This window comes from Chiloscyllium punctatum, chromosome 36 (genome assembly GCF_047496795.1).
Source record: "Chiloscyllium punctatum isolate Juve2018m chromosome 36, sChiPun1.3, whole genome shotgun sequence".
Lineage (NCBI taxonomy): Eukaryota > Metazoa > Chordata > Chondrichthyes > Orectolobiformes > Hemiscylliidae > Chiloscyllium > Chiloscyllium punctatum.
In genome coordinates this window covers 56,604,616-56,748,794 of record NC_092774.1, presented here as the reverse complement: position 1 = coordinate 56,748,794, position 144,179 = coordinate 56,604,616, and the positions used below count along the sequence as shown (strand labels likewise).

The 144,179-nt window shown below is 46.0% G+C and overlaps 1 protein-coding gene, 5 long non-coding RNA genes and 1 other non-coding gene across 7 annotated transcripts; 3 read left to right on the top strand and 4 right to left on the bottom strand.

Annotated features, from left to right (window-relative positions):
• Positions 1-32,000: 32,000 nt before the first annotated feature.
• On the top strand, positions 32,001-32,072 carry trnam-cau (transfer RNA methionine (anticodon CAU)). The gene has a single exon. It is a non-coding gene; the product is annotated as a tRNA-Met (tRNA).
• A 19,575-nt stretch (positions 32,073-51,647) lies between these two features.
• LOC140460102 (uncharacterized) lies at positions 51,648-118,987 on the top strand. Its single transcript, XM_072554502.1, has 3 exons — positions 51,648-52,591; positions 53,209-54,596; positions 116,303-118,987. Exons 2-3 carry the CDS (start codon positions 53,594-53,596, stop codon positions 117,250-117,252), a joined length of 1,953 nt encoding a protein of 650 aa, XP_072410603.1. The 5' UTR covers positions 51,648-52,591; positions 53,209-53,593; the 3' UTR covers positions 117,253-118,987.
• On the bottom strand, positions 56,594-73,100 carry LOC140460521 (uncharacterized). Its single transcript, XR_011954151.1, has 3 exons — positions 72,622-73,100; positions 59,795-60,353; positions 56,594-57,441 (listed from the first exon to the last, which is right to left on the bottom strand). It is a non-coding gene; the product is annotated as an uncharacterized lncRNA (long non-coding RNA).
• Positions 96,044-108,433, bottom strand: LOC140460528 (uncharacterized). Its single transcript, XR_011954159.1, has 2 exons — positions 108,331-108,433; positions 96,044-100,373 (listed from the first exon to the last, which is right to left on the bottom strand). It is a non-coding gene; the product is annotated as an uncharacterized lncRNA (long non-coding RNA).
• Positions 118,988-119,247: 260 nt separating the features above from the next.
• On the bottom strand, positions 119,248-123,981 carry LOC140460525 (uncharacterized). The gene is made up of 2 exons (XR_011954156.1): positions 122,176-123,981; positions 119,248-120,111 (listed from the first exon to the last, which is right to left on the bottom strand). It is a non-coding gene; the product is annotated as an uncharacterized lncRNA (long non-coding RNA).
• Positions 123,982-126,117: 2,136 nt separating this feature from the next.
• Positions 126,118-130,454, top strand: LOC140460526 (uncharacterized). Its single transcript, XR_011954157.1, has 2 exons — positions 126,118-127,385; positions 129,403-130,454. It is a non-coding gene; the product is annotated as an uncharacterized lncRNA (long non-coding RNA).
• Positions 130,455-130,758: 304 nt separating this feature from the next.
• On the bottom strand, positions 130,759-139,578 carry LOC140460520 (uncharacterized). The gene is made up of 2 exons (XR_011954150.1): positions 139,464-139,578; positions 130,759-132,060 (listed from the first exon to the last, which is right to left on the bottom strand). It is a non-coding gene; the product is annotated as an uncharacterized lncRNA (long non-coding RNA).
• Positions 139,579-144,179: the final 4,601 nt, after the last annotated feature.

Sequence of the window (144,179 nt, the reverse complement as noted above, 5' to 3'; positions counted from 1 at the left end):
CTCCTCTAAATCCGCTTCCCAAAGTGTTTCTAAAGGTTCACAAATCTGGAGACTGGGATTTCTGTTTTGCTTCATGAACAATTTTCCATTTCCTAACTGACAATATTTTGCCAAAATCTCTTCCAAATTGTACGCCTTGCTTAATTTCCACGGATGAGGAATTTCAATTTTGTGGAGACAGTCCCACGGTTGGGAATGTTCCTTTGGAACAAAGAATGTTAACTGGAGATTTCCTGGGCTGTTGGTAATGATGGGAGAAGAAGCGGTGGGAATGGGCAGATTAATGATCAGAAGAACCAATTGCCACTGACCAGAGCCAGTTACCAGAGGACAGGGATTGAAGTTCTTGAATGAAAAGCAGCACTTGTGCCTAATAAACACAGAGAATACGACAGAAAGCCAATAGGTCGAGCAGCATCTGTGGAACGGAAAACAGAGCTGACGTTGTGAGTCTGGTACGTTGTTTGTTCAGAACCCGAGTTTCCTGCATGGCAATCAATTCCCAGACATGAGAAAACGGGACTTTATTGAGACGGGTTTTGTGAAGTTTGAGCGATAATGCAACCAATAGGAAGTCATTTAAAATCGCCAGCGAAGAAAGCATAGCCAGCAGGTTAGCACCCTGGGCGGGGAGCCCCAAAGGATCTCTACGCCAACACCTTAAGTATTCGGCCACAACTACACGCTCAAAGTTGTGCTGTAAACTTTCTCATGGAATGGTTCTCACAGGAAAGGTGAGTATTGGGCTTTTCCTGTCCGCGCCATAGCCCCAACGTTTCCTGTTCCCCTGGATTTGATCAGGACAGAGGAGGCTGATGGGAGATCGAATTGAACTGTACACATTGATGAGAGATAGAGCGGGATCCATTCCCATGCGTAGAGAGATTAATAATCAGGGCCGAAAATAAGGAGCCACTTCAAGAAATGTGGGGTTCATTCAGCAAAGCTAATGGGAAAGTGCTCACAGAAAATTTTCATGAAAGTCTCTGGAGCGATTTGATGAGAAGCGTTGGTGATGTTAATACAATCGATAGGATGAACGTAGATTTGTAAATGTATTTGGTAACAGTCCTCGTTATAGCATCGCCCTCTTGTTTAATTGATTCGACCCTCCTCATCTCTATGTACAGGAATTGCTCCCCAGCCTATGTCGCAACTCTGTAACAAAATGCGTCAAAATTACTTAGTTAATCTTGAGTACCAGATCAAGTCACAATGCAGTGGTTCCATGAGCATTGAAAGTAACATAAAACGTACCATGGCAACGATTGCTCTGAGATAATTTGGGTGAGGAAGTTTCTTAATTTTTTTCCTAGAAATGAATCACATCTTACACATTTCAGTGTACTTTAATATGGGCTGGTATTTATTCCCATAGCACTTGACCGTTCTAATTCTGTGACTGAGCCATTTATTGGCTTCGATGCATGAGTAGAATCTGTCAATTTTCAAGTGCCACCGTTAAGCCACAACTACAAACTTGTCTCCCGTTCACTCTCAGCTTTCCCTCATAACCGAGCAACGGGGACAGGAAGAAAACGAACGGGACTAAAGCTCAGTTTGAATATGATTAGATTGCCAGTTGAAGAAAGAGCGAATGTTCCGCACAAAAAACAAAGTTTCACGTGAACATTGCACAATATGGATGTCAAACTCACGACCTCAGAATAAAAATCTTTTGTTCTACTACTGAGGTATTCGAACATATAGTCAGGGTGTGACCAGTTCTTTCATCAGGGCAAAATAACTTTTTAAAATTTACGAAAATAAATACATTTATCAGCAGAAGTCCACAGCTCCAATGCTTTCTGCTCAAAACTCAGGAAAATCATTAAGATTCCACTTCCTTTTTGCTTCTTTCTAAACGCTAACATCCAGTTTCTTCAGTTTCTCTTCTTGAATGTAAAGTTGTTTGCTTTTTTTTGCCTTTTTTTGAAAGCAAATTCGCTTCAATATCAACAAAACTGACAGGCAAACCTGACACACAAACAGCCACTCGCTGCCACATATCCCCAATTCTCACTTTCAGATTTGCAAAGGTCAATTAAATAAAGGAAGTAAGCAGTTGAGCACGTTTACAAAGTAGATGACTGACTTTTATGGGTGACTCGCTTGGGCCTTTGCCAATGCTGCTCGCAGGTTTCGTGATCAGGCTATAATCTCCCTCAGTTTTGCTGAGCCTGTGCTCGGTTCATTGGGAGATTAGGCCCGGGTTGCGGTCGACCCCGACTTAAGTTGCATTGTTGCTTTTCACTGGCAGCAGAAGATTGGAGATTATAGGACCAGAACATTACTGCTTTTCTGTTTTTTCTTGTGTCATTCCATCTGGGACTGAGGAAAGCGAATCATTATCGGGAAACCAAGAACATTACGTTTCTAAAGATTCAAATGCAGGAATTCAATCAGTTATCTGTTCTGTGACTGTGTTTGTCCGAATATTGGTATAAGATGCCTGGGTGTGCCTGTTTTCGATATTTCAAGAACAAATAACTGGAGAATATTTTCTTGCAGATTGTGTCCCCAATAACAGGCCGGAAATGTGCAACAAGGAAACGGTTAAGATTATAGGAACATAGGAATATGAGTAGGCCATTTAGCCCCTTAAGTGTGTTCCAACTTTCAAAGAAATCATGGCTGATCAGAGGCCTAACTCCATTTATCTGTCTTTGGCCCATGTCCCTTAATACCTTTCCTGAACAAAAAAAATGTTTCGGATTTAAAGCTGACAAATGATCCTGTACCCACTGCCGTTTATGTGGGATATTTCCAAACATCTGACAAACTCAATGTGTAGAAGTGCTTCTGAACATTTACCCTGAAAAGTCTGGACCTAATTCTATAATTTTGCTCCATTTCGACTTCCAACTATTTTAGTGACCAGCCGGACTTCCTGACTAAATGCACCAAAGAGTCTGAGATGTAAAAAAAACAGTAAGATCACGAAACCCGAGTGTTAGCGAATTCCAGCTTCAAAATACAATTACTGAAATAGCAATTGTCGTTTATCAGTGTGACTTTACCAAAATAAAGGCTGGGGCATTCATTTTAAACAGTCTGACCACAGACACTGCAGACACACTCATGTCACAGAAACCACCCCTGTGTGGGGATACAAACAGAGTGGTATGGCAGCCTGTCTGCAAATTCGTTCGTTTCACTTGCATTGTCACTTTTGTCTCGCTTTAGAAACACGAAGTGACTGAGCGGAATATAGTCTTTCTCAGCCGTAATCATATGGTGCTTTAAAAGAACTATCACTGCTTTAAGTATTGATCGAGTAATTCGGGAACGTGGTTTAGAAGCCGATGGCTCTCACCGTGTTCAAACTTTACCAAATGTCTGCAGATATCATTAGCCAACATCGGGAAAAAGTGCTTTTAAACATACCTGAGGAATCTCGGGGTTTGATAGGCCTTGAACTTAAGTGGAAGGAATGGAAGTCCCGATCAGGGGCTGCCTGACCCTCTTTAAAAAACTGTCACCAGAAATTCCAGCCGCAACACGACGTCAGAGGACATGCCCAGTGATGGCCTGCAGCTATTGTGACGCAATAATGATGCTGGCCCCTGGAACATAAATGTGTATTCGGCATGGGTCACGTGGTACTGAATCCAAAAAAATAGTTTTCAGAACATCTGCTTCTCATTCTGTCTCCCAGGACCCGGGCGGGTCTCCACTGGCGGATAATTACGCCATTCTGTTTTTAAATTTGGCTCGAACACCCGAGTGGCCATGGACAAGCATTACCCTCCTCAACAAAGGGGACAGAGATCAGAAGAACACCACCCTGAACTCCACAACTGTGTAACATCAACTTTCTGCATTGGGCCAGTATATCATTGTGATGATATTTAGTTCACATCTTCAAATATTTGTTGGGGTAGCGGGTGAGGAGGGAAAGCTGCAAAAAATGCCACGCGGCAGCCTTTCCAGTCAAGTTTTCAGCTTTTCATCTGGTATGTGACATACACGTTCGAGATTGAAATCAAAAGAGCTTCACTACTCTCGTGAAATATGCTGTTGCGAAGATGTATCGCTGTTGTGCAAATATTAACGTTGTCTAAATTCCAACATTCTGCTTTTCGAACTGTGATTTCGCTCAGAATTACACACTTTCAAAAATCACCAAGTTCAAACGGAAACACAGTGCCCACAGAAAGAATTAGCCATCCCAATGCTTCCCGATGCAGGGCTGCCTGACCCTCAGGGAGGATTCTTTGATAAACTGTGTCCAAGCATTCCGGCCGCACGTCATCGGACATGCACGATGATGGCATGCAGGTATTGTGACGCAATAATGATGCAGGCCCCTGGAACATGAATATGAATTAGCCGTGGGTCACGTGGTAGTGAATCATTCAAACGAATGTTATTCCATGTCCAGGGATTTATTTGAGGGATGAGGTAAATGGGCAAGAGTTACACCTGGGGTTCACTCTTCCTTCACTCCCATCACCCGCCCATAGACCCATGTCACTTTGTCCTGCAACAGCCGAAATTGGAACACCTGCCCGTTTCCCCCACCCTCCTCAGTATTCAAGGGCCCGAACATACCTTCGACGTGAAGCAACAGTTTACCTGCACATTCTACAGCCAAGACTACAGCATTCGCTGCTCACAATGTGGTCTCGTCAACATTGGAGAAACTAAGCAGGTGACTGCTTCGCAGAACATCTAGGTTCTGCCCGCAAAAAGGCCCTGAGCTTCCAGTTGCCTGCCACTTCAGCAGACCACCCTGTTTCCTGTCCAGCATCTCTGTCTCAGGCTTGTTGCAGTGTTCCAGCAGAACAATTTTACACTTGGGGACACTACAGTCGTCCTCAATATTGAATTCAATAATTTTAGAGCCTGCACTTCCCCACATCTTAGCCCCCTACCACGCACATTAGGCCTTGTTGTCACGTAGTCTGCCAGTACACACGATCTATTCTTAGCACTTAACAGCTACCTTTAACAGCTATTCACCCTCCCAGACAGATCGCTCTCAACTCCTTTGTCTGTCCAACCATTCTTGTCTCACTTTGGGCTGTATCCCTATCTACCATTTACTCCGCCGCCTTCCTCCCACCCTCCCATCTGCATAGTAACCGACAATTTCCGAATCATCACCAGCTCTGTGGAAGGGTCACCGGATTCTTCTTCACAGAAGCTGCCAGACCTGCTGAGCTTTTCCAGCAACTGCTGTTTTTGTTTCTGATATACAGCATCCGCAGTTTTTATTCAGAAAGAGTTGCAAATTAGTTCGAGAGACAGAGTGAGAGAGTGAGTGAGACAGAACAGCCATGAACCGTTGGCCTCCGTTCTCAATCATAACGTAAAATCATTGCAGTACGATCACTTCCCTCAACCCTGCGTAGTCTGGGCTTGTGACGCAACGGGAGCGCGTCTACCTGCTGCCTACACGGTTGCGCGTTCAAATCACATCAGGCTCAGTGAGGCACAATTTCTGCTGCTTCAAATCAAGAAGTTAGATTTCACGCTGCTGGTGTCGAGGCTGTGTAAACATAACCTTTGACTAAATTGCCACCTTCTGTTGGTCCAACTGTCAGTTCACTCAGAATCACAGAATGTGTCACAGCCCACCTTTGCTCTGCTGCTTCTCCAAAATGAGCAATGTACCTTTATTCGTATCGTAATCTTGCCTTCTCCCTGTATATCTCTGCATTGTTACTTTGACCATGACCACCCCGAAATCCCTTTTGTGTCCATTGAATCTGCCTCTCTGTCACTATCAGGCAGCCTTTCCTGATTCCAACCACTCCCTTTGCGAAAACGTTCCACTTAATATCCGTTCTCCCCGTGTCTGCGTGGGTTTCCTCCCGGTGCTTCGGTTTCCTCCCACAGTCCAAACATGTGCAGGTCAGGTGAATTGGCCATGCTAAATTTCCTGTAGTGTTAGGTAAGGGGTAAATGTAGGGGTATGGGTGGGTTGCGCTTTGGCGGGTCAGTCTGGACTTGTTGGGCCGAAGGGCCTGTTTCCACGCTGTAATGTAATCCAATCTAATCTTAATATCACTTCTCCTACTCTTCCCAATGACTTTTAGTCTCTGCCTATTCACTTTCGATCCTTTCAGGCGTGAGAGCATTTTCACCAAAGCGGGAATCATACGCCTAGACCACCATACCATACACGGTGGGCCCTCTCACCTCCTGAAGCAGCTGGGACTTGCTCACTGTTGAATACATTCTACATTCCTCCAAGAATTGCATGCAGCGAGAGTTTCTACAACATCTGCTTCTCATTCTGTCTCCCAAGACCCGGGCTATCTCCATTGGTGGATAATTACACCATTCTGTTTCTGAATTGTTCTCTCACACCCGAGCGGACAGGTACAAGCATTATCCTCCACAACAAAGGGAACAGAGAACAGGAGAGCACCACATGAGTGTCACCTCAACTTCCTATGTTGGGCCAGTATATCAGTGTGAGATATTTAGTTCGCATCTTCAAAGGCAAGACACAGAACATAGCACCAGTGTAGGGGAACGCTGCTGAAGGAAACATCGAGAGGAGAGTCGAGGATGGCTTCGACCCATCGACTTCAAGATTAGATGTGAATTTCAGTGTTTGTTAATATTCCCAGATGCACTCCGATGTCCAGCGATACACGAATTCAAACAGCAAAGGTGGTAACTGTGCAGGTTCTCTCTCCCTCTCTCTGTCTCCTGCACTGTCCTCGCCATTTACTTCCTTCATCTGCTCTTCTCCCTTTTAAAACAGCTGTTGTTTTGTCTTTTTTTCCAAAGTTCCAAAACAATTCAACAGCATATAAAACAGGAATTGCTGCTTCTGGAATTCGAGGAAATCACCTCCAACACCTAAAATACCTCAAAAAAAGGAGCAGCTCTTACAGCCAGAAGGTTTTCCCATCCAATATCGTGGATTACCCAGAATCCGGATTCCCCATGGGAGGATGATTAGCAAGGTTAGATCTCATGGAATACAGGGAGAACTAGCCATTTGGATACAGAACTGGCTCAAAGGTAGAAGACAGAGGGTGGTGGTGGAGGGTTGTTTTTCAGACTGGAGGCCTGTGACCAGTGGATTGCCACAAGGATCAGTGCTGGGCCCTCTACTTTTTATCATTTACATAAATGATTTGGATGCGAGCATAAGAGTTGCAGTTAGTAAGGTTGCAGATGACACCAAAATTAGAGGTGCAGTGGACAGCGAATTGGGTTACCTCAGATTACAACAGGATCTGGACCAGATGGGCCAATGGGCTGAGAAGTGGCAGATGGAGTTTAATTCAGATAAATGCGCGGTGCTGCATTTTGGGAAAGCAAATCTTAGCAGGATTTATACACTTAATGGTAAGGTCCTAGGGAGTGTTGCTGAACAAAGAGACCTTGGAGTGCAGGTTCATAGCTCCTTGAAAGTGGAGTCACAGGTAGAAAGGATAGTGAAGAAGGCGTTTGGTATGCTTTCCTTTATTGGTCAGAGTACTGAGTACAGGAGTTGGGAGGTTATGTTGCGGTTGTACAGGACATTGGTTAGGCCACTGTTGGAATATTGCGTGCAATTCTGGTCTCCTTCCTATCGGAAAGATGTTGTGCAACTTGAAAGGGTTCAGAAAAGATTTGCAAGGATGTTGCCAGGGTTGGAGGATCTAAGCTATAGGGAGAAGCTGAACAGGCTGGGGCTGTTTTCCCTGGAGCGTCGGAGGCTGAGGGGTGACCTTATAGAGGTTTACAAAATTATCAGGGGCATAGATAGGATAAATAGACAAAGTCTTTTCCCTGGGGTCGGGGAGTCCAGAACTCGAGGGCATAGGTTTAGAGTGAGAGGGGAAGGACATAAAAGAGACCTAAGGGGCAACTTTTTCACGCAGGGGGTGGTGCGTGGATGGAATGAGCTGCCAGAGGATGTGGTGAAGGCTGGTACAATTGCAATATTTAAGAGGCATTTGGATGGGTATGTAAATAGGAAGGGTTTGGAGGGATTTGGGCCGGGTGCTGGCAGGTGGGACTAGATTGAGTTGGGATATCTGGTCGGCATGGACGGGTTGGACGGAGGGGTCTGTTTCCATGCTGTACATCGCTATGACTCTATGATTTCTGGGTTATGGGCCCAGCACGCTCCCTCTATGCCACTCTGCTATGCTGCATGGCAGTTTTCCCAGAGAAGTATTCAGCTTTTCATCTGGACTGTGGCATGCACGTTCGAGATTGATGTCAAAAGATCTTCACTGCTGTCGTGTAATATGCTGTTGCCCAGGCGTATCGACATTTTGCAAATTTAACTTTGTCTAAATTCCCACATTCTACTTTTCGAACTGTGATTTCGCTCAGAATCACACAATTTCAAAAATCACCATGTTCAAACGTAAACACAGTGCTCACAGAAAGAATTAGCCAACATCCGGAAGAAATTCTTCCAAACTTACCAGGGGAATTTCGGTTTGATGAGTTTCGAAATTTAAGTGGAAGGACAGGAAGTTTGTCTCGAGGTTGTTTAATGTGGAGATGTGTTCCCCCATGTAAACTGATAGTGGTTGACCATCCCATGTTTCCCGATGCAGGGCTGCCTGACCCACAGGGAGGTTTCTTTGATAAACTCTCCCGAAGACTTCCAGCCGCTTCATGACGTCATGGCACACGAGAGTGGGAAGGCAGAATTGCGGGAGATGGATCGGACCCGGTTGAAACGAAGTGCAGACTGGGTGACTGCTTCATAGAGCATCCATATTCTGTTCGCCAGAAAGATGTATTGTTATTCCCAATCAGTGATAACAAGTCGACAACAATTACATCAGGCAGCATTTGCTTTGCAATATCGTGCTCATAGACCTCACTTCCAGTTGAGCAAAGATCACTCAACTCCGGATCTCTTCATGGTCCTGGCACAAACATGGGGCAAACAGCTGAATTCCAGAGCTCTGAGCGATTATCCTCTACATTTACTTTCTATTTGACAAACTACTTTCTCAAGGAATCATAAACCTCGAGTCAATGGGCATCAGAAAATATTTTTATCTCTGCGATTGTGGGTATTTACAAATATCAAGCCTTCTGACCTGAGTAAATCATAACAAGGTGACTTTATTGAAGCTTGTACCACATATGTGTGGAAGAATTCCGTAACTCTCGCTTGGAGACGCTCTGCCATTTTGAGTGCAGACTGCATATTAGTGCACATTCTGTCTCAATAGTTACATGCAATATTGGTGTAAAATAAAGTTTTTGTTCAAAGTTTGTGAGAAGATTTGTAGCTCGGGTGCTCGTTGTTGGGGTTCTGTTCGCCGAGCTGGGAATGTCTGTTGCAGACGTTTCGTCCCCTGTCCAGGTGAGATCCTCAGTGCTTGGGAGCCTCCTGTGAAGCGCTTCAGTGATCTTTCCTCCGGCATTTGTAGTGGTTTGTATCTGCCACTTCCGGTTGTCAGTTCCAGCTGTCAGGTGCAGTGGTCGGTATATTGAGTGCCATGCCTCTAGGAATTCCCTGGCTGTTCTCTGTTTGGCTTGTCTGAAAATAGTAGTGTTGTCCCAGTCGAACTCATGTTGCTTGTCATCTCTGTATGTGGCTACTAGGGATAGCTGGTCACGTTGTTTCGTGGCTAGTTGGTGTTCATGGATACGGATCGCTAGCTGTCTTCCTGTTTGTCCTATGTTGTGATTTGTGCAGTCCTTTCATGGGAGTTTGTATATTTCTGAACTAACAGCCAGACTACTACGACCACCAGGACTCATAACAGCACACAAACCAACAGCCACTCTCAGACAACATCTCACCAGGACAAAAGACCCGATACCCAGCATGGGCAAAACCAATGTAGTGTACAAAATCCCATGCAAGGACTGCACAAAACACTACTTGGAACAACCAGGAAGACAGCTAACGATCCGCATCCATGAACACCAACTAGCCACGAAACGACACGACCAGCTATCCTTAGTAGCCACACACGCAGATGACAAGCAACATGAGTTCGACTGGGACAACACTACTATTATAGGACAAGCCAAAACAGAGAACAGCCAGGGAATTCCTAGATGCATGGCACTCATCCACAGATTCAATCAATAAGCACATCGACCTGGACCCAATGTACCGGCCACTGCAGCGGACAGATGGAACTGACAACCAGAAGCGGCAGAGACAAACCACTATAAATGCCGGAGGAAACAACACAGAAGCGCTTCACAGGAGGCTCCCAAGCACTGAGGATGTCACATAGACAGGGGACGAAACGTCTGCAAGTTCCCAGTTTGGCGAACAGACCACAACAAAGTTTTTGTTTGCAGGAACTGAGTGACATAAGCAGGTTGCTGTCAAATTTCGACAGGAATTACACTTCTGTTCAAGATTTACGGAAAGCTTTGTAGCTCGGTTGCCGATTGTCGTAGCTCGCCGAGCTGGGAAGTTGATTTGCAGGCGTTACATCCTCTGTCTACGTGAGATCTTCAGTACGTTGGAGCCACCTGTGAAGCGCTGCTGTACTGTGTCTTCTGGAATTTATTTGGTTCTGTTTCTGCTGCTTTTGTTTGACGGTTCTGGTTGTTCGTTGCAGTGATTGGCATATGTCAATGTGTTTATTGGTGGAGTCCGTGGGTGAGTGCCGTGTTTGTTGATTTCTCTGGCTGTCCTCTGTTTAGTTGTGCTATGACCATTGTCCTGTCCCCGTCGATTTTATCGTCCTTGTCATCTGCGTTTGTGTGGGTACCAGAGACAGTGTTTAATGGGTAGATGGTGTTCATGGTTACAGATTGCTCGTTGTCTGCCTGTTTGTCCTGTACTGTATAGTTTTCGTGTAGCCTTTGCATGGAATCTTGTAAACTATGTTGGTTTTCCGCATGATGTGGTTGGGTCTTTTGTTCTGGTGAGTTGTTGTCTGAGCGTGGCTGTTAATTTATGGGCTGTCATGAATCCGAGTGGTCGGAGATGTCTGGCTATTAGTTCTGTGAGGTTTATTATACAAGGTAAAGTGGTGAGTGTGTTGGGTCGTGGCAGATCCTCGTCCCGTTGTTTGTCTGCTCGGCACTTGTGGATGAACTTGCGTTGATATCCGTTCTTGGTGAAGCCTCTGTAAACGTGTTCTTCTTCCCTTTACAGGTCGGCAGTGCTGCAGTGTGTTGTCGCCCTTTTGAACAGCGTCCTAATGCAGCTTCTCTTGTCTGTGTTTTGGTATTGTAGTTCAGGGTCTGGTCTTGGGATGTGGCTTTTCTATAGACTTTTGTAGCACATCCCCCGTTCTGTGTCCTTTCTTCCATAAACCGTCAGCTTCCAATTTCTTGTCACTTCAACCTCCCACTGTGTGCCCATGACACTATTTCAGTCTCTGATCTGCTGCAGTACTCCCACAAGGCACAGCGCAACCTGGAAGAGCGAAACCTCATTTTCTACGGAGAGACCGTGCTGACTTCAGGACCCAACACCGAGTTCAATCATTTTAGAACCTGTCCACCTTCTTCCACGGTCTTTACCCGCCCACACATCCCATCAGTTCCGAAGACGGATCGTTGGGCTCAAAACATTATCTCTCCTTTCTCTCCACAGATGGACTAGACCATTTGAAAATGAACAAAATGAGCAGGGAGACAGAATGAGAAGCACTGTTCTGGAAACTCTTTTGCTGCTTGCAATTCTGAGAACAATGGCGAATGTATTTCACACTGAGCAAGTCTCAGCTGGTTCAGGAGGTGCTGGAGCCAGCGGCCTGTGGCTCGTTGGTTGAGGGGGATGATTCTTGCATTGGGTCTTCTACCGCGCAGTCTTGCGAGAGATCCCGGCTTTCTTAACTTGACTTGTGCAAAAATGCCCGATTAAACGTCTCAAAAAGCACCTTCGTTAAACGAGGCTGGGCTACGAATGGGACAGGAAACGGGGAAGTGAAATGATCGGAGATAACGTTGAACAGGTTGACGTGAGTGGTCCCGTGTTTGAGGACGGTCAGCAATGAAGGTAGTTTGGAAAATTGGGACAGCTCTCCTCGGAGAACAGAAGTTTGAAATCCGGCGTGGCAAGTTTTCCAAGTCCTGAGGGGACTAGAAATTGGAAATAATGTCGTGAAATTGTTCCCACGGCTGAAAGGATCAGGAACGATTCGGCAGCGTTTTAAAGTCACGAGGAAAAAGAAGTAAAAGTGACATTCGGAAGAACGTTTTCTTACAGGGAATGGTTAGGGTCAGTAAATCCCTGTCTGACTGTGACAAAAGGGCAGATTCAATGGACACACAATTAAATTCGACGGTCTTGTTCGACCAACAGGATGTTCATATCAACACAGCCTCCACACCTCTGGACAGCAGTATATTACATAAGCGCCGTGGAGATCTTTGATATGAGTCTGGAACGTGCATGCCAGACGCCTGTCGAAAAGCTGAAGGGTTCTGAGGAAAACACTGGGCACACCAAACGCAGAGTGGCGCAGCGAAAGCGTGTGGGCCCCACAACCCAGAGGCCCCTAGATTGATGCCATCCTCTGTTGCCATGGCTCAAGCTCTCCTTGAGTAGCTTTCCTTTGTAGTGAAGCCCTGTTCGATATCTTGCCTTTGCATCTGCTCCCCAAAACTTCGAGTGTCTGAGTGACATGTATCATACTGATACACTCGCCAAATTCACGCAAGTGAAGTGACTCGCTTCTGGACGTCTGAGTGGTCTTCTCCTGCTCTCCGTCGAGTTCCTCTCAATTGAATCGGAAAACCACTTTTCTGAGATGTCAATGAGCTGATAAAGTTGAAACGCATTCCTTACGTTTTTGTCCATTCCCTGCAATAATTCACCACGCCGGTTCGGACGTGAGTGATAAGACGGTCGGCATGTCAGAAACCGCATTATGACTCAGACACATTCCCCCACGATTAGGACAGATCACCGATTGTGAATAACTTCAGAGAGAGGCAACTGACAGAGAATCGCCGTGGGTTGATGGGCTGAACGGCTTCTGTCTGCGCGAGAATGAGGCTACGTGTTTATGCCGTCCCACTGCCTGTCTCTGGGACAGACAGGCTGAGGGAGCAAAAATGGTTCAATTCTAACCGTCCCTTCCGTGTTGGACCGCCTGCTAGTCCCTCAGCTCAGGGCCGTGGGGATGACTCTCAGTGAGTGAAGGTTTCACACGGATTCTCTTCATCTGGGACACTTGGGGCTCAGATGTTAACTGCTGCGCGGTCGCAGCAAAGAAAGCGATGCCCACTTTGCAATAGACTTTCCGTAAGATTGCTGCGTGAAGACGATTTCTGAACACCATGCAGGCTGCACAACAATGTGAATTTACCTGTGCGAAGAGTCCTCGGTGTTCATTTCTCTCTGTCCTGCCAGCACAGCATCTTTCTGTCTCTCCGATAACAGACCTTTGGAGAAAGTTCACAATCAAAGTTGTTCATGTTCCCAGCATTAATGTAACTGACACCTCTCACCCCAAGAGTTTCAGAGAGAGAGAGAAAGAGGGAGAGAGAGCAGAAGAGCGAATGGACTCTTACCCTCCCCCAACCCTACATTCCCCCACCCCCCTCCCCCCAGAACAACGTGCAAGTAGAAATAAACTGGCTTAATTATCCGCCAGTGGAGATAGTCCAGTTCCTGGGGATGAGACAAACATCAGCCCCCCCGGGGACAGAATGACAAGCAGATGTTCTGGAAAGGCTTTGCTGCTTGCAATTCTTGCAGCAATGTGGAATGTACTTCACACTGAGCAAGTTTCAGCTGGCTCAGAGTCTCCAATGTTCATTGCTGTGTTTGCCGCCAGCTCAGAGAAAGAACAATATGAAGGACGTAGGAGTGAATAACGATCCTCGTGAGAGGGCGAATAACTGTTAATGGAGACTGTTAGTGGTTAACAATACGTCGTGTGTCATAGCAGACGAGGTGATAAACAGGAGTCTTTTGTGTGGTAGGGGTCAAGGACATGGGGGAGTTCAGGCCCTATAGTTATAGAACTCGATATTGAAGACCGGAGGGCTAGAAGGGCTCCAAGTGGAAAATGAGATGTTGTTCTTTCATCTGGAGCTAGAACACTGCTGCAAGCCTGAGACAGGGATGTTGGCCAGGGAACAGGGTGATGTGTTAAAGTGGCAGGCAACCGCAAAGTCAGGGCCTTGAGTTTCTGCGGGCAGAAGCGGGATGTTCTGCGAAGCAGTCACCCAGTTTATGCTTCATGCTACGTTGGGGAAACGACACTGTGAGCAGCGAATGCAGTGGAATGACATAGCAGCAGGGAGACTGGATGAGAAGCAGCTGTTCAGGAAAGTCTTTGCCGCTTGCAATTCTGAGAGCAATCTCAAATGTATTTCATACTGAGCATGTTTCAGATCGCTCAAGAGGTGTGGGGCATTTCCAGCGCGCGCGCTTTCTGGCTCGTTGGTCTAGGCGTATGATTCTCGCTTAGGATCTGTTCCTGCGCTGGTTTGCGAGAGGTCCCGGGTTCAAATCCCGGACGAGCCCTGGTTTTTTAACTTGACTTGTGCAAAACTGCCTGATTAACTTTCTCCAAAAGCACCTTCGTGAGACGAGCGTGGGCTGCCTGGAGTACGAATGAGGCAGAAAACAGAGAAATGAAATGGTTGGAGATCGTGTTCAACAAGCTACTTGGATGCTGCCTGAACTGCTGTGCTCTTCCAGCACCACTAATCCAGAATCTGGTTTCCAGCATCTGCAGTCATTGTTTTTACCATAGTGCTCAACAGGTTGACGTGAGTGGTGCGGTGTTTGAGGAATGTCAGCAATCAAGGTAGATTGGAAAATTGGGACAGCTTTCCTCGGAGAACCGAACTTTTCCAAGTCATGAGGGACCTAGAAACAGGAAATAATATTGTGAAAATGCTCCCACGCCTGAAAGGATCCATAACGATTCGGCAGAATTTTAAGTCACGAGGAAAAGAAGTAAAAGTGACATTAGGAAGAACGTTTTCGTACAGGGAGTGGTGAGGGTCAATAAGTACCTGTCTGACATTGACAAAGAGGAAGATTCAATGGACCCAAAAGGGAATTCGGTGGTCACGTTCAGATGTGCAGATTTACGCTGAGAAGGCGAGAGAATGAAACGACTAGAGTCACACGTTTGTTTAAGTGTAGAACCAGCAGAGCGAAGGTGGGCCGCATAGCCTCCGTCTGCGCTGTGACACATGTTGTGATTCAGTGTGAAATCACAGTTCGACCGACAGAATGTGGGAATTTAGAAAAAAGTTTATATTGACACAGCCTCCATACGTCTGCGAAACAGCATATCACACGACACCAGTGGAGGTCTTTGACATCAGGCTCGAAGGTGCCTGCCGCGTGCCAGACAAAAACCTGAAGTGTTAGATTAGATTACTTACAGTGTGGAAACAGGCCCTCCGACCCAACAAGCCCACACCGCCCCGCCGAAGCGCAACCCACCCATACCCGTCCATCTACATCTACCCCTTACCTAACACTACGGGCAATTTAGCATGGCCAATTCACCTGACCTGCACATCTTTGGACTGTGGGAGGAAACCGGAGCACTCGGAGGAATCCCACGCAAACACGGGGAGAACGTGCAAACTTCACACAGACAGTCGCCTGAGGCGGGAATTGAACCCGGGTCTCCGGCGCTGCGAGGCAGCAGTGCTAACCACTGTGCAACCAATTCCCCAAACGGCAGCAGAGTGGCGCAAAGGGAGCGTGCTGGGCCCATAACCCAGAAGTCGATGGATCGAAACCATCCTCTGCTATCGTTCACTGTCACCTTGATCTGCTTTCTTCAGCAAGCTGCCTTTGCATCTACTTGCCGATATGTTCATATCGATCCACTCCATTCAAACGGCATGGGTTTTAGAGGTCTCAGTGGTATTCTGTTCTTGGTCGGTTTCCTCTGAACTGAATCGCAAAACCGGTTCTCTACGATGCTAATGAGCTGTTAAAGTTGAAACTCAGACATCGTCCCCCACTTTTTGGACGGATACCACCGATTGTGAATAACCTCAGAGAGAGAGAGAGAGACAAGTGACAGACAGTCGCCGTGGAATCCAGGGGCTGAATGGCTTCTGTCTGCGCGAGAATGATGCTACGTGTTGCTGAGGGAGCAAAAATGGTTCTTTTTAACCGTCCCTTCCGTGTTGGACTGCCTGCAGTCCCTCAGCTCAGGGCGGTGGGGATGACTCTCAGTGAGTGAAGGTTTCACACGGATTCTCTTCATCTGGGACACTTGGGGCTCAGATGTTAACTGCTGCGCGGTCGCAGCAAAGAAAGCGATGCCCGCTTTGCAATAGACTTTCTGTAAGATTGCTGCGTGAAGACGATTTCTGAACACCAAGCAGGCTGCACAACAATGTGAATTTACCTGGGCGAAGAGTCCTCGGTGTTCATTTCTCTCTGTCCTGCCAGCACAGCATCTTTCTGTCTCTCCGATAACAGACCTTTGGAGAAAGTTCACAATCAAAGTTGTTCATGTTCCCCGCATTAATGTAACTGACACCTCTCACCCCAAGAGTTTCAGAGAGAGAGAGAGAGAGAAAGAGGGAGAGAAAGCAGAAGAGCGAATGGACTCTTACCCTCCCCCAACCCTACATTCCCCCACCCCCCTCCCCCCAGAACAACGTGCAAGTAGAAATAAAATGGTTTAATTATCCGCCAGTGGAGATAGTCCAGTTCCTGGGGATGAGACAAACATCAGCCCCCCCGGGGACAGAATGACAAGCAGATGTTCTGGAAAGGCTTTGCTGCTTGCAATTCTTGCAGCAATGTGGAATGTACTTCACACTGAGCAAGGTTCAGCTGGCTCAGAGTCTCCAATGTTCATTGCTGTGTTTGCCGCCAGCTCAGAGAGAGAACAATAGGCAGGACGTAGGAGTGAATAACGATCCGCGTGAGAATGCGAATAACTGTTAATGGAGACTGTTAGTGGCTAACAATACGTCGTGTGTCATAGCAGACGAGGTGATAAACAGGAGTCTTTTGTGTGGTAGGGGTCAAGGACATGGGGGAGTTCAGGCCCTATAGTTATAGAACTCGATATTGAAGACCGGAGGGCTGTAAGGTCTCCAAGTGGAAAATGAGATGTTGTTCTTTCATCTGGAGCTCGAACACTGCTGCAAGCCTGAGACAGGGATGTTGGCCAGGGAACAGGGTGATGTGTTAAAGTGGCAGGCAACCGCAAGGTCAGGGCCTTGAGTTTCTGCGGGCAGAAGCGGGATGTTCTGCGAAGCAGTCACCCAGTTTATGCTTCATGCTACGTTGGGCAAACGACACTGTGAGCAGCGAATGCGGTGGAATGAAATAGCAGCAGGGAGACTGGATGAGAAGCAGCTGTTCGGGAAAGTCTTTGCCGCTTGCAATTCTGAGAGCAATCTCAAATGTATTTCATACTGAGCATGTCTCAGGTCGCTCAAGAGGTCTGGGGCATTTCCTGCGCGCGTGCTTTCTGGCTCGTTGGTCTAGGCGTATGATTCTCGCTTAGGGTCTGTTACTGCGCTGATTTGCGAGAGGTCCCTGGTTCAAATCCCGGACGAGCCCGTGTTTTTTTTTAACTTGACTTGTGCAAAACTGCCTGATTAACTTTCTCAAAAAGCACCTTCGTGAAACCAGCGTGGGCTGCCTGGAGTACGAATGAGGCAGAAAACAGAGAAATGAAATGGTTGGAGATCGTGTTCAACAAGCTACTTGGATGCTGCCTGAACTGCTGTGCTCTTCCAGCACCACTAATCCAGAATCTGGTTTCCAGCATCTGCAGTCATTGTTTTTACCATAGTGCTCAACCGGTTGACGTGAGTGGTGCGGTGTTTGAGGAATGTCAGCAATCAAGGTAGATTGGAAAATTGGGACAGCTCTCCTCGGAGAACCGAACTTTTCCAAGTCATGAGGGACCTAGAAACAGGAAATAATGTTGTGAAAATGCTCCCACGCCTGAAAGGATCCATAACGATTCGGCAGAATTTTAAGTCACGAGGAAAAGAAGTAAAAGTGACATTAGGAAGAACGTTTTCGTACAGGGAGTGGTGAGGGTCAGTAAGTCCCTGTCTGACATTGACAAAGAGGAAGATTCAATGGACCCAAAAGGGAATTCGGTGGTCACGTTCAGATGTGCAGATTTCCGCTGAGAAGGCGAGAGAATGAAACGACTAGAGTCACACGTTTACTTAAGTGTAGAACCAGCAGAGCGAAGGTGGGCCGCAGAGCCTCCGTCTGCGCTGTGACACATGTTGTGATTCAGTGTGAAATCACAGTTCGACCGACAGAATGTGGGAATTTAGAAAAAAGTTTATATTTACACAGCCTCCATACGTCTGCGAAACAGCATATCACACGACAGCAGTGGAGGTCTTTGACATCAGGCTCGAAGGTGCCTGCCGCGTGCCAGACAAAAGCCTGAAGTGTTCTGTGCAACCAGCTACCCAAGCGGCAGCAGAGTGGCGCAGCGGGAGCGTGCTGGGCCCATAACCCAGAAGTCGATGGATCGAAACCATCCTCTGCTATCGTTCACTGTCACCTTGATCTGCTTTCTTCAACAAGCTGCCTTTGCATCTACTTGCCGATATGTTCATATCGATCCACTCCATTCAAACGGCATGGGTTTTAGAGGTCTCAGTGGTATTCTGTTCTTGGTCGGTTTCCTCTGAACTGAATCGCAAAACCGGTTCTCTACGATGCTAATGAGCTGTTAAAGTTGAAACTCAGACATCGTCCCCCACTTTTTGGACGGATACCACCGATTGTGAATAACCTCAGAGAGAGAGAGAGAGACAAGTGACAGACAGTCGCCGTGGAATCCAGGGGCTGAATGGCTTCTGTCTGCGCGAGAATGATGCTACGTGTTGCTGAGGGAGCAAAAATGGTTCATTTTTAACCGTCCCTTCCGTGTTGGACTGCCTGCAGTCCCTCAGCTCAGGGCGGTGGGGATGACTCTCAGTGAGTGAAGGTTTCACTCGGATTCTCTTCATCTGGGACACTTGGGGCTCAGATGTTAACTGCTGCGCGGTCGCAGCAAAGAAAGCGATGCCCGCTTTGCAATAGACTTTCTGTAAGATTGCTGCGTGAAGACGATTTCTGAACACCAAGCAGGCTGCACAACAATGTGAATTTACCTGGGCGAAGAGTCCTCGGTGTTCATTTCTCTCTGTCCTGCCAGCACAGCATCTTTCTGTCTCTCCGATAACAGACCTTTGGAGAAAGTTCACAATCAAAGTTGTTCATGTTCCCCGCATTAATGTAACTGACACCTCTCACCCCAAGAGTTTCAGAGAGAGAGAGAGAGAGAAAGAGGGAGAGAAAGCAGAAGAGCGAATGGACTCTTACCCTCCCCCAACCCTACATTCCCCCACCCCCCTCCCCCCAGAACAACGTGCAAGTAGAAATAAAATGGTTTAATTATCCGCCAGTGGAGATAGTCCAGTTCCTGGGGATGAGACAAACATCAGCCCCCCCGGGGACAGAATGACAAGCAGATGTTCTGGAAAGGCTTTGCTGCTTGCAATTCTTGCAGCAATGTGGAATGTACTTCACACTGAACAAGTTTCAGCTGGCTCAGAGTCTCCAATGTTCATTGCTGTGTTTGCCGCCAGCTCAGAGAGAGAACAATAGGCAGGACGTAGGAGTGAATAACGATCCGCGTGAGAATGCGAATAACTGTTAATGGAGACTGTTAGTGGCTAACAATACGTCGTGTGTCATAGCAGACGAGGTGATAAACAGGAGTCTTTTGTGTGGTAGGGGTCAAGGACATGGGGGAGTTCAGGCCCTATAGTTATAGAACTCGATATTGAAGACCGGAGGGCTGTAAGGTCTCCAAGTGGAAAATGAGATGTTGTTCTTTCATCTGGAGCTCGAACACTGCTGCAAGCCTGAGACAGGGATGTTGGCCAGGGAACAGGGTGATGTGTTAAAGTGGCAGGCAACCGCAAGGTCAGGGCCTTTAGTTTCTGCGGGCAGAAGCGGGATGTTCTGCGAAGCAGTCACCCAGTTTATGCTTCATGCTACGTTGGGCAAACGACACTGTGAGCAGCGAATGCGGTGGAATGAAATAGCAGCAGGGAGACTGGATGAGAAGCAACTGTTCGGGAAAGTCTTTGCCGCTTGCAATTCTGAGAGCAATCTCAAATGTACTTCATACTGAGCATGTCTCAGGTCGCTCAAGAGGTCTGGGGCATTACTTACGCGCGTGTTTTCTGGCTCGTTGGTCTAGGTGTATGATTCTCGCTTAGGGTCTGTTCCTGCGCTGATTTGCGAGAGGTCCCGGGTTCAAATCCCGGACGAGCCCGTGTTTTTTTTTTAAACTTGACTTGTGCAAAACTGCCTGATTAACTTTCTCAAAAAGCACCTTCGTGAAACCAGCGTGGGCTGCCTGGAGTACGAATGAGGCAGAAAACAGAGAAATGAAATGGTTGGAGATCGTGTTCAACAAGCTACTTGGATGCTGCCTGAACTGCTGTGCTCTTCCAGCACCACTAATCCAGAATCTGGTTTCCAGCATCTGCAGTCATTGTTTTTACCATAGTGCTCAACAGGTTGACGTGAGTGGTGCGGTGTTTGAGGAATGTCAGCAATCAAGGTAGATTGGAAAATTGGGACAGCTCTCCTCGGAGAACCGAACTTTTCCAAGTCATGAGGGACCTAGAAACAGGAAATAATGTTGTGAAAATGCTCCCACGCCTGAAAGGATCCATAACGATTCGGCAGAATTTTAAGTCACGAGGAAAAGAAGTAAAAGTGACATTAGGAAGAACGTTTTCGTACAGGGAGTGGTGAGGGTCAGTAAGTCCCTGTCTGACATTGACAAAGAGGAAGATTCAATGGACCCAAAAGGGAATTCGGTGGTCACGTTCAGATGTGCAGATTTCCGCTGAGAAGGCGAGAGAATGAAACGACTAGAGTCACACGTTTACTTAAGTGTAGAACCAGCAGAGCGAAGGTGGGCCGCAGAGCCTCCGTCTGCGCTGTGACACATGTTGTGATTCAGTGTGAAATCACAGTTCGACCGACAGAATGTGGGAATTTAGAAAAAAGTTTATATTTACACAGCCTCCATACGTCTGCGAAACAGCATATCACACGACAGCAGTGGAGGTCTTTGACATCAGGCTCGAAGGTGCCTGCCGCGTGCCAGACAAAAGCCTGAAGTGTTCTGTGCAACCAGCTACCCAAGCGGCAGCAGAGTGGCGCAGCGGGAGCGTGCTGGGCCCATAACCCAGAGGTCGATGGATCGAAACCACCCTCTGCTATCGTTCACTGTCACCTTGATCTGCTTTCTTTAGCAAGCTGCCTTTGCATCTACTTGCCAATATGTTCATATCGATCCACTCCATTCAAACGGCATGGGTTTTAGAGGTCTCAGTGGTATTCTGTTCTTGGTCGGTTTCCTCTGAACTGAATCGCAAAACCGGTTCTCTACGATGCTAATGAGCTGTTAAAGTTGAAACTCAGACATCGTCCCCCACGTTTTGGACGGATACCACCGATTGTGAATAACCTCAGAGAGAGAGAGAGAGACAAGTGACAGACAGTCGCCGTGGAATCCATGGGCTGAATGGCTTCTGTCTGCGCGAGAATGATGCTACGTGTTGCTGAGGGAGCAAAAATGGTTCATTTTTAACCGTCCCTTCCGTGTTGGACTGCCTGCAGTCCCTCAGCTCAGGGCGGTGGGGATGACTCTCAGTGAGTGAAGGTTTCACACGGATTCTCTTCATCTGGGACACTTGGGGCTCAGATGTTAACTGCTGCGCGGTCGCAGCAAAGAAAGCGATGCCCGCTTTGCAATAGACTTTCTGTAAGATTGCTGCGTGAAGACGATTTCTGAACACCAAGCAGGCTGCACAACAATGTGAATTTACCTGGGCGAAGAGTCCTCGGTGTTCATTTCTCTCTGTCCTGCCAGCACAGCATCTTTCTGTCTCTCCGATAACAGACCTTTGGAGAAAGTTCACAATCAAAGTTGTTCATGTTCCCCGCATTAATGTAACTGACACCTCTCACCCCAAGAGTTTCAGAGAGAGAGATAGAGAAAGAGGGAGAGAAAGCAGAAGAGCGAATGGACTCTTACCCTCCCCCAACCCTACATTCCCCCACCCCCCTCCCCCCAGAACAACGTGCAAGTAGAAATAAAATGGTTTAATTATCCGCCAGTGGAGATAGTCCAGTTCCTGGGGATGAGACAAACATCAGCCCCCCCGGGGACAGAATGACAAGCAGATGTTCTGGAAAGGCTTTGCTGCTTGCAATTCTTGCAGCAATGTGGAATGTACTTCACACTGAGCAAGTTTCAGCTGGCTCAGAGTCTCCAATGTTCATTGCTGTGTTTGCCGCCAGCTCAGAGAGAGAACAATAGGCAGGACGTAGGAGTGAATAACGATCCGCGTGAGAATGCGAATAACTGTTAATGGAGACTGTTAGTGGCTAACAATACGTCGTGTGTCATAGCAGACGAGGTGATAAACAGGAGTCTTTTGTGTGGTAGGGGTCAAGGACATGGGGGAGTTCAGGCCCTATAGTTATAGAACTCGATATTGAAGACCGGAGGGCTGTAAGGTCTCCAAGTGGAAAATGAGATGTTGTTCTTTCATCTGGAGCTCGAACACTGCTGCAAGCCTGAGACAGGGATGTTGGCCAGGGAACAGGGTGATGTGTTAAAGTGGCAGACAACCGCAAGGTCAGGGCCTTGAGTTTCTGCGGGCAGAAGCGGGATGTTCTGCGAAGCAGTCACCCAGTTTATGCTTCATGCTACGTTGGGCAAACGACACTGTGAGCAGCGAATGCGGTGGAATGAAATAGCAGCAGGGAGACTGGATGAGAAGCAGCTGTTCGGGAAAGTCTTTGCCGCTTGCAATTCTGAGAGCAATCTCAAATGTATTTCATACTGAGCATGTCTCAGGTCGCTCAAGAGGTCTGGGGCATTTCCTGCGCGCGTGCTTTCTGGCTCGTTGGTCTAGGCGTATGATTCTCGCTTAGGGTCTGTTACTGCGCTGATTTGCGAGAGGTCCCTGGTTCAAATCCCGGACGAGCCCGTGTTTTTTTTTAACTTGACTTGTGCAAAACTGCCTGATTAACTTTCTCAAAAAGCACCTTCGTGAAACCAGCGTGGGCTGCCTGGAGTACGAATGAGGCAGAAAACAGAGAAATGAAATGGTTGGAGATCGTGTTCAACAAGCTACTTGGATGCTGCCTGAACTGCTGTGCTCTTCCAGCACCACTAATCCAGAATCTGGTTTCCAGCATCTGCAGTCATTGTTTTTACCATAGTGCTCAACCGGTTGACGTGAGTGGTGCGGTGTTTGAGGAATGTCAGCAATCAAGGTAGATTGGAAAATTGGGACAGCTCTCCTCGGAGAACCGAACTTTTCCAAGTCATGAGGGACCTAGAAACAGGAAATAATGTTGTGAAAATGCTCCCACGCCTGAAAGGATCCATAACGATTCGGCAGAATTTTAAGTCACGAGGAAAAGAAGTAAAAGTGACATTAGGAAGAACGTTTTCGTACAGGGAGTGGTGAGGGTCAGTAAGTCCCTGTCTGACATTGACAAAGAGGAAGATTCAATGGACCCAAAAGGGAATTCGGTGGTCACGTTCAGATGTGCAGATTTCCGCTGAGAAGGCGAGAGAATGAAACGACTAGAGTCACACGTTTACTTAAGTGTAGAACCAGCAGAGCGAAGGTGGGCCGCAGAGCCTCCGTCTGCGCTGTGACACATGTTGTGATTCAGTGTGAAATCACAGTTCGACCGACAGAATGTGGGAATTTAGAAAAAAGTTTATATTTACACAGCCTCCATACGTCTGCGAAACAGCATATCACACGACAGCAGTGGAGGTCTTTGACATCAGGCTCGAAGGTGCCTGCCGCGTGCCAGACAAAAGCCTGAAGTGTTCTGTGCAACCAGCTACCCAAGCGGCAGCAGAGTGGCGCAGCGAGAGCGTGCTGGGCCCATAACCCAGAAGTCGATGGATCGAAACCATCCTCTGCTATCGTTCACTGTCACCTTGATCTGCTTTCTTCAGCAAGCTGCCTTTGCATCTACTTGCCGATATGTTCATATCGATCCACTCCATTCAAACGGCATGGGTTTTAGAGGTCTCAGTGGTATTCTGTTCTTGGTCGGTTTCCTCTGAACTGAATCGCAAAACCGGTTCTCTACGATGCTAATGAGCTGTTAAAGTTGAAACTCAGACATCGTCCCCCACGTTTTGGACGGATACCACCGATTGTGAATAACCTCAGAGAGAGAGAGAGAGACAAGTGACAGACAGTCGCCGTGGAATCCAGGGGCTGAATGGCTTCTGTCTGCGCGAGAATGATGCTACGTGTTGCTGAGGGAGCAAAAATGGTTCATTTTTAACCGTCCCTTCCGTGTTGGACTGCCTGCAGTCCCTCAGCTCAGGGCGGTGGGGATGACTCTCAGTGAGTGAAGGTTTCACTCGGATTCTCTTCATCTGGGACACTTGGGGCTCAGATGTTAACTGCTGCGCGGTCGCAGCAAAGAAAGCGATGCCCGCTTTGCAATAGACTTTCTGTAAGATTGCTGCGTGAAGACGATTTCTGAACACCAAGCAGGCTGCACAACAATGTGAATTTACCTGGGCGAAGAGTCCTCGGTGTTCATTTCTCTCTGTCCTGCCAGCACAGCATCTTTCTGTCTCTCCGATAACAGACCTTTGGAGAAAGTTCACAATCAAAGTTGTTCATGTTCCCCGCATTAATGTAACTGACACCTCTCACCCCAAGAGTTTCAGAGAGAGAGAGAGAGAGAAAGAGGGAGAGAAAGCAGAAGAGCGAATGGACTCTTACCCTCCCCCAACCCTACATTCCCCCACCCCCCTCCCCCCAGAACAACGTGCAAGTAGAAATAAAATGGTTTAATTATCCGCCAGTGGAGATAGTCCAGTTCCTGGGGATGAGACAAACATCAGCCCCCCCGGGGACAGAATGACAAGCAGATGTTCTGGAAAGGCTTTGCTGCTTGCAATTCTTGCAGCAATGTGGAATGTACTTCACACTGAGCAAGTTTCAGCTGGCTCAGAGTCTCCAATGTTCATTGCTGTGTTTGCCGCCAGCTCAGAGAGAGAACAATAGGCAGGACGTAGGAGTGAATAACGATCCGCGTGAGAATGCGAATAACTGTTAATGGAGACTGTTAGTGGCTAACAATACGTCGTGTGTCATAGCAGACGAGGTGATAAACAGGAGTCTTTTGTGTGGTAGGGGTCAAGGACATGGGGGAGTTCAGGCCCTATAGTTATAGAACTCGATATTGAAGACCGGAGGGCTGTAAGGTCTCCAAGTGGAAAATGAGATGTTGTTCTTTCATCTGGAGCTCGAACACTGCTGCAAGCCTGAGACAGGGATGTTGGCCAGGGAACAGGGTGATGTGTTAAAGTGGCAGACAACCGCAAGGTCAGGGCCTTGAGTTTCTGCGGGCAGAAGCGGGATGTTCTGCGAAGCAGTCACCCAGTTTATGCTTCATGCTACGTTGGGCAAACGACACTGTGAGCAGCGAATGCGGTGGAATGAAATAGCAGCAGGGAGACTGGATGAGAAGCAGCTGTTCGGGAAAGTCTTTGCCGCTTGCAATTCTGAGAGCAATCTCAAATGTATTTCATACTGAGCATGTCTCAGGTCGCTCAAGAGGTCTGGGGCATTTCCTGCGCGCGTGCTTTCTGGCTCGTTGGTCTAGGCGTATGATTCTCGCTTAGGGTCTGTTACTGCGCTGATTTGCGAGAGGTCCCTGGTTCAAATCCCGGACGAGCCCGTGTTTTTTTTTAACTTGACTTGTGCAAAACTGCCTGATTAACTTTCTCAAAAAGCACCTTCGTGAAACCAGCGTGGGCTGCCTGGAGTACGAATGAGGCAGAAAACAGAGAAATGAAATGGTTGGAGATCGTGTTCAACAAGCTACTTGGATGCTGCCTGAACTGCTGTGCTCTTCCAGCACCACTAATCCAGAATCTGGTTTCCAGCATCTGCAGTCATTGTTTTTACCATAGTGCTCAACCGGTTGACGTGAGTGGTGCGGTGTTTGAGGAATGTCAGCAATCAAGGTAGATTGGAAAATTGGGACAGCTCTCCTCGGAGAACCGAACTTTTCCAAGTCATGAGGGACCTAGAAACAGGAAATAATGTTGTGAAAATGCTCCCACGCCTGAAAGGATCCATAACGATTCGGCAGAATTTTAAGTCACGAGGAAAAGAAGTAAAAGTGACATTAGGAAGAACGTTTTCGTACAGGGAGTGGTGAGGGTCAGTAAGTCCCTGTCTGACATTGACAAAGAGGAAGATTCAATGGACCCAAAAGGGAATTCGGTGGTCACGTTCAGATGTGCAGATTTCCGCTGAGAAGGCGAGAGAATGAAACGACTAGAGTCACACGTTTACTTAAGTGTAGAACCAGCAGAGCGAAGGTGGGCCGCAGAGCCTCCGTCTGCGCTGTGACACATGTTGTGATTCAGTGTGAAATCACAGTTCGACCGACAGAATGTGGGAATTTAGAAAAAAGTTTATATTTACACAGCCTCCATACGTCTGCGAAACAGCATATCACACGACAGCAGTGGAGGTCTTTGACATCAGGCTCGAAGGTGCCTGCCGCGTGCCAGACAAAAGCCTGAAGTGTTCTGTGCAACCAGCTACCCAAGCGGCAGCAGAGTGGCGCAGCGAGAGCGTGCTGGGCCCATAACCCAGAAGTCGATGGATCGAAACCATCCTCTGCTATCGTTCACTGTCACCTTGATCTGCTTTCTTCAGCAAGCTGCCTTTGCATCTACTTGCCGATATGTTCATATCGATCCACTCCATTCAAACGGCATGGGTTTTAGAGGTCTCAGTGGTATTCTGTTCTTGGTCGGTTTCCTCTGAACTGAATCGCAAAACCGGTTCTCTACGATGCTAATGAGCTGTTAAAGTTGAAACTCAGACATCGTCCCCCACTTTTTGGACGGATACCACCGATTGTGAATAACCTCAGAGAGAGAGAGAGAGACAAGTGACAGACAGTCGCCGTGGAATCCAGGGGCTGAATGGCTTCTGTCTGCGCGAGAATGATGCTACGTGTTGCTGAGGGAGCAAAAATGGTTCATTTTTAACCGTCCCTTCCGTGTTGGACTGCCTGCAGTCCCTCAGCTCAGGGCGGTGGGGATGACTCTCAGTGAGTGAAGGTTTCACTCGGATTCTCTTCATCTGGGACACTTGGGGCTCAGATGTTAACTGCTGCGCGGTCGCAGCAAAGAAAGCGATGCCCGCTTTGCAATAGACTTTCTGTAAGATTGCTGCGTGAAGACGATTTCTGAACACCAAGCAGGCTGCACAACAATGTGAATTTACCTGGGCGAAGAGTCCTCGGTGTTCATTTCTCTCTGTCCTGCCAGCACAGCATCTTTCTGTCTCTCCGATAACAGACCTTTGGAGAAAGTTCACAATCAAAGTTGTTCATGTTCCCCGCATTAATGTAACTGACACCTCTCACCCCAAGAGTTTCAGAGAGAGAGAGAGAGAGAAAGAGGGAGAGAAAGCAGAAGAGCGAATGGACTCTTACCCTCCCCCAACCCTACATTCCCCCACCCCCCTCCCCCCAGAACAACGTGCAAGTAGAAATAAAATGGTTTAATTATCCGCCAGTGGAGATAGTCCAGTTCCTGGGGATGAGACAAACATCAGCCCCCCCGGGGACAGAATGACAAGCAGATGTTCTGGAAAGGCTTTGCTGCTTGCAATTCTTGCAGCAATGTGGAATGTACTTCACACTGAGCAAGTTTCAGCTGGCTCAGAGTCTCCAATGTTCATTGCTGTGTTTGCCGCCAGCTCAGAGAGAGAACAATAGGCAGGACGTAGGAGTGAATAACGATCCGCGTGAGAATGCGAATAACTGTTAATGGAGACTGTTAGTGGCTAACAATACGTCGTGTGTCATAGCAGACGAGGTGATAAACAGGAGTCTTTTGTGTGGTAGGGGTCAAGGACATGGGGGAGTTCAGGCCCTATAGTTATAGAACTCGATATTGAAGACCGGAGGGCTGTAAGGTCTCCAAGTGGAAAATGAGATGTTGTTCTTTCATCTGGAGCTCGAACACTGCTGCAAGCCTGAGACAGGGATGTTGGCCAGGGAACAGGGTGATGTGTTAAAGTGGCAGGCAACCGCAAGGTCAGGGCCTTGAGTTTCTGCGGGCAGAAGCGGGATGTTCTGCGAAGCAGTCACCCAGTTTATGCTTCATGCTACGTTGGGCAAACGACACTGTGAGCAGCGAATGCGGTGGAATGAAATAGCAGCAGGGAGACTGGATGAGAAGCAACTGTTCGGGAAAGTCTTTGCCGCTTGCAATTCTGAGAGCAATCTCAAATGTACTTCATACTGAGCATGTCTCAGGTCGCTCAAGAGGTCTGGGGCATTACTTACGCGCGTGCTTTCTGGCTCGTTGGTCTAGGCGTATGATTCTCGCTTAGGGTCTGTTCCTGCGCTGATTTGCGAGAGGTCCCGGGTTCAAATCCCGGACGAGCCCGTGTTTTTTTTTTAAACTTGACTTGTGCAAAACTGCCTGATTAACTTTCTCAAAAAGCACTTTCGTGAAACCAGCGTGGGCTGCCTGGAGTACGAATGAGGCAGAAAACAGAGAAATGAAATGGTTGGAGATCGTGTTCAACAAGCTACTTGGATGCTGCCTGAACTGCTGTGCTCTTCCAGCACCACTAATTCAGAATCTGGTTTCCAGCATCTGCAGTCATTGTTTTTACCATAGTGCTCAACAGGTTGACGTGAGTGGTGCGGTGTTTGAGGAATGTCAGCAATCAAGGTAGATTGGAAAATTGGGACAGCTCTCCTCGGAGAACCGAACTTTTCCAAGTCATGAGGGACCTAGAAACAGGAAATAATGTTGTGAAAATGCTCCCACGCCTGAAAGGATCCATAACGATTCGGCAGAATTTTAAGTCACGAGGAAAAGAAGTAAAAGTGACATTAGGAAGAACGTTTTCGTACAGGGAGTGGTGAGGGTCAGTAAGTCCCTGTCTGACATTGACAAAGAGGAAGATTCAATGGACCCAAAAGGGAATTCGGTGGTCACGTTCAGATGTGCAGATTTCCGCTGAGAAGGCGAGAGAATGAAACGACTAGAGTCACACGTTTACTTAAGTGTAGAACCAGCAGAGCGAAGGTGGGCCGCAGAGCCTCCGTCTGCGCTGTGACACATGTTGTGATTCAGTGTGAAATCACAGTTCGACCGACAGAATGTGGGAATTTAGAAAAAAGTTTATATTTACACAGCCTCCATACGTCTGCGAAACAGCATATCACACGACAGCAGTGGAGGTCTTTGACATCAGGCTCGAAGGTGCCTGCAGCGTGCCAGACAAAAGCCTGAAGTGTTCTGTGCAACCAGCTCACCAAGCGGCAGCAGAGTGGCGCAGCGGGAGCGTGCTGGGCCCATAACCCAGAGGTCGATAGATCGAAACCATCTTCTGCTATCGTTCACTGTCACCTTGATCTGCTTTCTTCAACAAGCTGCCTTTGCATCTACTTGCCGATATGTTCATATCGATCCACTCCATTCAAACGGCATGGGTTTTAGAGGTCTCAGTGGTATTCTGTTCTTGGTCGGTTTCCTCTGAACTGAATCGCAAAACCGGTTCTCTACGATGCTAATGAGCTGTTAAAGTTGAAACTCAGACATCGTCCCCCACTTTTTGGACGGATACCACCGATTGTGAATAACCTCAGAGAGAGAGAGAGAGACAAGTGACAGACAGTCGCCGTGGAATCCATGGGCTGAATGGCTTCTGTCTGCGCGAGAATGATGCTACGTGTTGCTGAGGGAGCAAAAATGGTTCATTTTTAACCGTCCCTTCCGTGTTGGACTGCCTGCAGTCCCTCAGCTCAGGGCGGTGGGGATGACTCTCAGTGAGTGAAGGTTTCACACGGATTCTCTTCATCTGGGACACTTGGGGCTCAGATGTTAACTGCTGCGCGGTCGCAGCAAAGAAAGCGATGCCCGCTTTGCAATAGACTTTCTGTAAGATTGCTGCGTGAAGACGATTTCTGAACACCAAGCAGGCTGCACAACAATGTGAATTTACCTGGGCGAAGAGTCCTCGGTGTTCATTTCTCTCTGTCCTGCCAGCACAGCATCTTTCTGTCTCTCCGATAACAGACCTTTGGAGAAAGTTCACAATCAAAGTTGTTCATGTTCCCCGCATTAATGTAACTGACACCTCTCACCCCAAGAGTTTCAGAGAGAGAGATAGAGAAAGAGGGAGAGAAAGCAGAAGAGCGAATGGACTCTTACCCTCCCCCAACCCTACATTCCCCCACCCCCCTCCCCCCAGAACAACGTGCAAGTAGAAATCAAATGGTTTAATTATCCGCCAGTGGAGATAGTCCAGTTCCTGGGGATGAGACAAACATCAGCCCCCCCGGGGACAGAATGACAAGCAGATGTTCTGGAAAGGCTTTGCTGCTTGCAATTCTTGCAGCAATGTGGAATGTACTTCACACTGAGCAAGTTTCAGCTGGCTCAGAGTCTCCAATGTTCATTGCTGTGTTTGCCGCCAGCTCAGAGAGAGAACAATAGGCAGGACGTAGGAGTGAATAACGATCCGCGTGAGAATGCGAATAACTGTTAATGGAGACTGTTAGTGGCTAACAATACGTCGTGTGTCATAGCAGACGAGGTGATAAACAGGAGTCTTTTGTGTGGTAGGGGTCAAGGACATGGGGGAGTTCAGGCCCTATAGTTATAGAACTCGATATTGAAGACCGGAGGGCTGTAAGGTCTCCAAGTGGAAAATGAGATGTTGTTCTTTCATCTGGAGCTCGAACACTGCTGCAAGCCTGAGACAGGGATGTTGGCCAGGGAACAGGGTGATGTGTTAAAGTGGCAGACAACCGCAAGGTCAGGGCCTTGAGTTTCTGCGGGCAGAAGCGGGATGTTCTGCGAAGCAGTCACCCAGTTTATGCTTCATGCTACGTTGGGCAAACGACACTGTGAGCAGCGAATGCGGTGGAATGAAATAGCAGCAGGGAGACTGGATGAGAAGCAGCTGTTCGGGAAAGTCTTTGCCGCTTGCAATTCTGAGAGCAATCTCAAATGTATTTCATACTGAGCATGTCTCAGGTCGCTCAAGAGGTCTGGGGCATTTCCTGCGCGCGTGCTTTCTGGCTCGTTGGTCTAGGCGTATGATTCTCGCTTAGGGTCTGTTACTGCGCTGATTTGCGAGAGGTCCCTGGTTCAAATCCCGGACGAGCCCGTGTTTTTTTTTAACTTGACTTGTGCAAAACTGCCTGATTAACTTTCTCAAAAAGCACCTTCGTGAAACCAGCGTGGGCTGCCTGGAGTACGAATGAGGCAGAAAACAGAGAAATGAAATGGTTGGAGATCGTGTTCAACAAGCTACTTGGATGCTGCCTGAACTGCTGTGCTCTTCCAGCACCACTAATCCAGAATCTGGTTTCCAGCATCTGCAGTCATTGTTTTTACCATAGTGCTCAACCGGTTGACGTGAGTGGTGCGGTGTTTGAGGAATGTCAGCAATCAAGGTAGATTGGAAAATTGGGACAGCTCTCCTCGGAGAACCGAACTTTTCCAAGTCATGAGGGACCTAGAAACAGGAAATAATGTTGTGAAAATGCTCCCACGCCTGAAAGGATCCATAACGATTCGGCAGAATTTTAAGTCACGAGGAAAAGAAGTAAAAGTGACATTAGGAAGAACGTTTTCGTACAGGGAGTGGTGAGGGTCAGTAAGTCCCTGTCTGACATTGACAAAGAGGAAGATTCAATGGACCCAAAAGGGAATTCGGTGGTCACGTTCAGATGTGCAGATTTCCGCTGAGAAGGCGAGAGAATGAAACGACTAGAGTCACACGTTTACTTAAGTGTAGAACCAGCAGAGCGAAGGTGGGCCGCAGAGCCTCCGTCTGCGCTGTGACACATGTTGTGATTCAGTGTGAAATCACAGTTCGACCGACAGAATGTGGGAATTTAGAAAAAAGTTTATATTTACACAGCCTCCATACGTCTGCGAAACAGCATATCACACGACAGCAGTGGAGGTCTTTGACATCAGGCTCGAAGGTGCCTGCAGCGTGCCAGACAAAAGCCTGAAGTGTTCTGTGCAACCAGCTCACCACGCGGCAGCAGAGTGGCGCAGCGGGAGCGTGCTGGGCCCATAACCCAGAGGTCGATGGATCGAAACCATCCTCTGCTATCGTTCACTGTCACCTTGATCTGCTTTCTTCAGCAAGCTGCCTTTGCATCTACTTGCCGATATGTCCATATCGATCCACTCCATTCAAACGGCATGGGTTTTAGAGGTCTCAGTGGTATTCTGTTCTTGGTCGGTTTCCTCTGACCTGAATCGCAAAACCGGTTCTCTACGATGCTAATGAGCTGTTAAAGTTGAAACTCAGACATCGTCCCCCACTTTTTGGACGGATACCACCGATTGTGAATAACCTCAGAGAGAGAGAGAGAGACAAGTGACAGACAGTCGCCGTGGAATCCAGGGGCTGAATGGCTTCTGTCTGCGCGAGAATGATGCTACGTGTTGCTGAGGGAGCAAAAATGGTTCATTTTTAACCGTCCCTTCCGTGTTGGACTGCCTGCAGTCCCTCAGCTCAGGGCGGTGGGGATGACTCTCAGTGAGTGAAGGTTTCACTCGGATTCTCTTCATCTGGGACACTTGGGGCTCAGATGTTAACTGCTGCGCGGTCGCAGCAAAGAAAGCGATGCCCGCTTTGCAATAGACTTTCTGTAAGATTGCTGCGTGAAGACGATTTCTGAACACCAAGCAGGCTGCACAACAATGTGAATTTACCTGGGCGAAGAGTCCTCGGTGTTCATTTCTCTCTGTCCTGCCAGCACAGCATCTTTCTGTCTCTCCGATAACAGACCTTTGGAGAAAGTTCACAATCAAAGTTGTTCATGTTCCCCGCATTAATGTAACTGACACCTCTCACCCCAAGAGTTTCAGAGAGAGAGAGAGAGAGAAAGAGGGAGAGAAAGCAGAAGAGCGAATGGACTCTTACCCTCCCCCAACCCTACATTCCCCCACCCCCCTCCCCCCAGAACAACGTGCAAGTAGAAATCAAATGGTTTAATTATCCGCCAGTGGAGATAGTCCAGTTCCTGGGGATGAGACAAACATCAGCCCCCCCGGGGACAGAATGACAAGCAGATGTTCTGGAAAGGCTTTGCTGCTTGCAATTCTTGCAGCAATGTGGAATGTACTTCACACTGAGCAAGTTTCAGCTGGCTCAGAGTCTCCAATGTTCATTGCTGTGTTTGCCGCCAGCTCAGAGAGAGAACAATAGGCAGGACGTAGGAGTGAATAACGATCCGCGTGAGAATGCGAATAACTGTTAATGGAGACTGTTAGTGGCTAACAATACGTCGTGTGTCATAGCAGACGAGGTGATAAACAGGAGTCTTTTGTGTGGTAGGGGTCAAGGACATGGGAGAGTTCAGGCCCTATAGTTATAGAACTCGATATTGAAGACCGGAGGGCTGTCAGGTCTCCAAGTGGAAAATGAGATGTTGTTCTTTCATCTGGAGCTCGAACACTGCTGCAAGCCTGAGACAGGGATGTTGGCCAGGGAACAGGGTGATGTGTTAAAGTGGCAGGCAACCGCAAGGTCAGGGCCTTGAGTTTCTGCGGGCAGAAGCGGGATGTTCTGCGAAGCAGTCACCCAGTTTATGCTTCATGCTACGTTGGGCAAACGACACTGTGAGCAGCGAATGCGGTGGAATGAAATAGCAGCAGGGAGACTGGATGAGAAGCAACTGTTCGGGAAAGTCTTTGCCGCTTGCAATTCTGAGAGCAATCTCAAATGTACTTCATACTGAGCATGTCTCAGGTCGCTCAAGAGGTCTGGGGCATTACTTACGCGCGTGCTTTCTGGCTCGTTGGTCTAGGCGTATGATTCTCGCTTAGGGTCTGTTCCTGCGCTGATTTGCGAGAGGTCCCGGGTTCAAATCCCGGACGAGCCCGTGTTTTTTTTTTAAACTTGACTTGTGCAAAACTGCCTGATTAACTTTCTCAAAAAGCACCTTCGTGAAACCAGCGTGGGCTGCCTGGAGTACGAATGAGGCAGAAAACAGAGAAATAAAATGGTTGGAGATCGTGTTCAACAAGCTACTTGGATGCTGCCTGAACTGCTATGCTCTTCCAGCACCACTAATACAGAATCTGGTTTCCAGCATCTGCAGTCATTGTTTTTACCATAGTGCTCAACAGGTTGACGTGAGTGGTGCGGTGTTTGAGGAATGTCAGCAATCAAGGTAGATTGGAAAATTGGGACAGCTCTCCTCGGAGAACCGAACTTTTCCAAGTCATGAGGGACCTAGAAACAGGAAATAATGTTGTGAAAATGCTCCCACGCCTGAAAGGATCCATAACGATTCGGCAGAATTTTAAGTCACGAGGAAAAGAAGTAAAAGTGACATTAGGAAGAACGTTTTCGTACAGGGAGTGGTGAGGGTCAGTAAGTCCCTGTCTGACATTGACAAAGAGGAAGATTCAATGGACCCAAAAGGGAATTCGGTGGTCACGTTCAGATGTGCAGATTTCCGCTGAGAAGGCGAGAGAATGAAACGACTAGAGTCACACGTTTACTTAAGTGTAGAACCAGCAGAGCGAAGGTGGGCCGCAGAGCCACCGTCTGCGCTGTGACACATGTTGTGATTCAGTGTGAAATCACAGTTCGACCGACAGAATGTGGGAATTTAGAAAAAAGTTTATATTTACACAGCCTCCATACGTCTGCGAAACAGCATATCACACGACAGCAGTGGAGGTCTTTGACATCAGGCTCGAAGGTGCCTGCCGCGTGCCAGACAAAAACCTGAAGTGTTCTGTGCAACGCGCTTCGTCAAGCGACAGCCGAGTGGCGCAGCGGGAGCGTGCTGGGCCCATAACCCAGAGGTCGATGGATCGAAACCATCCTCTGCTATCGTTCACTGTCACCTTATCCTGCTTTCTTGACCAGCAAGCTGCCTTTGCATCTACTTGCCGAAATGTTCATATCGATCCACTCCATTCAAACGGCATGGCTTTTGGAGGTCTCAGTGGTATTCTGTTCTTGGTCGGTTTCCTCTGAAAAACCGGTTCTCTACGATGCTAATGAGCTGGTAAAGTTGAAACCCATGCCTTGCGGTTTCGGCCATTCCCTGCAGTAATTCGCCACCCTGGTTCAGACGTGAATGACAAGCATGTCCGAAACCGCATCACGACTCAGACATCGTCCCCCACGATGAGGACGGATACCACCGATTGGGAATAACCTCAGAGAGAGAGAGAGAGAGACAAGTGATAGACAATCGCCGTGGAATCGATGGGCTGAACGGCTTCTGTCTGCACGAGAATGATGCTACGTGTTTATGCCGTCCCACTGCCTGGCTCTGGGACCGGAGGGCTGTAAGGTCTCCAAGTGGAAAATTAGGTGTTATTGTTTCATCTGGAGCTGGAACACTGCTTCAAGCCTGAGACGGAGATGTTGGCCAGGGAACAGGGTGGTGTGTTAAAGTAGCAGGCAACCGCAAGTTCAGGGCCTTTTTAGTGAAAATGACACCTCTCACCCAAGGGATTCAGAGAGAGGGAGACAGCAGAAGTGCAAAAGTGCTAGATCACTTTTCCACATAAGCATCTTCGTTAAACGAGATCGGATTGCCAGAAGTTGGGGATGGGGCTGAGCTACCATTGCAGCGAACACAGCGAAGGGCAACACTTGTTCAAAGTTAGAACAAGTCTTGCAGATTGTTCGCCCACACAATCCGAGTCTGAATGAATTCTCCAGCTGCGTTATTGCTCAAATCTGAGAGTGAAATTTCAGGAAGCGGGGAATTGAAGTGATTGGAGACAGCGCTGAACAGGTTGTCGGGAATTGTGCCGTGTCTGAGGAATGTCAATAATGAAGGCAGATTGGAAAGTTGGGACAGTTCTCCTTGGAGAACAGAAATTTGAAATCTGGCCCAGTTGACGTTTTCCAAGACATGAGGGGTCCAGACAGAGAAAATAATACAATGAAAATGGTACCACGCCTGAAAGGATCGCTAACAATTAGGCAGAGTCTTGAGCAAAGCAAGTAAAAATGACATTATGAAGAACGTTTTCGTGCAGAGAGTGGTTAGGGTCAGATTTACACAGTTGCACTGTCACCCTTGTAGAGCTCTGAGTTGTCTTGTCCTCTTCTGTCGCTGTGTTCTGATCTCAAGTGTGAAACCTCTTCCCTCAGATGGTAATGAACTGGTGAAGTAGAAACACATGACTTGCTGCTTTTGTCCATTTCCTGCAGACGCCCTTGTAACAAAATACTTTCTGCAGGATTGCTGTGTCATTTCAAATTCTGAACACCAAACAGGAATTTGTTGCAATGTGGGGTTGAAGTGTTTTAAGTAAAGTGTTCTGAGCAGGAAGCCTAGTGAAGGGTTAGGTGGGTTTTTGTTTTAAACTGCTCATTTCTTTCAGCCCCCAACAATGTACTTCCAATGCTGTTCGAAGGAGCGGTGAATCAGTAACTGGTATCATCAGAAGTCTTACGATTTTCAGTACTGCAGGTATTGCATTGTTGTATCAGCATTGTAAAGGTCACTGGCAGCAGCGGGAGGTGTGGGTTCTATTCACTGGAAGCGATGAAGCAGTTAGATAACACATATATGAGAGGGCAGAGTGGGACTTGTCTTTCAATTTGCAGAAGTTGGGAGGTTGTGGGAGCTGTGGTTCTGGGCAAACACAACTGCAGTAAATCATAGAAGCCCTACAGTGTGGAAGGAGGCCATTCAACCCATCAAGTCCACACTGACCCATCGAACAGCATGCCACCCAGACCCACCCTATCTCGTCGTTTCTGCTGGTGGGTTAGACTAGGTAAAAGAATTAGGGGTAGGTTTAAGGCAGAGGAGGAGGGACTACGTTTCCTGGAGAGTGGTGAATCTGTAGAATTCTTTGCCCAATGAAGCAATAGAAGCAGGCATATTCAAGACACAGTTCGATGGGATTTTGGATGGTAGGTGAATTTAGGGTAGTCAGGATAATGCAGGTAAGAGGAGCTGAGATGATGGATAGATGAGCCATGACCTTAAGGAATGGCGGAGTAGGTTCGATGGGCCAAATGGCCTCTTTCTGCACTGCAGGGATTTTATGATTGCTTCATATGGTGTATATCTGATATTCACTGTTGTACACGCTGCATGGCTATGATTTTTCACCTTCTAATATAGTAATAGAATTACATCCTGTATTTCTTGCATTCGTTTTTATTTAACAGGTCAGCAGGAAGTCTTTCAGCAACTTTACTGGCTTTCTTTCCTGAAGCAGCCTTGACATTTCATTTTCATATCCTTGATTCAGCTCCATTTCCAGCACCTTTTGTAGGAAGGTTGTTCCAGGTCATTGTCTCCTAAATGAAGCTTTCCTCTTTATATACCTAATGCTACCTTGCTGAATGAGGGCTTTCAGGTTTCTGTGTCATGGATAATATATGATCAGCAGGTATCTGGCAATCTAAGGAATTGTCACCGATGTTATGTTCATTTGACTGTACTGACCGTGACTTATTTCGTGATTTCTTTTGCAGGAAGACATGGGGAAAGAAATCTGAAACCAAAAGATACATCAGCTTCTGACAGAGCCACTTGATTCATTGGGACTTGAATATCAGCAGCCATTCCAGTCGAGAAGAAATGTTTGCTTTTGTCTGCTTGGACACTGGTGTGGCAGGAAGAATACTGATACACCCGAATGAGGGAGATTCAGTGCAGTGACTGTGAAAAGTACAGTACTTCACACCACTTACTCAGCTTGGAGGATTTAAGAGACTGTTCACTTGCTCTCTGTGCGGGAAGGGCTTCACCCGCTCCTCCCACCTGCAGAGACATCAGTGAGTTCACCAACCATCGCAGGGGGATTGAAGGAGCTTCAGCCGAGTGCCATTATCGACTGCATTAATAACCCAGTTCTGGGGACTCCTGGGTTTGAATCTCACCAAAACAGATGGCGGATTTGGAGTTCAGTCAGAAATCTGGAGTTCAGAATCTCATTATGATCTTCGGGGAACAAACACCCCAATCTGATTCACTGATGCTTTAGGGGAGGAAACTGCCGTTGTGGGAAAGGATTCACTCAGTCTTCCCAGCTGCATCCTTTCCCTGGTCTGGCCTAAATGTGACTCCAGACCCACAGCAGTGTGGTTGACTCTTGACAGCCCATCTGCAAATGCACGGGGAGAATCTTACTTGCATACAGACTATGGGTTGCAATTGCTGAGTGAAGCAATACTTCCTCCAGGCTAAGGCTGCACCAAGGATCGAATTACAAAGGGACAATTCAGCTGACCAATAGTGAAGAAAGTGGGATGCAGGGGAGTGTGTGTGTGTGTTTATAAAAAAGCTACTTTTTGTGCACCTTTTTGCTGGGACGATCTGAAGCTGCAACAAAGTTGGGTCCCAACAAAAGTTACCTGAACCTACCGTCGGACTCTGACTTTACCAAGCATGCACACATGCAAACACACACTCTCGCAGCCAGACTCAAGTGTATGCACACAGTCACTCACTCTCATGCATGCACACATAGATAAGACTATGGGGTGAATTTGCATTTTCAGAATTATGTTTGAAGATACATTCTATTTTTGCTCAAAGTGAGAGTGCACAGGATAAGTCTGTGAGAGGATGTGTGTGTGGGTGAGAGTGTGGGTGGGTACATGTGTATGCATCTGAGAGAGCGCATATATCTGAGAGAGTGCCTGCGTGAGTATGTGAGAATGTATGACTGTGTGTGAGAGACAGAGAGACAGAATGTGTCCAGTGTAGTGGGGTCACCTGTAATGTAACATGAACCCAAGGTCCTGGTGGAGGCCATCCTCATGGGTTCCAAACTTGGCTATCAGTCTCTGCTCGGCCACTAGAAATGATTAAGCAGTTACACAATAGACACGGGAGAGGGCAGGGTGAGACTTGTCTTTCGATTTGCAAAAGGTGGAAGGCTCTGGATGATGTGATCGAGGGCAAACACAACTTGGAGGACCTTCGGCTCAGAGAGGTGGAGCTGGAAGCCAGGTTGCTGACACGCTGGGAGGGCAAGGAGGAAAGTTAATCAGATGCTTTTTATTCCGGGAGATGGTCTTTCCCTCCGGACAGAGCCTTCTGATGGGATCTGTGGACAGGGTCAGGAGGGTGTGAGCCTGGGTCAGGCAGGTAAAGGGGATCTGAGAGAAGGCTGCAGGGGAGAGGAGCTAACTGTGGGGTGATGGGAGCAAGAACAACGTTAGGGAGGGGGAGATAAGGGACACAATAGTGACCGGGATTGACTCCGTTCTCTGCAGTTGGCAGCAGAAGCACAGATGGCACAGAATGCCAGGATTCAAGAACCGCTGTGCTCTGGGCTGCAGAAGTGGGAAAGGGAAGTGCAATGGGTGTGGTCCAACAACGTCAGCAGGACACAGCCTCTGCTGAGGCTGCATGAGAAGTTAAAATCTGCAAAGACAAAGCAGTACCTCAAAGCACTGGGTGGGATGGTGGCTCAGTGGTTAGCAATGCTGCTTAATAACGCCGGGAGCCTGTGTTTGATTCCACCCTTGGGTGACTGTCTGTGTGAAGTTTCGCATGTTCTCCCCCTTGTGTCTGTGTTGGTTACCTCTGGGTGTTCTGGCTTCCTCCCACAGTCCAAAGATCTGCACTTTAGGGTGGATCAGCTGTGCTAAAGTGTGCAGGTGAGCTTGCATCTTGGATGACCATGTTAGTTTTGGTTCCGTCATTTGTAAATCCCAGAACTTTTTTAAACTTACATTCTCAGGATAGCTTTTAACAATAGTTGTCATCTCAGCTCTGATAATGGATTGAAGGTGAGACATTAAAGTCTGTCTGTGTCCCAATGTTAGGTCAGACTGATTCTATTTCTAAAGTGGGAGCTACAGAATCTTACATGGATTTATGCAGTTTTTGAGTAATTCGGAATAAATGGAATTCTGCAAGGAAGTGTACAAACAACTGACCAGGAACACGATAGGCAACTACCAGCTGATCTGACCAAAGAGCACAACCGTGAACTGACAGCATTCATCAAGACTTCTGATCCAATCCTTCCAGAAGCTCAGCATCCACGGACTAGTTGAATCCGTGGATGTGTCAGTACTTTACACCAGCATTCCTCATGATGATGGCATCACGGTAACAGCTTCAGTACTCAATACCAACAACTGCCAATCTCTGAGCACTGTCCTACAACTCATCCGCTTCATTCTCAACCACAACATTTTCACCTTTGGCAACCAGTTCTTCATCCAGACACATAGAACAGCCATGGGGACCAAATTTACACCCCAGTATGCCAACATTTTCACGCAGAGGTTAGAACAAGGCTTCTTTTCTGCACAGGACCTCCAACCAACACTATACACCAGATATGTTGATGACATTTCTTCCTCTGGACCCATGGTGAGCAGTCACTGAAACAACAATACTCTTTAGTATCTGTCTCATTTTTGAACACATGCAGCTCTATCAAGGATGGATATCTCAGCACTTCTCTGTACCGCAAACCCACGGATAACCTGACAGTGCTACACTTCTCTAGTGAAACATATTAAAACAGCCACCCCCTCTGGACAAGCCCTTCACAGACATAGGATCTGTTCAGGTGAGGAAGAACGTGACAGACACATGGAAGTACACAAGCATGCTCTCATAAGAACGGGGTACAATGTTCAACTCATCAACTGCCAGTTCCAATGTGTCACAGCAAGAAACTGTAATGACTTCCTTTGGGAGACAGACACGAGCTGCAACCAAAATGGTACCATTTGTTGCCCAGTACTTCTCAGGAGCCGAAACACAACGCCATGTTCTTCACAGCCTGCAACACATTATTGATGAGGATGAGCACCTCGCCAAGACCTACCCCACGCCTCCACTTGTCGCCTTCAAACAACCGCCAAACTTTAAACAGATTGTTCTCAGAAAACTGCCTGGCCTTCAGGACAAGACGAAACAACTCTGTCACGGCAGATGATGAAAGACGTATCAGAGTGTTGACACGATTACCACCATTACACGTGGGGACAGCACCCACCATGAGTGTAGCAGGTACTCATGTGACTCAACCAACATTGTTTTATCTCATACACTGCAGGCAATGATGCCCTGACTCTTGGTATATTGGCGAGACCGAGCAGAGGCTACAGCAACAGATGAATGGACACTGCACAACAATCACCAGCGAGGAGTGTTCCCTCACAGTCGGGGAACACTACAGCGGTCCGGGACATTCAGCCTTGGACCTTCGAATGACCATCCTTCAAGGTAGACTTCAGGATAGGCAACAACGGAAAGTGGCTGGGCAGAGGCTGATAGCCAAGTTCAATACCCATGGAGGTGGCCTCAACCAGGACCTTGTGTTCATGTCACACTACAGGTGACCCCACTATAATATACATTCTCTCTCTCTCTCTCTCTCTCTGTCTGTCTGTCTCTCTCTGTCTCTCACACACACACAAGCATGCATTTAGACAAATACGTGCTCCTCCAAACCAACACACTCACACAGACTCTCTCTCATACACATGCGCTCTCTCAAATGCTCTCTCTCACACACACACCCTCTCACAGACTTGTACCCCATTACACTCTCTCTCACACACACGATCACTTGGTTTCTCCTGCACACACTCACACACATAAAAGTTTGTGGGTTGAATTTGTACTTGCAGAATCGCATTGTATTTTGCTCAAAAGCTCAGACACGTAAGATTCTGTAATACCACGATAGAAATAGAATCCGTCTGACCTAACATTGGGACACAGACAGACTTGAACTTAACACCTTCAATGCATTATCTGATTGAGATGACACCTATTGTTAAAAGCTATTTTGAGAACGTAACTTTTGAAAAGTTCTAGAATTTACATGTGAAGGAATCAAAACTAACATGGTCGTTCTAAAAGATGGTAGAGGTCAGCTAAAGTTGTTTGATATTCCATTCCATGACACTGCAATCCTGTTGCTATAAAGTCTGTGTGTTATGATTCTGCTCCACAACCAACCGATGAAGAAGCAGCGCTTCGAAAACTAGTGATTCCAAATAAACCTGTTGGGCAACAACGTGGCATTGTGTGATTTTTAACTTTGAAAATCTGTCAGTAATGCCAACATTTCCATACTGCGCATGCTACTGGGTGTCAGTAACGCACTGCGCATGTGTTACGGTGTCAGCAAAGCACTACGCATGCTCACGCAACAAGGGGAAACACTCCGTGACCTTGTTTTGATGGACCAATGAGAAGCTCTGGAGGACCGGATGGAGACTGGTCCTCCTGCCAATCACAGCAAACCCATCGTCTGGATGCGGAAGTAGGACCATGAACTTCTGAAATTGCTGCTGCTGCTCCTCTCTCTCTGAATGAAGATTGAGCTTCACGCCAGACTGCAACTTCCTTCCTCTGTCCAACATCTGTGAGTACAACACACTCTTTTCTCAACCCCGTTTCTATTCTGGGGTTGAGCTGTTGACTTGCAGGAACTGAAGGGAAACGGAGTGAATCCAGGGAGAGGACAGACTCTTGGAAAGTTAGTTCAGGTTTTTTTTCAATGGCAAATACAGGAGAATTGACATTTCAGGCTCGAGCCTTTCATCAGTAATGATGTGTGGATGAACAAAGGGGCCTCTGCGTCCTTCTAATCCAGTCAGTGCAAGTTGTCAGACAGGTGAAGCAAGTAGTGAGCAAGGCAAGTGGTATATTAGCAAGTGGAATTGAGTTCAGAAGTGGGGACGCCTTCCTGCAGTTTGGGCGTAATTGAATATATCCAAGGTTGAGTTCATCTGATTTTTGAACAACAAAGATGTGATGGTTATGGGGGAAGGCAAGACCAATCCAGATCAGTTATAGAAACAGACCCTTCACTCCAACTAGTCCATGCTGACTATGTTCTCAAACTAAATTGGACCCACCTGCCTGTGTTTAACCTATATCCCTTTGAACCTTATATATTGGAGTCCTAGAGATGTACAGCACTGAAACAGACCCTTCGGTCCAATTTGTCCATGCCTACCAGTTATCCTAATCTAGTCTATTTGCCAGCCCTGGGCCCATATCCCTCGAACCCCTTCTATTATAGACCAATCCAAATGCCTTTTAAATTCTGTAATTATACCAGTCTCCACCACTTCCTCTGGCTGGTCATTTCATACATGCACTACTGTGTGAAAAGGCTTCCCTTAGATCTCTTTTATGTCTCTCCCAGTTCGCCCAAAACCTTTAGTTCTGCACTCCCCCACCCCAGGAGAAGACTTTGTCTATTTACTCTATCCATGCCTCTCATGATTTTATAAACCTCAGCCTCAGCCTCCGACGCTCCAGGGAAAACAGCCCCAGCCTATTCAGCCTTTCCCGAGAGCTAATTTTTTCAAATCTGGCAACATGCTGGTAAATCTTTTCTGAACCCTTTCAAGTTTCACACCGTCCTTCTGATGGGCAGGAGACCAGAGTTGCACGCAATATTCCAAATGTGGCCTCACCAATGTCCTGTAGAGCTGCAACATCACCTACCTCCCAACTCCTTTACTCAGTGCTGTAACCGATAAAGGAAAGCATACCAAATGCTGCCTTCACTATCCTATCTACCTGGGACTCTACCTTCAAGGAACAATGAACCTGCACTCCAAGGTCTCTTTGTTCAGCAACACTCTCCAGAACCTTACCATAAAGTGTATATGTCCTGCTTTGATTTGTTTTTCCAAAATCCAGCACTTCACACTTAATTTAAATTAAACTTCATCATTCATGTACTAATCCAAATGTCTTTTAAATGTTCTAACTGAATCTGCATCCACCCCTTTGTCTGGAAATTCATTCCACACGCAAACCACTCTCGGGGGGGGGGGGGGGGGGGGGGCTGGGAATGGCGACGGCGACCGTCATGTCCTTTTAAAATCTTTCTCCTCTCTCTCTTTCAAAATTTGCTCCATAGTCTTGAACCCTCAGCCTAGAGAAAGGATTTTGGCCGTTCACCTCATCTATACCCCTCACGATTTTATAATCCTCCTCTGCTCCAGTGGAAAAAATTCCAGCTTATTAACCTGAATGTAGGTATATTCATGGCAGGTCAGGCAGCATCCGAGGAGCTGCCTGACCTGCTGTGCTTTTCCAGCACCACTCTAATCTAGACTCTGGTTCCAGCATCTGAAGTCCTTGTTTTTACCTTTTACGTCGGTATACTCATATCTACTTATGATCTGTTCTATGCTGGCGCAAGCTCGACAGGCTCAATGGCCTATTCCTGCCCCCAGTTTGAACACTCCTAGTCCAGGACAGCAAGAGACCATAAACCACAGGAGCAGAAATTAGGCCTCTCAGCCCATCAGGGTTGCTCCACTATTACGTTCTGGCTGATAAGTTTCTCAATCCCATTCTCCCACTTTCTCCCTGTAACCCTCAATCCCCTTGATACTCAAGAACCTATCTATCTCCATGTAAAATCTACTCAGTGACCTGGCCTCCACAGCCTTCTGTAGCAATGAATTCCACATATTCACCACTCACCGGCTGAAAATGTTTCACCTTATCTTTGTTCTAAAAGATATTCCTTTTACTCTGATGCTGTGCCCTCGGGTCCTAGACTCTCCGACCAATAGGAACATCTTCCCCATGTACACTCTGTCCAGGCCATTCAGAATTCTGTCTGTTTGAATTAGATCTCACCCCTCCCCGAGTGTGGGCCTGTTAATCAGCATGAACCACACCCTTCAGGATGAGTTACAGCAGGAATTAGGTTCAGCAAAGTCAGAATGGAGGAAGTGTGTGTGGGATGGAGATTCTCAGCTTTTGGGGGATGAGAGAGGAAACAAAGTTCAATATAAATTAGAATTGATCGGATGGGCTGATGGGCCCAGGAATGGCAAAATGAGTTAATTTAGATAAATGTGAGGTGTTACGCTTTTTAAGGCAAATCAGGGCACGACTTACATGGTTAATGGGAAGTGTTGCTAAACAAAGTGTCCTTGCAGGTTCATCATTCCTTGAAAGTGGAATTGCAGAGAGACAGGATTGTGAAAAACGCATTTGGTACACTTTCCTTTATTGATCAGAGCATTGAGTACAGGGGTTGGGAGGTCATGTTAGGCCACTTTTGGAAAACTGTGTGCAATTCCAGTTGCCCTCCTCTGGAAGAATGTTGTGAAACTTAAAAGGGTTCAGAAAAGATTTACAAAGATATAGGCAGAGTTGGAGGGTTTGAGCGATAGAAAAATGCTGAATACGCCAGGGATAATTTCCCTGGAGCATTGGAGGCTGATGGGTGACCTTACAAAAGTTTATAAGGGGTATAGATAGGTTGGATAGCCCAAATCTTTTCCCCATGGTAGGCGACTCCAAACCTAGAGGGCATAGGTTTCACCGTGAAAGGGGAAAGATTTAAAATGGACCTGAGGGGCAACTTTTTCACACAGAGGGTTGTGCATGTTTGGAATGAGCTGCCAGAGGATGTGGTGGAGGCTGCTACAATTACAACATTTAAAAGGCATCTGGATGGGTAAATGAATAAGAAGGATTTAGAGGGATACAGGCCAAATGCTGGCAAATGGGATTAGATGAGTTTAGGATATCTGGTCGGCATGGATGAGTTGGACCGAAGGCTGTGTTTCTGTACTGTATGACTTTAATCATCTTGCATGAAAGCAGAAGTGTTGTGAAGACTGGACTTTCAGAGCAGCTTTCAAAGATGTTTTGCCTTTACTGGAAGCAGAAGAAGTGACAATGAAGTATTTCATTGGTGAGACAGCAACTGAGTATGTGAGTACATCTAGGATTTTGGTGGAAAGTGGGAATTCATTGCACTGTGGGGGTGAAGTGCTTTAAGGCTTCCCAGCAGGAAGGACAGTGTGCTGATTGGGGTGCCCAGTGAAGGGTGAGGTGGATTTTTGAGTTAAACTGCTCATTTCGGCCAGCCTCCAACATTGTATTTCCAATGCTGTCCATCAGAAGGAGCTGTGTGTACCTGGTATTGTTAGAAGCCTTACGGTTTTCAGTACTGCAGGAATGGCATTGTTTCATCGGCATTGTTTCATCAGCATTGTAAAGGTGACTGGCAGCAGAGGGAGGTGTGGGCTGTGTTCACTAGAAACGATTAAGTATTTAGATAACATACAAATGAGAGGGCAGGGTGGGATTTGTCTTTCGATTTGCAGAAGGTGGGAGATTCCGGGAGCTGTGATCTGAGCTGTGAACTGCGGTAAATCATAGAAGCCCTACAGTGTGGAAGCAGGCTATTCAGCCCATCAAGTCCATTCTGACCCCTCCGAAGAGCATCCTGCTCATACACCCCTCCCACCCTCACCCCTTAGGGAATCAGGGGTTCGGGATAATGCAAGTAAGAAGAGCTGAGATGATGGATAGATCAAATGGCCTACTCCTGCTTCTATTACAACAAAACTATAACCCTGCATTTCCCATTGGCTAACCCACCTAACCTGTACATCCCTGGCCACTGTGGGCAATTTAGTATGGCCAATCCAAATCAAGGCAGGTGAGCAATGTAGTGATGTGGAAAATGGACGTCAGAGAACAATAGAAAGGAACAACGAGAATAAACGTACCAGCAATTAAAACTGGATTCAAAAGATTACAAACAATAAAACTAAAAGGTCAGTATCTGAATGTGTGCTTGTTATGAAGGGGTAGAGGTACTGTACCTTTAAGAGAGTTAAAAAAGCGAGCAGAACAAAGTGTTCTAAACAAGATGAGATTGTATTATTTGGTCAACACAAATAGAGCAACTGGGTTGCCATGAGGCACAAACTAATTCAAATTTGGCCAATCAGTTTAAATTTTGCACCAAAATACCAAAGTCCAATCAAGTTTGAATTAAGTATTTTGATAATATTAACACCAATAAAATGATCCGATGTTTTGGAGTATAAAACCAGGCATTTTTGTGAGTTTTAACACTCTGTGTTGGACATAAAGAGTAAAGTTGTTAATTTTTACTTTAAATATTTATATTACTGCATGGGGTGAATAATTTCTGTGTTGATGGTCTAATTTAGCAGAGGGGGTTACCCCGTGTCGTAACAGTGCTGCAACGTAACAAAAGTGAATGAATTGACTGCACACATTGAAGAGAATGATTTTGATCTGGGACTCCTTACAGAGACATGACTTCAGGATGACAAGGATTGGATCCTAAATATTGAGGGGATTTGTGGCATTCAAGTCGAATGGGAAGCTAGGTAAAGGTAGAGGGTTGACACTGCTAATCAAAGCACTGATCACAGGGTCGTCTGGTGTCAGCTCGGATTTCAGGTCCTGGTTTCTTTGTCCTCTATTGCTCTCCCTGTTCCCACACAGTTGTTGTCCGTTCTCAGCTCTGCTTCATTTCTGCTGAAGCTTTAACCTCCTTTGACACCTTCCGGAACAATAAATCATTCAGTCAAAGTCCAACCCACAATCTCCCAGCCTGTCAACCATCCAGACACAGAGTATCATACCAGAAAATATAACAAAAAAGATGAAAAGTTAGAATTAAATAGGTGCTTGTGTCTGTTCATTGGCAAGTAAACTAGAAATAGGGGTCTGCCAAAAATCTTATAGTGCCCTAATTGAAGAATTGTCTCTCCCTTACATCTAGGTATTAGTACCCAGCTATGATTTATAACAATATTTACATCAACAGAAATAAAGCATCTGTTATGCAATAGACATAGAGATATACAGTATGGAACTAGACTTTTTCTCTCGTGTGTGTGTGTGTGTGTTCACACACACCAAGGTCTATGGGGTGAATTTGTATTTGCAGATACATTCCATTTTGCTCAAAAAATGCACAATCTGCAAGCAGACAATACATAGAATATTTTATAAATTCCACTTTGGATATAGAACCAGTCTGACTCAAAAACTGGGATACAGATAGACTCTGGCCTCACACCTTTCATGCATTGTCTGAGCTGAGTTGTCATCTTTTCTTATAAAGCCTTAAGTTATCTCGAGTAGGTGTCTTATAAGAAGTTCTGGGATTTACATATTAATGACACCAGCAATTCATTCTAAAAGATGAAAGACTTTACAATCCAGGTTTCTTCAATGTATCATTTCAGTGGCATGACTCTGTAATGTTTTGCTGTAAACTCAGTGTCTTATGATCTTATACTCCACAACCACCTGATGAAGGAGCAGTGCTCCGAAAGCTAGTGCTTCCAAATAAACCTGTTGGATTGGCGTCATGTGATTTTTATCTTTGCCCAGGTTAGGGTGGATTGGCCCTGCTAAATTACCCATAGTGCTCAGGGTTTTGCAGGTGTGGGAGAATTGTTAGAAGCGATTTGATTCCACCTTCTCGTGACTGTCTATGTGAGCTTTGGTATGTTCTCCCCCTTCTGTTTGCGTGGGTTACCTCTGGGTGCTCCGGTTTCCTCCCACAGTCCAAGGATCTGCGGTTTCGGATGGATCGGCTGTGCTAAAGTGTCCAGGGATGTGCAGGTTAGAGTGGGTTAGCCATGGGGAACTGCAGGGCTGTAGGGTAAGTTGATGAGTCTGGGTGGGATGCTGTGTGGAAGGTCGGTGTGAATTTGATAGGTGAAATGGCCTGCAGGGATTATATAATTCTCCTGCTTTAGCCATATGTGGATTGAGAAATGACTGCTGTGGGAGGAGTAGGTTCCAGTTCATGGGACACTGCCCCAGTCCTGGGGAAGGTGGGAATTGTGCTGTCTCTCTCCCCACCCACTGCCCCCATCCATTCTCTCTCGCCCCGCAACTCTCTGCCCCCCATTTTCTCTCTCTCCCCCTCATTCTCCTCCTCCACCCTTTGACCCCCGAGTCTTTCTTTTCTGCCCCCACCACCCTCTGTTCCCCCCAGTCTCTCAATGGCCCCCACACTCTGTCACCCTGTCCATTCTGTATCTCTTCCAACTCCCACTAAACTTTCTCATGCCTCGAGCTCTCTTTGATCGCTGTATCAAGCTCATCTCAGAAGAGAGAGAGAGAATGGTTGGTGATGACACTGCCTGGGAGATAGGGGTGCACGAGAAATGGCTGATCTTTCAAATTGAGAATAGATAAAATAATATATTCAGAAACAGCATTAAAGTTTGAACGCATGTTCAATTGTATATTAAGACAAAGCTGCAGCCATCTTTCTCAAACTTGCTTTGAACTATGTGCAGTTGAGGACAGGCTGTTCGGGGTGAATGAGGCTTTTGCCCGAAATGTCAATTTTCCCGAAATGTCAATTTTCCTGCTCCTTGGATGTTGCCTGACCTGCTGTGCTTTTCCAGCACCACATTCTTGACTCTAATCTTCAGCATGTGCAGTACTCACTTTCGCCTGTTAGGGGTGAATGGCCGATTCCTAGTCTTGAATAATTGGTTCTGTTAGAAGGTGTATTGGTGTATTCTACGTGCAAGAGAGTTGAAAAGTGAGCAGAACCACCTGACATAGCACCAAGCGTTCTGAACAAGGTAATAATTTAACATTTGGTGGAACAGCTGGGTTGCCTGGAGACAAAAACATACTCAATTTTGGCCAATCGATTTAGATCTTGCCCTAAAATACTGAATTCCAATCAAGTTTGAATTTAGTATTTTGAGAATATTGGTTAGCACTGTTGCCTCACACCACCAGGGTCGATTCCAGCCTTGGGTGACTGTCTGTGTGGAGTTTGCACATTCTCCCCGTGTCTGCATGGGTTTCCTCTGGGTGCTCCAATTTCCTCCCACAGTTCAAAGATGTGCAGGTCAGGTGAAGTGGCTATGCTATATTGCACGTAGTGTGCGGTGCATTCGTCAGAGGGAAATGGGTCTGGGTGGGTTACTCTTCGGAGGGTCGGTGTGGACTGGTTGGGCCGAAGGGCCTGGTGCCACACTGTAGGGAATTTAATCTAATCTAATATTAACACCAATGAAATGATTTGATGCTTTGGAGTACAAAATCAAAAAATACAGTTGAACAGTTACAGGAGAACTGCCAAAAGACCAACAAATGTAGGCTGCTAGTGAGAACTCTGAGAGGTACCTGTCCAGACAAGGAGTCTGCACAGAGAAAAAACATCGACACCGACCTGGAGAGCAAATCTACAGAGGAAGATACAAAGAGAAGATTTAACAGCTGGCTGGTTTTGAAGTTTGAATCTTTCGGTAAATCTTAATCAGGGGTTTTTATTGATCTGGTATCATACAGGGGAAGTTAGAAGATAGGTTAGAGAAAGGAGTTGTAAATAGTTGTTAATTAATTATTCTCCGTTAGACTTTAATAAATAAAGTTGTTAATTTTTACTTTAAATACTGACCTTTGGAAATAGTTTCTTGGTTCTTGAATTTTCACAGATTACTGCATGGATTAAACCTTCTCTATGTTACTGGTTTAAATTAGGTGGGGGAGGTTGCACCCAGTGTTGTAAAATTTGGGGGCTTTCGTCAGAGATTTGAACTGGTTTAGACAGATTTGAATAGATTTGGGGGTATTAAAAATCCCAGCAGATTTAAACACTTGCAAGTTAGTGTGCTAGATCATTAAATAAAACTTTAAATAGTGACTTTTAGAAACAGTTCCTTACCTCTTGAATTTTCACAATACCACATGGGGTAAATCTTTTATGGGTTTAAATTAGTGGGGGGTGCAGTCCATGTCATAACATTTCTGACTATGTAGAAATAGAGTCATAGAGTAGTGGAGCATGGAAACAAACTGTTTGTTCCATGCCAATCGGATATCCTAAATTAATCTAGGCCCATTTGCCAGCTCTTGGCCAATATCCCTCCAAACCTTCCTGTCCAAACCGTCCTGCCGTGGATGGCACAGTGGCATAGTCGTTAGCACTGTTGTCTCACAGTGCCAGAGACCCGGGTTCAATTCCTGCCTAAGGCAACTGACTGTGTGGAGTTTGCACATTCTCCCTGTGTCTGCGTGGGTTTCCTCCGGGTGCTCCGGTTTCCTCCCACAGTCCAAAAATATGAAGGTCAGGTGAATTGGCCATGCTAAATTGCCCGCAGTGTTAGGTGTAGGGGAATGGGTCGGTGTGGACTTGTTGGGCCGAAGGGCCTGTTTCCACGCTGTAAGTAATCTAATATACCCATCCAGATGCCTTTTGAATATTGTAATTGTACCAGCCTCCACCACTTCTGCTGGGAGCTCATTCAATCCACGCACCACCCGCTGCGTGAAATAGTTGCCCTTTCGGTCCCTTTTAATCCTTTCCCCTCTCACCCTAATATAAATCAATTGCTGCTTTTTCTGAACAGACTCAGTGGCTGGCACTGCTGCCTTATAGCGCTAGGGACCTGGGTTTGATCTCAGTCTCTGGCAACTGCGTGAATGGAGTTTGCACCTTCTCTGTGTGGGATTCCTTTGGGTGCTCCGGTTTCTTCCCACAATCCAAAGATGTGCAGGTTTGGAGAGGGCACTTCTTGAGGGGAATTAACTTTCACACTTTTTTTCTACTCCTTAGGTCCCTTTTAAATCTTTCCCCTCTCACCTTCAACCTATGCCCTCCAGTTTGGGAGTCCCCTATCCTGAGGAAAAGATGAGTAGTCAAATAAAATGCAAAAGAAATAAAATGTCGAGCCGCAGGATAAATATAAAATGTGACTCCAGCCTTTCTTATCTCCGATTGTCATTTGGGCACAAAACCTCTCAGTAACACCAGCAACTTCACAGAGCGTCTTGCGCATGCTCCTCGGTGACAACACACACTGCGCATGTTCGCCGGTGTCAGCAAAACCTGCGCGTTGGGCCAATAGAAAGCCCTGGAGGACCGGAAGGAGCGTGGTCCTCCTGCTAATCAGCGACACCCCTATTGTGTGTGTGTCTCTCTCTCTCTCTCTCTCACTCAATCTCAATTTATGGAGGGGACAGATTCTGGAAAAGTTGGGCCAAGTCTGTGTCTCAGTTGGCAAACTCATGGAAAATGCAGTACCACGATGTGAAGTGATAGCATTCCCTGTTGGGGGGTAAACAGCAGAAAGGAGATGCATTGTTTAAATGGTGATATATTGGGATGTGGAGAAAATGAGGACTGCAAATGTTGGAGATCAGAGTCAAAAAGTGTGGTGCTCGAAACGCACAGCAGATGAGGTAGCATCCGAGGAGCCGGAGAGTCCGCGTTACAGGCACGAGCCCTTCATCATAAATGTGTATAAAGGGGCCTCAGTGTCCTTCCATACCAGTCAATGCCAGTTGTCAGATAGGTAGGAGCAGCAAGCAATGAGCAAAGCAGGTGTTATATAAGCAAGAGGAATTGAGTCCAGAAGTGGGGATGTCTTCCTGCAGTTATGGGATCATTGAATATATTCAAGGCTGAGTTCATCTGATTTTGGATCAACAAAGAAGTGGTTGTTTATGGGGGAAGGCAAGAAAATGGTTTTCAGACCATTGCAGAACAGTTACCGAGTCAAACAGCACAGAAACAGTCCCTTCAGTCCAACTACTCCATGCTGTGTTCTCAAACTAATCTAATCCCACCTGCCAGTGTTTGGCCTATATCCCTCTGTCACAAAGCTGGTCCTTTTACTAAAAGCTGGTCCTTCTCAAGGATGCTGTGTCCTTAGTTTTTATTATCAGAGGGGTGATTAAACCGATCCGGGCTCCGAAGCGACTGGTTTAGTACAGAGATGAAAAACGGTATTGGGAGGCATTTTTGGTTATATGTGAACAGATGAGACTTGAAGCCCAAGTTTTTGTTTTAGAAGTGACCTGTACAATGAAAGGGGAGTGGTCAGTCCTGAAAGCTGGAGTCTCGTTTGGGTGAGTTAAGCAGTGGTCTATGTGGAGAATGACTGCTAACACTGTCTCCTTCTGGCCTTCTAACTTCAACTGTAAGCCTCTGTTTCAGTTTTACTTTGTTTAAGGGGTTTGTTTTTTGGTACTGTTGTGTACCATTGCGAAGAGTGTTAAGAGTTTCTCCACAGCTTGTACTGTACTTAATAAAGTTTGGTTGTTCACAGAAGTTGGCGTATTGCAGTGTAAGAAGCTCAAGCAAAAGAACTTAACAAAGGAACCTAAGGGATAAGTCTTTCATGCAGAAAGTGGCGTGTTTAAGGAAAGAGCTGTCAGAGGAAGTGGTGGGTGCTGGTACAATTATGACATTAAAAGGCATCTGGATGGGTATACGATTAGGAAGGGTTTAGACGATGTGGGCCAAATGCTGGCAAATCGGCCGAGATGAGGTTAGGTTATCTAGTTGGCATGGATGAATTAGACCGAAGGGTCTGTTTCTGTGCCTAATATCTCTATCACTCTGGCTTGCCACTAACATTTGCCACATCTAGATGTACAGTTTCTCTCTGGTGTCAGTGTCAATGCCTTGATATCTCACTCTTAACCGGACTGGCAGTGATGACTTTTGTAATCTTTTCTTACAGACTATCTGAAGACAGAAGTTTCAAAGTCAACAGATAAAGGGCTCATGGCCAAAATGTTGATTCTCCTGCTTCTCTGATGCTGCTTGCCGTGCTGCACTTTTCCAGCGATGCAGTTTTTGACTCTGACTCTCCAGCGTCTCCAGTCCTCACTTTCACGTCAGTGTCTGACAGTTACTCAATCCATCAGGACCGCAACAATTTTCAACTATGATTCTGTGAGAAGGAGCAAAGCTTTCTTTTTGGTTCCTGTTTGAGTACGGGGGCACTGGTTGAAAGACCCTACTGTTGCAGCGCACTGGGTGTGGAGCCTGAAACAACTCTGCTGCCTGGAAAGAAGAATTCATGGCGGGGTTGTACACGTGTGTGTGCAGGTGAAGCTTCGGCCATGGAGAAACCCGAGGAAACACAACCTGTTAAGAAACCATGGAAGTGTGGCGACTGTGGGAAGGGCTTCCGTGTCCCATCTGTCCTGGTGGCTCATCAGTGCAATCACACTGGGAAGAGGCCGTTCTCCAGCCCCGAGCGGGCAAAGGGCTTTACCTGCTCTTGTGTCCTGCTGGCCCACCAGCATATACACACTGGTGAGAGGACGTCTTACTGCTCCGTATGCGGGAAAGGGTTCACTTGGGTGGACAACCTCCAGACCCACCAGCAATTCCACACAGGGGAGAGGCTCTTCAGTTGCCACGAGTGCGGGAAAGCCTTCAGCAATTCCTCCGACCTGCTGAAGCACCGGCGAGTCCACACGGGGGAGAGGCCATTCAGCTGCCCCGAATGCGGGAAGGCCTTCAGCGACTCCTCCAACCTGCTGAGGCACCGGCGGGTCCACACGGGGGAGAGGCCCTTCAGCTGCCCAGAGTGTGGGAAGGCCTTCAGCAATTCCTCCAACCTGCTGGCCCATCAGCAGGTCCACACGGGGGAGAGGCCCTTCAGCTGCCCAGAGTGTGGGAAGGCCTTCAGTAAATCCTCCAACCTGCTGGCCCATCAGCGGGTCCACACGGGGGAGAGGCCCTTCAGCTGCCCAGAGTGCGGGAAGGCCTTCAGCAATTCCTCCGACCTGCTGAGACACCGGCGAATCCACACAGGGGAGAGGCCATTCACCTGCCCTGAGTGTGGTAAGGCCTTCAGCAATTCCTCTGACCTGTTGTCCCACCGGCGGGTCCACACCAGGGAAAGGCCATTCAGCTGCCCCGAGTGTGGGAAGGGGTTCACCCGCTCCTCCAAACTGCTGGCCCACCAATGGGTCCACACCGGGGAGAAGCCATTTGCCTGCCCCGACTGCGGGCGGAGGTTCACATTGTCCTGCAACTTGCAGAGGCACCAGCGGGGGCACCAGTGCATCCAACAATCAGATTCCACCAGTGACGCTGCAGTGGGTCACCCACAGGGCTGAACCTCCTGCCCATTCTGACAGTGGGTGTAGTGGGTTTTTTTGTTTTGTGCTGGACTCACCATCCCCCCCTCCCTCCCCCCCACCCCCCGCAAGCCCACCTATGTGGCTCAGGGGTGGCATGGTGACTCAGTGGTTAGTACCATTGCCTCACGATGCTGACCTGGGTTCAAATCCACCCTCGGGATGACAGTCTGTGTGTAGCTTTCACGATGCCCCCCCCACATCTGTATGGGTTACCTCTGAGTGCTCCAGTTTCCTTCCCCGATCTAAAGGTGTGCAGGTTAGTTTGGATTGGCCCATCTAAATTGTCCCACAGTGTTCAGGGATGTGTAGGTGTGGTGCATTAGTTGGGGTAAATGTAGAGGAATAGGGATAAGGGAATGGGTCTGGCTGGGTTACTCTGCGAGGGCCAGTGTGAACTTGTTGGACCAAAGGAACTGTTTCCATACTGTAGGGAATCTAATCTTAAAAAAAAGATTTCCTTCAAGCGATACTGATAAAATATGCCGAGTTGGACAAAGTATCCCATCAAGTTTGAGACAAACCCAGGGTTGAAGAAGTCGGAAGTCACACGACACCATGTTACAGTGCAACAAGTTTATTTGAAATCACAAGCTTTAGGAGCATTGCTCTTTCATGAGTGCTGCTCCTTCATCACTTCATCTGGTGCCATGTGACTTCTGACCTTGTCCTCCCCAATTCAACACCAGCACCTCTGCATCAGAGTTGACGAATGAGATTGGATTTTATTCGGCCTGATTTAGTGAGATGTTCATTTGGAAACTCAAAACTGTCGGACTGACAAAGAGACACGAATCATAGAGTCCCACAGCAGGAGACAGGCCCTTCGGTCCAACATTGTCCATACTGACCAAACTGTCCATCAACACTAAGCCCATTTCCCTGCACTTGGCCCATTTCCTTCCATACCTTTCCTATCCACGTATTTGTCCAAATGCCTTTTAAATGTTGTTAATGTACCCACCTCAACCACTTCCGCTGGCATCTTATTCCATATGTCTACCACCGTCTGCATAAATAAAGTTGCCCCTCACGTTCCCTTTTATTCTTTTTCCTCGAACCTTAAACTGATGCCCTCTAGCCCTCACATCCCCAACCCTGGGGTAAAAGTCTGAGTGCATTCACCCTCTCACGATCTCTTCATTTCTCTAAGGGCCTTTCTCAGTCTCTAATGCTCTAAATAAAAATATCTTAGCTTGTCCAACCTCTCCCTTTTACACAGACCCTTGAGTCCTGGCAACATCCTTGTATATGTCTTCAGCACTCTTCCAAGTTGAATAACATATTTGTTATAGACACTGCCCTGACGACATATTTTGTTGGAGAAAGAGGACCAAATATTATCCAAACTGGATAATCTGGCTGATGGGACAGGAAACCACTTCCTTTCTTGAGACAAGTCTCCTGGAGAGAACTGGCTGGCTGACTGATCTACTGACCCTCACAGTGCCCCACTGCCCTCAGTTATCTGGAGGGAGTCCACACATTTGCCTAAGGTGGTGCTTGAAACCTTTATCAACTTTGGGATGGATCCCCATTCATTCCGTGCTATGGAGTCATGCAGCCTGGAATCAGACCCTTCAGACCAACCAGTCCATGATCCCCAACTAAACTAGTGCCACCCATCTGCTCCTGGCCTGTATCCGGTTTGTTAATAGTTTTGTTCATTTGTTCACCATGATAGTTGGATAAATAAATTGCTGATTGTTCATTTTAAAGTGTTGGGGATTTATTCTTATCACTAGAGCAGGTTACACCACTTTTCATGCTAATTTTACAGATTATTGGGCGACACGCTCCTCTGGGTGTTTCTGTTTGAGAAAGGCGGTGCTGTCAGCCTTCGCTTTATAAGAGTATTGACGTGATGTACTGCTGAATGCAATGGAGTCAACATGAATCGCAGACTCTCACTGTGGTTGTGGGTGAATCACCTTAATTTGGCTCTTAACTCAGAAACTGCACACAATTAACTGCTGAAACAATGATTTACACTTTATTGTATGTAACAACACAAATAAAACTCAAGTAACCAAGTTCAACCTCACTCACAACTTGGCTATCTCCCAATTGATGGCTGAATTTAACTGAGTTTCCACCAACAGTTTATGTCTCTGGAAGTGTCCAGGGATTCAATGCAGCATTCTTCTTCCTCCAAGTACTGCTGCTACATCATTCTGAGGTTGAATTCTGGTGGAGATTCCTCACTTTCAAATCTATGATGCGATGTTTCTTTCGATTCTAACACCACCTCCTCACACTTCTGGAGATCTCTGGTCTGTAGCTTACCTTCTTATCCTCGAGGTTTAGTGGTTTGTTTGATACAGCCTTTCCTGCAAAAAACCCTTTTACGTCAGGGCCTTCCTTCCACAGACAAACTTAATTGTCCTTTTGTCATGAGGTTATTAAACACTTAGCTCATCTGTCCCAGGAAACAGTTTGTTGTTTTGCGTCCTTCTTCCCGGGGATGGTTAACTAGCAGAAATTAGGCCATTCAATCTGCTCCACTATTCAATCATTGCGGATATGTTCCTCAACCCAATTCTCCCCGTCACCCTTGATACTTTAGAATGATTAAGTCAGCTCCACCATTCAATGAGCTGAATGGCCTAATTTCTGCCTCTGAGGTCTTCTGATGTAGCAGTTTCTCAGTGTTTCTTGGTCCAGAAAGAGTTCCTGCTGACTCAGGGAGTTTGGAAAGTGCTGCAGTTTAAAGGACCACGCCACATTCCCCTCTGCCTCCTCCTGCGATAGTGGCAATTCCCAAGATCCCTTGGTATCCCTGAAAACAATCGAGGTGTCTGGAAATCTCTGCTGCTACTCTGGAACAGAAGGATTATGGGGAGAAAATTCAGAAATCTGATGTGCAAAGAGACTATGGAGTTCTGCTCCAGCATTCTCTCAAGGTAAACTTGCAGGTTGAGTCAGTGGTTAGGAAGGCAAATCCAATGAAGGCATTTATTTTGATCAGATTTGAATATAAAAGCAGGGATGTACTTCTGAGGCTCTGTAAGTCTCCGGTCACGCCACAATTGGAGTACTGTATGTAGATTTGGGCCCCATATCTCAGGAAGGATGTACTGGCCCTGGAACGTGTTCAGAGGTGGTTCAAAAGAATGGTCCAGGAATGAAAAATTTAACATAAGAACATTAGAGGACTCCAGGTTTATACTTCATGGAGTTCAGAAGGATGGGGGGGGGGGGATCTAATTGAAACCTACAGAATAATGAACGGTGTGGATGTTGGGAAGATGTTTCCATTGGTAGGACAGACTAGAACCTGAGGGCTCAGCTTTCCTGTCAAGGGAAGACCCTTTAGAACAGAGGGGAGAGAAACTTCTTCAGCCAGAGTATGGTGAATCTATGAAATTCACTGCCACAGAAAGCTGCGGAGGCCAAGTTACTGAGTATATTTAAGACTGAGATAGCTCGGCTCTTGAGTATCAAGGGGATCAAGGAGTTCGGGGAGAATGGGGTTGAGAAACGTATCAGCCGTGATTGAATGGTGAAGTAGACTCAATGGGCTGAATGGCCTAATTTCTGCTCCTGTGGTCTTATGGTATGCTGATGTGAGGAGGGGGGAAAAGAGATGGAGAGAAAGACAGTTAAGGTGAAGCTCGATAGAGATGAAGGAAATATAAGAATTGTATGATAAATGGCAGAACATATAGGAGCACTGGCATAGAGGGGTCTGGGCATATAGATCCGTGGAAGTGGTAATGCAGGTGGGCACGGTGGTCAAGAAGGCACACAGCACGCTTCCTTGAGTGTAAGAGTTACATTACAGCTGTTTATTCTGGCCACATTCGGAATATTGTGTGCAGTTCTGGTCACTGTGCTACTGGAAGGATGTGGGTGCTCTGGCTGATGATACAGACAAGGTTCACCAGGACATTGCATAGTCTGGAGGGCTCTCGTTACGAGCAGAGGAGGCATAAACCTGGATTGTTTTCTTTGGAAAAACAGAGGCTGAAAAGAGACCTCGACAAAATAATGAGAGACACAGATTGGCTGGACAGGGGTGGCAGGGTAGCTCAGCGGTTCGCACTGACACCTCACAGTGCCAGGGACCTGCGTTAGATTTTAGTGTCAGGCAACTAGCTGTGTGGAGTTGGCACATTATCCCTGCACCCCACCTCCCGTGTCTGCGTGGGCTTCCTCTGGCTGCTCCGGCTTCCTCCTACAATCCAAACATGTATAGGTAAGGGTGGATTAGCGATGCTATGTTACCCATAGTGTCCAGGGAGAGGCAGGTTAAGTTGGATTGTCTGTGTGTAAATTGCCCCAGTGTTCAGGGATGTGTAAGTTCGGTGCATTAGTCAGGAGTAAATGTAGATTAATAGGGGTAAGGGAACGGGTCTCTATGTGTTAATCTTTAGAGGGCCGGTATTGACTTGTTGGGCTGAATGGTCTGTTTCCACGCTGGAGGGATTCTGTGATAGTCAGAGGCGTTTTTTTTCCCCTCCAAAGTGGAAAGGTCAACTAAAAGAGGGCACAGGTTCAAGGTGAGCAGGGGACTGTTTGGGGGAGAGGTGGTGGGGGTGGGGGTGGGGGTGGGGAATCACACAGAAGAGTGGTGGGGGTTCCTGGAACGCACTGCCAGTGCAGGTAGTGGAAGCAGGCACCTTAACAATGTTTAAGGTGTATCTTGATAAACACATGAACGGGAGGTGAACAGAGGAAGAGAAACCACACACGGGCAATAAATAGCAGGTCTAAGTAAGGATTAAGAATTAGCACAGGCTTGAGGGTGTGTGTGTGCCTAAACCAAGTGAGACGGGCCTGAGACTGTGATGTATTGATACAGCTTTCCCCCACTATTTGAAAGTAGAGTGTTCCTTTCATACGCCGAAATGGCCTAAATCGAAGAAGCAATTACCATGAATTAATTTGTATTATGCCTTTCTTTGTAAAAACGCCAATCCTCTTCAGATTTCTTTCGGTTTGTGGGAGCAGGTATTAATGTAGGTCTTTTGTAAAAGTGAAGTAGTGTAAAGCGAACTTTGAAAAAGTGGGGGATACCTTTATGCTGATGGAGGGAAGATGGGGGGCAATGAAGAGGGGTGGATGGAGGCTCAGGTGGAGAATAAACACAGAGACCAATTGAGCAGCTTGGCCTGGTTCTGTGCTGGAGACTCAATGGGACAGAAACAAATGTATCTATTTCAGGTATACCTGCAGAATGCTCCATCCAGGATAAAAAATGTCCTTCATCTGCTTCAGCATACAGGGCAGATGAGCAGTTTCTCCCCGGTGTGGACCAAGAGGTGATGAGACTGAGTGAAGCCTTTCCCGTGCTGAATGCAGGTGAATGGCCGCTGCCCGGTGTATAAATGCTGATGAATATTGGGCAGGCGGGGAAGGGAAACCGTTCCTACATTTTCATGATTTCTCCATGGTGCAGGTGTCCTCGTATTTCTCCAGGTTCAACAATCAGTTGAAACTCGCTCACTCTTACACCATGTGTGTGGTGTTACTGGTGAACCCGCTGATAATTGGAGGACTCTCATTCAGTCTGTAAAGCATATTCCAGTCACTACTCTGGTGTGTGGGTATGTGAGACTCTGAGTTTCCAGTCACACTGACGTTTTAAATCTAACAAAGCAGGCAGATCTTCTCCCCTTTGTTTTCAAGGCCATCAATATCCAAGTCCTGGTGAATCAATCGACTGTCAGACTTCGATGTGATGTTTGGTCTGAGATTTCTGCCTCCAAATTCTTCTCTTGTAATATTCCTGTGGAAAGAGATTGCAAAGGTCATCGCTGTCAGTCCACAATAGAAAATCAAAACACACAATTCTAGTTTCTGTGGATCATTCTTTCCTCTCTTAATACCCAAGATCTTTGTGCTGATCTATATGTAAATGTGTTCAGCAGGGTAATGTGACGGATTGCATACCCCATGAAGAGTTCACTCAAGTTGCTGAATTGACATCTATCATGCGGTATTGACGTTCTGACTGAAGATATACAATATTCTGCAGTACAATATTATGAGCTCAGAAACAACTGCAAATCAGGCTTTTAGAGCCATAAACATTCCATCAAATACGTAACATATACCCCAGACTTATCTGTCTTATATTAACGCACGGTTGTCTTACATTTCCAGAAGACTCAGATTTAAGTTTTAAGTGTGACTTTTTGTAAAAGAAGCCGTCTTTTGAACTCCTTCCATGCTATACTGACTCTATTACTGGAAATACATCCATACTTCACCAGGATTCATGGATCAATGACGTGAGGCTTACCCTCTTATAATTTTCTGTTGCATAAATGTTTCGACGAATGCCAACGCTTTTCACTAGTCATAGAGTCAGAGACATAAAGCACAGAAACAGATCCTTCAATCTAACTTGTCCATGCCGACCAGATATCCAAAATTAGTCTAGTTCCATTTGCCATCACTTGGTCCATATCCCCCTAAACCCTTCCTTTTCATATACCCATCCAGATGCCTCCAACACTTCCTCTGGCAGCTCATTCCATACACTCATCACCCTCTGCAAAAAAAGGTTGACTGCAAGGTCCTTTTTAAATTTTTCCCCTCTCGCCCTAAACCTATGCCCTCGAGTTCTGCACTCCCCCTATCCCAGGGAAAAGACCTTGTCTATTCACCCCATCCACACCCAAGTTTTTATAAACCTCTTTAAAAAACACACACTCAGCCTGTGATGCTCTAGGGAAAACAGCCCCATCTTATTCAGCCTCTCCTTGTAGTTCAAACCCTCCTACCCTGGCAACAGCCTTGTGACTCTTCTCTGAATCCTTTCAAGTTTCACAACATCCTTCCGATAGGAGGCAGACCAGAATTGCACACAATTTTCCAGAAGAAGCCGACTGAAGCTGACTTTTGCAGTGTCTGCTCCCTGCTTGGATTCATACTCTCTGCCTCCTGTTGCTGCAAGTGAACAGTGCTTCCCCCCTTCTCTCTCCCTCCCAGGATAAGGAATGGAAAGGGGGAGACATTGCTTCACTCCCAGATTTTGCTCAGAAGAGCCCCGCTATTGTCTGAATGCACAAGTTGGACCATGAGCTTCTGAAGCTACTGCTGCTCCTCTCTCTCTCTGAATGAAGATTGAGCTTCACCCCAGACTGCAATTCCCTTCCTCTGTCCAAACATCTGTGAGCACAGCACATCTTTGTTGAAGTAAGGCATCTTTCCTGAATGTTACAATTAAAGGGGTGTCTTCCCCCTGATATTCAAAGGGATGGTCAGTCAGAGAAGGACCATGCCTTGTGTTGTGTGACATGTGTGACAGTTGCAACAGGATATCCCAACTCCTATGCTCAATTCAAAGTTTGTGAGAAGATTTGTCGCTCGGGTGCTCATTGTTGTGGTTCTGTTCGCTGAGCTGGGAATTTGTGTTGCAGACGTTTCATCTCCTGTCTAGGTGATATCCTCAGTGCTTGGGAGCCTCCTGTGAAGTGCTTCTGTATTGTTTCCTCCAGCATTTATAGTGGTTTGTCTCTGCAGCTTCCAGTTGTCAGTTCCAACTGTCCGCTGCAGTGGCCATATTGGGTCCAGGTCAATGTGTTTGTTGATAGAATCTGTGGATGAGTGCCATGCCAGAGAACAGCCAGGGAATTCCTAGAGGTATGGCCTCTAGGCATTTTTCCAGCACCACATTTTTCAACTCTGGATCTGGGACAAGGTGTGTGGTGTGGGGGTGGGTGGAGGGGAGGGGAAATAAGGAAACTGGTGAAATCTACATTGATCCTATGCAGTTAGTGCGTCCCAAGGCAGAAGACGAGGTGTTCTTCCTAAAAGCGTCAGGTAGCTAGAGCTTGGAGGGGGAGGCAGCAGAGCACCTGCATGTCCTTGACGGATTGTGAGGGGGAGTTAAAGCGTTCAGCCACAAGGCGGTGGGGTCGTTTAGTTTTGGCGTCCCACCGCTGTTCCCTGAAATGTTCTGCAAATTGGTGTCCAGTCTCCCCAATGTGGCAGAGACCACATCGAGAGCAATGGACGTATAAATAAATCTTATAAACAAATTGTATAAATCTTAGCCTGCCAGAGTTATTTTCTTTAATTAAGTTAAAGAAAATTTTAATTAAATTGGGTGACTACATGAAACGGTTTGTTCGTCAGACTCAAGTCATCATCCTCAAATGAGACAATGCCATTAATATCAGTGTGGGATATAGGTAAATTAATGTTACTTCTGCAATTCTGCAATTCCATTTTACAAAGTAAAATGAACTCACACCAGTGTGTAATTGTTTTAGCCACGAGCTGAGTCAACAAGAATGGAAACGATGTGGAGGAAATATATAATTGTTTTTGTATTAGCTAAAATTGTATGTCAGAATGAGATGTGCCAGTAAAACAATGGCAGACATTACGGACAAATAGATAAGATGTTGTGAGGGGATGAAGTTAAGCTAGATACGCCTGTACAAACAGTAGGTATAAACATCTGCTTCCCACTTTTACAAAAACACAGGAACAAACCCCAATTAAAAGGGTCATAGGGATCAGAACAGCCTCGGGAAAGGCACAGATGAAGGGGGTAGATAATGATGAAGAAAGAAAATGCCCAACAATGACCTACAGCAGGATGATGTCAAACAGCCTTGTGAGGCCAGGAATAAGCATTTTGTCACAGACAAGGCCGGATAAGGCAAGAGATAAACAGGGGTAATGGGGGCCGGTCTTAGGGAAGTGGACGATGTAAGCAGGGGAGGAGCGATGTAAAACAAAAGACATCAAATCATATAAATATTATGTATGAATTGAACTTGGTGTGTGTATGTCCTCTGCTTTATAGGCACTGGACATCTCACCCACTTGCAAGTGTAAACTAAAGGACACTGCTGATTCAGATTTTGTCTCGGACTGCAATTATTGAGGTGTGTGAGCTTTGTTTCTCACAATTGGGGGCTGTCCGGGATTTTTTTTTTCCATCACCGGGGGGAGTGGCTGGCCTTGGACACTGGGAAGACGTGTCCCGTTCCCCATTGAGGAGCGGTCTCGTGTCCTGGCTTGGTCTGCTCCCTTGGGCGACTGGTACGAATCCCACAAGAGAGACATCTGAATCAGACAGGGATAGACGTTCGATAGAAAATACGGCGACAAGGGGCCAGGCAACTCTGTGCACAGACCAAGGTAAGAAACCTGACTTTTAAGTATTGCCTTGGTGGCCGGGATTGAGTTTTAGTAGTTAATAAGGGACTAACGAAGGAACTCAATATGGGTTGTGCCGTGGGTAAGGAAAAAGCCTCCGGGAAAACAAAAGAAGGAAAAAGCAATGGAAATGGAGGCGGGGTCCCTTACAACATACCTCCAGAAAGTCCTTTGGGGAGGATGTTGTGGAATTGGCAAAATAATACTTGTACAAGGGAAAAAGATGATTAAATATTGTTGCTTCGTATGGACTAAGGAATCCATTCTTCGTCCCGCCTCTTCTGGCCAAAATACAGGTCGGACAAAGACTGGGTTTGTAAATATCTGAATTTATTTGTCAATGAGTGAGAGAGAGAGAGAGAGAGAGAGAGAGAGAGAGAGAGAGAGAGAGAGAGAGAATGAAAAGAGCTGTACAGCTGGTAGAAAGTTTAACCCTTTGTGATTTGGTTTGAATGCACCAATTTGTTTGTTGGTGATTGAATGTTTGCGTTTTATTCCCTGGAATTTGAGTTCCGGGACTGTTTTGAATCTGATTTTTATTATGGAAACTTAACATGATTTCTTTAAAGGTTAAGGATTCTATCGAGATTATGAAAAAAAAGAATGTTCTTCTTCCAGGTCATGACTGCCTTACTATCAGTTTCTAACTAATCTCTTTTATCTTTACATAAAAGCGATTTATGGAGGACAGTTGAAGTTTCAGTTCAACATTAGATTGTAGTAAAAACAAAATTCTATGGTTAATATCTGTGACCTTGGATTCGGCCATTGTTCATGCATTAGAAGTTTTGTTTTTAACTTGAATAGACAAATTCTTTTAAGGCAGCTCTGATTATTTCACGACCTATAGTATTGTACTTGAGCAATGATTGGTCTGCACTACTTGAGAAAACTAATTTTGGATTTAAATTAAGGGACTAAAACTGGGTGATTACAGTGGATTTCAAAATTGAGAACTGTATGCATTTTACATTTTGAATATTAAATACTGAATTCAGTATTTAATATTCAAAATGTAAAATATATTTACAAGTTGGAACAGGCTTTAAAGTTAGTCAAGCATGAATTGATGAATTGGTGTTTGAAGTTATGGGGAGCTAGAAATATTGCAATATTTCTTTAAAAAAGAAAAAGGGGAAGAACGTAATGACTTATCCCCTTCGGGAGGGACCAATAGGGGACAAAGAGATTGGGTTTGTAAGTGTCCCCCTCAGCAGTGGGGAGGTCAGAACAGTTAAAAAAGAAATGAAGGTCCTGGTTGAGGATCCGGTAGGGTTGTCTGAACAAATTGATCAATTTTTGGGGCCCAGTCTGTATACCTGGGCTGAGTTAATGTCTATTTTGAATATACTATTTACTGGGGAAGAAAGGGGACTTATATGGGGAGCAGCCATTAAAATTGGGACAGGGAACACCCCATTGGAGATGAGGATGCTGGACAGGGAGAGGTGAAGTTTCCCCTCAGAAACCCCCAGTGGGAAAATCAAAATCAATGTCAACACGGTCAATTACTGTTTCGGGGGTAAAAGGGGAAGGATTTACTGTTCCAGTATTTGAACCTATGATGATAGAAGGTCCTAAGGATAGGGTCACAGGGGAAGTGTTGTATATCTCTGATATAGGAAGTAACATATTAGGGAGAGACTTAATTATCCTCTTAGGACTGGGGATTGGAATTCAGGAAAAAGAATTAATGAGGGAAGAAATGAGGGAATTGAAAGACCTGATTCTAAAAGGAATAAGAGAGGCAGTTCCGAAGTCACAGAATTTGACTAAAGCCTTTGAAGTTAGACAGGAGAAAGGTGAGACTCCCTCAGCTTTCTTGCAAAGATTAAGAGACTCAATGCAGAAATATTCTGGAATGAACCCTGAGGACCCAGTGGCACAGGGTCTTTTGAAAGTACATTTTGTGACAAAGGAATGGCCAGACATACAGAGAAAGATACAGCAGATAGAAGGGTGGAGTGAAAAGCCATTAGATGAATTGTTAAGAGAGGCACAGAAAGTGTTTGTAAAGAGAGAGGATGATAGACAGAAACAGAAGGTGAAAATGATGGTAGCTGCGGTTGATGAGGTAGTTAAGAAAAGAGTGGAACCAATAGTGAGCAACCGGAGCGGTGGGTGGCGGCATGTCAGACAGAGAGGACAAGGGGGAGCGTTTGATAGAGGGTTCGAGCGACAGGGGCAGAGCTGGAGGTCTCCACAGGCAGGATGCTATTATTGCGGAAAGATAGGGCACTTTAAGCGGAAGTGTCCTGCTCTGAAAAGGGAAGAGAGGGCAATTCCGCTTATGAATTTTGATGAAGAATAGGGGTGTCAGGGGTTCCTGCCCTTGGGGGCCCACCAGGAACCCTTGATAAACCTGAAGGTGGGACCCTGTAGGGAAGAGGTAGTCTTCCTAGTAGATACGGGGCAGCACAGTCATCGCTGAATTTTAAACCAAAGAAAGTAGGAATGTCAACACGGTCAATTACTGTTTCGGGGGTAAAAGGGGAAGGATTTGCTGTTCCAGTATTTGAACCTATGATGATAGAAGGTCCTAAGGATAGGGTCACAGGGGAACTGTTGTATATCTCTGATATAGGAAGTAACATATTAGGGAGAGACTTAATTATCCTCTTAGGACTGGGGATTGGAATTCAGGAAAAAGAATTAGTTGTACAAAGGCAATGTTGACAGAGGATGTGGAGAGAGAGATAGACCCTATTGTATGGGCTAGGGAAGGGAATTGTGGAAAACTACAGATCCCTCCCCTTGAAGTAAATTTTAAAAAAAGGAAAAGGGGACGTTGTCTGTGAGCGACAATATCCCATTTCCATAGAAGGTAAACGAGGACTGCAGCCAGTAATTGAAGGATTGATTAGAGATGGACTGTTGGAGCCATGTAAGTCTCCTTATAATACCCCAATTCTACCAGTGCGGACATCCGATGGAACTGATCGATTGGTGCAGGATTTGAGAACATTAAATTGAATAGTACAGATCAGGCACCCAGTGGTGCCAAACCCCTATACCTTATTAAGTGAGATCCCTCATGACCACAAATGGTTTAGTGTGATAGATTTAAAGGATGCCTTTTGGGCTTGTCCCTTGGCAGAGGAAGGTAGGAATTTGTTTGCCTTTGAGTGGGAAGACCCTAAGACAGGACAGAAACAGTAATACCGGTGTACTGTGCTTCCCCAGGAATCCCCGAATTTATTTGGACAGATGTTAGAACAAATTTTGGAGAAATTTAGCAGCCCCAAGGGGACTACCCTGTGGCAGTATGTAGACGACCTCTTAGTAACAGGAAAAGAAAAGAGAAAGAGTAGTAGAAGCCACTAACAAATTATCGAATTTCCTGGGTCAGCAGGGACTGCGAGCATCTAAAAACAAACTACAAAAAGTGGAGCAAGAAGTGAAATACTTGGGACATTTAGTTAGTGAGGGAAAGCGAAAGGTAAGCCCGGAACGGATAGAGGGAATAGTGGGGATGCTACTGCCCAGCACGAAACGGGAGTTACGCAAATTTTTGGGTCTAACGGTTTATTGCAGATTGTGGATTGATTCCTATGCACAGAAGACTAAGAAATTATATCTCAAACTATTAGAGGGGAAGCAAAATGTCTAAGTTGGGATGATGAGGAAAAAGACCTAGTTGAGGAACTCAAAAGAGATCTGATCCATTCCCCCGTGTTAGCCTTACCTTCTCTAGATAAACCTTTCCACCTCTTTGCTACGTGGATAAGGGAGCGGTTTTGGGAGTATTGACCCAGAGGTGGGGAGGAATGAGACAACCAGTAGCATATCTTTCAAAGCTACTGGATCCAGTATCCCGGGGGTGGCCTGAGTGTGTGCAGGCTGTGGCTGCCACTGCACTGTTGGTGGAGGAAAGCAGAAAGCTTACATTTGGGGGAGCCCTAATAGTAAGCACTCCACGCCAAGTGAGAACAATCCTAAACCAAAAAGCTGGGTGATGGTTGACAGACTCGCGGATTCTGAAATATGAGGCAATATTAATACAAAAGGATGATCTAGTGTTGGTCACTGACAATTGTTTAAATCCAGCTGCCTTTCTTTGGAAAGGGGAAGGAGACTCTCCTCAGAATCCAGGGCACGATTGCTTTGACATTATAGAATACCAAACTAAGGTCCGCATGGACCTGAGAGATGTTCCACTTCATGCAGGGGCTAGACTTTTTATAGACGGATCATCCCGGGTGACTGAAGGGAAAAGACATAATGGGTATGCAGTCGTAGACGGGACAAACAGTAGTGTGGTGGAGGCAAGATGGTTGCCAAATGGGTGGTCAGCTCAGACTTGTGAACTGTATGCATTGGAAAGAGCCCTTAGGGCATTAGAGAATAAAGAGGGAACAGTATACACTGACTCTAAATATGCATTTGGTGATGTGCACACTTTCGGTAAGATATGGCAGGAACAACGGCTGATCAATAGCCGAGGGAAAGAATTAGGACATGAAGAATTGATTAAACGGGTCTTGGAGTCCCTATTACTTCCCTGAGAAATAGCAGTAGTGCATGTAAATGGTCATCAGAAAGGAAATGAACTAGAAGTTAGGGGAAATAGATTAGCCGATGAAGTGGCTAAGGAAGCAGCCCTGAACCCACAAGAAGTGGTGATTCATTCCCTAATACCTATTGTCCCAAGTCCTAGGGAAGCTCCTATATTTACTGAAAGCGAAGAAAATGAATTGAGAGCTTTAGGGGCTGTAAAAACAGCAGACGGGCATTGGAGGTTACCTGATGGAAGGGAAATGTTAAACAAAATGATGATGCGAGAGATTATGGCTGTCCTACACCAAGGCAGCCATTGGGGAGTACAAGCAATGTGTGATTTAGTTCTTAGGGAATATGGATGTAAAGAAATATATACAATTGCTTAACAAATATGTGAGGGATGTATAATATGCAGAAAGGTAAATAAGAAAGTCTTGAGAAAACAGACCTCGGGAGGAAGAGACCCAGGATTGAGACCTTTCCAGAGTATACAAGTAGATTATACTGAACTCCCCAGGGTAGGAAGACTAAAATATATGCTAGTCATAGTAGATCATCTATCTGGTTGGGTTGAGGCATACCCCCTAGCTACCGCCACTGCGAGTGGAGTGTCTAAAACAATATTGGACCACATAATTCCCCGATATGGGCTCGTGAACCATATTGATTCCGACCAAGGAACTCACTTTACCTCTAAAGTGTTACCGGGGGTAATGAAAGGGTTGGGAATTTCCTGGGAGTTCCATACTCCATGGCACCCGCCATCATCGGGAAGGATTGAGAGAATGAACCAAACACTCAAATGACAGCTCTCTAAATTGATAATAGAAACCAGACTCCCTTGGACCAAATGTTTACCTATAGCTCTCTTGCGAGTACGAACGGCCCCAAGGAAAGATTTGGGACTATCCCCCTATGAAATCTTATTTGGATTACCTTACTTGGGAACGAATGGAGAATTGCCAGTTCCCGAAACTAAAGATTTGTTTTTAAAGAAGTACATACTGGGCTTGTCCTCCTCTTTGTTTTTCCTCAGGAAACAGGGTTTACTGGCACAGACTCCACCCCTTGAATTCACCGTTCATCCCATCCAGCCGGATGATTGAATCTTAGTAAAATCATGGACAGAGACTAAATCGCAGCCGGACTGGGAAGGGCCATACCAGGCTCTTTTGACTACCGAAACGGCAATAAGGACAGCGGAGAAAGGCTGGACTCATTACACTCGGATCAAAGGGCCAGTGGAATCTCCAGTTGAGGAAGAAGTCTGGACAGCCGAATCAACGCAAGGTCCGCTGAAACTCAGACTAAAGAGACTTTGAGTAACTAAATATACCGTGGCGACGCGAGCGCGGGATTATTTCTGTAAGATTGTATATTAAGTCTTTTTGTGCTTCAGCATGATGTTTAGAATACTGGGAATGCTGCTAGAATTATGATGCTAGCCCTTTTAGTATTGGGATTTCGTCAAATATCATTTTCATATGTATTATTAACGGTTCCCGAATCCGATAATCCACAAGTAATAGACGCTGATGTATGCAGCTTAGTAAATTGTGGGGATGTAGATAATCAGAGATAGTACCGCAGCTCTGAGATACATCTTAAGTCCTATGGGGATGGCACTTAGTATAATGGTCTCGTCACAGTACATCGGGCCCCCTTCCGACCAGCTTGTGATTGTCCTGATAAAAAGTGTAACCCAATATACCTAACGATAAGGAAAACTACATGGCATGAAACAATCCTGGGGGGGTGGGTGGCACCTATGAGATACAATGAAATGAAACGTTTGGGATAGAAATGAAAGCAAATGGGAAGGATTTCTTGGGCTATTGTTCTTCAATTAGTGTAGGACAGGGAAAACGGGTAGAACTACTGGGTAATAAGATACAATCTTTCACCCCTCCCGATGATCCTAAAGTAGTAAAATTTATAGAGGTAAAGGACTTGAAACAGACCATTGAAATAGAAACTGGGTACGGGGATGCAAATGCCTGGGTTGAATGGGTAAAGTATACTGTGAAAAGTCTGAACAAAAGAATTTCTATGCATTTGCCTCCGGTAGGCCAGTGGCCCAGGTGGTTCCAGGTGGAAGCGAGACAGGAAGGGCATGAAATGTATGATAGCCCTGTATCAGGATGAGACTGCGTGGAATGATAGGAATTGTACCTCCCTATCTCTGATGTTCCCTCCCTTGGAGAATAAAGATGCAAAAGTTCCCCCCCTGCTTTCTGCCGCAGTTGGAAATCACACATCGTGTGTGCGTAGACGAGGTACAAGTCGGTCGTAAGATTTGGGGGAGCTGAAATTATGTACAGAGATTAAGAATGTTACCGAAACGGAGAAGGGAGGGAACTACTCAACACTAAAGGTTCCCCGAGCGGATCTGTGGTGGGACTGTGGAGGCAAAATATTGAGACCCACGCTACCTCCAGATTGGAGAGGGATGTGTACAATTGTACAATTGGCAATTCCATTTACCCTGGCATTTGAGAAGGAAAAGATAGGACGGAAAAAGGGAAGGGGTAAGAGATTACTGTTAGACACTTCTTTCGATGACAGGATTTATCTCTATTCTGTAGGAGTCCCTAGGGGGCTACCTGATGAATTCAAGGCTCGTAACCAGATTGCAGCAGGCTTTGTGTTAGTTCTCTTTTGGTGGGTAACAATTAATAAAATGTAGATTGGATAAATTACATTTTCTATAATCAACAGTGATTTATAAATTATACAAGAGATGCGGTTAAAGGAATATCAGACCAGCTTGATGCGACAAGTAGGATGGTATGGGAAAACAGAATGGCCCTTGATAGGATTTTAGCAGAAAAAGGGTGTGTGTGTGTGTGTGTGTGTGTGTGTGTGTGTGTGTGAGATGTTAGGAGGAAGCTGTTGTAACTTTATTCCTAATAACACTGCACCTGATGGTTCAATTACTCAGGTCTTAAGAGGATTGACTACCTTAGCAGAGGAACTGGCTGAGAATTCAGGAGTAGATACATCTCTCACAGGATGGCTTGAATCCTGGTTTGGAAGGTAGAAGGGGATGGTGGTTTCTATCCTTACTTCCCTGATAGTAGTAGTCGGGGTATTAGTGGGCATTGGCTGTTGTATCATACCCTGTATGCGAGGGCTCACCCAAAGACCGATTGAAACAGCCTTGATGAAACAGGTGCCCCTAAAAGGAAAATGCAGAAGATAACAAATGGTAATTAAAGAAAAGGGGGAAATTGTGGGATATAGGTAAATTAATGTTACTTCTGCAATTCCATTTTACAAAGTAAAATGAACTCACACCAGTGTGTAATTGTTTTAGCCACGAGCTGAGTCAACAAGAATGGAAACAATGTGGAGGAAATATATAATTGTTTTTGTATTAGCTAAAATTGTATGTCAGAATGAGATGTGCCAGTAAAACAATGGCAGACATTACGGGCAAATAGATAAGATGTTGTGAGGGGATGAAGTTAAGCTAGATACGCCTGTACAAACAGTAGGTATAAACATCTGCTTCCCACTTTTACAAAAACACAGGAACAAACCCCAATTAAAAGGGTCATCGGGATCAGAACAGCCTCGGGAAAGGCACAGATGAAGGGGGTAGATAATGATGAAGAAAGAATATGCCCAACAATGACCTACAGCAGGATCAGGTCAAACAGCTTTGTGAGGCCAGGAATAAGCATTTTGTCACAGACAAGGCCGGATAAGGCAAGAGATAAACAGGGGTAATGGGGGCCGGTCTTAGGGAAGTGGACGATGTAAGCAGGGGAGGAGCGATGTAAAACAAAAGACATCAAATCATATAAATATTATGTATGAATTGAACTTGGTGTGTGTATGTCCTCTGCCTTACAGGCACTGGCCATCTCACCCACTTGCAAGTGTAAAATAAAGGACGCTGCTGATTCAGATTTTGTCTCGGACTGCAATTATTGAGGTGTGTGAGCTTTGTTTCTCACAATCAGTGAACTGCTTTTTTGTTAGAACCACAAGTTCTTGATTTATTTTCATAACTTATTGATATTCACATCTGCACATTCAATGTCAAACTCTGACATCAGAAATGACATGACACCATTAATTTTTTCTTACAATAATCCAACAAACAAATTAATAACACCGTGAATACCAAGTCTCATTAATATGAAATTAAATTTGACCAAATAAAATGTAAAATCGAGATGTGAGATAACAAATGGGGAAAGGGCAGAAGGTAAGAAATGCAGCATCATAGAAGGTGCTCCTCCAGGGAGTGTATTTTACCAACTACAACTGCTCAATATAAACAAACACTCTGACATGATCCTCCGGTTTTAATGTAAACCATAGCCCCATACAGTAGGTACCATTTAAATAAGTTAATAGATACAAGCCTTGAGCAAATCCAGCCTCCAGCCGGACCCCCCGCTTCTTGGAGCTCGGACCTTCCTCCAGCTCCGGGGGGTTGTTGAGCTCCTGGGCTCCGGCCGCTGCCGAAGAAGCCGCGGGCGCCGGCTCTCTCTCCTCCACCGCCGACATTTTTAATTTGTTTTCTCGTTCACCCGGTAACCGTCACCTCCCCCTTCCCGGGCCCCGGAAATTATACAAAAATAAACAATAAACCCCCCACCACCGGGGACTGTCTCCTTTTCTTCACAACTTTTGTTTGAAAAGTTCCGGCTTTAATTTGAAATGTATTTTAAAGGTATTTTCTGAGGTAAACGATGCCTGTCTGCCCCCCTCCCTCCGTCAGAAACCGCCCGCTGAGTCGATGAGAAAACCGCAGCCTCGCGCCGCCATCTTTGTTTTTCTTCTTCTTTCCGTCTCCTCCTTCACTGTAGCGCGTCATCCACGCCCCGCCCAATCAAAACTCACCTTACTCCAGCTGACCAATGGCGGCCGGCTTTGCAGTCGAAAAGGAAGCCACAACCCGGAATGTCGCTCTCCGATTCGTCCGCACCGACCGCAGCCTTTGGGATTGGTGGAGAGGTTCGCAGGCCCTTCACTGTCCCCGCCCCTTTACTACAATGGGCTCGAGGGGTTCAGGAGGAAGGTGTTCTCACTCATTCATTCAACAGGAGATGGGCTCAATTTACTGTAATGGGCTGTGGGGGTACAGTGGAGGAAGGTGTTTCCTCTCATTCAACAGAAGAGGACCTATTTACTACAGAGGCTTTTTTTTGTGATGCAGCTGTAGTCTCCCATAGAGCCCTGAGTCTCAGGTTTAAATCCCACTGCTCCAGTCTGTGTAATAACATACTCAATTTTTTTCAGTCATAAGTCACACAACTATAGTCCAACCCGTCTATTTGAAATCGCACGCGTTTGGAGCGTAGCCTCTTCATCAGGTGAAGACATGGAAAACAAAACGTGCAGGAAAGAGAATTCAGATAAATGACCAGCCATGGATGGTGATGAAAGACAGAGCATCTCAACAGTCAATTACCTATTCCCATTCCTATTTCTGATCTTCTTAATACATGACAAGTTGTGTATTTTCCAAACATTAATTTTATTTCAATGGTTTGAAAATGAATATTTAAGAATGGTCAGTTTATTCTTTCTCACTTGAGCACATTGTGACCCATAACTATTTCGATCCCACTGTTAATATCATAGCCCCTCTCATGAGATATCAGAGGAACAATTCATAAACAAAATTTGACACTGAGTCACTCGAGTAGACACTTGAACAGAGAAAGTGCCCGATACATATTGGGAACCTAAAGGTTATTGAAGTGAAATGTTAAGAGCAGGTGAACACCCCCAATAAGGGAACTCACCTGACTGACCTAATTATTATCACCACAGTATCCAGTGCTACTCTTCACCGAACACTGATTACTTTCCTTTTCAGTTTAATGATCCAACTATCTTTTGAATTCCATAATTGAATCTGATTCCAACACACTCTCTTGCAGACCATTCCAAAGGTCGGAGATTTTCAATCATTAATGAAATATGTTCTGGATCGCTCCCAAAACACAATTCATATGGATCTTGCTTCAAATCATTTGCAATAAGTTCTTCACATGGACAAATTTGCAGCTTAGAGCATTTGTTTAAATTTTATATCATATTGAGGTAGCACAGTGCTTGGCATTGCTACCTCACAGCACAAGGGACCCAGGTTCAATTCTAGCCTCAGGTGAGTGTCTGTCTGGAGTTTGCATGTTCTCCCTGTCTGCATGGGTTTCCTTCCACAGTCCAAAGATGTGCAGGTTAGGTGGATTGACCATGCGAAATTGCTCTGTGATGTGTAGGTTATGTGGATTAGTCATACTAAATGAACAGGATGATCCTGTTTGGGATGGTCTTTGGTGTGTCAGTGCACATTCAATGGGACAAATGGTCTCTTTCTGCACTGTCGGGATTTTATGTATCACTGTCTGATTTCTTGCACATGCTCCTTTATGAAAGGGACATTTTACTGTCATGTTCAGTACTGCAGTCTCTATATTTTCAGACAGACCTCTAAATTAGGTTTGAATGAAATTCCCCCATTTCACTATTTTAGCTACTATTCCCCCCCCCCTCCATTCCTTATTCATTTTTCCATTACCTGTGTTATGATTTCCCCCCCCCCCCCCCCCTTTATATATATTATTGTATACAGGCTAAATCTAGTTACCATGTCTCTAAAATATGAGATGAAATATGATTGCATACTTTTGAGTCCATTACTACAGCTTGTTAAGGTCTCTTGCCAAAGAGAACTCTTAATCCTGCATCCTTCGGTAGGATTATATGAGGATATCTGGTCAGCATGGACGAGTTGGATTAAATGGTTTGTTTCCGTCCTGTGCATCTCTATGACTATGACTATCGAATAAGGGCCAGGAGCAGGCAGGTGGGACTAGTTTAGTTGGGGATCATGTACTGAAAGGTCTGTTTCCAGGCTGTATGACAACACAGCCTCAAATGAATGGAGATCAATCCCAAAGAGATATTAAAGGTCTCGAGCACCACCTTAGGCACATGTGTGGACCCCTTCCAGATAACTGAGAGCAGTGGGGCACTGTGAAGTTCAGTACATCAGTTAGCCAGCAAGTTCTCTCCGGGAGACTTGTCTCGAGAAAGGAAGCAGTTTCCTGTCCCATGAACTGGACTGGATCAGTTTGGAGCAGGTCCTATATCTCTGGCAACATCGGAGGACAGAGTCGAGAGTGTGGTACTGGAAAAGCACAGCAGGTCAGGTAGCATCCAAGGAGCAGGAGAATTGACGTTTAGGGCATAAACCCTTCATCAGAAAGCGCTGAGAGATAAATGGAAGGTGGGGTGGTGTTGGGGAGAAGGTTGCTGAGAATGCAAAAAGTAGATGAAGATGATTGGTCGGAGAGGAGTGTGGGGCGGATAGATGGGAAAGGTGATGGACAGGTCAGGAGGGCGAGTGGAGGCTTGGGGATGTGATCAGGTGGGGGGGGGAAAGAGGAGGAGGAGGAGGATACATGAGGAGGATACATGACCTCAATGATTAGATTAGATTAGATTTACAGTGTGGAAACAGGCCCTTCGGCCCAACAAGTCCACACCGACCCGCCGAAGCGCAGCCCACCCATTCCCCTACATTTACTCCTTACCTAACACTACGGGCAATTCACCTGACCCTGCACATCTTTTGGACTGTGGGAGGAAACCGGAGCACCCGGAGGAAACCCACGCAGACACGGGGAGAACGTGCAAACTCCACACAGTCAGTCGCCTGAGGTGGGAACTGAACCCGGGTCTCTGACGCTGTGAGGCAGCAGTGCTAACCACTGTGCCACCGTGCCGCCCCATTGATCTTGATGGAATGGGAGGGGGAGTTGAAGTGTTCAGCCACAGGGCGATGGGGTTTGTGGGTTTCCCAGAGTGGTTCTCTGAAACAATCCACAAGTTGTGGTCCTGTCTCTCTGACGTAGAGAAGACCACATTGGATGCAATGGATACAGTGGATGACACTAGTGGAGGTCGAGGTAAATTTCTGTCAGATGTGGAAGGATCCTTTCGGGCCTAGGATGGAGGTGAGAGGAGTGGTATGGACACATGTTTTAGACTTCCTGTGGTGGCGGGGAAGGGGCCGGGAGTGGGGTGTGGGCTGGTTGTGGGCGCATGGACCTGACGAGGGAGTCGCAGAGGAAATGGCCTCTCTGGAATGCTGGTAGGGGTGGGGAGGGAAAAATATACCTGGTGGTGGGGTCCGTTTGTAGGGAGCAGAGGCTGATGTGATGTATCCGGAGGTTGGTGGGGTGGAAGGTGAGGACGTTTGGGGGTGGGTCCTGTCCTTGTTCCATTGGGAGGGGTGGGGTTCATGGGCGTTGTTGCAGGATGTGGAGGAGATGTGCTGGAGGGCATTGTCGACCACGTGGGAAGAGAAATTGCGAACTTGGAAGGAGGAGGCCCTCTGGGATTTTCTACGATGGAATTGGTCATCCTGGGAACAGATGCGGTGGAGGAATTGGGAATATGGGATTGCGTTTTTACAGGAGGTGGGGTGGGAGGAGGCGTAATCTAGGTAGCTAGGTAGGGGGTCGGTGGGCTTGTCGTAGATGTCCACAGTTAGTCGGTTGCCAGAGATGGAGAGGTCCTGGAATGGGAGATGGTCCAGGTGAAGTTGAGGTCGGGGTGAAAGGTGTCGATAAAGATAACGAACTGTTCAAACTCCTTGTGAGAGCATGAAGTGGCACCAATATGGTCATCGATGTACCGGAGGAACAGGTGTAACTGAGGAAAATGGACTGTTCCACGTACCCGACAAAGAGGCAGGCATAGCTGGGTCCCATGCGGGTGCCCATGGCTACCCCTTTAGTTTGGTACATTGGTTTGGATGCCATCTGAGGTTTGTGCGGATCACTTCAGTGGGAACGCGCAGTCCAGGGCTCAGTGAGCATCACTGCAAGCAAAGCTCACAGAATCCCTACAGGGAAACAGGCCCTTCAACCCAACAATTCCGCACCGACCCTCTGAAGAGCAACCCACCCAGACCTATTCCCTTCCCCATTAGTCTACATTACCCCTAAACAATACACTGCACCTACACATCCCTGAACACGCTGGGACAATTTAGCTTGGCTAATTCACTTGCTCATGTTTGGACTGTGGGAGCACCCAGAGGAAACCCTTGCAAACATGGGGGGAGAATGTGCAAACTCCACAAAGACAGTCACTCTGAGGGTGGAATCGAACCCTGGTCCCTGGCGATGTGACACAGTGGCACTAATCACTGAGCTACTGTGCCGCCCGTGAGCTAACCTGGGGTTGGGGGAAAATGGGAGGGGTGTGGGTGTGCTGTCTAGCAGAAAACAAAGACTGACGCTCCCACTGCACCCACTGTCAGAACAGGCAGGAGGTTCAGTCCTGGGGGTGACCCACATCAGCGTCGCCGGTGGAATCTGCTGGTGCCCCCTCTGGTGTCTCTGCAAGTTACTGGACAACGTGAACCTCCGCCTGCACTTGGGGCAGGCAAACGGCCTCTCCCCGGTGTGGACCCGATGGTGCCTCAGCAGGTTGGAGGCCTGGGTAAAGCCCTTCCCGCACTCAGGGCAGCTGAATGGTCTCTCCCCCGTGTGGAACTGCTAGTGGTCCAGCAAGTCAGAGGAGCGTTTAAAGCCCTTCCCATACTCAGGGCAGGGGAACGGCCTCTCCCCCATGTGGACCCGCTGGTGCCTCAGCAGGGCACAGGAATTACCAAAGGCCTTCCCACACTCAGAATAGCTGAAGGGCCTCTCCCCAGTGTGGACCCACCGGTGGGTCAGCAGGTTGGAGGATTTGCTGAAGGCCTTCCCGCACTCAGGGCAGGGGAAGGATCTCACCCCAGTGTGGACCTGCTGGTGGGCCACAAGGGTAGAGGCCTAGGCAAAGCTGTTCTCACACTCAGGACAGGAGAATGGACTCTCCACTGTGTGGACCTGCAAGTGGGCCATCAGGTTGGAGGAGCAGGTAAACCCCTTCCCACACTCGGGGCAGGGGAATGGCCTCTCCCCGGTGTGACTGCGCCGATGAGTCTCCAGAGCAGACGGGAAACTGAAGCATTTCCCACAGTCGCCACACTTCCACGGTTTCTGCGTGGGGCAGGATTCCTCAGGTTTCTCCTTGGCTGAAGCTTCAGCCGCACACAAACGTGTGTACAGCCCCTCCCCAGTGTGAATTCCTCTTTCCAGGCCGTATAACTGTTTCTGGCTCCACACTCAATGCACTGCAACAGTAGGGTCTCTCCTCCAGTCCCACTGATGCTGAAAACGTTATGAAACAGGAACCAAAAAGCATCGCTCCATCTCACAGAATCATAGTTGAAAATCTTTGCTGTCCCGATGGATTGAGTGACTGTCAGACATTGATGTGAAAATGATAACTGCAGACGCTGGAGATCAGAGTCGAAAAGTGTAGTGTTGGAAAAACAGCAGGTCAGGCAGCATCCGAGGAGCAGAAGAGTCAAGTATAAGCTGTTGATTTTGAAACTTCCATCTTCAGAGAGTCTGTAAAAAGAGATTACAAAAGTCATCATTGTCAATCCGGGGGTAGGTGGGGTCGGAATGAGACAACAAGGTATTGACACCGACACCAGAAAGAAACTGAACATAGAGATGTGGCAAATGTTAGTGGCAAGCCAGAGTCAGAGAGAGACACAGCACAGAAACATACCCTTTGGTCCAACTCATCCATGTCGATCAGATATCCAAAATTAATCTAGTTCCATTTGCCAGCATTTGGCCAATAACCCTCTAAACCCCTCCTATTCATATACCTATCCAGGTGCCTTTTAACTGTCATAATTGTACCAGCACCCACCACTTCCTCTAACAGCTTTGTACACACACCACCTTCTGCCTGAAAACTTGCCCCTTAGGTTCGTTTCTAACAAATTGCTCTCCATCTAAACCCGTAGCACTATGGCAATCCCAGTCTATGTTTGAAAAGTTAAAATCCTAACAATAACCATCCTATTACTCTTACAGGTAACTCAAATCTCTATACAAATTTGTTTCTCAATTTCCCACTGACCATGAGGGTGTCTACAACACAATCCCAATAAGGTGATCATCCCTTCCTTATTTCTCAGTTCCAACCAAATAACCTTCCTGGATGTATTCCTAGGAATATCCTCCTTAAGTCCAACAGGATCTTGCCTCCCTTTCTCTCTTTCCTGTAGCATTTGTATCCTGAAACATTAAGCTGCCAGTCCTGCCCATCCCTGAGCCACGTCTCTGTAATTGCTATGATATCATATCCCATCTTCCTAATTATGCCCTGAGTTCAACTGCCTTCCCTGTTAGGCCTCTTGCAATGAAGTAAGTGCAGTTTAATTTGTTAGTCCTACCTTGCTCTCTGCTTTGTCCCTTCCTGACCTGACTGTTTGACTCACTCCCTTTCCCAACTGTACCAGTCTCATGTTGATCTCTTTCCACACTATTTCCCTGGGTACCTCCCCACGCACTCACCTTGATAGTTTAATTCCTCCCGAGCAGCTCTTGCAAATTTCCCTGCCAGTATATTAGCACTCTTCCAATATTCAGGTGCAATCTATCCTTCTTGTACAGGTCACATCTACTCCAGAAGAGATTCCAATGATCCAAAAATGTGAACCCTTCTCCCATGCACCAGCTCCTCAGCCATGCATTCATCTGCTCTATCCTCTCTATTCCAACCCTCACTAGCTCATAGCACTGGCAAAATCCAGATTTTTCTTGACTCTAGGACCTCTTTTTTTTAAATTTGTGCCTGACTTTCGACACTTTCCGTTCAGAATTGCATTCTTTTCCCTTCCTATGTCATTGGTTCCAATGTGTACAATGACCTCCAACCGGTCCCTCTCCCTTTTGAGAACATTCTGCACCCTCTCGGAGACATCCTTGATCCTGGCACCAGGGAGGCGACACGCCATTCTGATTTTTCGCTGCTAACCACACAAGCGTCAGTTTGTACCTCTGACTAGAGAGCCCCTTATCACAATTGATCACTTGGAACCCCGACGTACCCCTCATTGCATGAGAGCATGTCTCGAGACCAGAAACTTGGCTGTTCGTGCTACATTCCCTGAGAGACCATCACTCCCTACATTTTCCAAAACAGCAGACTTGTTTGAAATGGGGACAGCCACAGAAGACTCCTGCACTACCTGCCTACCCCTCCTACCTTTCCTGGAGTTAACCCATCTCCCTGACTGTAGCTGCGGCTTTTTTCCCTTCCTATCATTGCCAAACCATCATACCCCCAGGTCTTGTAAATTCCTAATTACCTCGAACTGTCGCTGCAACTTATCCACGCGATCCAATAGGATTTCAAACAAACATACTTACTGCAGACATAATCACCAGTAACATGGATACTCTCCCTAATCTCCCACGTCTGACAGGAAGAGCATATCACTCTCATAAAGGCCTTCACAATCTACAGACCCAGAAAATAGCACCGTCCTTTTGCCCTAAAAAAGTGCTCCGGGCTAACACAGTACTTGTGGTTTATATTTTTAAAATTTAATCAAGAGACAGATGTCAGTAAAACATATAATCAAGAAAGAATCCACTCCATTCACAACTGCAGACTTACAGCTAAGTTACACGTTAAAGACTATACATTTCTCTGTTCCTGTTCTGTGAGCTCCCCCACACAGGTTCCTCCATGGTCAGCTGTGAATTTTGCTGTTCATTATCCTTTCCCAGATGCACTGCAACGTCCAGTAACTGTGCAGATTCACTGCAGTGTAAAATTACTTTTTCTCTCTCCCTCATTTTGGACTCCTATCCATGCCCCTTATAAACCTTGAGAAGGTCATCTCTCAGCCTCCTACGCTCCAGGGAAAACAGCCGCAGTCTTTTCAGACTCTCCCTATAACTCAAACCCTCCAACTCTGGAAACAGCCTTGTAAATCATTTCCAAACTCTTTTAAAGTTTCACAACATCTTTCTAACATAGGAGACCAGAACTGAATGCAGTATTCCAAAAGTGGCCTAACTAATGTCATGTACAGCCATAACATGACTCCGAACTCTTGTACTCAATGCTCTGATCAATAAAGGCAAGCACCACCAAACGCTTTCTTCACTACCGTGTCTCCCTGTGACTCCACTTTCACAGAACTACAAATCTGCACTCCATGGTCTCTTGATGCAGGAACACTCTCCATGGCCTTACCATAAAGTGTGTAAATCCTGCCCTGATGTGCCTTTCCAAAATGCAACACCTCACATTTATCTAAATGAAACTTTATCTGCCACTCCTCGGCCCATCAGCCCATCCATTCAATTCTAATTTAGATTGAACTTTCTTTCCTCTCTTATTTCCTAAATGCTGAAAATCTCCATCCCCACATTCTCCCTCCATTCTCACTTTGCTGAACCTAATCCATGCTGTACCTCATCCTGAAGGGTCTGGTTTACACTGATTTACAGCCCACGCTTGGGGGATCTAATTGAAACATACAGAATACTGATTGGCCTGAACAGGGTGGATGTTGGGAAGGTGTCTCCATTGGCAGGAGAGACTAGGTCTCAAGGGCACAGCCTTAGAGTAAAGGGAAGACCTTTTAGAACGCAGATAAAGGGGAAACCTTTGTAGCCAGAGAGTGCGAAACCGATGGAATTCATTGCCACAGAGACTGTGTTGGGCAAGTCACTGAGTATATTCAAGACAGAGATAAATAGGTTCATGTGTATCAAGGATATTGAGGGTTGTGGGGAGAAAGCAAGAGAAACTTGTCAGCCATGATTGAATGGTGGAGCAGACCTGATTGGCTGAATGGCCTAATTTCTGCTCCTTGGTCTTATGGTCTCTTGTTGTCCTGGAAATAGTGAGAGAGAACTGGGAGCAGGAGTAGGCCATTTGGTCTTTCAAGCCTGTACCAACATTGAACTGGATATGAATATACCTACATCTTGGTGGATAGGCTGGGACCTTTTTCACTGGAGCAAAGGAGGTTGAGAGGTGATCTTATCAAGCTTTATAAAGTCATGAGGGGTATAGATGAGGTGAATGATGGGTCTCCTTTCCTTAGAGTGGGGGTTTCAAGGTTAGGGAGCAAATTTTGAAGGTAAGTGGAGAAAGATTTTAAAAAGACAGGAGGAACACCTTTGTTTCCCCATAGAGAATGGTTCGTATGTGGAATGAATGTCCAGAGGAAGCGGGGATGCAGGTACAGTTACAACATTTAAAAGACATTTGGATAGGACATGAATGGGAAAGGTTTGGAGGTGTTATGGACTACGCCAGACCACTCAAAACATTCTTAAGCAGGCAGTCCAGACCGTAACTTTGCTATTTGTTTCAGTAAGTGCACAGTGAAAATTACCCAAAGTTAGCTAGGTTGACTACCAGGATTTAAAACAGACAAATGTATTCACAAGAATACAGAATGAAACACAGAACAGAATATAGAATACTCACAGAACTCAGTCTATCTAAACTAGACTTAATTATGCTGTTCCAAATGTACACAACAGTCCCAATAAACAAACCCCTTAAACATACAGTAAAACTGAAACAGAGGCTGACAGGTCAAAGTTAGAAGGGCAGAAGGAGAGAGAGTTTAACAACCTTTCTCCACACAGTCCACTGCTGAACTCACTGAAACAAGGCCTCAGCTTTCACAACAGATCACTTGGCTTTCATTATGCAGGTCACTTCGAAAACATAAAAGCTTGGGCATAAAGTCTCATCTGTTGACGTGTAAACAAAAAAGCCAACCAATACCCTTTTCATTTCTGTACTAAACCATGCATTTTGGAGCCCGGGGCCATTTTACCACCACTCTGAAAAAAAAACCAAGGACACAGTGTCCTTGAGAAGAAGGACCAGCTTTTAGAAAAAGGACCAGCTTCATGACAGAGGGAGATGGGCCAAACACTGGCAGATGGGATTAGTTTAGTTTGCGAACATAGCATGGACTAGTTGGACTGAAGGGTCTATTTCTGTGCTATATGATTCTGTAATGGTCTCAAAACCATTTTCTTGCCTTCCCCTATAACCATCCACTTCTTTGTTGTTCAAAAGTCAAATGACCTCAGCCTTGAACATATTCAATGACCACCCCCTCCCCCACAATTGCAGGAAGTCAACCCCATTTTTGAACTTAATTTCTATTGCCTTGCTGACTGCTTGCTGCACCTGTCTGACAACTGGTGCAGAAGGACGCTGAGGTCCCTTTGTACATCCACACATCATTCCTGATGAAGGGCTCGTGCCCAAAACGTCGACTCTCCTGCTCCTCGGATGCTGCCTGACCTGCTGCGTTTTTCAAGCATCACACTTGACTCTAATCTCCAGCATCTGCAGTCCTCACTTTCTTCACATACCAATATATTATCATTTAAACCATGCACATCCTTTCTGCCTTTTTTTAAAGCAATAGGCTTTAACTTTACATTGTGGTACTGCATTTGCTGTGCGTTTGCCAATTGAGACACAGACCTGGACCAACTTTTCCAAAGTCTGTCCCCTCCCTGGATTCACTCCCTTTCCCTTCAGTTCGTGCAAGTCAGCAACTGAATCCCAGAACAAAAAAGAAATGAAAAAGTGGGTGAGAAAAGAAAAAGAGTGCCGTACCCACAGATGTTGGACAGAGTTGCAGTCTGAGGTGAAGCTCAATCTTCATTCAAAGAGAGAGAGGAACAACCGCATCTTGAGAAACTCACTGCCCAACTTCCGCATTCAGACAAAGAGGCTGTTCTGAATGGCCGGTGGACCAGGCTCCTTCCGGTCCTCCGGGTCTCACCATTGGTCCTTCAGAACGAAGGAGGTAAAAACAATGACTGCAGATGCTGGAAACCAGATTCTGGATTAGTGGTGCTGGAAGAGCACAGCAGTTCAGGCAGCATCCAACGAGCAGCGAAATCGACGTTTCAGGCAAAAGCCCTTCAAGCGCTGTTTCCGCGGACAGCGACGAGCATGCTCAGTGCTTTTGCTGACACCGCAGTACATGCTCAGTGCTTTTGCTGACACCGCAGTACATGCTCAGTGCTTTTGCTGACACCGCAGTACATGCGCAGTTGTTGCTGACACCGCAGTACATGCGCAGTTGTCGCTGACACCGAGAAGCATGCGCAGTATGCTCTGTGGAGGTGCTGGCGTAACTGACAGATTTTAAGCGCCCAAACGTCAATAGGAGAAAAAAAAGCTGCAGCCACAATTTTATTTTTCCCTGTGGCTCGACATTTTATTCCTTTTGAATTTCGTCCGGCTTTGTATGTCTTTTCCCCAGGGTAGAGGAAGTACAAAACTAGACGGCATAGGTTAAGGATGAGAGGGGAAAGATTTAAAACGGTCCTAAGGGGTAACTTTCATGGAGAGTGTGGTGTGTGTATGGAATGAGCTGCCCAGAGGAAGTGGTGGAGGCTGGTACAATTACAACATTTGAAAGGCATCAGGGTCAGGATGGGTATCTGAATAGGAAGGTGTGAGAGAGATATGGGCGAAATGCTGTCAAATGGGTCACTAGATCAATTTAGGAGATCTGGAGGGCATGGGCGAGTTGGACTGAAGGATCTGTTTCTGTGCTGTATGACTCTATGCGTCTATTTCAATGCAAGTTTCAGAAACATGACTGCAGCTTTTTAAAAAATAAATTAATACGCATTTAGACGTTAACAATGTTTCTGAATATATCATTTTAGCTGTTCTTAATTTTAAAGATCAGCCATTTCTTGCGCACCCCTGTCTTCCGGGTAGATTCATCACTGTTGATTCTCTCTCTTTCCTGAGAAAGAGATACAGCAATCAAAGAGAGCACGAGAAAGTATGGTAGAAGGGAGGGAGAATGGACAGGGGAGTGGGGGTAGAGAGAGAGAGAGAAAAAAAATGACAGGGGACAGAGGGTGGAGTGCAGAAAATGAGTGGAAGAGAGAGAAGAAGACTGAGCACAGAGAATTGGTAGGTGCAGAGTGTGAGGAGAGAGAGTGGACGGGGACCAAAGGTTTGGGGGACTGACAGCACAAATCTCACCTTCCTCAGGACTGGTGTCAGTGTCTCATGGATTGGAACCCACTCCACCCACAGCAGACCTGAGGCAATTGTTTCTCAATAGATGCTTGGCTAATGCAGTAGAATCATATAATCCTGATAGGCCATTTGGCCCATAAAATTCAGACTGACCTTCCAAACAGTATCCCATCCAGACCCACCCGTTTTTCCTGCAGTTCCCCATGGTTAACTGACCCTCAGTTGCACATATGTGGACACTTTAGCACGGTCGATCCACCCTGAACTGCACCCAGAGTTAACTCATGCAGACAGAAGGGTGAGAACGTGTTAAAGTCCACACAGACAGCTGCTCAAGAGTGGGACCGAACCCAGGTCCCTGACATTGTGAGTCAGTGGTACGAACCACTGAGCCACCGTGCCGCCCAGAGCTTTGATGTTCAGCTTTGTCCTAGTAGTTTCTAACTTCTCATGTGCCCTTAGCAGAGGCTCTCTCCTCCTGACATTGTTGGATCGCACCCACTGCAACCTTCTCCAGCCCTGAGCACATCGGTTCCTGAATCCTGGCACCAAACAGACACCAATGCCATCTGTGCTCCTGCTGACAACTGCAGAGAAGGGAGACCATCCCTGTCACTGTTCTGTCCCTTACCACCACCTCCCCCTCCCCAATGGTGTTTTACTCCCACTGCCCAACCAGTTAGCTCCTCCCACCTGCAGCCCTCTCTCAGATCCCCTTTACCTGCCAGACCTGCACTTACACCCTCCTGACCCTGTCCACTGATGCAAACAAAAGGCTCTCTCCAGAAGGGAATGACAATCTCCCAGAATAAAGTGCTTGGTTAACTTTCCCACTTTACCCTCAACATGTCTGCAGCCTGGCTTCCAGCTCCATCTCTCTGAGCCGAATGTCCTCCAGGATGTGTTTGCCCTGGATCACAGCATCCAGAGCCTCCCACCTTCTGCAAATTGAAAGACAAGCCCCACCCTGCCCTCTCCAATGTGTGTTGTATAACTGATAGCCAAGTATGGAACCCATGAGGATGGCCTCAACACGGACCTTGGTTTCATGTCACATTACAAGTGACCCCACTCACACAGACTTGTACCCATTACTCACACACGTTACCAAGCATGGTCAAATGCAAACACATGCTTTTATGCACAAACACACACGCTCTCATGCATGCACACACATCAGTTTATGGGGTGAAATTGTAATTGCAGAATTTTATTTGCAGATATATTATATTTTGCTCAAAAAGCACACAATCTTCAGGCAGTCAATCCATGTGACATGTTATAAATCCCTACTTTGGAAACAGAACCAATCTGACTCAAGGTTGGGTTGCAGACAGACTCTAACATGAGTGAATCAGAGGGTTTTCTTTCCCCAGAAAATGATTTCATCATTAGATTCTGATCTCCAGATTTCTGACTGAATTCCAATTCCGCCATCTGCTGTGGCGGGATTCAAACCCAGGAGTCCCAAGGAGTCCCCAGAACTGGGTTGATAGTCCAGTCGATAATGGCACTCGGCCCTTGTTCCTTCAATCACCCTGTGATGGCACATGAACTCACTGGTGCCTCCGCAGGTGGGAGGAGGGGGTGATGCCCTTCCCGCACTGAGAGCAGGTGAGCATGCTGTGCCTGGTGTGGACCTGCTCGTGCGTCTGCAGGCTGGAAGAATTGATGAATCCCCTCCTGTGCCTGGAGCAGGTGATTAGCCATTCCCTGTTGTGGACTCGCTGGTGAACTTCTAAAATCTCAAAACATATAATCAAGAAAGAACCCACTCTATTCACTACTGCAGACTTACGGCAAGGTTACACGTTAAAAACTCTGCAGTAATCTGTTCCTGTGCTGTGAGCTCTCCTACACATGTTCCTCCAAGATCAGCTGTGAATTTTGCTGTTTGTTAATTTTTCCAAGATGTCCAGAGATACATGATTTCAAACAGCAAAGGCAGTTACTATGCAGATTCACTGCTGTATCCGTTAGTAGTATACGTTTCTTTCTCTCTCTCTCTCTCCCTTACAGACCATGTGCTTGCTGCCTTTGGCTGTCTTTCTCCATTTTGAAATTGCTGTTGTCTTGAGTTTTTTACTCTAAAGTTCCAAAACAATGCATCAGTATATAAAACATTAATTGCTGCTTCTGGAACTCAAGGAAATCGCCTCCAACACTGAAAATACCTCAAAAAAGGAGCAGCTCTTACAGCCACAAATTTTCCAGTCCTTGGTGTTCTTGGTGAACCTTCCCATCTCCCAGGTTACAGTTATTCAAATAATTTGCTTTTCTATTTTTGCTAGAAAAGTGGATAACCTCACGTTTATCCACACTAACTGCATCTGGCATACATTTGCCCACTCACTCAGACTGTCCAAATAACATTGTATCCTCCTCACAGCTCACCCTTCCACCCAGCTTCATGTCATCTGCAATTTGTGACATATTCCAATTCGTTCCGTCATCTAAATCATTGACACATACTGTGAATACCTGGGGTCCTAGTCCCAATCCCTTCAGTTATAAAACATCGATTTGTCTAACCATACAAAATAGCAGATGTTAGCTTGACGTTCACAACTGACGAAGACCTGATAAGCAATTATGAACCACTGAATTACTAAATCACAGAAGCAGGCCATTCAGCCCATCGTGTCCATGCAGCTCTCTAAATGAGCTTTCTGATGTTGTGCCATTTTCCTGACGTTTCCTTGGAAAATGGTAAATTGCTTGTCATCAAATAATTTTCCAATCCTCTTACCTGAATCTGCTTCAACCACTGTTCCATGCGATGTCTTCCAGATCTATTTACTCACTGTGTGAAATTTCTTTCTCACATCACATTTTCTTCCTTGTAATGGATTTGAAATCTGCATTCTTATTCTCAATGCTTTTACCATGGTGAACAGTTTTTCACTGTCTTTTCTGGGTATGATATTTCTCATAATTTTCAAAACTTATTTTGAATCTGACTTCAGAGATTAGTCCATGACGCCAAGCCTCATCAACAACACAGAAACAACCGAGCATCTAAAGGGACGGCCCCTCAGTCATCACTGTGAGCCCCATAGCAACCATTATTACCTGGGCGGGCATGCATTCCAAACCTGGTCTCTCAACATCACTAGTGTTGGCCCACAGTTTGGAAAACTGTGATTCTCGCTACGACTATAAAAATTGATTTTGTTTAAAGCGGTTGTTGCTGAGAAGTTTAATCCTTTCTGTCCAGTAGGAAGTCAATGCTGTGTTTGAGTTTGAATGACTCAGTGAATCCCTTCCCACATGTGGAGCAAGTGGATCACCACTCCCCCTGTGCCTGTGGGGATTACATTCCAGGTCAAACCGGGAATTGGATCTCTTCCTACAGCCTGAACATACCTCTGGTCACACTCCAGGGGGACTGTGGCTTGTGTGGCACAGGTCAGATCATTGGCTGGCTTAGTCCTGCTCCTCGGATGCTGCTGGCCTGCTGTGCTTTTCCAACACCCACTCTAATCTAGATTCTGGTTTCCAGCATCTGCAGTCCTTGTTTTTACACAGTACATAAAGATGCCATTCACACTTTCATGTCTATAATAGTTTCTGAAACACCCACCTATTCTCCACCCCTATCCCCATCATCTTGCAACTGTCCAGCATCCTCGGTAGTGTCGTGGTTAGTATCCCCATCTGTGACTCAGGAGACTGGGGGTGCAATTCCCCGATGGGGAGGATTTGATATTTTTCTGGATGTCTTGTCACACAGAGGTAGTGACCCTAACCCTGAATCGGGTTCAAGTCCTACCTGCTCCAGAGTTCAAAAGTTCACAAATCTAGGAGCAGAATTAGGCCATTCAGCCCATCAAGTCTGCTGCGTCATTCGATCAAGACTGCTCATCACCCCCATTTTCCTGCCTTCTCCCTTGAAAGGGTTCAGAAAAGATTTACACTGATGTTTCCAGAGTTGGAGCATTTGGGAGAGGCTTAATAGGCAGGGGCTGTTTTCCCTGGAGGTTCGGAGGGTGAGGGGTGACCTTATGGAGGTTTATAAAACAATGAGAGACATGGATACGATAAACAGACAAGGTCTTTTCGATGGGGTGGGGGAGTTCAGAACTAGTTGGGTTAGATTTAGGGTGAGAGGGGAAAGATGTAAAAGGGACCTAAGGGGCAACTTTTTCATGCAGAGGGTGTGCTTGTATGGAATGAGCTGCCAGAGGAAGTGGTGGAGGCTGGTACAATTGCAACATTTAAAAGACATTTGGATGGGTAGATGAATAGGAAGGGTTTAGATGGATATCAGTCAAGTGCTGGCAAATGGGACTAGATTAGGTTAGGATATCTTTTGGCATGGTCAAGTTGGACTGAAGGGTCTGTTTTCGTGCTGCACATCTCTATGACTCTATAACAAATGTTCAATGAACTGGTCTGCAATTTCTCACATATGGCCTCCGTCCCATTCTGAATACAGGTGTTACATTAGCATTTTTCCAATCCAATGGAACCATAAGATCATACGACACAGGAGCAGAAATTAGACCATTCAGTCCATCGAGTCTGCTCCACCATTCAATCATGGCTGAGATGTTTCTCAACTCCATTCTCCAGCTTTCTTCCCGTAACCTTTGATCCCCTTGACAATCAGGAACATATATATATATCTCAGTCTTAAATAAACGCAGTGAATCTTTCCCATGTTCACAGATTTTTGGAGTATTGTAACGAATGAGTTCACGATCTCTGCTGCCACTTCCTTCGGGACCCAGGGTGTAGGCCATCATCATCAGTGGACTTGTCTGTCCTCAATCCAAATAGTTTCCTGTGTACTTTTACCCTCTCAACATTGATTGTTTAAGTTCTATCCTTTCTTGCCAATTCTAATAGGAATAGTTCTGTTGTCTGCCAACATAAAAACTGAGGTCATCTCTGCCACTTCAATGTTCCCCCATGAACTCACAGTTTTCATCTTCCAAGGTACCACACTTAGCTCAGCGACTCTGTTCCCATGAGCATACCAACAGAAGCTTTTGCTGTCCTTTTTGATATTTAGTGCGAGGTCTCTTTTGTAAGTTAACTTACCTATTTTTATTTATAATTTTTAATATCCCTTTATTTATGTTTGAAACTTTCCTAATGTTTGACCCTTCCAGAGGTCCTGAATAACATTTCACAACAGGCTGAAAAGTTAAAAAAAGACTACGTTGAAACTTTTTTAAACAGCACCTTTCTGGAGGCTGGGGGCCGGCAAAACGATCGCCCCGCCCCCATTGTCACCGATTGTTTGGTGGCCTCCCCAACCACGCCCCCTCAACCCAGGAGACGTCATAATCCTGGGCCCCGCCCCTTGCGAGCTGGCGCATGTGCAGTGCAGGTCCTGTAGCGGGACTGAGGCGGTGTTACTGAGTGTGGGAGCAGAATGGTACCGGTGGCTGAAGTAATAAGAACCGCTGGAAAAGCTGAGCAGGTCCGGCAGCTCGTGCCGAGAGAAATCATTTCGGGTCCCGGTGATCCTCCTTCAGAACAGGACCAGGTTTCAGAAACATCCCGGGGAGGTCGCCAGGTCCGAGCGGCAAGAGCTGGCTCCTGCCCCCGGGGAGAGGAGACAGTGAGACAGGGTAGGATTGGGAACCGCGGGAGGAGGGAGACTGGGGAGTTTATAAACTCCTAGGGGGAGGACTGAAGCCTCCAATAAAATCACCACAGGCCCAGTGTTTACTTCACCGGCGAGGGCGCTCTCGGGTTGCCCGGGCAACCGGCCGCCATCTTTGTGAGGGTCAGGCGCATGTTGTCTTGGGGCGGGGACCGCGGGCGGCCATCTTGGTGAGGGCACCATCAACTGTCATTTCTGGGAGAGAATTCCAACCTCGTGGTAACCTCGGCCTTGGCCGAGCTTAATTTCCCAGACTGTCCAGCGATGGGCAGGTTAGAGGGGGTTCAGCCATGCTAAATTACTGATAATGCCCAAGGATGTTCTTGTTAGTGTATGTTGACCATGCTAATTTACCCCCAGTGTCCAGAGATGTGCAGGTTAGAGTGGATTGGCCGAGGTAAGTTTATCCATAGTGTTCGGGGTTCTGCAGGTTAGGGTGAAGGTCTGGACCCCCTCAATCGGCTCTCTCGATCCGAGATCGGTCAAAAGAATCACCAGGAGTACGGTCTATTTAAAGCAAGGTTATCAGCTTCATGACATAAGGCAGCCTAGCACAGATTTGTCCAGCAACACAGGTTAAAAGCTTATGTGTTCCGTGGCAAAATTACACAATTACATTTGAAAATTACGCATTATTCATTTTTGCGACAGCGCAGCCTGAATTACAAAAGACCAATAAAATGTAACAAGGTGACATGATTGACAGCAGGTTAGTCCAATGATATTTCCCGGGAAACCGATTGTTTTACGTGCAAAATCATCCCATGCTTGCTAGTTCAAGATTAGTTCGAATACCAAATTACTTATGATTCATATTATGCAAACTCCATTGTTCTCTTTTATTTCTAAATCCAACCAACTCAGCAAAGCAGCAATTCAAGTTCAATGTCAAATCATTACCTAAAGCCATTTTGTTATACTTATTTTAAAATATTATTTACAATTGAAATGCCATTTTGTGGTTAATAAAAACCTACATACACCTGTTGCTCCTAACAACAGCCTAAATTCAAATTTTAATTCCTGATCTCAATAAAGCAGCAGTTGTCTCATTACCCAAAAGGTTGAGACCACAAACGATATAAGTATGGTTTTGATGGCTAATAATTCCTGAAAAATTTCCTCCAGAAAAAAGTCACTGAGAGCTGCATATCCCAAAGAGTGATATTACTGTTTTGTAGAGCTTTTGGATTCTTCCATTCTATTGCAAAACTCAGGGGAGACTATATTCCTACAGTTACAGCATGAGGAGTACTTACTTTATTCAAAATAATAACCAGGTTTAGTCTAGGTAAGGGAGGGACCTTGCCAGTAAGAGGCATGCCTGTCTTTGTGACTTCCTTGAGGCTGTTCAATAGATGGGTCTTTTGGTAAGAGAGGCAGTTATTGTCCCAGAACAGTTCCACCCATCCCATAATTAGGAAGGCATTGGTGCCAGTAGGGGTCAAAGAATCTTTTGTTGAAGTCAGCACATAACAGACCACTTCATCTCCGCCAAATATTCTATTGTGACTTTGAAGAAACAAATTGTAATCGAAAAATAACATTTCCCTATCTTCTCTTTTGTGGTGTGACCTATTTGGATGGGGGCAAGGCTTACCAGGGTAGCTCATAGCACAACTGGTATCACACTGGCACACAACACCTTAACAGGGTAAAGACCATTTAGACTTGTTCTGTAAATGAACTGTTCAATCTCTGACCACTGCAATAGTCATTCTTGGTAATGTTCAGTCCCTCAGCAGACGAGGACATCTTCCTGGCATAGTTGGTGCACAGTCTCTGGTTGCTCAGGCTCGCACAGGTAAACTGTTCCTTCTTGTGCACCAATGCTGGCAATGGCAAGTCCACACAGAATGGCTTTTCAATTTAAAATGGCTTCAGGTTATGATTTGATACTGTGAACTTGAATTGCTGCTTTGCTGAGTTGGTTAGCTTTGGGGAAAAGAAAACAATGGGGTTTAATAATATGAATCATATGAATTTGGTATTCGAACTAACCTTGAACTAACAAGCACGGGATGATTTTGAGAGTAAAACAATCTGTTTCCTAGGAAATATTGGACTAACCTGCTGTCAATCATGTCACCTTATTACATTTGATTGGTCTTTTAAGGCTGTGCTGTCTCTTAAAAAACATGTAAGTGATGTGTACTTTTCGAAAGTAATTCTGCCATTTCGCCACGGAGCTCAGAAGCTTTAACTTCTGTGTTGCTGGACAGAATTGCGTCAGACTGCCTTGCTTTATTAAACTGATAACTTTGCTTTGTACAGTCCACATTCCGTTCGTTCTTTGACCGATCTTGAGACGGAGTGGTCCCGCCTGGGATCCAGATCCTCAAGGGTGGATTGGCCATGCTAAATACCCTCCATAATGTCCAGGGATGTGTAAGTTCTGTGTATTACTCTGCGATAAATGTAGGGCAATAAGGGGAGGATATGGGTGAATTACCATTCAGAGCATTGGTTTGGAGTTGTTGGGCCGAGTGGCCTGCTTCCACACTGTGAGGATTCTTTGAAGGGAAGGGATTTTTGCAAACTGTTCTCCTTCCATCTGCTGCAGAGTTCTGCTGTCGGCCTGTCCCCGCTCCCTGCCCCATTTTTGACATCACAACGCGGAAGTGGCCCGATCAGTTTCAATGTGAAACACCCTCCTCTGGGCAACTCCTCATCCTGGGAGGGAGCGAGGGAGGGGGTAATCTGATCACTTGTAGCAACTGGAGTGAATTCAAGGAGGGAATCTACTCTGCCAACTCAGGTATGTCTCTTAATTACCTGGATGAGGAGGGACGGATGATAGCAATTGGGGAGGGGGAGATACTTTATTTTTATTTTTAAAATGCATCTGATTCCCACAAATAAATGCATCAGGTTCAAGTACAGCATGTGCAATGATCCACATTGCAGCTTCAAGCTGGCTGCAACAGTTTTACATCCTCTGTTCTTGCTCCGTGTTGGCTGCAGCACATTTGGCTTCCTTCCCTCACCTCTTCTTTCTGCCCCCCCTCCGAAGTATTCATGTTTCCATACTGACCCTCAAAAGTTCAGGTTATACTTCCATTCTTTCCCAGTTTTCAAAACCCACAAAATACAACTTTCCCAATCCTCTGGGTATCGAAGTTGGGAGGTTATGTTGTGGCTGTACAGGACATTGGTTCGGCCACTTTTGCTCTTGCTCCTATCAAAAGGAGGTTGTGAAACTTGAAAGGGTTCAGAAAAGATTTACAAGGATGCTGCCAGTGTTGGAGGGTTTGCACTGAATTGTTTTGGGCTGTTTTCCCGAGTGTGGCAAAGGTCTTTGTATACATTTATAAAATCATGAAAGGCATGGATTGGGCAAATAGACGAGATATTGTCCCCTGGGTTTGGGGGTGTCCAGAACTAAAGTGTAATAGCTTTAGGGTGAGGTGGATGAGCAAAGACTTAAAAGAAACCTAAGGGCAACTTTTTAACTCAGAGGGTAGTGAGCGTAAAGAATGAGCTGCCAGAGGAAATGGTGGAGGCTGGTACAATTACAATATGTGAATGGCATCTGGATGGTTTCTGAATAGGAAGGGTTCAGAGGGGTATGGGCCATGTGCTGGCATACGGGACTAGATTAATTTAGAATATCTAGTCAACATCAATAAATTAAGACCATAAGACATAGAAGTGGAAGTAAGGCCATTCAGCCCATTGAGTCCATTCTGTCATTTAATCATGGCTGATGGACATTTCAGCTCCACTTAGCCACACTCTCCCCGTAGCCCTTAATTCCTTAATTAAGAATTTATCAATCTCTGCCTTGAAGACATTTAACGCCCTGGCCTCCATTGCGCTCCCTGTCAATGAATTCCACAGGCCCACACTCTCTGGCTGAAGAAATATCTCCTCATTTCTGTTCTAAATTGACCCCCTCTAATTATCAGGCTGTGTCCCTGGATCCTAGTCTCCTCCGCCTAATGGAAACAACTCCCCAGTATCCATCCTTTCTAAGCCAAGCATAATCTTGTAAGTTTCTATTAGATCTCTCCTCAACCTTCCGAACGCTAATGAGTACAATCCCATGTTGAGAAGGTTGTTACGAAGGTGTACGGTGTGTTGGCTTTTATTAGCAGGGAGTTTGAGCTTACGAGCTGCAAGGTTATGCTGCAGCTGTATGGAGTACCGGTTAGATCACACTCGGAATATTGTGTTCACTTTTAGTCACCTAATTTTAGGGAAGATGTGTAGGGAAGTTGCCAGAGGAAACATCACAGAAGCGCTTCACAGGAGGCTGCCAAGCACTGAGGATGTTACCGAGACAGGGGACGAAATGTCTGCAACACAAATTCCCAGCTCGGCGAACAGAACCACAACAGGAAGCTGTGTAAGCTGAGAGAGGGTACAGAGGAGATTTACCTCGATGCTGCCTGGAATGGAGGGGATGTCTTAGGTTGGGGGAGCTAGGGCCTTTCTCATTGGAGCGAAGAAGGATGAGAGGTGACTTTATAGAGATGTTGAGAGGCATAGATAGAACAAATAGCTAGACACTTTTTCCCCAGGTCAGAAATGACAGGGCGTAATTTTAAGGTAATTGGAAGAAGGTTTCGGGGAGATGTCAGAGGTAAGTTTTTTATCCGATGGTGAGTGCATGGAATGCACTTCCAGGGTTGGAATGAGAGTCAGATACATTTAAGCGACTGCTGAACAAGCACATGGATGGCAGTAAATTGAGGGGTGTGCAGGCTAGTCTCATCTTCAAGTTAGATAAAAGGCTAGTACAACATCGAGGGCTGAAGGGTCTGAACTGTGCTGTATTGTTCTATGTTCTCACTCCAGAACGATGCAGCAGCAGTATTGGAATAACAATATTGCGTCAAACCCCTTGACCCTTCCAGAGATGGGCACTGTCGATGGAAACTCGGTTAAATTCTGCCAGCAATCAGGTGATAGCCGGGTCGGGGAAGGGTGGCAGCCGTGAGACTGAACTTGCTTACTTGAGGGTTTTTAGTTTTGGTTGTTACATGCAATGAAGTGTGAATCATTGTTTCAGCAGTTGGTTCTGTGTTGTTTCTGAGTCAGTGACCAAATTAAGGCGATTCACCCACAACCAGAGCAAGAGGCTGGGATTAATATTGACTCCACTGCATTCAGCATGACACCACGTCAATACTGTTAGAAAGGGAAAGCTGACACCAACTCCTACCCCACCAGAGATCTCAAACCAAAACACCCAAAGACAAGCGCATCACCCTATAATCTGCAAAATTAATGTGAAAAGTGGTGTAACCTGCTCTAATGTTCAAAAATAAATCCCTGACACTTTAAAATCAACAAAAATCCATTTATTTATCCAACAGTAACGGTGAACAGATTAAATAATCTATTAACAAACCAAATAAGTCCCTTCTAACTACTGACTGTTCCGGAATAAAACAAGATTCTCGTGATATGATGATCCAATAAATATGATTCCCTCTCGTAACAAGAAATAGAATTTAGTCTCAGATTACAGTCAGGTTACGTGTCTCTTGGAACACTCTATGCCACCTTCTGTTGAATCTTCTGTCAGGAATGCCCTTCTCAGTTTTATTTAAATGATGCATTCTCTAATACAGAGATGACTGACATCCAATTTCCCCCCCTCAATAGAACTGAGGACTCTTGGCTCTCGCGAGGGGGAGTTAGAGATCTGGGTGTTCAGGAGATTGGACCCTGAAGGTGGCAACACAGGTCACTGGAGTGGTCACAAAGGTTGCATTCGGCGGTGTGTAAATAAATTGTTTCCTGGAAGCCAAGTGATTTGACCAGTTACATCACTCCTGAGATACCTCTGCCTAAAACAACTAAAAACGGTTAGGGTCTGGGTGGCACGGTGGTTAGCACTGCTGCCTCACAGCGCCAGAGACCCGGGTTCAATTCCCGCCTCAGGCGACTGACTGTGTGGAGTTTGCACATTCTCCCCGTGTCTGCGTGGGTTTCCTCCGGGTGCTCCGGTTTCCTCCCACAGTCCAAAGATGTGCAGGTCAGGTGAATTGGCCATGCTAAATTGCCCGTAGTGTTCGGTAAGGGGTAGATGTAGATGTAGATGTAGATGTAGATGTAGATGTAGGGGTATGGGTGGGTTACGCTTCAGCGGGGCGGTGTGGACTTGTTGGGCCGAAGGGACTGTTTCCACACTGTAAGTAATCTAATCTGAAAATGTTTTGAGGGGATCTGGCCTGGTCCATAACACTGAACACCTGCAAATTGTGTCTCCAGGAAGGATGTAGTGAAACTTGAAAGGGTACAGAAAAGATTTAAATGGATGGTTGTGAGGTTGGAGGGTTTGAGTTACAGGGAGAGATTGAATAAGTTGCAGGTATTTTCCCTGGAACATCAGAGGCTGAGGAGTGACCTGGGAGATATTAATAAAATTATGAGGGGCACAGATAGGGTAAATAGTCAAAATCTTTTCCCCAGGATGGGGAATCAAAAACTAGAGGTTTAGGATGACGGGGAAAAGATTTAAAAGGGACCTTTTCACGGAGAGAGTGGTGTATGTATGGAATGAGCTGCCAGAGGAAGTGGTGGCGTCTGGTACAATTTCAACATTGAAAAGGCATCTGGATTGGAACATGAATTGGAAGAGTTTAGAGGGATATGGAGAAGTGCTGGCAAATGGGATGAGATTAATTTAGGATATGCAGTCAGCATGGACGAGTTGGACTGAAGGGTCTGTTTCCCTGCTGTGCATCTCTTGACGCGAAGTCTCGAAAAGATACCACATTGCTTCAACCGAACACTGAAACCCAACATTACTGACAGATTCTTTGTGTGTGAACCCGAGAGGCCGAGTCGTAGAGATGTACAGCACTGAAACAGACCCTTCGGTACAACTCCTCCATACTGACCAGACATCCAACATTTAATCTACTCCCATTTGTCAGCATTTAGCTCATATACCCATCCAGATGCTTTTTAAATGTTGTCATTGTACCCGCCTCCACCACTTCCCCTGGCAACTCATTCTGTACATGCACCACCCTCTGTGTGAAAACTTGTCCCTTGAGGTCCATGCTAAGTTGCCTGTAGTGTTAGGGTGGGTTACTCTTCGGAGGGTCAGTGAGGACTTGTTGGGCCGAAAGGCCTGTTTCCACGCTGTAGGGAATCTAATCAAAAGGCGCCTGGATGGGTGTATGAACAGGAAGAGTTTAGAGGGATGCTGGCAAATGGGACTAGATTAATTGAGGATATCTGGTCAGGATGAATGAGTTGGACCAAAGGGTCGGTTTCCAGCACTTGGCCTATATCCCTCTCAACCATTCCTATTCATGTCCCCATCCAGATGTTATTTAAAGGCTGTCATTGTACCAGCCTCCACCACTTCTTCTGGCAGCTCATTCCATCCATGCGTCACCCTCTGCATGAAAAGGTTGCCCTTTATGTCCCATTTAAATCTTTCCCCTCTCACCATAAACCCTCTGGTTCTGGACTGCCCAACCTCCAGGGAAATGACCTTGTTATTTACCCTATCCATACTCCTCATGATTTTATAAACCCATATAAGGTCACCCCTCAACCTCTGACACTCCAGGGAAAACAGCCCCAGTCTACTCAACCTCTCCCTGTAGCCCAAACTCTCGGCAACATCCTGGTAAATCATTTCTGGTGGAGAAGTCAATGATTTGGGTTAATACCTGAAACACTGACTTCACTGCTGGTGCTGCCTGGCTTGCTGTGTTCTCACAGCCTCCTGCTTGCCTACTTTGGATTCCAGCATCTGCAGTTTGTTTTTGTCTCTAACGAATGGCAGAGCAGACTCGATGGGCTGAATGGCCTAACTTCTGCTTTGATGGTCTCACAGGCTTAGGTTTGTGCAGATTGTTTCAGTGGGAACGTGCAGTCCTGGGCTCAACGAGCAGTAGCGCCCAATGGATCAAAGTTCATAGAATCACAGAATCCCTACAGTGTGGACACAGGTCCTTCAGCCCAACAAGTTCAAACTGACCCTCTGAAGAGTAACCCACCCAGACTCATTTCCCTACCCTATTACTCGACACTTCCCCTGACTAATGCATCACACCTACACATCCCTGTACACTGGGACAATTTAACTTCACTAATCCACCCTACCTGTACACCTTTGGGCTGTGGGAGGAAACCGGAACACCCAGAGAAAACCCACGCAGGCACAGAAGGAGAATGTGCAAACTCCACACAGATAGTTATCCCAATAGTGGAATCAAAGCCGGGTCCCTGGCACTGTGAGGCAATGCTACTCACCACTGAGCCACCGTGGGAGTGGATGCAGTCCAGCAGAAAACAAAACCAGCCCACCAACTCTCCCATTGTCAGACTGGGCAGGAGGTTCAGTCCTGGGGGTGACCCACAGCAGCCTCACCGGCAGAAACCGATTGTTGGGAGCGCTGGTGCCTCTGCAAGTTGCAGGCCTGGGTGAAGGCCTTCCCGCACTCAGGGCAGCTGAATGGCCTCTCCCCAGTGTGGATTCGCTGGTGCTTCAGTAAGTCAGAGGAATTGCTGAAGGCCTTTCCGCACTCAGGACAAGCGAATGGCCTCTCCCCGGTGTGGACCCGTCGGTGGATCAGCACGTGGGAGAAATTGCTGAAGGCCTTCCCACACTCGGGGCAACTGAATGGCCTGTCCCTGGTATGGACCCACCGGTGGGTCAGCAGGTTGGAGGCCTGGGTGAAGGCCTTCCCACACTCAGGGCAGCTGAAAGGCTTCTCCCCTGTGTGAACCCGCCGGTGGGTCAGCAGGGCGGCGGAATCACTGAACCCCTTCCCACACTGGGCAAGTGAATGGCCTCTCCCCTGTGTGGACACTCTGGTGCCTCAGCAGGGAAAAGGCCTAGGTGAAGGCCTTCCCACACTTAGGGCAGCTGAAGGGCTTCTCCCCTGTGTGGACCCGCCGGTGGGTCAGCAAGGCGGAGGAACTGTTGAACCCCTTCCCACACTCTGGGCAGGTGAATGGCCTCTCCCTGGTGTGGACCCGTTGGTGCTTCAGTAGGTCAGAGGAATTGCTGAAAGCCTTCCTGCACTCAAGGCAGCTGAAGGGCCTCTCCCCTGTGTGGACCCGTTGGTGCCTCAGCAGGGTGGAGGAACTGCTGAACCCCTTCCCGCACTCTGGGCAGGAGAATGGCCTGACCCCAGTGTGACTGCACTGATGAGCCTCCAAGACAGACAGGACATGGAAGCCTTTCCCACAGTCGCCACACTTCCAAGGTTTCTCCACAGGGTGGTATTCCTCTGGTTTCTCATTGGCTGAAGCTTCAGTGGCACACAAACACATGGACAGTCCCCTCCTGCTGTGAATTCCTCTTTCCAGGCTGGATAACTGTTTTAGGTTCCACACTCGCTACGCTATAACTGTAGGATCTCTCATTCAGTCCCACTGATGCTGAAAACTTACTGAAACAGGGACCAAAAAACTTTGCTCCTTCTCACAGAATCTTAGTCAAAACTCGTGACAGTCCCAATGGACTGAATGACTGTCAAACATTGACTTGAAATTGAGGACAGCAGACGCTGGAGAGTCAGAGTCAAAAAGTGCGGAAAAGCACACCAGGTCAGGCAGCCTCTGAGGAGCAGGAGAGTCGGCGTTTTGGGCATAAGCTCTTCATCTGTTGATTTTTAAACTTCAGTTTTCAGATCAAATACTCTGTAAAAAGAGATTACAAAAGTCATCATTGTCACTGAGAAGGTCTATAGCCTTAAAACTTGTCTTTAAACATTTAGACTAAATGTAATGCTGAATTATAGAACACATTTATTACACTAGAAGATAGACAGACAGCAAGGCTCAGAAAAGGGGGGCATCTGAAAGAATGTAAAAGATAGGGACATCTGGGCTTACCAAGTGATAACAGGATGCTGTAAGACAATTAACAACGTTTGCCTTAGCATCGGTGAATCTGTATGAACAGGACACCAAGTGATAACATTCACAGCCGTTCCCTTGTGAAATTAATGACAGTATCGAGTTTCGTTTCAGGGTCAGAATCAAATACTATCAAAAACATTGTAATTAACTGTCAGTTGCTATCAATTATAATGGATTCGTATACCCCTTGCAAGCAGGGCAGTCACAGAGAAAATAAATCTTTGCTGTTACAAAACCCTAACTTGAGAGTTCAAAAGGACACTAGAGAGAGAGACACCATTTTAGTGCTGAGGCTGTTGAATCCAGTAGGAAATTAACTCTTCGTGCTCAGCTGGTATGGATCGAATTTAATTGCATTTTGAGAAGCCAATTCTGGTTATGAAATGCAAATTCTGTAAAAGGAAATACTGATAAAGCTTTAACTTACTTGCTGTTTTTACAGACTGCCCCACTGTCAGTTCTAACTAATTCGATCTTACGTCTTATTTGAATTTGAATCACAAACTTGAAAAGTAGGCATGTTTCATTCGAAGACGAATGAATCAGTTTAAATGCAACCTTACGGTAACATCTCCGCCTCAGGTACAGAATGGTTTAGTGCTTAAAAAGCAGGAGTCTGCTCCCAGCTTAGAAATTATTTGAGGTCGAATATTGAAGAGGTTCTTGCGCAATGTGTCGGGAAGCCATTTTATGATTGAACGTTTGCCCTCCTTACTAAGAAGCTGTTTTATAAACGAACTGTATCTGACATATGAGATGTGCAAGGTTATCTTGTGAACTCTCCAATTAGCTGAGACTGGTACCTCTTTATGAGAGGAGTTTATCTCGCTCGCAGGCGCCTAACTCAGCTGTTTTTCCCACCTGACGAATGGCTTAGGGCCTGTAGGAGTGATTAGTCGAGCTTCACAGACCTGTCAATTCGCTTTTCTTCCTTATGAATTATTGTCTTTCACTATTATCTGTCTAATTAAGAACATGCAATTTCTTTTTCAAAATTTTGTACAAAGGAAGCCACTTTGTATCAAGACATTGGAGTAGCCTGCTGGGCATTTGAACAGCTGGTAACCTACTCTCCTAGATTATTAGAACCAAGTTAGTTTACCTTATAGGTATCAATGTTATGTTGTCACAGTGATGCTATTAGTGAATAAAGGGGATAACTAAAATTATACTAAACTGTCCATAACAGGTTTTTATTCCAGACTTCCAAACAGTACGATTTCTGGGACGAACCAAGAGGGAGGCTTTACAGGTCTGAGTCCACAAGGGATTCCCTGGTGGGTCTCAAATCTCCACTTTAACATCAGTCCAGGGTAGAAATTCAGAACAAGCAATTCTTTTTCTGCAGAACAATCTTTTATTTTGTTATTCCACAAAATTAAAAGCACCATCCCAATCTCTCTCCCCCTATCCATTCTCACTCCACTCTAATTTTCCTGAAGGATGCTAATTCAGGATCTTACAGGGCCAAAAAAGTAAAAACATCTCTTTTGAATAACTCTCCCTGAAAGTTAACATCTTTCACGACATTGGGATACTGCTCAGTGTGAGCAGACCTGATTTTGGGAAGCAAAGAAAAACTGTATAAATTCAGGATAAACCCGCAATACAGCGTCTTTAGAAACAACCAGACACAGGGTCAAGGCATTGACACCAACACCAGTGAGAAACGAAACATACAGACGTGGCAAACCATCAGTCTTTAATCTTTTAGAATGGGTTGTAGGTATCATTAATATGTAAATCTCAGAACTTCTTACAAATCACCTTCTCGAGATAACTTCAGGTTTGTAAGAAAAGGTGACACCTCAGCTCAGACAATGCATTAAAGGTATGAGGTCACAGTCAGTCTGTATCCCAATTTTGAATCTGACAAGTTCTGTTTCCAAAGTGACATTTATAAAATACTATATGCATGCATTGCCTGCATTGACTACCAGCAGATTACGCATTTTTGAACAAAATCAAACTTTTGGGTCAGAAATTGGCTAGCTGAAAGAAGACAGAGGGTGGTGGTTGATGGGAAATATTCATCCTGGAGTTCAATTACTTGTGAGGTACCACAAGGATCTGTTTTGGGTCCACTGCTCTTCGTCATTTTATTAATGACCTGGATGAGCGCATAGACGGTGGGTTTGTAAATTCGCGGATGACACTAAAGTCGGTAGAGTTGTGGATACTGACTAAGGATGTTGTCAGTTACAAAGGGACATAGATAAGCTGCAGGGCTGTGCTGAGAGGTGGAAAATGGAGTTTAATGCGGAAAAGTGTGAGGTGATTCACTTTGGAAAGAGCATCAGGAATGCAGAGTACTGGGCGAATGGTAAGATTCTTGGTAGTATAGATGAGCAGAGAGATCTTGGTGTCCAAGTACGTAGATCCTTAAAAGTTACCCAGGTTGATAGGGCTGTTAAGAAGGCATACGGTGTGTTAGCTTTTGTTAGTAGAGGGATTGAGTTTCAGAACCATGAGATCATGCTGCAGCTGTACAAAACTCTGGTGCGGCCAGATTTGGAGCATTGCGTACAGTTCTGGTCACCGCATTATAGAAAGGATGTGGAAGCTTTGGGAAAGGTTCCGAGGAGATTTACTAGGATGTTACCTGGTATGGAGGGAAGGTCTTAGGGAGGAAAGGCTGAGGGGCTTGCGGCTGTTTTCGTTAGGGAGAAGAAGGTTGAAAGATGACTTAACTGAGACATAAGATAATCAGAGAGTTAGATTGGTTGGACAGTGAATGCCTTTTTCCTTGGATGGCAATGGCTAGCACGAGGGGATATAACTTTATATTGAGGGGTGATAGATATCGGACAGATGGTCAGAGGTAGAGTCTTTCCTCAGTGTAGTAGAGGTGTGGAACGTACTGCCTGCAATAGTAGTAGACTCGCCAACTTTAAGGGCATTTAAATGGTCATTGGATAGGCATATGGACGAGAATGGAATAGTGTCGGTTAGATGAGCTTCAGATTGGTTCCACAGGTCGGTGCAACATTGAGGGCCGAAGGGTCTGCACTGCGCTGTAATGTTCTATGTATTTATAAATGTAATTCTGCAAATACAAATTCACCCTATACACTTACATGCATGTGTGCGTGCATGAGAGAAAGCAAATGTCTATGTCTGTACTGTTTATCTCTGTCTGTTTGATAACAAGTGCTTTATTTCTGTAAGTGTTGTTATAAATCAGAGTTGGGTACTAATAGTTAGATGTAAGGGAAAGAGAATTCCTCAAGTTGGGTACCATAAGAATCCTGGGAGACCTTTATTTCTGGCTTACTTCCCAATGAACAAACATTAAACACACTCATCTATTTATTTCTAATTGTGTTTCATTTTTCTTGTTTATTCCCCACTCCGATGAGTCTCTCTGTCTGGGTGGTTGACAGGCTGGGGCAATGTGGGTTGGGCCTTGAGTGACTGAATGTTTTATTGTTCTGGAAGGTGGAAAAGAGGGTCAAAGCTTCAGCAAAAACCCAGCAGAGCTGAGGACATACGACACCTTACTCTGTGGGAACAGGGAGATCAACAGAGGACAGAGAAATCAGGACCTGAAATCCGAGCTGACACCAGACTCCCCTGTGATCAGTGCTTTGATTAGCAATGCCAACCATCTACCTTTACTGAGCTTCCCATTAAACTTCTCTGTAAGGAGTCTCAGATCATAATTATTCTCTTCAATGTGTGCAGCCAATTCATTCACTTTTGTTACAATGCAGCACACATTCAGCTTTTACTTTTATTTTTTGTGAAATTTTGAATCCAGCTTTGATTGCTGGTACATTTATCCTCCTTGTCCCTTTTTATCATTCTCTAACGTTCATTTTCCACATCACCACACTGCTCACCGGCCTTGATTTGGATTGGCCATGCTAAATTGCCCATTGTGCCCAGGGATGTGCAGGTTAGGTGGGTTAGCCAAGGGAAATGCACAGTTATAGTTTCGCAGTGATAGAAGCAGGAGTAGGCCATTTGGCCCATCCAGCCTGCTCTGCCATTCATTAAGGTCATCATCTCAGCTCCTCCTATCTGCATTGTCCCAACTACCCTTTCATTCCCTATAATGCAATAACCCAGCCAACTGTATCCTGAATATACTTAATAAAGCTGCTGCTACTGCTTCCTTGGGCAGAGAATTCCATAGATTCACCACATTCCAGGGAAAGCAGTTCTTCCTCATCTCTGTCCTAAATCTACTTTCCCTAATCCTGAGGCCATATCCCCTAGTCCTAGTCTAATTCACCAGCAGAAATGACAGTACAGGATAGGTGGGGTGGGGGTGGGGGTGGGTCTGAGTGGCATGGTCTTCAGAGGGGTCAGCGTTGCCTTTATGGGCTGAATGGCCTGATTCCACACTGTAGGGCTTCAATGCTTTACCAAGGTTGTGTGTGCTCTGGATGACAGCTCCCAGAACCTCCCACTTTCTGCAAATGGAAAGACAAGTCCCACCCTGCCCTCTCGTATGTGTGTTCTCTAACTGCTTAATCATTTCTAGTGAATACAGCCCACACCTCCCACTGCTGCCTGTAACCTTTACAATGCTGATGAAACAATGCAATACCTGCAGTACTGAAAATTGTAAGGCTTCTAACGATACCAATTACTGATTCACTGCACCTTCTGATGGACAGCGTTGGAAATACAATGTTGAAGGCTGAATGAAATGAGCAGTTTAAAACAAAAACCCACCTAACCCTTCACTAGGTTCTCCACTCAGCACACTGTACTTACTGCCAGTAAACCTGAAAGCACGTCATCCCCACAGTGCAATGAATTCCCACTTTCCACCAGAATTCCAGATGTGCTCCCTCACTCAGTTGCTGTCTCACAAACGAAAGATTCCATTGTAACTTCTGCTCCCAGTCAGGGCAAAACATCTTTGAAAACTACTCTGGAAGTCTAGTCTTCACAACCACACTTCTACTTTCACTGAAGACGATTAGAGTCATACAGCACAGAAACAGACCCTTCGGCCCAATCAATGGTGCCGACCAGATATCCTAAATTAATCCAGTCCCATTTGCCAGCATTTGGCCCATTTCCCTCAAAACTCTTCCTATTCATGTACCCATCCAGATGCCTTTTACTGTGTTGTAATTGTACCAGCCTCCATCACTAACTTTGGCAGCTCATTCCACAGAGATATCACCATCTTTGTGAGGAAGTTTCCCCTCAGGTTATTTTTAAATCTTCCCACTCTCATCTCAAACCTACGCCCTATACTTTTGGACTCATATTTCCTTGGGAAAAGATCTTGGCGATGCATCCTATCCAAGCCCCTTATGAACTTCTATAAGGTCACCCTTCAGCCTCCAACACTCCAGGGAAAATAGACCCAGTCTCTTCAGCCTTTCCCTGGAGCTCAAACCTTCCAATTCTGGCAACAGCCTTGTAAATTCTTTCTGAACTCTTTCAAGTATCACAACATCTTTCCTGCAGCAGGGAGATCAGAACTATGCGTGGTATTCCAAAACATGGTCTAACTCAATGTACTGACCAATGGAGGAAAGCATACCAAACAGCTCCTTCATTATCTGATCTACTTGCGATTCCATTTTCAAGGAACTATGAACGTGCTCACCAAGGTCTTTTTGTTCTGCTTCACTCCCCAGGACCTTAGAATTGGGTGTATAAGTCCTGCCCTGATTTGCCTTACCAAAACGCAAAATCTCATACTCATCTAAATTAAACTCCATCTGCCACTCCTTGGCCCATCTGCCTATCTAATCAATTCTAATTTATATCAAACTTTCTTTCCTCTCTCATTCCCAGAAAGCTGAAAATCTCCATCCCTCAGACTCTCCCCCATTCTCACTTTGCTGAACCTAATTCCTCTGTCCCTCATCCTGAAGGGTCTGGTCCATGCTGATTAACAGGCCCACACTCAGGGGGGGATATAATTGAAACAGACAGAATACTGAACAGCCAGGACAGAGTGGACATTGACAAGATGTCTCCATTGGTAGGAGAGACTAGAACTTGAGGGCACAGCCTTCGAGTAAGGGGAAGACTTTTCAGAGTGGAGATAAGAATTAATGTCTTCAGCCAGAGAGTGCTGAATCGATAAAATTCATTGCCACAAGAGGCCAGGTCACCGAGTATATTTAAGACTGAGATAGATAGCTTCTTGAGTATTAAGGGAATCGAAGGTAATGGGGAGAAAGCAGGAGAATATTGTTGAGAAATTTATCAGCCATGATTGAATGGCGGAGCAGACTCGATGCGTTGAATGGCGTAATTTCTGTTCTCATGTCTTATGGTCTCACACAGTGTGACAGAATTGGGAGCAGGGGTAGATCATTTGGTTTTTCGAGCCTGCACCAGCACTGAACAGATCATAACTGGATAGGAATATACTTACATCTGGGTGGATAGGTTGAGATGTTTTTCACTGGAGTGCAGGAGGGAGAGAGGTGACTTTATAGAGGATTATAAGATCATGAGGGGGATAGATGAGGTGACCAGCAGGTGTCCTTTCCCTAGGGTGGGGGTTTCATGATGAGGGAGCAAATTTTGAAGGGGAGAGGAGAAAGATTTTAAAAAGATGAGGAGAACCTTATTTTTAAGAAAGTGATTTGTGTGTGGAATCAATGTCCAGAGGAAGTGGTGGATGCAGGTCCAGTAATAATGTTTAAAAGACATTTTGATAAGTACATGAATAGGAAAGGTTCAGAGGAATATGGGCCAATCACTGGCAAATGGACCAGTTTAATTTGAGAACATAGCATGGACTAGTTGGACTGAAGGGTCTGTTTCTGTGCTGTAGGATCCTGTAGCTGTTCTCTACTGGGGTCTGAAAACTATTTTCTTGGAGATCCAAGATGGCGGTGGTCTGAGTGGTCTGCTGTGTTGGGCTCTGTGCCATGTCCTATGGCAATGTGGACCTTTACCACCACCACTACCCCCACCCCCCCAACCCCAACCCTCCTTCGGAGAAAGAAAATACTAATATAAACTTCGTGAACATCTGGAGCTGCTAAAATTGTGGTTTGACAGCTTTAAGACCAGGATGAAAGCAAATGAAGGAAAGGGGCCAAAAGGGGTGCAGCAGGCAGGGCACTCCCCTACTGCATCGGGGGGTGCCTGGAGCCATTGCTCAAACTCCCAGGGCGGCCCCTTTGGATTTAATGGGGCAGCAGCAGTTACTCTCGGAGTTTGCCAATTGAACTAAACACATTGATGAGAGATCGAGCAGCTGGGAAGGATCCATTCCCATGCGTAGAGAGATTAATAATCAGGGCCGAAAATAAGGAGCCACTTCTAGAAATTTGGGGTTCATTCAGCCAAGCTAATGTAGAACTGTTCACAGAAAATTGTGATGGAAGTCTCTCGAGTTATTTTGATGAGAAGTGCTGATGTTGCTAATACAATCGATAGGATGAACGTAGATTGGTCAATGTATTTGGTGACAGTTCTGTTCTAGCCCTGTGAGCGAAACCTGGATCTGAAGGAGTAGAAGGGACATTTACAACATCGATCTGAAATTGGACACGTGACAAGGAACAGAGCCATCATTAATAGTTGGCTTTTGAACTGGAGAAGGTTTCTCGTGAAATTCGCTTGAGGCTTGAGGTATGCAAGGTCAAGATAATTTAGGTAAAACATGGAAACACTATCCTCATTAGTAGACAGTGAAAGGATTACAAGACACAAATTAAACATTTTCGACAAGTGATACAGGGAACTGAGAAGATAAGTATTATAAACTATGAACAGCAAAGTTCTGGAGCACAACACTTACATTCAAAGACCGAAAACATCCAGGCCTGATTAATCAGATTGCATTGTGGTGCTTTTTTGCAAAACATCCACTTGCAATGTCCTACAAAAGAGTGACAAAACCCATCCCTGTCAGCCCAGGATAGAAAATCCGAAGGGATGAACGTTTGCTGATTTTCTGAAGATTCACAGAGCTTAGACTGGGTTTTGGTGATTGTTTCTTTTCCACTCCCAGGAGCCGCAGTGGTTGAGGCGTTGAGTTGGGGAGAATAAAATGTGCCCGTGAGCAGCATGTGGGGCTATTTCAGCTTCCCCTCATCTGACTGCGCTGTGAGTTGACTCCGATGTTCTCAGGGACATTTACTGACGCGAGACAGTGAACGGATTCTCATTCCCGCAGATCGGGAATTCAAACCGTATGCCGGCTTCAGGACAATAAGAAGATTAATTGGGGTGTGTGAAGAAGCTGTGAGCTGCATTTCAAACAGGTAGGTGGAATCAGATGCATCATCCATTGCGCCCCGGCCCTGTGCGTATCGAACGCCACCACGCTGCAGAGTTCTGACGTTAACACGGACATGCGCAGCAATGGGTTCATTCACAAGGCGAACAACCAAAGATAATCACCGTCACTGATTCCCTTCCACAGGCCCAACTTTGTGAAGCAGTATCTTTCACTGGCAAAGGAAACACCCTTGTCCTCAGGTGCCTGCTTCATTTCGATCACGATTTCAAGCCCCTCACTGTTCTAGTCTCATTTCCAAACACTTTGCTCATAGCCTCAAAAGAAGCTCTGCGGGTATCGGCTTGCTCCACCCGAACAGGCAGTGGGTTGCAGATTCACACCAGTCCCAATTTGAGTGAAATATTTTTCCCCCTCCACTGATTTGAATCTTAAAGAAGAAGCCGGGGAGCAAACTCCCTTTCTTTTCGACGACATTTCTCATTTTGTACTCGGCAGGGTTCACACCTGCGTGGGGAAACCGCAATGGATTTCATGTACATCGCATTAACCACTCGGCCCACGAATACAGAACCACACTGACAGCTTGACTTCCCAGGTCTGTCTGCCTATGGAGCTGAGAAAGAGTGAATCATCGCAGAGTTTGTTTGAATCCAATCACTTCACAGTGATTCGAAAGGGTTAAATATCGGCACATGGTGTTTGCAGATATCTAGGTGTTTCACCCCAAAAGATGAAATGAACTTTCAGTTAGAAATTGCAGGAGGAACTCAGCAGGTCAGGCAACATCTGTGGAAAGAGAATCGGAGGCAACATTTCAGAATTTTGTTTTCTCCGACAGGTCCTGTCAAACCTGCCGAGTTTCTCTTTTGGTCTCATCTTCTCAGCATACGCAGTCCCTTACGTTTGACATTAAGTGAATTCGAAACCCCTTTTGGAGAAGATTTCCGTTTGGGGAACATTTTCCTGACCCCATTAAAAGCGCACAGCTTCGAAGCCAATGAAGAGCAGCGAACACACCCCCCTTGCGTGGGCTCGAATCACCAACCTTTCGGGTAACAGCCGAACGCGCTGACCAATTGCGCCACAGAGACAGGCGCAGGCGGCACCATCGCTTAGTGATTTTATAATTCAGCCTCCCCGCCTAGAATTACAATTGTCGTCTATCAGTTTAACTTTTCCATAATCAAGCCTGGGAGATGTATTCTGGAGATACCGGGGGCTGTCTGCAGACACATCCATGTCACGAGGAACTAGCTTTCTTACTCCGGGGCCGGCGCCCTTCCAGCCTTTCAGTGTTTTGCCTGTTCCCGAGTTCTCTCATTGGCTCGGAGGCGAGAAGGGGTTTGAATTCCTGATGTGCAGGAACGACAATTCTTTCAATGTCTCAGATCAGTTCATGTGCTGAGAACATCAGAGTCAACCTCCCGGCCTCTTCAACATGGGGACGGTGTCTGGACTGTCTCTGCTCAATCGGACCGGTCATCTTTCATTCTCCTCTAAATCCGCTTCCCAAAGTGTTTCTAAAGGTTCACAAAGCTGGAGACTGGGATTTCTGTTTTGCTTCATGAAGATTTGAACATTTTTCCACTTCCTAACTGACAATATTTTGCCAAAATCTCTTCCAATTGTACGCTTTGCCTCATGTCCAGGGATGAAGAATTTCCATTTTGGGGAGACATTCCCAAGGTGGAGAATGTTCGCTTTGGAGCAAAGAAGGATAACTGGAGATTTCCTGGGGCTGTTGGTCATGATGGGAGAAGAAGCAGTGGGAATGGGCAGTTTTATGATCAGAAGAACCAATTGCAACTGACCAGAGTCAGTTACCAGAGGACAGGGATTGAAGTTCTTGAATGAAAAGCAGCACTTGTGCCTAATAAACACAGAGAATACTGCAGAAAGCCAACGGGTCGAGCAGCATCTGTGGAAAGGGAAACAGAGCTGACGTTGTGAGTCTGGTACGTTGTTTGTTCAGAACCCGAGTTTCCTGCATGGCAATCAATTCCCAGATATGAGAAAACGGGTCTTTATTGAGACGGGTTTTGTGAAGTTTGAGCGATAATGCAACCAACAGGAAGTCATTTAAAATCGCCAGCGAAGAAAGCATAGCCAGCAGGTTACCACCCTGGGCGGGGAGCCCCAAAGGATCTCTACGCCAACACATTAAGTGTTCGGCCACAACTACACGCCCAAAGTTGTGGTCTAAACTTTCTCATGGAATAGTTCGAACAGGAAAGGTGAGTATTGGGATTGTCCTGTCCGCGCCATAGCCCCAACGTTTCCTGTTCCCCTGGATTGGATCAGGACAGAGGAGGCTGATGGGAGATCGAATTGAACTACACACATTGATGAGAGATAGAGCGGCTGGGAAGGATCCATTCCCATGCGTAGAGAGATTAATAATCAGGACCGAAAATAAGGAGCCACTTCAAGAAATTTGGGGTTCATTCAGCAAAGCTAATGTATGACTGTTCACAGAAAATTGTGATGAAAGTCTCTCGAGTTATTTTGATGAGAAGTGTTGATGATGCTAATACAATCGATAGGATGAACGTAGATTGGTCAATGTATTTGGTGACAGTTCTGTTCTAGCCCTGTGAGCGAAACCTGGATCTGAAGGAGTATAAGGGACATTAACAACATCGATCTGAAATTGGACACGTGACAAGAAACAGAGCCATCATGAACAGTTGGCTTTTGAACTGGAGAAGGTTTCTCGTGAAATTCGCTTGAGGCTTGAGGTATGCAAGGTAACGATAATTTAGGTAAAACACGGAAACGCTATCCTCATTAGCAGACAGTGAAATGATTACAAGACACAAATTAAACATTTTCGACAAGTGATACAGGGGACTGGGAAGATAAGTATTATAAACTGTGAACAGCAAAGTTCTGGAGCACAACACTTACATTCAAAGACCGAAAACATCCAGGTCCTGATTAATCAGATTGCATTGTGGTGCTTTTTTGCAAAACATCCACTTGCAATGTCCTACAAAAGAGTGACAAAACCCATCCCTGTCAGCCCAGGATAGAAAATCCGAACGTTTGCTGATTTTCTGAAGATTCACAGAGCTTAGACTGGGTTTTGGTGATTGTTTCTTTTCCACTCCGAGGAGCCGCAGTGGTTGAGGCGTTGAGTTGGGGAGAATAAAATGTGCCCGTGAGCAGCATGTGGGGCTATTTCAGCTTCCCCTCATCTGACTGCGCTGTGAGTTGACTCCGATGTTCTCAGGGACATTTACTGACGCGAGACAGTGAACGGATTCTCATTCCCGCAGATCGGGAATTCAAACCGTATGCCGGCTTCAGGACAATAAGAAGATTAATTGGGGTGTGTGAAGAAGCTGTGAGCTGCATTTCAAACAGGTAGGTGGAATCAGATGCATCATCCATTGCGCCCCGGCCCTGTGCGTATCGAACGCCACCATGCTGCAGAGTTCTGACGTTAACATGCGCAGCAATGGGAACATTCACAAGGTGAACAACCAAAGCTAATCACCGTCACTGATTCCCTTCCACAGGCCCAACTTTGTGAAGCAGTATCTTTCACTGGCAAAGGAAACATCCTTGTCCTCAGGTGCCTGCTTCATTTCGATCACGATTTCAAGCACCTCACTCTTCTAGTCTCATTTCCAAACACTTTGCTCATAGCCTCAAAAGAAGCTCTGCGGGTATCGGCTTGCTCCACCCGAACAGGCAGTGGGTTGCAGATTCACACCAGTCCCAATTTGAGTGAAATATTTTTCCCCTCCACTGATTTGAATCTTAAAGAAGAAGCCGGGAGCAATCTCCCTTTCTTTTCGACGACATTTCTCATTTTGTACTCGGCAGGGTTCACACCTGCGTGGGGAAACCGCAATGGATTTCAAGTCCATCGCATTAACCACTCGGCCCACGAATACAGAACCACACTGACAGCTTGACTTCCCAGGTCTGTCTGCCTATGGAGCTGAGAAAGAGTGAATCATCGCAGAGTTTGTTTGAATCCAATCACTTCACAGTGATTCGAAAGGATTAATTATCGGCACATGGTGTTTGCAGATATTTAGGTGTTTCACCCCAAAAGATGAAATGAACTTTCAGTTAGAAATTGCAGGAGGAACTCAGCAGGTCAGGCAACATCTGTGGAAAGAGAATCAGAGGCAACATTTTAAAATTCTGTTTTCACCGACAGGTACTGTCAAACCTGCCGAGTTTCTTTTTTGGTCTGGTCTTCTCAGCATTTGCAGTCCCTGACGTGAGACATTAATTCAATTCCGAAATCCCTTTATGGAGAAGAATTCCATTTGGTGAACATTTTCCTGACCCCATTAAAGGCGCACAGCTTCGAAGCCAATGAAGAGCAGCGAACACACACCCCCCCCCCCCCCCTCGGGAGGGCTCGAATCACCAACCTTTCGGTTAACAGCCGAACGCGCTGACCAATTGCGACACAGAGACATGCGGTGTCGGGGGCTGCACCATCGCTTAGTGATTTTATAATTCAGCCTCCCCGCCTAGAATGACAAATGTCTTATCAGTTTTCCTTTTCCATAATCAAGCCTGGGAGATGTGTTGTGGAGATACCGGGGACAGTCTGCAGACACATCCATGTCACGAGGAACTAGCTTTCTTACTCCGGGGCCGGCGCCCTTCCAGCCTTTCAGTGTTTTGCCTGTTCCCGAGTTCTATCATTGGCTCGCAGGGGAGAAGGGGTTTGAATTCCTGATGTGCAGGAACGACAATTCTTTCAATGTCATTCACACACATAAAAGTTTGTGGGTTGAATTTGTTCTTGTAGAATCGCATTTTATTTTGCTCAAAAACTCAAACACGTAAGATTCTGTAATACCACGATAGAAATAGAATTCGTCTGACCTATCATTGGGACACAGACAGACTTTAACTTAACACCTTCAATGCATTATCTGATTGAGATGACACCTATTGTTAAAAGCTATCTTGAGAACGTAACTTTTGAAATGTTCTGGGATTGAATGAATCAAAACTAACATGGTCATTCTAAAAGATGGTAGAGGTCAGCTAAAGTTGTTTAATATTCCATTCCATGACACTGCAATCCTGTTGCTACAAAGTCTGTGTGTTATGATTCTACTCCACAACCAACCGATGAAGGAGCAGCGCTTCCAAAACTAGTGATTCCAGATAAACCTGTTGGGCGGCAACGTGGCATTGTGTGATTTTTAACTTTGAAAATCTGTCAGTAATGCCAACATCTCCATACTGCGCATGCTACTCGGTGTCAGCAATGCACTGCGCATGTGCCACGGTGTCAGCAAAACATTACGCATGCCCACGCAACAAGCGGAAACACTCCGTGACCTTGTTTTGATGGACCAATGAGAAGCTCTGGAGGACTGGATGGCGACTGATCCTCCTGCCAATCACAGTAAACCCATCGTCTGGATGCGGATGTTGGACCATGAATTTCTGAAGTTGCTGCTGTGAGTCCAACACACTCTTTTCTCAACCCCTTTTCCGTTCCGGGGTTGAGCTATTGACTTGCAGGGACTGAAGGGAAACGGAGTGAATCCAGGGAGAGGACAGACTCTGGGAAAGTTAGTTCAGGTCTTTTTTCAATGGCAAATACAGGAGAATTGACATTTCAGGCTCGAGCCTTTCATCAGTAATGATGTGTGGATGAACAAAGGGGCCTCTGCGTCCTTCTAATCCAGTCAGTGCAAATTGTCAGACAGTTGCAGCAAGTAGTGAGCAAGGCAAGTGGTATATTAGCAAGAGGAATTGAGTTCAGAAGTGGGGACGCCTTCCTGCAGTTATGGGATCATTGAATATATTCAAGGCTGAGTTCATCTGATTTTGGAGCAACAAAGAATTGGATGTTTATGGGGGAAGGCAAGAAAATGGTTTTCAGACCATTGCAGAACAGTTACTGAGTCAAACAGCACAGAAACAGTCCCTTCAGTCCAACTACTCCATGCTATGTTCTCAAACTAATCTAATCCAACCTGCCAGTGTTTGGCCTATATCCCTCTGTCACAAAGCTGGTCCTTTTACTAAAAGCTGGTCCTTCTTCTCAGGGATGCTGTGTCCTTAGTTTTTTTCAGAGCGATGGTAAAAAAAACCCGGGCTCCGAAGCGACTGGTTTAGTACAGAGATGAAAAACGGTATTGGGAGGCATTTTTGGTTATATGTGAACAGATGAGACTTGAGGCCAAAGCTTTTACGAAAGGGGCGTGGTCAGTCCTGAAAGCTGAAGTCTCGTTTGGGTGAGTTAAGCAGTGGTCTATGTGGAGAAAGGCTGCCAACATTGTCTCCTTCTGCCCTTCTAACTTCAACTGTAAGCCTCTGTTTCAGTTTTACTTTGTTTAAGGGATTTGTTTTTTTTTGGTACTGTTGTGTACCAGCATTGCGAAGAGTGTTAAGAGTTTCTCCACAGCTTGTACTGTACTTAATAAAGTTTGGTTGTTCACAGAAGTTGGCGTATTGCAGTGTAAGAAGCTCAAGCAAAAGAACTTAACAAAGGAACCTAAGGGATGAGTCTTTCATGCAGAAAGTGGCGTGTTTAAGGAAAGAGCTGTCAGAGGAAGTGGTGGGTGCTGGTACAATTATGACATTAAAAGGCATCTGGATGGGTATACGATTAGGAAGGGTTTAGACGATATGGGCCAAATACTGGCAAATCGGCCGAGATTAGGTTAGGTTATCTAGTTGGCAAGGATGAATTAGACTAAAGGGTCTGTTTCTGTGCCTAATATCTCTATCACTCTGGCTTGCCATTAACATTTGCCACATCTAGATGTACAGTTTCTCTCTGGTGTCAGTGTCAATGCCTTGATATCTCATTCTTAACCGGACTGGCAGTGATGACTTTTGTAATCTTTTCTTACAGACTATCTGAAGACAGAAGTTTCAAAGTCAACAGATAAAGGGCTGATGTTCAAAATGTTGATTCTCCTGCTTCTCTGATGCTGCGCTTTTCCAGCGACGCAGTTTTTGACTGACTCTCCAGCGTCTCCAGTCCTCCCTTTCACGTCAGTGTCTGACAGTTACTCAGTCCATCAGGACCACAACAATTTTCGACTATGATTCTGTGAGAAGGAGCAAAGCTTTCTTTTTGGTTCCTGTTTGAGTACGGGGGGCACTGGTTGAAAGACCCTACTGTTGCAGCGCACTGAGTGTGGAGCCTGAAACAACTCTACTGCCTGGAAAGAAGAATTCATGGTGGGGTTGTACACGTGTGTGTGCAGCTGAAGCTTCGGCCATGGAGAAATCAGAGGAAACACAACCTGTTGAGAAACTATGGAATTGTGGCGACTGTGGGAAGGACATCTGTGTCCCATCTGTCCTGGCGGCTCATCAGTGCAATCACACTGGGAAGAGGCCATTCTCCTGCCCCAAGCGGGCAAAGGGCTTTACTTGCTCCTGTGTCCTGCTAGCCCACCAGCATATACGCACTGGTGAGAGGACGTTTTACTGCTCCGTGTGCGGGAAAGGGTTCACTTGGGTGGACAACCTCCAGACCCACCAGCGATGTCACGCAGGGGAGAGGCTCTTCAGTTGCCATGAGTGCGGGAAAGCCTTCAGCGACTCCTCCAACCTGCTGACGCACTGGCGAGGCCACTGGAGAGGCCCTTCAGCTGCCCAGAGTGTAGGAAGGCCTTCAGCAATTCCTCCATCCTGCTGGCCCATCAGCGGGTCCATACGGGAGAGAGGCCCTTCAGCTGCCCAGAGTGCGGGAAGGCCTTCAGCTGTTCCTCCTCCCTGCTGGCCCATCAGCAGATCCACACGGGGGAGAGGCCCTTCAGCTGCCCAGAGTGCGGGAAGGCCTTCAGCTATTCCTCCTCCCTGCTGACCCACCGGCGAATCCACACTGGGGAGAGGCCCTTCAGCTGCCCCGAGTGCGGGAAGGCCTTCAGGAAATCGTCCCACCTGCTGGCCCATCAGCGGGTCCACACGGGGGAGAGGCCCTTCAGCTGCCCAGAGTGTGGGAAGGCCTTCAGCAATTCCTCCAACCTGCTCTCCCATCAGCGGGTCCATACGGGGGAGAGGCCCTTCAGCTGCCCAGAGTGTGGGAAGGCCTTCAATAAGTCCTCCAACCTGCTTGCCCATCAGCGGGTCCACACGGGGGAGAGGCCCTTCAGCTGCCCCAAGTGCGGGAAGGTCTTCAGCAGTACCTCCACCCTACTGAGACACCAGCGGGTCCACACGGGGGAGAGGCCTTTTGACTGCTCTGAGTGTTGTAAGGCCTTCAGCAATTCCTCTGACCTGTTGTCCCACCGGCGGGTCCACACCAGAAAAAGGCTATTCAGCTGCCCCGAGTGTGGGAAGGGGTTCACCCGCTCCTCCAACCTGCTGGCCCACCAATGGGTTCACACCGGGGAGAAGCCGTTTGCCTGCCCTGACTGTGGGCGGAGGTTCACGTTGTTCTGCAACCTGCGGAGGCACCAGCAGGGGCACCAGTGCATCCAACAATCAGATTCCACCAGTGACACTGCTGTGGGTCACTCCCAAGGCTGAACCTCCGGCCCATTCTGACAGTGGGTGCAGTGAGCTTTTTTTTGTTTTGTGCTGGACTCGCACCACCCTCTTTCCCCCCCCCCCCCCCCCCCAACAAGCCCACCTACATGGCTCAGGGGTGGCATGGTGACTCCGTGGTTAGTACCACTGCCTCACGATGCTGACCTGGGTTCAATTCCACACTCGGGGTGACAGTCTGTGTGTAGCTTTCACGATGCCCCCCCCCACCCCCCCACCCCGCCCCAGCACGTCTGTCTGGGTTTCCTCTGAGTGCTCTGGTTTCCTTCCCATGGTCTAAAGGTGTGCAGGTTAGGATGGATTGGCCCATCTAAATTGTCCCATAGTGTTCAGGGATGTGTAGGTGTGGTGCATTACAGGGGTAAATGTAGAGGAATAGGGATAGGGGAATGGGTCTGGCTGGGTTACTCTGCGGAGGGCCAATGTGGACTTGTTGGGCCAAAGGGCCTGTTTCCATACTGTAGGGAATCTATTCTTTCAAAAAAATTCCTCCAAGCAATATTGATAAAATATGCCGAGTTGGACAAAGTATCCCATCAAGTTTGAGACAAACCCAGAGTTGAAGAAGTCACATGACACCATGTTAGAGTGCAACAAGTTTATTTGAAATCACAAGCTTTAGGAGCATTGCTTTTTCACGAGTGCTGCTCCTTCATCACTTCATCTGGTGCCATGTGACTTCTGACCTTGTCCACCCCAATTCAACACCAGCACCTCTGCATCAGAGTTGACGAATTAGATTGGATTTTATTCGGCCTGATTTAGTGAGATGTTCATTTGGAAACTCAAAACTGTCGGACCAGCAAAGAGATGCGAATCATAGAGTCCCACAGCAGGAGACAGGCCCTTCAGCCCAACATGGTCCACGCCGAACAAACTGTCCATCAACACTAAGCCCATTTCCCTGCACTTGGCCCATTTCCTTCCATACCTTTCCTATCCACGTATTTGTCCAAATGTCTTTTTAAATGTTGTTAATCCACCCACCTCAACCACTTCCGCTGGCATTTCATTCCATATGTGTACCACCTTCTGCGTAAAAAGAAACATTGCCCCTCACATTCCCTTTTATTCTTTTTCCTCGAACCTTAAACTGATGCCCTCTAGCCCTCACTTCCCCAACCCTGGAGTAAAGGTCTGAGTGCATTCATCCTCTCACGATCTCTTCACTTCTCTCAGGGCCTCTCTCAGTCTCTCATGCTCTAAATAAAAATATCTTAGCTTGTCCAACCTCTCCCTTTTACATAGACCCTTGAATCCTGGTAACATCCTTGTGTATGTCTTCAGCACTCTTCCAAGTTTAATAACATATTTGTTATAGACACTGCCCTGTCTACATATTTTGTTGGAAATATAGGACCTAATCCAAACTGGATAATCTGGTTGATGGGACAGGAAACCACTTCCTTTCTTGAGAGACAAGTCTCCTGGAAAGAACTGGCTGGCTGACTGATGTACTGACCCTCACAGTACCCAACTGCCCTCAGTTATCTGGAGGGAGTCCACACATTTGCCTAAGGTGGTGCTTGAAACCTTTATTATCTTTGGGATGGATCCCCAATCATTCCGTGCTGTGGAGTCATGCAGCCTGGAATCAGACCAACCAGTCCATAATCCCGAACTAAACTAGTGCCACCCATCTGCTCCTGGCCTGTATCCAGTTTGTTCATAGTTTTGTTCAACGTGAGAGTTGGACAAATAAATAGCTGATTGTTGATTTTAAAGTGTTGGGGATTTATTCTTATCACTAGAGACGTTTACACCACTTTTAATGCTAATTTTACAGATTATTAGGTGACACGCTCCTCTGGGTGTTTCTGTTTGAGAAAGGTGGTGCTGTCAGCCTTCGCTTTATAAGAGTATTGACGTGATGTACTGCTGAATGCAATGGAGTCAACATGAATCCCAGCCTCTCTCTGTGGTTGTGGGTGAATCGCCTTAATTTGGCTCTTAACTCAGAAACTGCACACAATTAACTGCTGAAACAATGATTTACACTTTATTGTATGTAGCAACCAAAAATAAAACTCCTCAAGTAACCAAGTTCAACCTCACAATTTGGCTATCACCCAATTGATGGCAGAATTTAACTGAGTTTCCACCAAAAGTATCTGTCTCTGGAAGTGTCCAGGGATTCAATGCAGCATTCTTCTTCCAAGTACTGCTGCCACATCATTCTGGAGTTGAATTCTGGTGGAGATTCCTCGCTTTCAAATCTGTGATGTGATGCTTCTTTAGATTCTAACACCACCTCCCCACATTTCTGGAGATCTCCGGTCTGTCGCTTACCTTCTTATCCTCGAGGTTTAGTGGTTTGCTTGGTACAGCCTTTCCTGCAAAAAAACCCCTTTACGTCAGGGCCTTCCTTCCACAGACAAACTTAATTGTCCTTTTGTCATGAGCTTATTAAACACTTAGCTCATCTGTCCCAGGAAACAGCTTGTTGTTTTGCGTCCTTCTTCCCAGGGATGGTTAACTAGCAGAAATTAGGCCATTCAGCCCATTGAGTCTGCTCCACTATTCAATCATGGCTGATATGTTTCTCAACCCAATTCTCCCCGTAACCCTTGATACTTTAGAATGATTGAATCTACTCCACCATTCAATGGGCTGAATGGCCTAATTTCTGCCTCTGAGGTCTTCTGATGTAGCAGTTTCTCAGTGGCCGTTTTGTTTCTTGGTCCAGAAAGAGTTCCTGCTGACTCAGGGAATTTGGAAAGTTCTGCAGTTTAAAGGACCACACCACATTCCCATCTGCCTTCGCCTGAGATACTGGCAATTCCCAAGATCCTTTGGTATCCCTGAAAACAATCGAGGTGTCTGGAAATCTCTGCTGCTACTCTGGAACAGAAGGATTATGGGGAGAAAATTCAGAAATCTGATGTGCAAAGAGACTATGGAGTTCTACTCCAGGATTCTCTCAAGGTAAACTTGCAGGTTGAGTTAGTGGTTAGGAAGGTAAATATTTTGATCAGACTTGAATATAAAAGCAGGGATGTACTTCTGAGGCTCTGAGAGGCTCCGGTCAGGCCACAATTGGAGTACTGTATGTCGATTTGGGCCCCATATCTCAGGTAGGATGTACTGGCCCTGGAACATGTTCAGACGTGGTTCACAAGAATGGTCCAGGAATGAAGACTTTAACATATAAAGAACATTAGAGGACTCTAGGTTTATACTTCATGGAGTTCAGAAGGATGAGAGGGGATCTAATGGAAACGTACAGAATAATGAACGGCGTGGATGTTGGGAAGATGTTTCCATTCGGAGGAGAGACTAGAACCTGAGGGCTCAGCCTTCGCGTCAAGGGAAGACCCTTTAGAACCGAGGCAAGAGAAACTTCTTAAGCCAGAGTGTGGTGAATCTATGGAATTCACCGCCACAGAAGGCTGCGGAGGCCGAGTTACTGAGTATATTTAAGACTGAGATAGATCGGTTCTTGAGTATCAAAGGGTTCAAGGGTTACGAGGAGAATGGGGTTGAGAAACGTATCAGCCGTGATTGAATGGCGAAGCAGACTCAATGGGCTGAATGGCCTAATTTCTGCTCCTATGGTCTTATGATATGCTGATGTGTGGAGGGGTGAGGAGGAGGAAAAAAGAGATGAAGAGAGAAAGGCAGTTAAGGTGAAGCTCGATAGAGACGAAGAAAATATAAGAATTGTATGATAAATGGCAGAACACATAGGAGCACTGACATACAGAGGGATCTGGGCATATAGATCCGTGGAAGTGGTAATGCAGGTAGGCATGGTGGTCAAGAAGATACACAGCACGCTTCCTTCAGTGTAAGAGTTACATTACAGCTGTTTATTCTGCACACCTGCGTTCGATTTTAGTGTCAGGCAACTATCTGTGTGGAGTTGGCAGATTGTCCCTGCACCCCACCTCCCGTGTCTGTGTGGGCTTCCTCCGGGTGCTCCGGCTTCCTCCTACAATCCAAACTTGTATCGGTTAGGATTAGCGAAGCTAAATTACCCATAGCGTCCAGGGAGAGGCAGGTTAAGTTGGATCGTCTGTGTGTAAATTGCCCCAATGCTCAGGGATGTGAAAGTTTGGTGCATTCGTCAGGAGTAAATGTCGATAATGGGGGTAAGAAAACGGGGCTCCACGTGTTAATCTTTAGAGGGCCAGTGTTGACTTGTTGGGCTGAATGGTCTGTTTCCACGCTGGAGGGATTCTGTGATAGTCAGAGGTGTTTTTTTCCCTCCAAAGTGGAAAAGTCAACTAAAAGAGGTTCAAGGTGAGAGGGGGACTGTTTGGGGGAGAAGTGGTGGGGGTGGGGAATTTACACAGAGGGATGATGGGTTTCTGGAACGCACTGCCAGTGCAAGTAGTGGAAGCAGGCACCTTAACAATGTTTAAGGTGTATCTTGATAAACACATGAACGGGAGGTGAACAGAGGAACAGAAACCACACATGGGCAATAAATAGCAGGTCTAAGTAAGGATTAAGAATTAGCACAGGCTTGAGGGTGTGTGTGTGCCGAAACCAAGTGAGACGGGCCTGAGACTGTGCTGTATTGTATTGATACAGCTTTCCCCCACTATTTGAAAGTAGAGTGTTCCTTTCATAAGCCGAAATGGCCGAAAGCAAAGAAGCAATTACCATGAATTAATTTATATTATGGCTTTCTTTGTAAAAGCGACAATCCTCTTCAGATTTCTTTTGGTTTGTGAGAACAGGTATTAATGTAGGTCTTTTGTAAAAGTGAAGTAGTGTAAAGTGAACTTTCGAAAAGTGGGGGATACCTTTATGCTGATGGAGGGGAGATGGGGGAGCAATGAAGAGGGGTGGATGGAGGCTCCGGTGGAGAATAAACACAGAGACCAATTGAGCAGCTTGGCCTGGCCCTGTGCTGGAGACTCAATGGGACAGAGACAAATGTATCTATTTCAGGTATACCTGCAGTATGCTCCATCCAGGATAAAAAATGTCCTTCATCTGCTTCAGCATACAGGGCAGATGAGCAGTTTCTCCCCGGTGTGGACCAAGAGGTGATGCGACTGAGTGGAGCCTTTCCTGTGCTGAATGCAGGTGAATGGCCGCTGCCCGGTGTGCAAATGCTGATGAATATCGCGCAGGCGGGGAAGGGAAACCGTTCCTACACTCCCTGCATTTTCATGATTTCTCCAAGGTGCAGGTGTCCTCATATTTCTCCAGGTTCAACAATCAGTTGAAACTCGCTCACACTTACAGCATATGCGTGGTGTTACTGGTGAACCCTCTGATTATTGGAGGACTCTCTCATTCAGTCTGTAAAGCATGTTCTAGTCACGACTCTGGTGTGTGGGTATGTGAGACTCTGAGTCTCCAGTCACACTGACGTTTAAAACCTAACAAAGCAGGCAGACCTTCTCCCCTTTGTTTACAAGGCCATCAATATCCAAGTCCTGGTGAATCAAGCAACTGTCAGACTTGTTTGGTCTGAGATTTCTGCCTCTAAATTCTTCTCTTGCAATCTCTTTCCACAGGAATATTACAAAGGTCATTGCTGTTAGTCCACAATAGAAAATCAGAACACACAATTCTAGTTTCTGTGGAACATTATTTCCTCTCTTAATACCCAAGATCTTTGTGCTGATCTATATGTAAATGTATACAGCAGGGTAATGTGGTGGATTGCATACTCCATGAAGAGTTCACTCAAGTTGCTGAATGGACATCTATCATGTGGTATTGACGTTCTTACTGAAGATATACAATATTCTGCAGTACAATATTATGAGCCCAGAAACACTGCACATCATGCTTTTAGAGCCTTAAACATTCCATCAAATATGTAACATATACCCCAGACTTATCTGTCTTATATTAACGCACGGTTGTGTTACATTTCCAGAAGATTCAGATTTAAGTTTTAAGTGTGACTTTTTGTAAAAGAAGCCGTCTTTTGGACTCCTTCCATGCTATACTGACTCTATTACTGGAAATACATCCAGACTACACCAGGATTCATGGATCAACGACGTGAGGCTTATCTTTACCCTCTTATAATTTTCTGTTGCATAAATGTTTCGACGAATGCCAACGCTTTTCACCAGTCACAGAGTCAGAGACATAAAGCACAGAAACAGATCCTTCAATCTAACTTGTCCATGCTGACCAGATATCCAAAATTAGTCTAGTTCCATTTGCCATCACTTGGTCCATATCCCTCTAAACCCTTCCTTTTCATATACCCATCCAGATGCCTCCACCACTTCCTCTGGCAGCTCATTCCATACACTCATCACCCTCTGCAAAAAAAGGTTAACTGCAAGGTCCCTTTTAAATTTTTCCCCGTTCGCCCTAAACCTATGCCCTCTAGTTCTGCACTCCCCCTATCCCAGGGAAAAGACCTTGTCTACTCACCCCGTCAACACTCCTCAAGTTTTTATAAACCTCTTTAAAAAACACACACTCAGCCTGCGATGCTCGAGGGAAAACAGCCCCATCTTATTCAGCCTCTCCTTGTAGTTCAAACCCTCCTACCCTGGCAACAGCCTTGTGACTCTTCTCTGAATCCTTTCAAGTTTCACAGCATCCTGCCTATAGGCGGGAGACCAGAATTGCACACAATATTTCAGAAGAAGCCGACTGAAACTGACTTTTGCAGAGTCTGCTCCCTGCTTGGATTCATAATCTCTGCCTCCCGTTGCTGCAAGTGAACAGTGCTTCCCCCCCTTCTCTCTCCCTCCCAGGATAAGGAATGGAAAGGTGGAGACATTGCTTCATTCCCAGATTTTGCGCAGAAGCCCCCCCCCCCATTGTCTGAATGCACAAGTTGGACCATGAGCTTCTGAAGCTACTGCTGCTCCTCTCTCTCTCTGAATGAAGATTGAGCTTCACCCCAGACTGCAACTTCCTTTATCTGTCCAAACATCTGTGAGCACAGCACATTTTTGTTGAAGTAAGGCATCTTTCCTGAAATTTACAATTAAAGCGGTGTCTTCCCCCTGATATTCAAAGGGATTGTAAGTCAGAGAAGGACCACGCCTTGTGTTGTGTGACAGTTGCAACAGGATGTCCCAACTCCTATGCTCAATTCAAAGTTTGTGAGAAGATTTGTAGCTCGGGTGCTCGTTGTGATTGTGTTTGCCGAGCTGGGAAGTTTTGTTGCAGACGTTTCATCCCCTGTCTAGGTGATATCCTCAGTGCTTGGGAGCCTCTTGTGAAGTGCTTCTGTGATGTTTCCTCCGGCATGTATAGTGGTTTGTCTCTGCCGCTTCCCTTTGTCAGTTCCAACTGTCCGCTGCAGTGGCCGATATATTGGGTCCAGGTCAATCTGTTTGTTGATAGAATCTGTGGATGAGTGCCATGCCAGAGAACAGCCAGGGAATTCCGAGGCATGGCCTCTAGGCATTATTCCAGTACCACATTTTTCAACTCTGGATCTGGGACAATGTGTGTGGTGTGGGGGAAGGGGAGGGGAAATAAGGAAACTGGTGAAATCTACATTGATCCTATGTAGTTCGTGGGTCCCAAGGCAGAAGATGAGGTGTTCTTCCTACAAGTATCAGGTAGTTAGAGCTTGAAGGGGGAGGCAGCAGAGTACTTGCGTGTCCTTGACGGATTGGGAGGGGGAGTTAAAGCATTCAGCCACAAGGCGGTGGGGTTGTTTAGTTTTGGCGTCCCAGAGCTGTTCCCTGAAATGTTCTGCAAGTTGGCGTCCAGTCTCCCCAATGTGGCAGAGACCACATTGAGAGCAATAAATAAATCTTATAAACAAATTGTACAAATCTTAGCCTGCCAGTTATTTTCTTCAATTAAGTTAAAGAAAATTTTAATTAAATTGGGTGACTACATGAAACGGTTAGTTGGTCAGACTCAAGTCATCATCCTCAAATGAGAGAATGCCATTAATATCAGTGAACTGCTTTTTTTGTTAGAACCACAAGTTCTTGATTTATTTTCGCAATTTACTGATATTCACATCTGCACATTCAATGTCAAACTCTGACATCAGAAATGACATGACACCATTAATTTTTTCTTACAATAATCCAACAAACAAATTCATAACACAGTGAATACCAAGTCTCATTAATATGAAATTAAATTTGACCAAATAAAATGTAAAATCGAGATGTGAGATAACAAATGGGGGAAGGGCAGAAGGAAAGAAATGCAGCATCACAGAAGGTGCTCCTCCAGGGAGTGTATTTTACCAACTACAACTGCTAAATATAAACAAACACTCTGACATGATCCTCCGGTTTTAATGTAAACCATAGCCCCATACAGTAGGTACCATTTAAATAAGTTAATAGATACAAGCCTTGAGTAAATCCAGCCTCCAGCCGGACCCCCCGCTTCTTGGAGCTCGGACCTTCCTCCAGCTCCGGGGGGTTGTTGAGCTCCTGGGCTCCGGCCGCCGCCGAAGAAGCCGCGGGCGCCGGCTCTCTCTCCTCCACCGCCGACATTTTTAATTTGTTTTCTCGTTCACCCGGTAACCGTCACCTCCCCCTTCCCGGGCCCCGGAAATTATACAAAAATAAACAATAAACCCCACCGGGGACTGTCTCCTTTTTCTTCACAACTTTTGTTTGAAAAGTTCCGGCTTTAATTTGAAATGTATTTTAAAGGTATTTTCTGAGGTAAACGATGCCTGTCTGCCCCCCTCCCTCCGTCAGAAACCGCCCGCTGAGTCGATGAGAAAACCGCAGCCTCGCGCCGCCATCTTTATTTTTCTTCTTCTTTCCGTCTCCTCCTTCAGTGACGCGCGTCATCCACGCCCCGCCCAATCAAATCTCACCTTACTCCAGCTGACCAATGGCGACAGGCGCTGGTTGTTACTGACAGAGTTTGTGTCCAATTGCCAATTTGGGATAAAAAAGGCGGGAGTCACAATTTTTTTCCCCCTCTGGCTGCACATCTCATTCCTTTTGCCTGTCTCTTCCGCAGGGGAGGGGGAATCCCAAACTAGAGGGTACAGGTTTAGGGTGAGAGGGGAAAAATTTAAAAGGAACTCAAGAATTTTTGAAAAAGTGTGAAAGTTAATTCGCCTCAAGAAAAGCCCACTCTTACGACCTGAACAAAATAGATTGTTCACAGCCTATTACTCACGAAACAAGAAGGATGTTGTGAAACTTAAAAGAATTCAGAAATTATTTATAAGAATGTTGCTAGGGTTGGAGGGTTTGAGCTACAGGGAGAGGCTGAATTGGCTGGGGCTATTTTCCCTGGAGCATTGGAGACTGAGGGGTGACCTGATGAAGGTTTATAAGATCTTGACAGGTCTGGGTATGAGAAAAAGATAGTGTTCCCTGGGACGGAGGAGTCCAGTACAAGAGGGCATTAGTTTCTGGGTGAAAGGGGAAAGATTTAAAACGGCCCCAAAGGGCAAATTTTTCACATGTAGGTTGGTGTGTGAACTGAATGAGCTGCCAGGAAAAATGGTGGAGGCTGGTACAAATACAACATTTAAAAGGCATCTGGATAGGTACATGAGTAGGAAGTTTTAGAGGGATATGGACAAAGTGCTGGCAAATGGGATGAGATTAATTTAGGCTTATCTGGTCGGCCCATCCCGAAGGATTGTTTTTTGTGCTCTACAACTCAATGGTTCTATTTCCACAGAGCCAGAACCAATTTCAAAAGGCGAGGAATAGGCCATTCGCTCCTTACACACTGTCCTCAACTGTGGCCTAACTGAGCATATTTCAATTCTCAGTGCTATGTAATGAGCGAGACTTTATTAAAAATCTTAAAGCAAAGGAACACTTAGGAGGCAGCAATTATAATATAGTAGAGATCAGTGTGCAGTTTGAAAGAAAGAAGGCAAAACTAGACGTAATGGTGTTACAGTTAAATAAAGGGCAATAAGAGAGGAACTGACAAAAATTGACTGGAAGCAGAGCCTAGTGGGGAAGACAGTAGAGCAACAATAGCAGGAATTTCTGGGTGTAATTGAGGACACAGTACAGAGGTTCATTCCCCCAAAAAAGAAAGATTATCGGGGTGGGGGGCAAGGAGACTGCCATAGCTGACAAAGGAAGTCATGAAATGTATCAACGAAAAAGAGAGCCTATAAAGAGGCCAGACCACTGGGAAATCAGAAGCTTCGGAAGACTACAAAAACAAACAGAAGATAACAAAGAGAGAAATAAGGAAGGAGAGGATCAAATATGAAGGTGAGTGGACCAGTAATGTTAGAAATGATAGGAAAAGTTTTTTGCAATACGTAAGAAACAAACGAGAGGCAAACGTAGAAATTGGGCTGCTCCAAATTGATGCAGGAAGGTTAGTGATGGGAGATAAGAAAATAGCTGAAGAACTTAATAAATACTTTGTGTCAGTTTTCACAGTGGAAGACATGAATAATATCCCAACAATTAAGGAGAGTTAAGGGGCAGAGTTAAGTATTGTAGCCATTATAAAAAAGAAAGTGCTAGAAAAGCTAATAGGTCTAAAAATTGAAAAATCTCATGGCCCTGATGGCTACAGCCTAGCGTTCTGAGGGAGGTGGTTGAAGAATTAGCAGAGATGTTGGTTTTAATCTTTCAAAAATCACTGGAGTCAGGGAAAGTCCCAGATGATTGGAAAATCACTGTTATAAGTCCTTTGTTCAAGAAAGGATCAAGACAAAGGCTGGAAAATTATACGCCGATTAGCCTAACCTCAGCTGTAGATAAAATTCTAAAATCTATCGTTAAGGATGAGATTTCTAAATTCTTGGAAGTGCATGGTTGAATTAAAGTAAGTCAGCATGGATTTAGCAAGGGGAGGTCGTGCCTGACAAACTTGAAGAGTTCACAAGTAGGTTAGACTTGGGAACCCCGAGGATGTCATCTACGTCGATTTCCAAAAGGCCTTTGATAAGGTGCCTCATAGGAGGCTGCTGAGTAAAGTGAGGGTCCATGGTATTAGAGTTGAGCTACTGGCATGGATTGAGGATAGGCTGCCTGAGAGAAGACAGAGAGTTGGGATAAAAGGTTCTTTTTCGGAATGGCAGCTGGTGACAAGTGGTGTCCCTCAGGGCTCAGTGTTGGGGCTGCAGCTGTTCACTTTATATATTAATGATCTAGATAAAGGGACTGGGGGCATTCCCACGAAGTTTGCTGATGATACAACGTTAGGCAGACAGGCAGGTAGTTCTGAGGAGGTGGAGAGGCCGCAGAAAGATTTGGACAGTTTAGGAGTGTGGTCCAGGAAATGGCTGATGAAATTCAATGTAAGCAAATGTGAGGTCTTGCACTTCAGAAAAAAGAATACAGGCATGGACTATTTTCTAAACAGTGAGAAAAATTCATAAAGCCAAAGTACAAAAGGGATCTGGGACTGCTAGTCCAGGATTCTCTAAAGGTTGACTTGCAGGTTGAGTCCGTGCGTAAGAAAGTAAATATAATGTTGTTATTTATCTTAAGAGAGTTGGAATGTAAAAGCAGCGATGTGCTACTGAGACTTTATGAAGCTCTGGTTAGGCCCCATTTAGAATACTGAGTCCAATTTTGGGCCCCACACCTCAGTAAGGATATAGCGGCACTGGAGCGTGTCCAGCAGAGATGCACGCAATGATCGCGGGTATCATAGGCCTAACAGATGATGAACAGCTGAGGATCCTGGAATTATATTCATTCGAGTTTAGAAGGTTGAGGGGATATCTAATAGAAACTTACAAGATAATGCATGGACACTGGTAAGTGTTTTCCATGAGGCAGGGAGACTAGGACCCATGGGCACAGCCTGATAATTAGAGGGGGTCAATTTAGAATGGAAATGAGGAGACATTACTTCAGCCAGAGAGTGGTGGGCCTGTGGATTTCATTGCCATGGAGCGCAATGGAGACCGGGACATTAAATGTCTTCAAAGCAGAGATTGATAAATTCTTGGTATCGCAAGGAATTAAGAGCTATGGGGAGAGTATGGGTAAGTGGAGTTGAAATGCCCGTCAGCCATGATTAAATGGCGGAGTGGACTTATGACCTTACTTCCACTCCTGTGTCTTATGGTACGAAGGAAGAGCTCTTTGCTATTCACTTTACCTCCACTTCTAATGATTTTATAAATCTTAGTAAGGTCACCCCTCAACCCCATACACTCCAAGGAAGACAGTCCCAACCTTTCCTTATAACTCAAACCCTCCAGTCCAGGCAACATCCTGGTAAATCTTTATGGAACCCTCTCTAATAGTATTCTTCCTATTACAGAGCCACCAAAACTGTATCCAGTACCCAGAAAGTGGCCTCACCAACATCCTGAACAACCTCAACGTGATGTCCCAATTTCTACACTCAATGGGGTGGACAGTGAAGGCAATGGTGCGAAATGCCTTCTTTACCACCTGTCTACCAGTGATGCAACTTTCAAAGAACTATATACCTGAACCCCCTAACCACTCCCCCCCACCCACCCTGCCAAAGTGTCTCTGTTCTACAACACGACCCAGGGACCTACCATTAACTGTACATAGCAATGCTGAAAATTCCTGCATTCTTTGCCTGAAGCCCACTGAAGATGTTACCCAGTTGGTAACGAAACTTCTGGAAATGAACCTTGCAGCTCAGCAAGCAAACCTACATCCAAAACCTCAACCTGAGCTACAAATCTTCCCAAAACTCACTATGTCCAGCCCTTCCTTGTTTAGCAAAATGCAACCTCTCACTTTTAATAATACCTCTCTCATCGACACACACACACACACACACACACGCCCCACAACACACTCACAGGCTTAAACTCCATCACACTCAGTTCACTCTTACGCACGCACTCACACACACACACACACACAAAATTCTATGGAGTGAATTTGTATTGGCTGAATTATATTTGCAGATACTTTCAATTTTGTTCAAAAAGCACACAATCTGCAGGCAGTCAATCCATGCAATATTTTATAAATTCCTACTTTGGAAATAGAACCAGTCTGATTCAAGATTGGAATACTGACAGACTCGAACCTCACATCTTTAATGCATTGTCTGAGCTGAGATGTCAGTTTTTTTTAAAAAATAAAACATTAAGTCATCTCAAGAGCGTGACTTTAACGATGTTCTGGGATTTACATACTAATGAACCAAAACCTGCAACCCATTCTAAAAGATGAAAGACATAACAACAATCTCGGTTTGTTCAATCAGTCGCATGACACTGTGATCTTTTGCTATACAATCGGTGTATTATTCCCCTGCCAACAGCTACCCGATGAAGGAGCAGCACTCTGAAAGCTATTGCTTCCAAATAAACCTGTTGGATTATAGCCTGGTGTTGTGTGATTTTTAACTTTATCTACCCCAGTCCAACACCGGCACCTCCACACCGTTTCCAGTGGACGCAGCCCACATCTCCCGCTGCTGCCAGTAAACTGTACAATGCTGATGAAATGGTGCAGTACCTGCACTTATGAAAAATTTACAACTTCTGACGATACTAGCTACTCATTCACTGCTCCATCTGATACATGACATTGGAAACTTAGTGCAGGAGGCTGAAATGAAATGAACAGCTTTAAAACAAAAACCTCTTGGAGCTCAAAGCCTTCAATGAGAGTCTGAGCCCGGTGATAAGTTCAGGTAACCTTTATTGCGACCCAACGTTGTTACAGCTTCAGATCCCCCCAGCAAAAAGGTGTAGAAAAAGTAGCTGCTTTTTAAATAGCTTAAGGTAAAAGAGTGCACCCCCACCCCACACCACCTCACCTTCTTTACTATGGTCACCACCGAGTTGTCAGTTTGTAATTGGATCCTTGGTACAGCCTTAACTGTTGGAAGTATTGCCTCACTCAGCAATTTCAACCCATACCCTGTAAACAAGTAAGTCTTTCCCCACTCAATGACCGATGGCAGTGGTGAGCAATGAAGAGTCAAGCATGCTGTTGTGGGTCTGGAGTTATGTGTAGGCCAGACCTGGTAAAGGATGCAGCTGGGATGACTGAGTGAATCCTTCCCCACAACAGCAGTTTCTTTCCCTAAAAAAGGGATGTGAGTGAATCAGATGGGTGATGGCCCCCAAACATTCATTTCTTCATTAGGTTCTGAACTCCAGATTTCTGACCGAAAGCCAATTCCACCATCTGCCACGGCGGGATTCAAACCTGGCAGTCCCCGGAACTGGGTTGATAGTCCAGTCAATCAGGCAATTGGCTATCCCTCCTTTAATCCCCCTGCGATGGCACATGAACTCGCTGGTGGGCCGGTGGGCTAGCAGGTTGGAGGCCTGGGTAAAGACCTTCCCACACTCGGGGCAGCTGAAGGGCCTCTCCCTGGTGTGGACCCGCTGGTGCCTCACCAGGTCGGAGGCATAGCTGAAGCCCTTTCCGCACTCGGGGCAGGTGAATGGCCTCTCCCCAGTATGACTGCGCTGATGAGTCTCCAGTATAGAAGGGACACGGGAAGTCTTTTCCGCAGTCGCCACACTTCCACGGTTTCTGCACGGGGAGGGATCCATTGGGTTTCTCCATGGCAGAAGCTTCAGTTGCACACAAACACATGTACAGCCCCTCCCTGCCGTGAATTCCTCTTTCCAGGCCGTATAACTGCTTCAGGTTCCACAATCAGTGCGCTGCAACACTAGGGTCTCTCATCCAGTCCCATTGATGCTGAAGACGTGCTCCAACAGGAACCAAAAGGCTTTGCTCCTTCTCACAGAATCATGGTCAAAAATTGTTGCAGTCCTGAGGGATTGAGTGACTGTCGGACATTGACGTCGAAATGAGGACTGCAGAAGCTGGAGAGTCAGAGTTGAACAGTGCGGCGCTGGAAAAGTACAACAGGTCCGGCAGCATCTGAGGAGCAGGAAAGTTGATGTTTCGGGCATCAGCTCTTCATCTGTTGATTTTGAAACTTCCGTCTTCAGATCATCAAATGCTTTGTAAAAAGAGATTACAAAAGTCATGACTGTCAGTGCAAGGTAGAAATTCAGAACAAGCAATTCTACTTTCTGCATAACACTCTTTTCTTTTGTTATTCCACACTGAATATGGAAAGGACCATCCCACTCTCTTTCTCCCCTCTGTTCTCACACCGCTCTAACTAATTCTCCTGAAGATGTTGATTCAGGATCTTCCAGGGGCAGAACAGCAAAAACTTCAAGACTGACATCTCTCTGAATTTTGGATAACTCCACTGCTGAGAGTGAGCAGGTCTGATTTTGGGAAGCTCACAAAATAATGTCAGTTCAGGGTGAACCTGCAATGCAAGTTCTTGAGGAACAACCAGACATGAAGTGGTTAACATCCCTGGAAAGGAGAGAGCAAGATGAGATATCAAAGGCATTAACACCGACACCAGGGAGAAACTGAACATACAGATGTGGCAAGTCAGAGTCAGAGATAGACTGCATGGAAACAGTCCAACTCATCAATGCCAACCAGATATTCTAAATTAATCTAGACCCATTTGCCATCATTTGACCGATATCCCTCTAAACCCTTCCATTTTATATTTCCATCCAGATGCCTTTCAAATGTCATAATCGTACAAGCATCCACCATTTCCTCTGGCAGCTCATTCCTCACACGCACCACTCTCTAAATGAAAGAGTGAATTTAGCACAGTGAATCTATCTTATCCATAGTGCCCAGGGGTGTGGAGGTTAAGTTAGCACGGCCAATCCATGCTAACCTGCTCATCCCTGGGCATTGTGGGTAAGTTAGCACAGCCAATCCACCCTAACCTGCACATCCCTCGACGATATGGGTAACTGAACACTGCCAATCCACCTGAACACATCCAAAACAGAACGCTATGGGTCATTTAACATGGCGAATCCACCCCAACATGGACAAAGTTACATATAACACAATAAAAGGTTACAGTCCAACAAGTTTATTTCAAAGCACCGGCTTTCGGAGTGCTGCGTCTTATTCAGTTGGTTGTGGAGTACGAGATCATAAGACACAGAATTTATGGAAAAACATTACAGTGTCCTGCCACTGAAATTATATACTGAACAAACCTGGATTGTTAAGTCTTTCATCTTTTAGAATGGGTTGCAGGTATCAATAATATGCAAGTTCTAGAACTTCCTGTCAGGCTCCTTCTCGAGATAACTTAAGGTTTTATAAGAAAAGGTGACATCTCAGCTCAGATAATGCATGAAAGGAGTGAGGTCAGAGTCTATCTGTATCCCAATCTTGAGTCAGCCCGCTTCGATTTGCAAAATGAAATTTACAAAATATTACATGTATTGGCTGCCTGCATTTACTGCCAGCACATTGTGCATTTAGAGCTATACAGTCATAGATGGACAGCTTGGAAACAGACCCTTCAGTCCAACTCATCCATGATGACCAGATATCCCAACCCAATCAAGTCCCACTTGCCAGCAACTTGCCCATATCCCTCCAAACTCTTCCTATTCTTTTCCCCTCCAGACTAGCCTCCACCATTTCCTCTGGCGGCTCATCCCATACACATACCACCCCCTGAGTGAAGAAGTTGCCGCTTAGGTCCCTTTCACACTAAACCCATGCCCTCTAGTTCTGGACTCCCCCACCCCAGGGGAAAGACTTGGTCCATTTATCCTATCCAAGCCCCTCATGATTTTATAAATCTCTGTAAGATCACCCCTTAGCCTCTGACGCTCCAGGGAAAACAGCCCTAGCCTATTTAACCTCTCCCTATAGCTCAAATCTTCCAATCCTAGCAACATCCTTGTAAATCTTTTCTCAACCCTTTCAACTTTCACAACATCTTTCCGATAGGAAGGAGACCAGAATTGCATGTAATATTCCAACAGTGGCCTAACCAATGTCCTGTGCAGCCGCAACATGACCTCCCAATTCCTGTACTCAATACTCTGACTATTAAAGGAAAGCAGACCAAATGCCTTCTTCACTATCCAATCACTATCCTATTCTTCACTACCTGCGACTCCACTTTCAAGGAGCTATGAAATTGCACTCCAAGACCTCTTTGTTCAGCAATACTTTTTAGGACCTTACCATTAAGTGTATAACTGCTGCTAAGATTTGTTTTCCCAAAATGCAGCACCTCACATTTATCTGAATTAAACTCCATCTGCCACTTCTCAGCCCATTGGCCCATCTGATCAAGATCTTGTTGTAAACTGAGGTAACCTCCTTCGCTGTCCACTACACCTCCAATTTTAGTGTCATCAACAAACTTATAGCTATTCCTCTTATGCTCACATCCAAATCATTTATATAAATGATAAAAAGTACAGATCCTTGTGGCACTCCACTGGTCACAGGCCTCCTGTCTGAAAAAAACAACCCTCCACCACCACCTTCTACCTTTGAGCCAGTTCTGTATCCAAATGGCAAGTTCTCCCTGTATTCCACGTGATCCAACCTTGCTCACCAGTCTCCCATGGGGAACCTTGTTGAACGCCTTACTGAAGTCCATATAGATCACATCTATTCTCTCCCCTCATTAGTTGCCTTCGTTAGTTCTTCAAATACATTCATTCAAGTTTGTGAGACATGATTTCCCACACGTAAAGCCATTTGACGATCCCAAATCAGTCCTATCCTTTCCAATATATGTACATCTTGTCCCTCAGTTGGATTTCCTCCAACAACACAGACGTCTGGCTCACTGGTCTATAGTTCTGTGGCTTGTCTTTACCACCTTTCTTTAACAGTGGCACAACATTATTCAACCTCCAGTCTTCCGGCACCTCACCTGTGACTATCAATGATACAAATATCTCACCAAGAGGCCCAGCAATCACTTCTCTAGATTCCCACAGAGTTCTAGGGTACACTTGATCAGGTCCTGGGGATTAATCCACTTTTATTCATTTCAAGGCATCCAGAACTTGCTCCTCTGTAATATGGACATTTTTGAAGATGTCACCATCTATTTCCCGACATTCTATATCTTCCATGTCCTTTTCCACAGTAAACTCTGATGCAAAATACCCGTTTAGTATCTCCTCCATCTCCAGCGGTTCCACATAAAGGCTACCTGACTGATCTTTGAAGGGCCCTATTCTCTCCCGACTTATTCTTTTGTCCTTAATGCATTTGTAAAACCCTTTGGATTCTCCTTAACTCTAGTTGCCAAACCTATCTCATGTCCCCTGTTTTCCCCTCCTGATTTCTCTCTTAAGTATATTCCTACTTCCTTTATACTGTAAGGCTTCACTCGATCTATCCTGTCTATACCTGACATATGCTTCTTCCATTTTCTGAACTAAACCCTCAATTTCTCCAGTCATCCAGTATTCCCTATACCTACCAGCCTTTCCTTTCACCCAAACAAGAATATACTTTCTCTGGACTCTAGTTATCACAGTTCTGAAGGCTTCCCATTTTCCAGCCATCCCTTTACCTGAAAACATTAGTACACAATCAGCTTTTGAAAGTTCTTGCCTGATACCGTCAAATTTGTCCTTCCTCCAAATTAGAATTTTTGAGCAAAATAGAATGTATCTGCAAATCTAATGCTGCAAATTCAAATTCATCCCCATGAAGAGTGTGGTTCTATGTGTGTAATAGAGAAACCCTGTTTCCATGCTGTATATCTATCTGTCTATTTGATAACAGATGCTTTATTTCTGTTGGCGCAAGTATGTTTGTAAATCATAGCTGGATATTAATAGTTAGATGTAAAGGAGAGAGAATTCCTCAGGTAGAGCACTATCAGAATCCTGGGAGACCCCTACTTCAGATTCACTTGGACTGGTTGACAGTCTGGGAGAATATGGATTGGGTCTCGATTGAATAAATGTTTTATTTTTCCCGAACCTGTAAAAGGGGGTGTTAAAGCTTCAGCAGAAATCCAGCAGAGCTGAGAACAGACCAACATCTTACTCTGTGGGAACAGGGAGATCAACAGTTGACAGACAAATCCGGACCTGAAATCCAAGCCGACACCAGACTACCCTGTGATCAATGCTTTGAAGAGCAGCACCAACCCTCTACCTTTAGTGAGTGTCCCATTTGACTACCCCCTCGATATTCAGGATCCAGTCCTTGCCATCCTGAAGCCATGTCCCTGTAAGGAGTTTCAGATCATAATTATTCTCTTCAATGTGTTCAGTCAATTCATTCACTTCTGTTACAATGCAGCTCACATTCAGTTTTTAGTTTCAGTTTCTGTGATCTTCTGAATCCAGTTTTGATTGCTGGTATATTTACTGTCCTTCTCCCTTTCTATCATTCTCTGATGTTCATTTCCACATCACGACATTGCTCACCAGACTTGATTTGGATTGGCCAGGCTAAATTGCCCAGTGTCTAGGGAGGTGCAGGTTAGTCGGGTTAGACATGGGAAATGCAGGGTTATAGGTTCATAGTAAGAGAAGCAGGAGTCAGCCATTTGGCCCGTCCTGCCTGCTCTGCCATTCATTAAGATTATGGCTGATCTATCCATCATCTCAGCTCCTCCTCCCTGCAGTGTCCCAACTATACTTAATTCCCCAATTATGCAGAAACCCATCTAATTGTGTCTTGAATATACTTAACGAAGCTGCCTTCTCTGCTTCCTTGGGCAGAGACTTCAACAGTTTCACTATTCTCCAGGAAAAGCAGTTCCTCCTCGTCTTTGTCCTAAATCTACTTCCCCTAATCTTGGGGCCCAGTCTCATCTACCAGCAGAAATGACTGGATAGGGTTGGGTTTCATCCCCACAGAGTAATGAATTCCCACTTTCCACCAAATCCCAGATGTACTCACTCACTCACTCAGTTGCTGTCTCACAAATGAAAGATTTCATTGTAACTTCTTCTGCTCTGAGTAAGGGCAAAACATTTTTGAAAGCTGCTCTGAAAGTCCAGTCTTCACAACAACACCTCTGCTTTCACTGAAGATGACTAAAGTCATACAGCACAGAAACAGAACCTTTGGCCCAACTCATCCGTGCCAACTATATATCACAAACTAATCTAGTCCCGTTTGCCAGCATTTGACTCATCCCTCTAAACCCTTCCTATTCAAGTACCCATCCAGTGGCTTTTAAATGTTGTCATTGTACCAGCCTCCCCACTTCCTCTGGCAGTTCGTTCCATACACGTTCCACCCTCTGTCTGAAAATATGTTGCCCCTCAGGTCCCTTTCCCTACTCACCTTAAACTTCTGCCCCTTTAGTTCTGGATTCCCCTACCATGCAGAAATGACCTTGGGTATTCACCCTATCCACACCCCTTATAAACTTCTTTAAAGGTTACCACTCAGCCTCTGATGCTCCAAAGAAAATATCTCCCTGGCCTATTCAGCCTCTTCCTGCAGCTCAAACCCTCCAAATCTGGCAACAGCCTTCTAAATATTTTCTGACCCCCCCCTCAAAGTTTCATAACATCTTTCCTACATCAGAGAGACCAGGGTTGAATGCAGTATTCCAAAAGTGGCCTAACCAATGTCCTGTACAGCTGCAAAATGATCTCCCAGTTCCTATACTGAATACTCTGACCAATAAAGGAAAGCATACCAAACACCTTGTTCACTATACTGTCTGTGTAAGACTCCACCTTCAAGGAACTATGAACCTGCACTCCAAGGTCTCTTTGTTCTGCGACACTCCCCTTAACTGTGTCAGTCCTGCCTGGATTGCTGGACCAAAATGCAACACCTCACATTTCTCTGAATTAAACCCCATCTGCCACTCCTTGACCCATCCGATCAATTCTAATTTATGCTAAACTCTCTTTCCTCTCGTATTCCCTAGAAGGTGAAAATCTCTGTTCCACATACTCTCCCTCCATTCTCTCATTGCTGAACCTAATCCCTGCTGTACCTCATTCTGAAGGGTCTGTTTCATGCTGATTAAAAGGCCCACACTCAGGGGGATCTAATGGAAACATACAGAACACTGAATGGCCTGGACAGAGTAGACTTTCAGAGGATGTTTCCATTGGTAGGAGAGACTAGGACCTGAGGGCACAGCCTTCGAGTAAAGGGAGGGCGTTTTAGAATGCAGATAAGGAGATACTTCTTCAGTGAAAGAGTGGTGAATCTATGGAATTCATTTCTACAGAAGGTTGTAGAAGCCAGGTCACCGAGGATATTTAAGACTGAGGTAGATAGGTTCCTGAGTATCATGGGGATGAAGAGTTCCAGGAAGAGCCCGGGAGAATGGGGTTGAGAAACCTATCAACCACGATTGAATGGTATGAACAGACCTGATGGGCTGAATGGCCTAATTTCTGCTCCTATGTCTTATGGTCTCTTGCTATCCTGGCCACAGAGAGAGAATTGGGAGCAGGAATTGGCCATTTGGTCTTTCGCGCCTGCACAAGCATTGAACAGATCATAACTGAATATGGATCTACTTACATCTAAGTGAATAGGCTGGAACTTTTTCCCTGGAACATAGGAGGTCGAGAGGTGGCCTTATTGAGGTTTATAAAATCACGAGGGGCATAGATGAAGACCAATATCAGCTGTTGTTTCAAGAATAGGGAGCAATCTTTTTAAGGTGAGAGGAGAAAAATTTTAAAAAGACACAAGGAGCACATTTTTCGTTTAAGAGAGTGGAGTGTGTGTCAAATGAATGTCCAGAGGGAGTAGTGAATGCAGCTACAGTAACAACATTTAAAATAAGTTTGAATAAGTGCACGAATAGAAAAGTTTCAGAAGGATATGGGCCAAACATTGGCAGGTGGGACTAGTTTAGTTTGTGAATATAGTCAGCATGGACTAGTTGGACTGAAGGGTCTGTTTCTGTGCTGTGTGACTCTGTATCTGTTCTATACTGGTCTTAAAACCATTTTCTTGCCTTCCCCCAAAACCATCCACTTCTTTGTTCATCAAAGTCAAATGAACTCAGCCTTGAATACATTCAATGACCGGCCTAACTGCTGAAAGATATCCACACTTCTGAACTCAATTCCTCTTGCTAATATATCACTTGCCTTGCTGATTGCTTGCTGCACCTGTCTGACAACTGGCAGTAACTGGTTTCGAAGGACGCTGAGGCCCCTTTGTCCATCCACACATCTTTCCTGATGAAGAGCTCGTGCCCGAAACGTCGACTCTTCTCCTCAGTTGCTGCCTTACCTGCTGTGGTTTGCCAGCGCCACACTTTTCAACTCTGATCTCCAGCATCTCACTTTCGCCACATCTCAACATATCACTCCGTAAACAATGCACCTCCTTTCTGCTTTTTTTAAACATACATCAAAGGCTATACCTTCACATTGTGGCACTGCGTTTGCAAAGTGAGACACAGACCTGGATCAACTTTTCCAGAGTCTGTCCCCTCCCTCGATTCACTCTTTCCTTTCAGTTGCTACAGATCAATAATTGAACCCCAAAATGAAAACAAAATGGAAAACGTGGTGACAAAAACACTATTATACTCACAAATTTTAGACAGAGGAAGGAATTTATAGTCTGGGTTGAGGTTTAATCTTCATTCAGTGACAAAAGAGCAGCATCAGCGGCTTCATAGCTCACGGTCCAACTTCCGCATTTCGACAACGGCCGACTCTGATTGGCAGGAGGACCAGACGCCTTCGGATCCTCCAAGGTTCTCCATTGGTCCATGGAAAGGAGCTCGTGCGCACTTTCTGCGGACACGCAGGAGTATGCGCAGTACTTTGCTGACACCGGCAGACATGCGCAGTGCTTACTGACACCGTGGAGCATGCTCAGTATGCTCTGTCACGATGCTGGTGTTACCGACAAATCTTCGAGTTAAAAATCACAAAACACCTGGTTATAGTCCAACAGACTTATTTGGAAGCACGGGTTTTTGGAGCGCTGCTCCTTCATCAGGTGGTTGTGGAGAATAACATGGTAACACAGAATTTATGATCTTCTGATCTTATACTCCACAACCGTCTGATGAACGAGCAGCGCTCCGAAAGCTAAGTGTTTCTAAATAAGCCGGTTGCACTGTAACCTGGTGTTGTGTGATTTTTAACTTTGTACACCCCAGTCCAACATGGGCACCTCCAGATCATGACAAATTTTAAGTGTCCAAATGCGAATACGAGAGAAAAATGCCAACGCCATTTTTTTTTGCTGAAATGTTTTTTTTCCCCCATGTGCCTTCACGTTTCATTACTTTTGCATTTTGTCTGGTTCTCAACGTTCCTGCCTTTACCTCAGGGTAAAGGTATTCCAAAACTAGAGGATATAGGTTTAGTGTGAGGAGGAAAGATTTGAAGAGATTCAAAAGACTCAGCATAGAACATTCACCCCCTACAGGGCGAAAGTGACGACTGCAGATGCTGGAGATTAGGGTCGAGAGTGTGTGCTGGAAAAGCACAGCAGGTCAGGTAGCGTGCGAGGAGCAGGAGAATCGACGTTTCCAGCAAAACCCTCCATCAGGAAATAGCTATGTGAAATTGCAGAGCTGTAGCATAATCGAGTGGGTCTGGATGGGATGCTGTTGGGAAGGTCGGTGTGAATGGCCTGTACGGATGATATGATTCCACTGCCTTAGCCACGCGTATATTGAGAAATGATTGCCCCAAGTCTGCTGTGGGAGGAGTGGGTTCGTTCGTGAGACATTGATACCAGTTCTGGAGAAGGTAGGATTGTGCTGTCTCTCTCTTCACACTCTGCTCCCCCGTCCATTTTCTCCCCGCCCACTGCCCCCTGCCCATTCCCTCTCCTCACATTGCACTCCCAATCTTTCCCCATAACCCTCTGAACCGCAGTACTTCTCTACTCCCCACCCTCTGTCCCCCTCTCCATTTCTCTCCCTTCTCCACCTCCACCAGCGCCCCTCCCCGTCCTTTCTGGTGCCTCAGCCCTCTTTGATCGCTGTATCAAGCCCATTTAAGGAGAGAGAGAGAGAATTGGTGGTGACGATTCTACCTGGCAAACAGGGTGTGCGAGGAATCACTAATTTTAAAATTGAGAAAAGCTAAAACCATATATTCAGAAACGTTGTTAAAGTCTGGAAGAATGTTCTTTTGTTTTAAAAAAGCTGTAGAAATCTTTCTGAAACTTGCATTGATATATGCACAGTTAGGCCACAACCAAGGACAGGCTGTTAGAGTGAATGAGTGAATAAACGACAAGTCCCACCTCGCCAATGAGGAGAAAGTGAGAACTGCAGTTGCTGGATATCAGAGTCGAGAGTTTGGTGTTGAAAAAGCACAGCAGGTCAGGCACCATCCAAGGAGCAGGAGAATCTACGTTTCAGACATAAGCCCTTCACCTTCCCCTCTCCAGTGTGTGTTGTGAAACTGCTTAACTGCTTAATCATTTCTAGTGGCCGAGCAGAGGCTGATAACAAGTTTGGAGCACACGAGAATGACCTCAGCTGAGACCTTGGATTCATGTCTCACGACAGGAGACCCAGCTACAGAATGCACACACACACACGCACACTCTCTCAAGTACTCACACAGTCGTGCGGACCCTCTCTGATAGACAGGCTCTCTCTCAGACACACATGGATACACCCCTCACACTCACATCCTTGCCACACGCCAGATGAAAAGCTGAATACTTCTCTGGAAAAACTGCCGAACAATGCAGGAGAGTGGCACAACGGGTGTGTTTTGGGACCGTAATCCAAAAGAGAAACCATTCTCTCCTATTCATCCAACGTCGTCTTTAGCAGCTTTCCCGTATAACGGCGCTCTGTTCTGCACCTCGCCTTCACATCCGCTTCCCAAAAAAGCTTCAACATAAATATTTCACAATGATATCCTGGCCCAATGTGCACAGTTGAGGTGAAAAGCTCTGGGGGGTCTCCTGTTCTCTGTATCCTATGTTGAGGAGGGCAATGCTTGTCACTGATTACTCCGGTGTCAGAGAAAACTTTAGAAAGAAAAGGGTTTAATTTGGTTGACGTGAGGGGTGTGCGCATGAACGGTGTGCACCGGAGCAGAGTGTCGCAGCGGGAGCGTGCTGAGCCCATAACCCAGAGGTCGATGGATCGAAACCATCCTCTGCTATCGTTCAGTGCCTCCTTGAGCGACTTTCCTTTGTGATGGTACTCTGTTCAGCATCTTGCCTTTCAAACGACATCCTGACTGTTTCAGTGCCGAGTACTGATACAGTCGTGAAACTCACACCGGTCAAGCAATGTGCTTTTGGAGGTCTGAGTGGTCTTCTCCTGTTCTTCGTCATTTTCCTATGAACTGAATCGCAAAACCACTTCTCTGAGATGCCAATGAACTGATAAAGTTAAAACGCATACCTTGTGGTTTCGTGCCTTCCCTGCAGTAGTTCGCCAAGTCCGTTCCGACGTGAATGACAAGACAATCCGCATGTCAGAAAACGCATCCCGGGGACAGAATGACAAGCAGATGTTCTGGAAACTCTTTGCTGTTTGCAATTCTTGGAGCAAAGTGGAATGTATTTCACACTGAGCAAGTTTCAGCTGGCTCCGAGTCTCCAGTGTACATTGCTCTCTTTCCCGCCAGCTCAGAGAGAGAACAATAGGAGGGACAAAGGAGTGAATAAGGAACCGTGTGGGAGGGTGAATAACTGTTAATGGAGACCGTTAGTGGCTAACAATATGTAGTGTGTCGTAGCAGACTATGTGATAACAAGAGCTCGTATGTGTGTGGTAGGAGTCAAGGACATGGGGGATTTCAGGCCCTAAACTCATGGAACTCGATCTTGAAGACCGGAGGGCTGTCGGGTGTTGAAGTGGAATATGAGGCGTTGTTCTTCCATCTGGAGCTGAGCTTTGCTGGAACACTGCTGCAAGCCTGAGACAGAGATGTTGGCCAGGGAACATGGTGGCGTGTTAAAGTGGCAGGAAAGCAGAAGCTCAGGGCCTTTTTTCGCGGGCAGAGCCGAGATGTTCTGCGAAGCAGTCATCCAGTTTATACTTCGTGCTCCGTTGGGGAAACGACACTGTGAGCAGCGAATGCAGTAGACTAGGTTGCGGCAAATGTGCAGGTAAAGTGCTGCTTCACCTGGAAGGTATGTTCGAGCCTGGAAGGATATTCAGGAGGGAGCAGGTAAATTGTGCTTCTGAGTGAAATCACGGTTCGTAAAAACAGAATGTGGCAATTTAGACAGAGTTAATATTTGTTCGTCGGCGATATGTCTGCCGGTGCGCGATGGGAGCATAACCCAGAAGGGAAACCATCTTCCCTATTCATTCAATGTCGAGTTTAGCAGCTTTCCCGTATAACGGCGCACTGTTGTGCACCTCCCCTTCTGATCTGCTTCCCAAAAAACTTCGACGTAAATATTTCACATTGATACACAGGCCCAGTATGCAGAGTTGAGATGACACACTCGTGGAGGTCTGCGGGGTCTTCTCCTGTTCTCTGTACCCTATGTTGAGGAGGGCAATACTTGTCACTGGTCACTCCGGTGTCAGAGAAAAGTTGAGAAAGAAAACGGTTTAATTTTCTGCCAGTAGAGAGGGCCCGGTTCCTGGGGACGGGCAAACGGCAGCAGAGAGACAGAATGAGAAGCAGCTGTTCATACAGTCATAGAGATGTACAGCATGGAAACAGACCCTTCGGTCCAACCCGTCCATGCTGACCAGATATCCCACCCCAATCTAGTCCCACCTGCCAGCACCCGGCCCATATACCTCCAAACCCTTCCTATTCATATATCCATCCAAACGCCTCTTAAATGTTGCAATTGTACCAGTCTCCACCATGTTGTCTGGCAGCTCACTCCATACACGCACCACCCCCTGCGTGAAAAAGTTGCCCCTTAGGTCTCTTTTATATCTTTCCCCTCTCACCCTAAACCCGAAAACCCTCTAGTTCTTGACTCCCCGACCCCAGGGAAAATACTTTGCCTATTTATCCTATCCATGCCCCTCATAATTTTGTAAACCTCCATAAAGTCACCCTTCAACCTCCGACGCTCCAGAGAAAACAGCCCCAGCCTGTTCAATGTCAACTGGACTTTACTCTGAGCAATACTCAGCTGGTTCAAGAGGTAGGCCGGGGGTAGGGAAGTGAAATGGTTGGTCTAGGCATATGATTCTCGCTTAGGGTCTGTTCCTGCATTGATTTGCGAGAGGTCCCGAGTTCAAATCCTGGAAGAGCCCGTGTTTTTTAACTTGACTTGTGCAAAACTGCCTGATTAACTTTCTCAAAAAGCACCTTCGTGAAACCAGCGTGGGCTGCCTGGAGT

Coding starts and splice junctions, on each gene's coding strand:
- LOC140460102 (XM_072554502.1), top strand. CDS start 53,594: ATGGAGAAACCCGAGGAAACACAACCTGTTAAGAAACCATGGAAGTGT. Junction 54,597..116,302: donor TGCAGTGGGTCACCCACAGG/GCTGAACCTCCT, acceptor AGTTGCCATGAG/TGCGGGAAAGCCTTCAGCGA.